This window comes from Bradysia coprophila, unplaced genomic scaffold (genome assembly GCF_014529535.1).
Source record: "Bradysia coprophila strain Holo2 unplaced genomic scaffold, BU_Bcop_v1 contig_88, whole genome shotgun sequence".
NCBI classification, from domain to species: Eukaryota; Metazoa; Arthropoda; class Insecta; order Diptera; family Sciaridae; genus Bradysia; species Bradysia coprophila.
In genome coordinates, this window is record NW_023504015.1 from 34,358 (window position 1) to 178,536 (window position 144,179).

General features: G+C 38.8%; 6 protein-coding genes, 2 long non-coding RNA genes and 1 pseudogene across 8 annotated transcripts; 5 read left to right on the forward strand and 4 right to left on the reverse strand.

The window, feature by feature from the left end:
• Positions 1-2,645: 2,645 nt before the first annotated feature.
• On the forward strand, positions 2,646-14,773 carry LOC119084718. Its single transcript, XR_005089122.1, has 3 exons — positions 2,646-2,962; positions 5,967-5,972; positions 14,763-14,773. It is a non-coding gene; the product is annotated as an uncharacterized LOC119084718 (long non-coding RNA).
• A 29,616-nt stretch (positions 14,774-44,389) lies between these two features.
• Positions 44,390-71,503, reverse strand: LOC119084707 (apolipoprotein D-like). Its single transcript, XM_037194789.1, has 8 exons — positions 71,492-71,503; positions 67,746-67,751; positions 52,856-52,876; positions 45,187-45,310; positions 44,979-45,109; positions 44,830-44,918; positions 44,674-44,769; positions 44,390-44,613 (listed from the first exon to the last, which is right to left on the reverse strand). Exons 3-8 carry the CDS (start codon positions 52,870-52,872, stop codon positions 44,471-44,473), a joined length of 600 nt encoding a protein of 199 aa, XP_037050684.1. The 5' UTR covers positions 52,873-52,876; positions 67,746-67,751; positions 71,492-71,503; the 3' UTR covers positions 44,390-44,470.
• Positions 62,436-71,584, reverse strand: LOC119084706 (peroxidase-like). The gene is made up of 11 exons (XM_037194788.1): positions 71,452-71,584; positions 71,276-71,390; positions 71,029-71,216; positions 70,511-70,611; positions 70,162-70,455; positions 64,674-64,879; positions 64,440-64,602; positions 64,171-64,368; positions 63,798-64,099; positions 62,773-63,142; positions 62,436-62,717 (listed from the first exon to the last, which is right to left on the reverse strand). Exons 1-11 carry the CDS (start codon positions 71,517-71,519, stop codon positions 62,551-62,553), a joined length of 2,172 nt encoding a protein of 723 aa, XP_037050683.1. The 5' UTR covers positions 71,520-71,584; the 3' UTR covers positions 62,436-62,550.
• A 3,651-nt stretch (positions 71,585-75,235) lies between these two features.
• On the forward strand, positions 75,236-77,381 carry LOC119084709 (annotated as a pseudogene).
• Positions 77,382-89,565: 12,184 nt separating this feature from the next.
• Positions 89,566-107,832, reverse strand: LOC119084711 (vegetative cell wall protein gp1-like). Its single transcript, XM_037194791.1, has 4 exons — positions 107,512-107,832; positions 100,430-100,562; positions 97,344-97,595; positions 89,566-89,703 (listed from the first exon to the last, which is right to left on the reverse strand). Exons 1-4 carry the CDS (start codon positions 107,512-107,514, stop codon positions 89,642-89,644), a joined length of 450 nt encoding a protein of 149 aa, XP_037050686.1. The 5' UTR covers positions 107,515-107,832; the 3' UTR covers positions 89,566-89,641.
• LOC119084713 lies at positions 96,147-100,091 on the forward strand. Its single transcript, XR_005089120.1, has 3 exons — positions 96,147-96,386; positions 98,737-98,742; positions 100,081-100,091. It is a non-coding gene; the product is annotated as an uncharacterized LOC119084713 (long non-coding RNA).
• Positions 107,833-131,878: 24,046 nt separating the features above from the next.
• Positions 131,879-132,265, forward strand: LOC119084715 (ATP-dependent DNA helicase PIF6-like). The gene has a single exon (XM_037194792.1). The coding sequence runs from the start codon at positions 131,879-131,881 to the stop codon at positions 132,263-132,265; it is 387 nt and encodes a 128-aa protein (XP_037050687.1).
• Positions 132,266-135,759: 3,494 nt separating this feature from the next.
• Positions 135,760-140,391, reverse strand: LOC119084716. The gene is made up of 3 exons (XM_037194793.1): positions 138,213-140,391; positions 137,544-138,139; positions 135,760-135,786 (listed from the first exon to the last, which is right to left on the reverse strand). Exons 1-3 carry the CDS (start codon positions 138,631-138,633, stop codon positions 135,760-135,762), a joined length of 1,044 nt encoding a protein of 347 aa, XP_037050688.1. The 5' UTR covers positions 138,634-140,391.
• Positions 140,391-142,749, forward strand: LOC119084710. Its single transcript, XM_037194790.1, has 4 exons — positions 140,391-140,512; positions 140,575-140,676; positions 142,125-142,302; positions 142,382-142,749. The coding sequence occupies exons 1-4, from the start codon at positions 140,401-140,403 to the stop codon at positions 142,383-142,385; spliced, it is 396 nt and encodes a 131-aa protein (XP_037050685.1). The 5' UTR covers positions 140,391-140,400; the 3' UTR covers positions 142,386-142,749.
• The last annotated feature ends 1,430 nt before the right edge of the window (positions 142,750-144,179 follow it).

The following is a 144,179-nucleotide window of genomic DNA, read 5'->3' on the forward strand; positions in this document are numbered from 1 at the left end:
GATCAGCTGACACTATGTAAATCTATAGCGAAGTGCTACCTGTTCGACGATCATAATCGAAAGTTTACTAAATTGGACTTTGCAAGAATAACAGAAGTAATTGTTCAACGTTTTCCAAGTGAAAGTGCAGAAACCTACTACGTACAGGCGAAAAAAAACGAGCACGTGGAAAGTTATTTGATCAATTCAATCATCTAAGAGATGAACTTGTCTCTGTTGGTTTGGCAAGAAAACGAAGAAAATTACGCGTCGTAGAAGAAGAAGTTGATGAGGATGATGATCAAATCATGGAACAGGATGTTGAAGATGAAAGTGAAGAAATATCGACAACGAAAAATTTCATTGCTTATTTGGAAGCTCATTCAGGCCCATGGGACGAAATTCGCGTTGCATGGACTCAAACGAGCCGTGAACGAAACGAAATGTTCATTTCGTCTTCAACAGTCGATTATTTCAGCAAATTTCCGGCGTTAGCTACAAATCAAGGACTTGAACTGGTAATTCATTGGTTGAATCAATTTTAGAGACCGATGAACGGCTACTTAAAGTCGGATTTTTTTCAGTTCGTAATTGACGATTATCGTTACTATTTTTCAGCTGGCCATAGATTTCGATTTCTTTTATCCTTCCACATCCAACTTGTCTGACGCCTTGCAGCTGTACGGTACATCGTCTATACATATAAATCTGAACATCGGCGCACCACGACGCCCCTCGGCGCACCTCGGAGCACCACGAAGCACCTTGGAGCACCAAAGGGTCTTCTAGGAGTCAGCCGGTCAGCCCTTCGAGGCCATTTTTAGAAATCGGCCTCCGACGGATCATCCGGTCAGTCCTCCGAAGCAGATTTTCAAACTTGACCTCCAACGAATCAGCCAGTCAGTCCTCCGAGGCCATTTTTTAAAATCGGCCTCTGAGAAGTCAGCGGGTTAGCTTTCTGAGGCCGTTTTTCAACATCGACCTCTGACAGATCAGCCAGTCAGCCCAGCGAGGCCCTTTTGGAAATTGGCCTCCGAGAATTCAGTGGGTCAGCTCTCCGATGTCGTTTTTTGAATCGACGGATCAGCCGGTCAGTCCCCAGATGCCGTTGTTCAAAATCGGCTTCCGATGTAACGGTATGTTAGGCAGTACAAGGCGATTTTGAAAAACGTCAACTAACGCCATTTTTCGACAACTACATTTGAATCTCATTTAGTTTTTCAAAATCCGTCTCAGATGAATCAGCTAGCAGAACCTAAGAGTGTGTTTTTCAAAATGTTTTCGCGACAAAATTTACAAAATCTTTTTTGGGATTTAATTTAAATCCCCGAGCGAAAGAATATTGGGAAATAAGACACGAACAAAGTGATAATAATAACGTTGAAATGAATGTATATATTAGGGTAACACTAAATACCCTTAAAAGTGATGACAATATTACCCACAAATTGTGGGCGTGTTCGCTGAACATTTAAATTCTCAGTAACTGATCTAAAATTCTTATAAACAAATTCTCTGTACATCTTTTATAATAAAGGCAAGAGACAAATGTATTCGATGGCCTCACATTTTTGGCAGTCCGGTGTTCAGGAACAAGTTAATATTCGAAGCGATTAACACCGCAAGGAATTTAAAACTGAATTAAAACCCAGTTGGTGTTGTATCGCTGTTCGCAAATACAGAATTGATCGCTAAAAAGTATAAAAATTGATCACTGTGACAGTTTTCGATCACTTATTCTATTTTATATCGATCAATTCTTTAATTTTTGCGATCCATTTTTATGTTCTTGCGGTCATTTCTTATTTTTCACCATCGAATCCAAGCTTGAGTATTTGTTGTTTCAATTATCATTTTTCATTGTCAATTTCACTTGACACTTAGTGTTACTTGACTTTTCACAGCTTAATTGCTAATATAACCTACAACATTACCCGTCCCAGCTAATGTAGATTACCTACGACAGATAATGTAAATTACCTGCGACAGCTAACATTTGACGGATACATTATCTGTCACAGGTAATGCTTCACAGATAGCCTACTTACAGGAAGCTTTGGGGCACGTTACCAGTCACAGATAATTTAATTCTATAACATTACCTGTGTCAGCTAACTTTTCGTAACATTACCATCTGCAGGTAATCTTTTTGAAAAGATTATCTGTCACAGGTATTGTGAAAAAATATTTTTTGTCAGTGCACCAAAATCCAATGCATAATTCATGTTAAAAGAGACCATCCGAATATATATTATGCGAATGAGGAAGTATTTTCACAATTCTCACAATGTGACGACCAAATTGATAAAGATAAGGACTCGATTGATAGTAACGCTACAACTGACTTAGACACTATTCTAAAACTAATTGCAGAAGGAGAAAAGAAAGAAAATTCGGTGAATGAAAGTGCAATTCCAAAAGAACGGGAGGATGCGTCGAATTCTCACATTTTGAAGGCGATGGTGTTGTGGATAATGTTTCAACTGAATCTATTAAAAATAGAATAGGTCATTTGAACAAGTATGTTAAAGTAACCAAGCGAATACCGAAAGGAGCAAGATTTGTAGATGCTCAATCCTCAATCCATAAACTCCAGTAATGGCACCATCAAGCAAAAGAATCTTCCATTACATAAAAGAGTGGAAGCTAAAACATTTGATGGTGACATTCGTGGTGCGACGAAGCTTCTCATGTCGTCAGATACATCGGCTGATCAAGATGAAGTTACCTGTAACTTACTCAAAGAAAAACACCCAGGCCCATCAATAGATTTAGATCTACCTGAACCACCCGACGCTACATTCATTCCATTAATAACAACGGAAGAAGATGTTCGAAAATCAATTAATAGTTTCTATAACGGTTCGTCAGCAGGTTGCGATTTGATTTCTCCTCAGCATTTGAAAGATTTGATTGCCATTTCAAATGGAGATTCTGGCACCAGACTTCTTAAGTCAATAACGTCATTATCAAATTTCAATCTGTGAAATCATGTCCGGAGCGTTAGCGGAGGACTTGACGCAGTCTAACTTCCAAAAAAAGAACGAAGAAATTTTTTTGAGACGCGGCAACTATATATAGGCGACAATTTAAGTTTCTTTCCTTTGTCCTGTATCACCACAAATCCTATTCTATCTTATTCGCGCTTCAAATACGAGCAAAACGAGCTATCACTCGACTATGTAACTTTAAAATTGCCGGAGATACATCGTTTTGAAGTTGGTCATTTTGATAGAAAATGCACCAAATTAACGTTTTCCAAACAATCAAAATCTTTCAACTTACTCTGTATGTTTCTATCTGTCTATCTGTCTATCTGTCTATCTGTCTATCTGTCTATCTGTCTATCTGTCTATCTGTCTATCTATCGACGGTCGATCTCGGAAACTAGTCAGCCAATCTCCATGAAATTTTGCAGGAACCTCGGGGTGGGCATAAAAATGAAAATGTGATACGCCACTACTCCAGGAAAAACCAGAATTTTGTTTTATTGGCCTCGAAGTGGTTTCTGAGTGTGGTTTTCGAGGGTCGGGAACGCGTTTTCAGCTGTAGCCCAGCTGTATTGAAACCTGCAGGGGCGTGTGACCCATCAAATGAAAGGTATTCGCCACACGAATCGAACAAAAAAATAATTAGAAAAATTGGTGCAGATTTGGTTGAGCTAGAGTGGTCAGAGTGACCAAATTTTGAGCTACTCGAGCGTAGGATGAAAGGACTAATATTTTTTCGCTTATGAGAGATAGAGATTTACTTTCTTCGGCAAAGTCTCAGAGTTTTACGAGTAGAACACATTGGCATATGTGAAAAATGTCGAAAGTTGGAAATGGGTGGGTCAATTATGCTTTTAGAGGTATTTCTTGAATGGTGGCAGATAGAGAGTTACTTTCTTCGGCAAAGTCTCAGAGTTTTACGAGTAGAAAAGAAGGGCATTTGCGAAAAATGTCGAAAGTTGGAAATGGGTGGGTCAATTGGGGTTTTGGAGATATTTCTTGAATGCTGGCAGATAGAAAATTACTTTCTTCGTCAAATTTTCGAATTTCGTCAAATTTTCGATTTTCGTTAAATTTCGTCAAATTTTCGAATTTCGTCAAATTTTTTAATTTTCGTCGAATTTTCGAATTTCGTCAAATTTTCGAATTTCGTCAAATTTTTTAATTTTCGTCGAATTTTCGAATTTCGTCAAATTTCGTCAAATTTTCGAATTTCGTCAAATTTTCGAATTTCGTCAAATTTCGTCAAATTTTCGAATTTCGTCAAATTTCGTCAAATTTTCGAATTTCGTCAAATTTCGTCAAATTTCGTCAAATTTTCGAATTTCGTCAAATTTTCGAATTTCGTCAAATTTCGTCAATTTTTCGAATTTCGTCAAATTTCGTCAAATTTTCGAATTTCGTCAAATTTTCGAATTTTGTCAAATTTCGTCAAATTTTCTAATTTCGTCAAATTTTCGATTTTCGTAAAATTCTTGAATTAAAACTGTAAACTGTTATAAAAAGCAGTGTTGATTACACTTCTAAAACGACTGATATCCCAACAAAAATCTCTTCGAGAAAAGTATGATGCAGTCTTTGAAATACAATTTCTAAAATGAATGATATCGCTAGAGTTGACGCTTTCAGCTTCGTTACGCAAAAATTAAATTTTACACGCAATTAGTTCAAACAAGCTGGCTTAGTTTTTCTCATCATCTGCCAAATAATTTTTACCAAAAAAAATTTGACTAGAAACAACCAAAATTTTACCAAAAAAATCTGCGTCGCATGCGGCAGATAAATTTTTTTGCTGGTCTGTTCCTGAACATTTGCCACTTTGCGACGCAGATTTTTTTGGTAAAATGTAACCTTAAACAAACAAACACAAAATGTTACAACACAACAACCCAAATACCATCGAAGCTTACAATGAAGGTCCATTATGATGCACTAAAAAGTTGGCAAAAATAGCAGATGTTTGGTTAGTCCACAATGGCCAAAAGCTACACAAATATCAGAATCAAAATATTGATCGCGCCAGAATAATTGTGACAAATCGAACGGTATATCAACAAAATTTGACAGTTCACAAATCACAGCTGTTCCGAATACTCAGTGCTTCCGAATGAACCATTCGCCAATTATTTTTTTTCAGAAAAAATTTTAACCAACAGAATTTTGACTGAAAAATTTTCAACAAAAAATTCTGCGTCGCAAAGTGGCAGATGCTCACGGACAAACCTACGAGAACATTTAATCTGCCACATGCGACGCAGAATTTTTTGTTGAAAATTTTTCAGTCAAAATTCTGTTGGTTAAAATTTTTTCTGAAAAAAAATAATTGGCGAATGGTTTGGAAAACTAGATCAGCTAATTTCAATTAATTGGCTGTGAAATTCAATTTTGCGTAACGACGCTGACAGCGTCACCTCTAGCGATATCACTTGTTTTAGAAGTTATCACACATATAGACTGTAGACTGCGTCCAACTTTGCTCTGAAAGAGTTTTTGCCGGGATCGTATTTGGGGCAAGATTGCCTGCTCTTCAAAAGAAGGAAGGTGGAATACGCCCTATTGCTATCGGTTCGGTTTTTAGAAGAATTACAGCGAAAATTGCATGCGGTAGTGTTCGTGAAGAAATTGGATCATATTGACGTCCCAAACAAGTAGGTTGCAATACAAGGAGTGGTTGTGAAGCTGCTGTCCATGCCTGTCGATCTTATGTGCATCGAAATCGAAAATCAAGGAAAGTTATTTTGAAAATCGACTTCAGGAATGCATTCAATTGTGTAGAACGCGATACCTCGGTGAGAACGATTAGAGAAAAGACTCTATCAATTTTCGTTTTTATGTGGCAATGTTATTCTACAACGTCATGTTTGTTTTTCGGTTATGACCAAATATCTTCTCAGTTTGAAGCCCTACAAGACGATCCATGTGGACCGATGGCATTTTCTTTGAGTATTCACCCAATTATCGAAATGCTGACTTCAGAACTAAATGTATGGTACTTAGACGACGGTACTTTGGGTGGTGATACAGAAACAGTCCTCCATGATTTCGAAATTTTGATTGAAGAATGTAGAAAAATTGGTCTAGAAATAAATCCAACCAAATGTGAAATTTTCTACTGTGGAATGAAGGACAAAGACATAACGAAGAAATTCGATAATCTTTCACCAGGTATTAAAGTAGTATCAGACGGTCTTCAACTAGTAGGTGCATCAATTACGGAAGAAGCTGAGGAGAGAGTCTTCAACGAGATGCACGACAAAATAAAAGTTTTGTTCGTAGGGATGGGAGACGTTCAAAATTACCGATAATATCAATCGAAAGAAATTATCGATAATCGATTAATCATATCGTTATCGATAATTTAATAATTATCGATAATTATCAAAATATCGAAATTCGATAATTGTCAAAATATCGATATTTTGATATTTATCTAAAAATTCATGATTGTCGATTATCGATATTTTTTTGATAATTTTCGATGAAAAAAGTCGATAATCATTATCATTATCGAATTGTGCTGGAGTACCTTGAGTCTACTCTACATCATGTCCGGAGCGTTAGCGGAGGACTTGACGCAGTCTAACTTCCAAAAAAAGAACGAAGAAATTTTTTTGAGACGCGGCAACTATATATAGCCGAACATTTCAGTTTCTTTCCTTTGGCCTGTCTCGCCACAAATCCTATTCTATCTTATTCGCGCTTCAAATACGAGCAAAACGAGCTATCACTCGACTATGTAACTTTAAAATTGCCGGAGATACATCGTTTTGAAGTTGGTCATTTTGATAGAAAATGCACCAAATTAACGTTTTCCAAACAATCAAAATCTTTCAACTTACTCTGTATGTTTCTATCTGTCTATCTGTCTATCTATCGACGGACGATCTCGGAAACTAGTCAGCCAATCTCCATGAAATTTTGCAGGAACCTCAGGGTGGACATAAAAATGAAATTGTGATACGCCATTACCCCAGGAAAAACCAGAATTTTGTTTTATTGGCCTCGAAGTGGTTTCTGAGTGTGGTTTTCGAGGGTCGGGAACGCGTTTTCGGCTGTAGCCTAGCTGTATTGAAACCTACAGAGGCGTGCGACCCATCAAATGAAAGGTATTCGTAACGCGATTCGAACAAAAAATTAATAATTAAAAACATCGGGTCAGATTCGTTTGAGCTAGAGTAATTAGAGTGACCAAATTTTGAGCTACTCGAGCGTAGGATGAAAGGACTAATATTTTTGCGATTATGAGAGATAGAGAGTTACTTTCTTCGGCAAAGTCTCAGAGTTTTTCGAGTAGAACAGAGGGACATATGTGAAAAATGTCGAAAGTTGGAAATGGGTGGGTCAATTAGGGTTTTAGAGATATTTCTTGAATGGTGTCAGATAGAGAATTACTTTCGTCAAATTTTCGATTTTCGTCAAATTTTCAAATTTCGTCAAATTTCGTCAAATTTTCGAAATTCATCAAATTTTCAAATTTCGTCAAATTTTCGAATTTCGTCAAATTTTCAATTTTCGCCAAATTTTCGAATTTTGTCAAATTTTCAAATTTCGCCAAATTTCCGAATTTCTGTTATAAACTGTTATAAAAAGCAGTGTTCTAAAACTTCTAAAACGACTGATATCCCAACAAAAATCTCTTCGAGAAAAGTGTGACGCAGTCTTTTCTAAAATGAATGATATCGCTGGAGTTGACGCTTTCAGCTTCGTTACGCAAAAATTAAATTTTACACCCAATTTTAGTTCAAACAAGCTGGCTTAGTTTTTCTCATCATCTGCCAAATAATTTTTACCAAAAAAAATTTGACTGTAAACAACCAAAATTTTACCAAAAAAATCTGCGTCGCAAAGTGGCAAATGTTCAGGAACAGACCAGCAAGAAAATTTATCTGCCACATGCGACGCAGATTTTTTTGGTAAAATTTTGGTTGTTTCCAGTCTAAATTTTTTTGGTAAAAATTATTTGGCAGATGATGAGAAAAACTAAGCCAGCTTGTTTGAACTAATTGGGTGTAAAATTTAATTTTTGCGTAACGAAGCTGAAAGCGTCAACTCTAGCGATATCATTCATTTTAGAAAAGACTGCGTCACACTTTTTTCGAAGAGATTCGTCTAATGCGTCCAATATCGACCATGTTTCCACTGAATCGAAAGCTTTTTCGAAGTCTATGAATAGCAAGGCTATGTCGATGTTGTATTCACGACACTTCTCAATAAGCGTTCTCATCACCTGCAAATGGTCGTTTGTGCTGAAACCAGATCTGAAAGCATACATATATGTGTACAGGTGCCTGCTGTACTGTTTAGCAGTTCAGCCCCTTGCATTTCTTCGTCTAATCTAAAATCTATGGTAGCGAGGACACGTTCACGAAAGAATTTTTGTTTAATTGCTTACTGTTTATTATTAATACGAATGATCTCACCCTTTCAGCGTTACCCATATGTTATACTTTGATGGGGTGGCCCGGGCAACTCAGTTTTTATCTGTTAAGTACTCATGTGCGCTGCTACTAAAAAATTTGTGAGATTTGCATCAAGTGGTTGCCATATTTTAGACCACAAATTATATAATTACGAACGATCATTTCAGACTTGTGTGGCCTTTATATAATCGTTTAAATTCATCCCTTTCAGATTATGTACCAGATTCAACCGATGCGCCCCTACTGACAAAAAATATTACCTGTGTCCTTTCGTAATGGTCCTTTCGTAACAAGACAGTACCATTTTTATATACCGCTATAGGACAGGTGACCGAACACCTTAGTAGTGAATGTAACAGGTTTTGCAACACACGGAAAAATTCTATCGTTTGTGATTCTGAAATGTTTGTTCAAGTGATGAAAATGAAAAATAATATTTTGCAAAGCTTAAAATGGATCGAAAGATATTGGAATTCGGAGTGGTAATTTGTTGCAGTATAATGATCTGATGCATGCATGCAAATAACTACTATTCATGTGGTATACCGTTCTGTGATTGGCTGAATAAAATTCCAATTTAATGAATTCGTGCCGTGAGTAATGATTGGTTATGAGAACAGTGTGTGTGTGTGCGTTATGCAATTAAGTCGATTAATACGAGAGTGTTACGGAATTATTGGCGCGAATAACGCGTCATGCATCAGGTACATCAGGTAAAAAAAATCGTAAAATGTCTCCGCCTATTGTATGTACCTGTGAGACCCGTCGTGTGTGTTCCACTTATTTCACTGTGCGTTGTGGCATCACAATCAATGTGTAAACAAAATTACGAAACTGTTGGTAAAAAGGAACATATTACATTTGATGTATAAAGTCGTTGTATATGTGTTGCGCAATGTTCGTGTTATTCGGAGTTGTTGTGATGAACGCGCAAAATATCAGAAAAATCCGTGGCATTTCAACGCAACAATTTTTGGTTGGTTTCAACGGTGGAGTTAAAAGATGGAAAATTTACGCATCAGAAATTTTTCCTTCGCAATTGGTTGCTAACCAATGGTTAGGTGAGCCGCGCAATTCACTTACAAAGCGGTCACTTTTAGACAAAAGCTGCTAAGACAAAATCACCGCAGGAAGTCACCACATTACAGCTCATCTGCGAGAAAGAATTGCTTTTGATGAAACTGCTCATCACCATGATGTAAGTTCAACATAAAAACACAGAGGACTAGTATAGAATCTAACGGGGAAAACACATCAGCAATTTTTGAGTTGCTGAGAGCGACAATGATTCTGCGTTTTCCAATGTTTAACGCATGCTACAAATGGGATTACAATGGAAAACGCAGTATGAATAGTCCAAGTTCTTATGTCGAAAGAAATGTCTTCAAAGAAATATCTTTGACTACCAAACTTCTTTATTCTACATAGGAAAAAATCCCCCTACCTCTCCTCCCACTCACTTGGCAGCACCTACTTTATTTACTCGTATAGGGTGCGCAACAAAACCTACGAAAACGAGCTCACATTAATTAAATCAAATTAAATCAGGTGCACAGCTGCAGAAGCAGTCACTCATTTACATCACATTCGATCACAGATCGATGTCCAAGTCTCTTATATATATTCACACGCGTCGTCATTGATGTTTAAAAAATCCATGAACTCACCTCCGTACTTTCGTTCAGGGCAGTTTTTCACTATGTGATGGATTGTCTGAGCCTCACATCCACAGTCGCAGTTGGCACCTACATCTCGACCTATCCGTGCTCTTTCAATATCAGCCTATTTCCTGTCATCCACAAACATTGATCAACCTGGTACTAGACCTCGACCCACTCTTCGAAACGGTGTGGAATGTATGGCATGGCGCGAAGTGGCGTGGTTGTATTTCTTATCAGTCAAAAAACTCTTAAAGGGTAAAGTGACGCATGTCCTTTATCTTACTTAAAAAATAACTGATATCGCTGAGGGTGACGCATTGTGCGCCGTACGTAAAATTCTTATCCACAAAATATTGACCCAAAAATTTTTGAAAGAAAGTTTTACAAAAAGAAATTTGCGTAACAAGTGGCAGACGATTCGGCTTTCTTCCGTGTAAATTCTCTCGTAAATTCTTTCAGAACATTTTTTGTCAATATTTTGTGGATAAGAATTTTACGTACGGCGCACAATGCGTCACCCTCAGCGATATCAGTTATTTGTAAGTAAGATAAAGGACTTGCGTCACATTTACCCTTTAAGGGTTTTTTGACTGATATCTGTACTTTTGTAAGTTTTAAGGTTAAGGTTAAGGCCAGTTATAACATATCAAAAGTTTTTTTTTAGAGACGAAGAAAGCAATTTTATATGTCCCGTGCCGTGACATTAAAGATAATACCAAAACCACATTTGAAACCGGAAAATCCAACTACCCGACAATTTTCATATTTGCCACTGTTTTCTGCCTCTAAAACACTGAGACTTTGTCGAAGACACCAACCTTTAAATTGAAACACTCTTCCAGTTTTGGACATTTCGTCCGTATTCTACTCCCAAAACTCTGAAGACTTTGCCGAAGACACCAATTCTCCATCTGCCGCGCCAACAGAGATAGCTCTAAAAACCTAATTAAAACAGAAAATTCCAACTTCGCGACATTTTTCTCCAATACCGTCTAATTCTACTCACAAAACTCTGAGACTTTGCCGTAGAAGCCAACCCTCCATCTGTCACAGTTCCCGAAATAAGTCTAAAAACTGATAGTGACCAAATTTTTCCGCTTTTTGTACATACTGCCCTATTCTACTCCCAAAACTCTAAGAATTTGCCGAAAAAACCAACCTTCCATCTGCCACAGTTCTCCAGATAAGTCTAAAAACTGATAGTGACCAAATTTTTCCAGTTTTTGAACATACTGCCCTATTCTACTCCCAAAACTCTGAGACTTTGCCGAAGAAACCAATCTTGCATCTGCCACAGTTCTCCAGATAACTCTAAAAACTGATAGTGACCAAATTTTTCCAGTTTTAGTACATACTGCCCTATTCTACTCCCAAAACTCTGAGACTTTGCCGAAAAAACCAACCTTCCATCTGCCACAGTTCCGGAGACAAATCTAAAAACTGAAATTGACTAAATTTTTCCAGCTGCCCAACCATACCACACAATTTCCAACAAGAAACACATCCCAAAACAACACACATGACCAGACCATTCATTTCATGCATCAAAATATACAACACACCACACACACACAAATTGGCATATCCCAAGATATGTGTTTTTTCCAACTTTTGAAAATTCCGTTCTTATTTTTGGGCCATTATTAGCCTATAACCAAAAATTCAGGAAAATCTATAGAAACGTTTAGGAGTTGCTGGATTCATTTTTCCAGAGGAATTAACTAACTAACTAACGTAGGCGATTGGCGACTAACTCGTATTGATGCCTATATTCTAAATATCTAAGTTTGGGGGTCGTTGGAGTTAAGGAGGAGAATTCAAAAAGTTGCTGTAAATATGATCCGCCGTCCTCAAAAAAAATTTGTTAAAACATTTTTGGTAGTGGACTTGCGTCACGCCCGCTTACTAACGTGCGGGCATGATTTAGGCTAGGATTCTATGGAAGAAAAATCTGAAATCGATATAAATGTTGAAATTACTTACTCGAATTGTGGTAGACCTCACGAACAATTTTGAGTTCGGGCTTCTATGTCAATCTGCACGCTGGGAAATTTATCGAAAATTTGACAATGGGATAGAGGGGTCAAAGTTGTGGAATTATTTTTTTTTAGTGTCGTCAACCGGTAATACCAGTAAAATAACCGGTTTAGTGTAAAACTTTTTCTTATACCATGACTATCAGAATTCCATACCCTATCGATTGCAACCCAATCAGTTCTATATCACCCACAGAGCACTCTAGGGAACCTTGGTCCGGGTGCTCAGGACTGCACGGTTGAAAATCAAAAATTTTTGTGGAATGTGGTTCAGGGTCGCAAGCAGACTAAGTAAGAATATCCAAAAATATCAAATTTGCGACGTTATGTTTAATTAAAATCCATTCAACCACACAGATCTGTGGGGCTGGGTCTCGATATCCGGCTTTTCAGTAAAAAAAATTCCAGGTATCCTAGAAAGTAAGGTGCTTGGCTAAAGTTCTCAATGTCTGGGCTGCTGAAAAACAGATGAATGGAATAAGAAACTCGCACACGTTTGGCTAGTTGTTGTCTCTCACAGACACAGAGAGACAGTTATAAATATTGTCATCAACAGCAATAGATAAGAAATTAACATAGAAGTTAAGATTGTACTATAGCATAAAGGTTTAATGCTTCCATGTTTACAAAAATCCAAGGATATACACTTTTGAGTTTTCGGCCTAACGACGCTGAATACACCTGAGGCTTGATTTCCACTTACCAAAAAAGTACTCCATGTGAGAGATAAAATTGATTTTTTTTTCAATTTTTGCTTTGTTTACTTGAGAGCTTGCTCTCTCACGGCTCTCTACATATTTAAAAAAATATTCTATTGTTTCAGCTGAAAGTAAATCATTCGTCATTTATGGAAACAAGACGTTATCGACCACATCCTAGCGACTGAAGACAACATCATTGGAATGTATACGTTTGCCATTCGAAGGAGGACGCTAAAAGGTTAATTCTAATTTTAAGTTCATTGAACGATTGATGCGTTACGCGAGTGTTTCGTTTTATGTGATAAGAGAGCAGGGGCTGCGGAAAAATTTTGTGATCATTTTATAACACACTATCTATAAGAGTAAATTACTTTGTACATTGCAATGATCAACCAGTGCATCACAGTTTCAATTTATGTAAAAGTGAATGTTAGTTTGGGTAGGTAGAATGAGTGGAAATAAAAATTTTTGGCCGGTCTGGCAAGTTTTCCATACAATCGACACAAAATTTTGGTAATTCCCTCGCTTCGATCAACTTTATTATCGAAACATTTTCAATGAGGCGATACAGTCCCTAAGCCTGTGAGGGATTCGTTTGAAAAACAGCCTACTGAAATCGGACGCATTTTCCAGTGGACTTTTTTATATGTGCCTAGAAAGGTATTCGACCCTAGAAGCCAAAATCACTTTCAAAAAAATTCTTCGAAGTTTGTGTGGCTGGTGAAAGGTGATCAAAAACCGAAAACTTGCACTTTTCTTACCAAAATTTCTCTAGTTACACGAGCCGTACATGGTGGCGTGGGGTGTCATTAGAAAGGTAATCACACGTACTATTGAGCCGAATAGGGACTTATTGGGTTTAAAATTCATCGACACTGAAATATGTGCTGGGAGAGAAAACGTACTAAAACGATAAAAGCTGTCAAAAGATGTGACAGAAGAATAAGCTAAATATACTCAAATCAAACATTTCTACAAGCATTTCTACAGGTTTAGGGACTGTACATAAGAAAAACGTAGGCTAAAAGAACCTGTGTTTCTAACACTGATTTTGAGCTAATGGCATGGAACTAGCTCAAAATCCTGTGTTTGGCGCGTTCCACGATATAGCCCGAACGCCGAGCGGAGAATTCTTATGGGCAAATGGAAAAACGGTTTTCACACGAAATGACAATTTATTTAACACAAAAAGTTCGAACTAACACACTGATATTTGTCGACAATTATTCACAATTGTATAGAAATACATCATGCCCGCACGACGCAAATTTATTTTTGTAAAATTTTCTTTCACTTTGGGTTAATTTTTTGTTGTTAAAACTGTACGGCGCACAATGCGTCACCCTCAGCAATATCAGTTATTTTGTAAGTAAGATAAAGGACTTGCGTCACATTTACCCTTTAAGGGTTTTTTGACTGATCACAATTACACTGAGGGATTCTTTTGAAAAACATCCTACCGAAATCAGACGCATTTTCCAATGGACTTTTTTATATGTGCCTAGAAAAGATTTCGGCCCTAGGAGCCAAAACCACTTTCAAAAAAATTCTTCGAAGCTTGTGTGACTGGTGAAAGGTCGTGTGGGGTGTCATTAGAAAGGTAATCACATGTACTATTGAGCCGAATAGAGACTCATTGGTTTTAAAATTAATCCGCACTGAAATATGTGCAGTTGAAGTTTTCAACCGAAAATTTGCACTTTTCTTACCAATATTTCTCCAGTTACACGAGCCGTACATGGTGGCGTGGGGTATCATTTGAAAGGTAATTTTATGTGCTTTTGGGCCAAATAGGGTCTTATGGGGGTTTGAAAGCATCTACGATGAAATATGAGAAGTTGAAATGTTTAAGTTCCCATATTTCATCGCATATACATCCAAACCCCATAAGACCATATTTGGCCCAAAAGCACATAAAATTACCTTTCAAATGATACCCCACACCACCATGTACGGCTAGAGAAATATTGGTAAGAAAAGTGCAAGTTTTCTGTTGAAAACTTCAACTGCACAAATTTTAGTGTGGATTAATGAGTCTATTCGGCTCAATAGTACATGTGATTACCTTTCTAATGACACCCCACACGACCCTGTACGGATCGTGTACCCGGAGAAATTTTGGTAAGAAAAGTGCAAGTTTTCGGTTTTTGATCACCTTTCACCAGTCACAAAAGCTTCGAAGAATTTTTTTGAAAGTGATTTTGGGTTCTAGGGTCGAAGTTCTTTCTAGGTACCTAGAAAACACGCCCGATTTCGGTAGGCTGTTTTTCAAGAGAATCCCTCACTTGAATTGTCAAAACGATCTTCAGAAATTGCACAGAAACAATTGACGTCTATTTTCATTTCCTCTTTCATTGGTTTTGGGAAAGGGGGAATCGGAGCGGTGACAATTTTGATAATTATCGCGTCTCCATTGAGATTGGTTGTTTAGGAATCGAAAATAGTCCGATCGTGGTCGGTATTGTGAATTTGAAAAACGCCCACGATTGTAGTAACGTTGTTGATCGTTTGGAATCGGATTTTTTTGGTTCGTCGGAGGGTTGGTAGAATCCAGGGACGATTTTAAGACCTCTACGTAGGGTTCTTCTTCGATTGCCTTTCTAACTATGTCATCCAGGGTTTTGGGTTTTCGTGTTCTATTTTAAAACTTTGTATAACGTTTGAATTGTTAAGCAGTTTGAAGTTTTGTCTCATTTGATCTGCGAAATCCTTTGCAGATTGAGATGACTGTTGTTTCAAATGTACTAATTCGTTCTGGAACCTCTTTGGTATTAGATTGTCTTCACCGACGTAACGGCTTAGACTTGTGTTCAGAGGTTTTAGGTTTTGCTGTTTAGGCTGGTTAAGTTTAGAATCGCGTGTGGAAATTCACGCTATCCGCGGTCTCCTGGATACCGGGAAGTTTTCAGAAAAATTCTTTAGATACCGGGAAATCGAAAAAATCAGGAAAAATATGTGGCGAAAAATCACATTTCCGATTTTAGATACCGGGAAATTTGACACGGATACCGGGAAGAAAACAAAATTTCCACACGCGGTTTAGATGTGATTATTTGATGTTACGATACTTCCATTGTTTATTTTCAAAATCAATTCAACAATTTATAATTTATAAATAAAAAATTTCACCAAGATTCTTTGATGGAGGAAGAGTTCCAAGAATCGAGGCAACGTTTCCTCGTTGAATGGCAACAGAAATTCGTTGAATCAAATAACTTGTTGCTCGAAGTTCGTTAGTGACCTGTTTGATTTTGCTTCCGATTTGTTTCAATAATTGAAAACCCACTTTACCAATGACTCCTGATGTTTCTGATGCAATTGGGACGAAAATAAATTGATCCATTAAGTGCCTGTAGTGGTCAAATTTCTTGTCTTCCGCTTGTTTGGCTGCAAAGCCACGATCACGTGACGTTCTATCGACATAGGATTTTGCAAAGGTGTCAGCACAAGTGTAATCCCAAAGTAAGGACTTTCCTTTGGCCCAAGGGACCAATGTAAGACCATCTGGTTTCTTTCCATCAGGTCGTGAACAACCTGGTGGTTCACGAACGCAAGGTACTTCTGCCGATTTCAGCGATCGCTGGATTATGTCATTAACGGATTCATGCTTTGGTCTTGTTCCTGCAGCTTTTGCACATGACAGACCATGTCGACCGAATTTGTCGACTTTTGAGCCGCATACACACCTGTGAGGTTGATTGCTGCACCGAGTCGAAGAGATGTTGCGACACGAAATTCGTCGTTACTCAAGTGGGACCCAAGCTGTGGGGATGGGAGAGCTTGCAGCCAGGCACCGGTTTCAGGACATGAATTGGCCAAGAATCGGGCTTTGTCTTCTTTTGTATGTAACGAATTCTGTATTGTTATGACCTTCTGCTCAATTTCGAAAATCTCCCATGAATGTTGGTAGATTCAAACATTATCCTCAGGTAAGGAACCAAACTTTCGACACCACTGTTCTTCTGCTTCAGCCATAACAAGGTCCATTTGTCGGAAGGGTTCAGGTAACAACTGGTCCAGTAAGGAAGAAACATTATACATTGATGACAAGAAGCATGGTAAAGCGATATCAGAGGCGTGTCGAATTCCAATTCCACCATGTCTAATAGGCAACGAAGACTCTTTCCATGATCTGTCCATTAAATTGATATTGAGGATAGACTCGATCGAACTTTTCAAAACATTGTCATAATGAAGCAAGCCGGTTTTGTTGCGCCACATTGGTGAACCACGAAGAAAGAATATAAGCCTTGGAATCGTAACAGACATTCGTAACAGGAAGTATGCACTGTGCATACTTATGCTTTTCAAATTCTCGCACAAATTTTTCAAATCTTCGGTTTTCTTATTCAGGCATAAAATGGACGCAGCTTCGGTTAAAGGACTTCCAAGAAGAAATTCATTTTCTGCATTCATTATTTGAATACCATCCGAAACTGAATTAAATCTCCGTTGCCATTCGAGCTCCACATCATTCATATCCGTGCCAAGTATGGCCATTTCACATTTATTGAAGTTCACGTCAAGGCCTATCAATTTTGCTTTTTCGATGATCGTTTTGAAAGCTCTCAGAACATCTTCCGAGTTTCCTGCGATGGTACCGTCATCCAGGTACCAAATATTCAAATCCAAATTTTGTAGATTTGAAATAATGTCGTGAATAACGAGGCAAAATAAAGCCGGGCCGAGAGGGTCGCCTTGTTGAACTCCCTTTTGAGACAAAATTACATGTTCTTGGTAGTAAACATTAGACGGGTATCTATAGCATTGTTCGACAAATTTGTAAATTTCGGGAATTTTGTCTTTCACTTTATGTGATTATTTGAGGTATCTTGCGTGATCTAAGGGTTTTGAAATAAATCGATTCGATCTAAACGGATGCGTTCAGTTAAATAATCTTTAAATCGGGACATACGAATAAAGAAGTTTTCAATATGAAGGGGTATGATAATAAGAATTATTTATGGTTACTTCGGATTGCTGAGGAAAGAGAGGAAATAAAAGAATAAAAGGAGAGAAAAAATTAATAGAGATGGTGGTCGATAAGACAGTAATTCACTTGTGTATTCAAGTTGACTCTGTAATGAAAGGGATATTGGAATAGATTTTTCAAATTGAGTTACTATTGGACGTTGGAAAAAAAAATATTCGAATTGGAGTCAAAGTGTAGGTTGGAAATTCCGATTGGAAAGTTTGTTCAATCTGATTATCGAGTATTGAGATGGAGCTTCGGAGATGTGGTTTGTGTACTTGCTAATGCTATGGTTAGCTTTTTATTCTTTATTTATAAATAGACGAAAAAAAAATTGAAATAGACGAAGCGTTCTTTCGTGTATATAATGTGTATAGTGTACATACGCTTGGGCCGTATATATCAGGGATTTTATGAACGAGTGGAATATCAAAGAAAATTCGATGCGTTATGGTGTATGTTATTTCGTATGTGGAAGTAACGGATATCTATTCTGTGTTTAGGAGATGGATTATTTAATTATTCATTCGTCGTTTTGATTACCTAATTTAGTTTGTTCGTTCGTATATCGACGAGAAAATAAAAATTCGATTTCTATACTTGAATCTTTGTCTTGAAATTTTAGATGGATTGGATTGTTCTGTTGTTATTGTATATTGTTTGAGAAAATTTAGAAACAAATTATTGTTATATTAGTCATGGGGGAAATTGTGCACCTGGACATTCAAAACCAACTTGATATATTTCAATTCTAATTGTCCGTCATGTGTAGCGCAAGGTGGCGCTGTTGCAGGGATGGAGGTCTATTGTATAAAGTGTGGGAAAGATTTGTTTGTCACTGTACAGTGACAGTAAAGTTGAAAACAAGCACTATTATATTAGGGCCTTAAGGATCTATTGTACCCTTTTTTGACAGGTCCATTGTATCCTCGTCAGCCTTTTTTTACAGGTCTATTGTACCCTCTTCAACCCTTTTTTCACAGGTCTATTGTACCCTTGTCAAAATTTGACAGGTATTCTTCGTTTTTTTTAGTTTGAAGTGGAACCATGAAAAGCACCTATATATTCTTCTAACAATGTTATTCAGTTGTTCAGTTATTCATTAGTTCGTTTTGAAGAGCTGAGGCGAATTGGCTTACTTTCAAACCTGTAAGCAAGGTCTGATTTCAGCTCACTCATATCCTCATATTTCTTCGTTTCATAGATGATAAAAGCCTTACCCCCGAGTTTAAATATTAGATGTGCAACGAATGTTTTTTTTCGCGTCGGAGAGAGTGTTATGGAAAGTTTCGCATCTGCGAATGAAAATGTTCAACGTTTCTACCTCAACCTTAAATTCGGGTATCATCCGATTGAAATCGGCTATGGCAAAGGCTGACATTTGGGATTCTACTTCTTCAACGATCGGATAAAGAATTGGGAAACGTTTATTCAGACTTTTCCTTATTTCTTCGGAGATAAATCGAGAATTTGAAATCTGTTTGCAATTCGGTGGAATATTTGTTTGAATTATGCTCACATGCGGCGTATTTGTGCTTGATCTTAAAGATCTGCTTCCTGAAGTAGATTGTAATGGGTCTACGCCTCAACTTAGCAATTCTCTCGATTTATTCTTGTTTTTACTGTTTAAAAAATCAGTAAGCTTTGACATAAAGTCATCGAAATAAAACCGTTACAAAAATGTAACGACACGGATTGTGTTATTAGTAAACTACACTTACAATTAAACTTTCCTTATTTTTTGTTTTGCTCGAATAATACAACAGTGTGGAAGCAGTTTGTAAGGTTTGGTTTTGTAACCGCACCGTTCTTATAGTTCGGATTGCACTGACCAAACTGGTTTTATATTTTTGTTTGATTTCTTCTAACATTTTTTTCATTGATTTTGAATCTTCAATCGTTTGCTGGTGATTGTCAATTATAAAATCGTTCGGAATTGGAGTAAAAGTCTTACGGCGAATGTTCACCGATTGAACTTGTTGGATTAATTCCTGAATATTTTCTAAAGAATGAGTTCGTCTTAGGAACTCGCAGTTGTTAGATACTTTCAAATGTATTTTAGCGATGTTGTCGTGATGAGTCATATTTTTGAAGCCTTGTCCGCAACTGAAGCATACGACAAAATCGGATTTTCCCGTGTAAAATAATCCAGTCATGACGAGAGCGGACGGATCTACTGGTAGATTCCTGTGCCAATGTGTGCCGAATGTTGAGTGTCGTGCATTGGTGCGAGCATATCGTGAATATTTATGCGTTGAGTTTGCCATGTTCTAATCTGTCGGAAAAGCGTATATCTCGGTTTTACACGTTGGTTTGAGAGACAGTAATGTAAGTCAAGTCATACTTTAGTTGGTGTTTTGTTTTCGTTGAAAAGTTTCGTTTGTCTTTATTTCCGATTCTAATCTTGATATTGACTTCTGATAGGATTACAAAGACTGCATAGGGCAGGTATTGTGGTCAAGTGGCCAATTGTCCGTCCGTAAGTCCTCTCAATATAGATTTCAGTATGGAATTTTGTCGTTCAATCGAACCATTACATTTTGGGTGATATCCTGAGGTCTTGAAGTGTTTAATTCCTACCAGTAGTTTCATAATCTTAGCGAATAGTTCGCTTGTGTACTCGGGACCCTGGTCGCTTAGCAATGTCTCGGGACATGTTCTACTAGATTTCTAGCCACGGAGTCTGATGTATGGTCTATCATAGGGACCACTCCGAAGAATTTAGTGAGATCATCTTGAAATGTTAGGATATATTTATATCCTTCTGTTGATTCGACCAATGGTCCTGGGACATCAGTTGCCAGTCTGGCGAAAGGTTGGGTATTAGGTACTGAAATTTGCATCTGTTGCTTGTGGAGACCTTTGGGTTTCGTTAACTCACATGACATATCGAACAATTATTGACATAGTTTTGGACGTCCTTGTGGAGGCCAAGTCATTTGTATTGGGAAGAAATTTTGTCTGCCATGCGATTGAACGCCTTGGTGGCCTCCCATTGGACTATCGTGAAAGTCTTTTAAGATCTGACTAATTTCACCTAGATTGGTCAGTTCTATGATTGTGTTATTGAGAAAAAGAAATCGAGTTTGAGTTTTCAAAAAGTTTTCCTTAGAAATAAAATTTTAGTTATTTCAAATTTGTTACACAATGCTCTTAGTGTAGTCAAGCTTGACTCTAAAGAGTTTGTGTCTAGTGAAACATTACCGGTAATGATACAGAATGTATTCGCTTCTTTATTGAAAATGACTTCGTTAAATTTGATGTGGTCTAATTCCAATCTATGTAGAGCTAAGTTTGTCTTATCCAAACTGTTACAAAAAAGAAGCGTGGTAGGAAAAGCCAAAATTAATTTGATGCCATTGGATTCGATGACAACCGGTAGTTTGTCGAAATTCGAATCCAAATTCCTATTCTCAACAATACGTCTACGGTTAAGATCGGGTGTGACGTAATTCGGATCGGTTTTATCTTCGTTTTCCTTAGCTCTCGCTATAGTCAGAATATTGAGCTGTTTTAGTGGTTCTGTATCAACGTATCGAGATAAGCAATCGGCTACAGTATTCTGTGTACCTTTGATGTCCTGTATCTCGTAGTCGTATCCGGTAAGTTTCAACTTCAATTTGAGTAATCTGCTACTGGAGGATTTGATTTGTTGTAGCCACTTTAATGCTTGGCAGTCAGTTTTTACGATAAATCTAGAATATCCGATATATGTTTTGAAGTATCGGATACCGAAAGTGACTGCGGCGATTTCTAATTCGCTAGTATTGTATCTAGTTTCAGCGTCTGTTGAAGTTCTGCTTGCATATGCTATTGGCAAGTCGTTTGGGGGTTGTCCTTGGGACAAAAAACTCGATATCGGAAATTTACTAGCGTCTGAAGTTTGTTCGAAGTCGGGGAATTGTAATATTGGAGCATTGGTTAAACATTGTTTGAAATATTCGAAAGACTTCGAACATTCATTCGACCATACAAATTGAGCATCTTTCTTAAGTAGATTACATAACGGTTTAGCGTGTTCGCTAAATTTGGACACATGCCTACGATAATATCCACACATTCCTAAAACACTTTTAATAGCTCGAGTACCAGTGAAATGATGAATCCCAAAAATTTGAGTTCGCTCATCAGAAGATGGCATTTTTCAGCCGAAAGTTTCAGATTGTGTTTCCTGAGAGTAATAAATAACAATTGAAGTCTGTCTAAATGTTCTGAGGTTGTAGATGAATACACTAAGATATCGTCAAGATAGATTAATAGGATTTTGCCTATGAGGTCTGCCAATGCTATCCTGATTAAACGATTGAACGAATGGCTGCTACTACGGAGTCCAAGTGGCATACGCAAAAATTGAAAATGATGATAGCCACTGGAGAAGGCTGTTTTGTGGCGACATGCCTCGTTCATTCGACATTGTAAGTACCCCTTTTTCATGTCAAGACTGCTGAAATATTTACAGTTTTTCAGTTGGTCTAAAACATCTACAACTTGCTCTCCTGGGTATGTTTCGGGAATAGTATCGAAATTTAATTTAGTAAAGTCCACTACTAATCTTGTTTTAGGGTTACCATCTTTGTCTATTCCCTTTTTGACCAAATGTAATGGGCTGTTATATGGGCTTTTGGACGGTTCGATGATTCCCATTAGAGCTGTGCGGGCAGCCCAAAAAATTGGCCCGCCCGATGCCCGCTCTCGCCCAATAGCACCAGGCACGGGCGGGCCTAAGTTTTTCGGGCGCAACATCAGGCAACTAAATTTCGGGCGGGCATCGGGCAGCCATCGAAAATTGGTCGGTCGTCGGGCTAGAGAAGGCTCAATAAATTTCTCAAAAACAACATCTTTTTTCGATACAGTTCATACAAAGATGGAACAAACAAATTAAATTCGACGAAATACTGCGTAATGATTTGATAAAATTGCATAAACCCCAGTCACAGCTACTGAAAAATTTTGGTACTATTTTGGTCGTCTAAAAAAATTGGGCGGTCATCAGGCGGGCGCCAAAAAATTGTCAGGCGTCGGGCGGGCGGGCATTTATTTCACTGCTTAACATCGGTCACGGGCGGGCGGGCATAAAAATTAGGTACGCCCGCACAGCTCTAATTCCCATGTCTAACAATTTTTGGACCTCCTTTTCCATTTCTTCTTTTTCCCATCTGGAACGTCTTGAGTATGGTTTGATATTCACAATAGGAGAATCAGTGTATAATGGTATTGAATGTTCTAAGATGTCGCAAGAAGTGAATTTGTCACCGTGTATATGAAAAACATCGGTGTTATTGTAGATTAATTGATCTAATTGAGTTGCGGTGATAGAATCTTGAGCTTCGGTGGTAATATCTTTTTTTAACTTTAGGAAACGTTCCTGTTTTACCGCCGATCCGTCCACTGTTGCCAACAAATTTATCTGAAGGATGGACTTAGCAGGTGGAGTATCGAGTCTCTTGTAAAATAAGAGGTATACTACTTGGTGCTAGAGATGTGCGGGCCGCCCGAAAATGTCGGACTGCTCGGGTTTTTAACCGGCCCGACCGGGCTTGGGCCGGGCGGGCTTCAAGTCGGGCCGAGCTTGGACCGGACCTAAAAAATCAAATCGTTTCAAAGTTTCGCGCACTTTTTTATATGAAATTTGCTTTCGGGCCGGGCCGCCCGAAAATGTCGGCCCGTCCGAGTTTTTATCCGGCCCGATCGGGCTTGGGCCGGACGGGCTATAAATACGTCGGGCCAGTTCGGGCCGGGCTTTAAAAAAAAATTTCGGACCGGGCTTCGGGCCGGACGGGCTTCAAAAAAACATCGGCCCGCACACCTCTACTTGGTGCTGCTTGAAATCGGTCCTTTCGGTCCTTTTATATCATCGTCGATTACTTGACAGAATGTGTCACCCATAGGCCGGCATGTATAATAATGGCCTGTGCGACTTAAATTGCTTGTATGACAAATTTTATTTATTTTATTTAACCAATGACTTTTTAGAAAATTTTGGTACAATATTGTTGAGCTTCGATGGTTAAATTGTGTATGTCTTCCAATCTTCCGTTGAACTTGTGAATGGGACAGTTCTGGTGTATGTGTACCATCGTTTGCACCTCTCCACATTCACACATCGCTGAGTTTTTAAATTTTCATTTGTGTAAAAGGTACGCACAACATCCGTGACCCGTTCGAAATCGATTGACTATACGCCATGTTCTAAGATTCTGATTTCTGTTCCGTTCATTTCGATTGTGGGATCAGTGACCATGTGACCAATTGTTTGTTTTGGACTGTTGTGGATTCCCACCATTGCCTCCATCTACTTTTTAGGTCCGAAATGGTGTTGGCATTTCTGTAGAACACCCAGAAAGGTTTCTTCGACTTCAATCGTAGTTCAATTACTGCATCCATAATATCGACAACGATTGGCAGTTCATCGCTGTTCTCGATTTTCCGACATTCTTCCGAGATGGTGTTATGTTGCTTATTACGAACAACCATGGGATCGGAGTTGATTCTACTGATGCACATATAATTCTTAGCGCTACGTTAATCTGTGTGTCGATTATTTTCACGTGCGCACTGTTCATCATGGAAATGGAAAGTTAGACTTCTGTCCAAAACTACGCCAAGGTAGGTCGGAGTTTTTTCGTATTCGATTGGTTTTCCGTTCATCTTCACTCAGTGGGTTGACGAACCGTAGTAAATAAAGAAAACAACAATTTCCGTGTTCGGACTAATTCGTCTATGTAAAAAAATGAAAGAAATTCCAAGTTTACAAAATCTACTTAAATCTATGAGAGCACGTTCTCCGTTTATTATAGACTTTCTTTTTTCAATCTTGTAGAACGTTGGCTTGGCTGTCTGTTTTATCTTGGCCACAAATCTTACAGTCGGCATTCTGTTCAAAGACCAAAGACAACCTGTTCACCTCGCAACGTTGACAAGTAATTACTTTTTCAGAATTTAATAACCGTGTGTTAAGTTCACGAATACGGTCCATGAGAGTGACAAGGGTCTCGTCCTTATGTCTGGCCAATCTATGCCATTCTTCTTTATCTTGGAGATGCTTCTTCTCCATTTTCAAAAAACGGCCTCGATTGGCTTTCAAGCGAAGGTGAACGAAATGGAAGCGACGTGTAAGGAAACCCTTCATTTTCTCGCTAGAGGAATTCACTTTATTGTAATGATAAATCCATATATTTTTATTTAATATAAATGGAAAATCAAAGCACGTTATTTATAAGGATTAATTCAATGACTTAATCCTTCAATCTATTAATTAGAGTTTTCTTTCTTGAAATTAATATTTTTGTTCAAAATAGTTATTTCTAGAACATTCGTTTATCCGAAGTCCCTTTACTTTGGATTATATTTAATTTACAACTTTTACTTCCCGATCTCTCAACTAACAAGTTTCTTCACTCTAAAACTTTCATTATAACTTATTTGGTCAAGGATTATAACTTCACTCTTGACCTACATAAATTTGCTTAGTTGAAACTATGACTTCACTCTTGAATTTCGGAGATCGGACTGTGTCCTGTACTGTCGCGGCTACTGCTTTTATACCGGTTAGGTGGTGAGGCGTGACACAGTGTGTAATCTCATACCAATGAGAGTGGCATACCTTTCTTTCACGTAAGTGGTTTAACGTGAGAAAGTGTCCTTCAACCGTATCGACATTTGTGCGACAAATGTTTGATGGGGGTGAAAAATAGATAAAAAGAGGCGATTTTCTTTAGAAATTCTTTTCTTCGTATGTAAATTAATGAGTTGGTATATATATGAAGGATGAGGTAGAGTTTTCGTTTCATAAATGGTTTTTATATGGTAATTTTTTAGTTAGGTAACTTGTTAAGTGGTTTCTAATTGTTTTTATTTATTTATTTTATTGCTTTTTTTGGCAATAAAGAATTTGATTTAAGTCTTTGAAATTATTTGAAGACTTTTAGTCTTTTTTTATCATTTTTTTGGAATGAGGGAATGAAATTATTGAAAACGTGTGCCATCTGTCGACCTTGTCGGCCGCTGTTTCGTTTATGAAATAATTAGCAAAGAATGCCTGTATTAGTGCATTCAGGGTGAAAGGCAGATGGGATGAAGTTTCATTATTAGTTGCGTTCCGATTGGGTGGTGTAGGTTTGCTATCAATTTCAGACTTGGTATTTTTAGTATAGGGGTCGTGTTTGCCATTGTGAACAGTAACCGTTAATGATGTAGAATTAAGTACTTCAGATTTTTCTGTTTTTGTTGTTGTGTTGAATTCAAACAGCTGTTTATATGTTTCTTATGTGTGGTTGTGGTATCATGCTTAAATTTATTTTCGTTATTGTTAGTATCACAATTTTGACAATTTTGTTCAGAATGTACATTTTTAATTTTGTTAGGGTAATTTTCGATAAAAGTATTAGTTATGCTATTAATTAGGGGCCGTCCATAAAGGACGTCCGCGATTTTTCTGGAATTTTAGACCCCGCCCCCCTCCCCCCTTGTCCGCACTTTTCCACTACACAAATGTATGGCGGTCACACTTTGGCGAACCCCCCCCCTCACCCCTATAGTGCGGACGTCTTTTATGGACGGCCCCTTACATCTATAGATGAGAAAATCTTAATTTGTTTTGTTTTAATGTTTATATCGGCATTGAATTTGTTAAAGAAATCGGCTCCTAGTATGCCATCGTATTTACATGTAAATAATTTTGAATCCACTACCTGAAGTTGGTGGTGTATTATAGTGTTATCTATAAGAATATCAGTTTCGCATAGACCATGCGTTGCGACTGGGAGAAGATTAGTCGTAATTCCTCTAATTTGTATAGCTCGTTGCGGATATATGTTTATTCGTGGTCGTAAAGATTCCTTACAAATTATTGAAATATCTGCTCCCGTATCTATGAGGAATGAAGTGAATTGGTCTATCTTGTCAACTGAGCAATAAACTTTAATGCATAGACGGGTGTCGTTGTCTTGATATATTCAATAAGCCGATTTGTGGTAATGCGTTTAAGACTGGACGGGGTTGCCGAATCCCTCGCCCGTTTGACCGTTTTTTGGATGACCATTGTGATGGTTTGGAACTGGTTGTGGGCCCTTGTATTGGGTTTGAGTTTGTTCGTTGGGATTTCGGACAAAGCAATTACGTTGTAGGTGGCCACGTCGACCACAGCGGTGACAAGTTAATATATTTCCTCTTGTGTTGTTAAGATTGTCGTATTGTGTGTGCTGATTCGTTGTTGGGCGATTATTTTGTCCATTAGCGTATTGTTGGTGGAATTGAGAATTCATAGGTGCTGTGTTTTGATAGTTTCGTTGATAATGTGTGTTGTTGCCATCATTATTGCGATATTGTGACTGATTATTGTGGTGTTGGTATGGAGGTTGGTTCGATGTTTGTGACATTGAATAAATTCGGTTAGGGTTTTGCTTATGGAAATTGTTCTGAGGATTGCGATTGTTGTAGGCTATACCGGTGTTAAAATATGAACGGTCGTTTGGAGTTGATGCTTGTAGCGTGCCTTCTTCCAAGGCAAACTGACGGAGTTTTTCGAAAGTTGTTTCGGTGGAAATTATGAGTCTTTGTCGGAGACGAGGGTGGACACCTTCTTTAAGAGCCCGACAGGCCATTTGGTTATTTTGTTTGCGAAAAGTGTCTTGTACTACTAGTGAATCGGATATTTCTTTAATATCGGAGAATTCTCCGACGTTTTGGTTAGATTTTTGCCTGACGATTAGAAGTTCAGTTTGGAGTGTTGGTAAGGATTTTTGTTCAGCTATTCCCGCAGATAGATCTTTACGGAGGTCTTTCCAGTTGTCGTAACGCTTGGTTTTATAAATTATGTGAGCTGTATCATCTAGTTTGTAGATGATATTGGCCAGAAATTCTTGTTTTCCAAAAAAATTAAATGTTTGGTAATATGTGTCACAGCGGTTGAGGAATACGTTAAGTGTGGAGAGTTTTCCATCGTATGACGGTATTACTTTGTGGAGTGTTGATATAATAAAGTTGGATTTTGGTGTATGTGGGGTGCTGTCTTCGGATGAAGAGGTATGTGAGTTAGGTGATTCTGTGTATCGTCTAGGGGTAATTTTTGTTGGTCATCTTGACTATTGGTATTAGCATGATTTGTCTCTCTTTGGTTGGACCGCATCGTTATGTTATTACAATGTTTTCTGGGGTTTTCGTATTGGTGGGTTGGGGTGTAATGGTACAACTCTGGTAGCACCCACTGCAGAACGGCCGAGCGAAGACGTTGTGATTTTAATCAAATGAATGACACAATTTTTTTAACACGATTTACTTTATTCACCTTTTACTTAGATACACTTCTCTTAATCGATAAACATTTACTCCCTTCTACATCTATTTATACTTATAAAAGTTAATGATAATATTCGAGGGACACATAATTCGGCGATCTGAATAGGGCAACTACCGTAATTGAAGCCCCCTCGAATTCTGACGGAAATCTTATCACTTGAACATGAAACGAAAAGAAAACTTATTTACTCAATAAGCGATGATAAAACCAAAATCGACATTCAGTTTGTTCGAATTTTGATTCCATGCAACGTATGTAAATTACAACACGTAAACGCACTCTCTCATGTCGTAAACGCTTCGTGAATTGTCATATTATATCATGTTATCTGAAATTCAGTGATGCGATCTTATTCATTAGAACGATTATTATTAATTATTATTAATTTTCTATGAAAATAAGTGTTAATAAAAAAAACTTAACTTATGCTTAAAACAAACGGTGGGAAACTAGTAAATAAAAACGACTAATCCAACCTCCCGCACGCCCTAAAGAGACCTAAAGAGTTCGGAGAACCATAACCGCGGTTGGACGTCTTACTTCTTTAAAGAAAAAAGGAAAAAAACTTAATTAAATGAAATGTCTTATATGTAAAATACCTAAGGAGTGCACTGCGGACACTCTACACGAGAATACCAATGGAAGAGTTGCTGGTCGCATTTGTTGCACCAAAAAGAACGAAGTTCCAATATCGAAAGGATGCTAGTGAACGTACAATGTTGTTTGTTCCGCATATGTATGGGGTTTGCAATGGATGACGGGTTGATTGACGCGAAGCAATCGATGCACGTGACTGACGCTGAATTGCTATCCTTAAACTGGAATATTACCCAAGGCATTGTGATCAGGTGATGTGTACATCGGAGGAATTGCAGATTCGAGGAAAGCATCAATATCGAAGTCAAGGAGCGGGAAGTGATCCTCTGTAGGTGTGGTGTCCGTGTCGGTGTCGCTATCTGTGAGTTGTAGTATTCCAGTATCCGTGTGTTGATGGTCGATGTAGAGTTCCAGTATGGATGGAATTGGTTCGTCCGATGTCTCGGGTGGGATCTCTGTGGCGGCATTTTGTCTGTAACCATTATTGACATTAAGTAGTGTTGTGTTAATTGATGTCATGAGTCTGTTGGAGACAAGGCTGATGTCTATATTTGGATCGTCGGAAATAGTTATAAATTCGTTATGGAGGCCTATCCTAAGGCTGCCGAATAACCCTTCGACTTTCAGTGCGTAAACGCGTCAGTGGTCCATCATTGATATCTCCTTAAAAAGGTTTTTCCTATGGGGTGCCGAGTCAGACCATTGGCGTAGTAAGGTATCATTATTGGTATCGTTTGCCGTGGGTTTTGTGGGTAATGCGTTACCATTGCTTGATATGGCGTGCGTGAACCAGTCGAACGGTAACGATTTATTTTCTTGAATGCTTTTAAACGACGTCCAAAGCTGCCCACGTTTCGCCTTGATTTGCCTGTAATCGTGCTGAACCAGTATTAATTCCAGCGAATCTTGAGTTATGCCGCGCAGCGCTTCTGTAATAGCCATTTCCGTTGAAAATTCGTCCCGTGTGGAATGATCAGTGAACTGCCGTAGTCGTATGGCGGTGTCACGACAAACTTCCCGCGATATTTCCTTCAGTGTTCCACACCAGAATGAACGTGGTGAACGAGGTGTGTTCCTATTCGGGAGGTGAACAGCAGAGCAAGCGGGAGCCAACAAATTGTGTTTCAATACCGATTTGTGTATTGACTTTGTATCCGGGATCAGTGTCTGGCAGGTGTCTCTGGCCAGGCCATACCAAGCGCTAGCTACTTCCTCCAATTCGATTGGGTGCTTCTTCTTCATTTCCTTGATTAAATTACGACTCTGTTTGAGCCGCCAACTGACGAAGTGGTCTTTGAAAGGTAGGAATCCTTTCATTCGTTGATTGTTGGTGGGGAAAGTTGGAGTTCGTAGCTGTATTTCATCGTTGGTGAGTGAACGGAACAGGAATTGGCATCCTCGATATAGGGTTGCGTGTAAATCGAGAATGTTATCCCCTTTTTCCAGGTTCCGCAATCCTCCACCGCATTGAAAACAAACCACTAGATCGGAACGTCCGGTGTAGAAGAAGCCGTTTACTACTAACGTTGTAATTTTAACTGGGTGGGTGATTGGCCAGTATGCCACAAATGAGTTTCTTCTAGCCTTGCGAAGTCGGAAGCTTGGATGTTTGGGCCGGAAATGATGGGCCTCCAAGTTCGACGTGAAAATATGCGTTCGAGGTTTTTGTTGAGCTTCCATTGTTGTATTTTAAGTTTGGGTTGATACGTAGTCGAGTTTGGACTTACTGTCGTCGACAGTCTATAATGACATTGGTACTAGTACTACGAAACTGATTTTTTTTCTTTTTTACTTTTTTAAATTAATATGGAGTTCTGTTATTACTTAATTGTTTTCTTTAGTCATTACGTGTATCGTTAAATCTTTTTATGCGGTTTACGTGCACAATTTTTCCTTTTGAATTAATTTTGATTTTTACGTTAACGTCGGATAATAATTCGGTTATTTCGAACGGTCCGACGACAGGGTTGTGAAGCTTAGTTTTACGTTTGTTGTTAATTAACAGAATTTTGTCTCCTACTTCGAATTTGGATTCTTTTGCGTTTTTATCATAATATTTCTTGTTCACAATTTTCGAATTGAGTAAGTGTTCCCTGGCATTATGGTGTGCGGTTTGTAATTTAAACCTTAACTCTGCGCAGTAGTCTTCGTAATTGTATACGGGTTCCGGCTTACGAGTTAAATTAGTAGGTAAAATTAGCTTGTAAGCAAACAATAATTGGTGAGGGCTATATTTGGTGGACGTATTGATTGAAGAGTTTATGACAAATGTAGCATAAGGTAAAAAGTCGGGCCAATTGTGTACTACATTATTGGTGTTAGATCTAATTATAGCTTTGAGAGTTGCGTGACTTCTTTCCAAAAGTCCGTTACTTTCGGGATGATAAGGTGAAGTCTTATGGTGTTTAATACCCAGAATTTTTGTAATTTTAGCGAACAAGGTGTTTAGAAACTCGGAACCGGAATCTGAAAAAACTACCTCGGGCAATCCGAATCTTAATATTACTTGCTCCACCATGGCTTTCGAGACGGAATTAGCGGTGTGGTCTACTAACGGAAATTTTCGTCAAATTTTCGATTTTCATCAAATTTTCGATTTTCATCAAATTTTCGAATTTCGTCGAATTTAGTCAAATTTAGAATTTCGTCAAATTTTCGATTTTCGTGAAATTTTCGAATTTTGTCAAAATTTTGATTTTCGTCAAATTTTCGAATTTCGTCAAATTTTCAAATTTTGCCAAATTTCCGAATTTCTGTTATAAACTGTTATAAAAAGCAGTGTTCTAAAACTTCTAAAACGACTGATATCCCAACAAAAATCTCTTCGAGAAAAGTGTGACGCAGTCCCTGAAGTACAATTTCTAAAATGAATGATATCGCTAGAGTTGACGCTTTCAGCTTCGTTACGCAAAAATTAAATTTTACACCCAATTTTAGTTCAAACAAGCTGGCTTAGTTTTTCTCATCTTCTTCTTCTTCTTCTTCTTTTTCAGCCTGTTTCTATCCACTGGACGTATCACTTAAAACTGTAGCATTTAAATGTCTGGAGATATCATTGAAAAACTCTAATTCGCTTATGGGGCCCCAGCTCGGGAGGGGTCGACCCAAAATCGCCCATCTTCGAACTTAGTCTTTCTTTTGACACTGGAAACGGAAAAAAAAAGAATTATCAAAAAAAGTTGTGATTTACTCCAGCTAGAGGGGTCACAGACGGACGGACGGACGGACTTTAATAGGTTTTGAAGAATTAGAGCTGCATTATAGTGCAGGTTCACCACTGAACGTAGTGGTGGTCCACTACAATATATGAGTCGGTGGTCCATGAGTGTTACGTCTTTACGATCGTGTCCCTAGTCGTTGAATTGTCTTGCCTAGATACCGTTTGTCACAAGTACAGGGTATTTCGTGGACAAGTCTTGCTTGATCCAACATCGGTGTTTTGTCTTTGACTTTGCTGAAGATCGACATTTGTAGATTGTTGTCTGCTTTGGCCACCAGTTTATTTTGGATCATTTATAAAATATATTTCATATTACTTAACACACAAATATTATCAAAAACTGAACTCAACGACTTAACAATTCAGCCTTGTCGACACTACAATACTTCCCACGACACACAAATTTCCCACTGAATCATCGTAAATGTCTAATAAATGAACTGTTACGATTACTGCGTTATTCATTGGAATAGAAATTTGAATTAGTTTGTAAGTCTGAATGTTCACAGTCGTCCGTTTTCCCTCCGTTTACGGGACGTTTTTATTGTTAGATGACTTTTGCATTGTTTTAATTCCATCTGTCAAGTAAGCGATTGGCTAACGGACGACTGTGCGGCCACCTTAACAAAAATGTTGAGATAATTTGTAACAAGTGAGTAGTACATTGTGTCATCAATTTAAGGACTGATCGCTTTTTCGTGTGGCGTCACTCGAGGTTCGGGGACAAATAGCTGTGCTGAAAATCCACAACATAACAGCATTCTGTTCCCTAACCAAAAGTGGAGTCATTTAGTATATTTTTACTAGTGACATGCAGTTAGTAAACCAAAGACTTATGCAGAATCAGCAACAGCTGAACATCTCCAGCTGGCCAACTATGACAATACCTTTCCATCGAAAGGAATTCAAAGGCAAGCTACATACAGTGCATACATACGTTAAGGCCATCTATGTGCGAACGTAACACGAATGACTGCAGTAAACTCGTTGTTTAGAATGTGTTTTGATTGTAAATTATTATTTTTTGATCAGCTGTTGAAGTTCAGCTGTTGCTGATTCTGCATAAGTCTTTGGTTTATAAACTGTAAGTCAGACACGAATCATTATAAACGAAATAATTTTAGATTTTAGTATAAGAAGAATGGACTTTAAGTCTAATTTTAATCGAGACTCACAAAACTTGTACTTGCACTGTGGAGTATTGTATTATTGCCCGATGACTTATGACATTCAAAAATGATTTTTAAGCAAGCAAACGCATTTATTACGATGAGACTAATCACGACTGGTATCACGCATGCATTTAATAGTATATGATGAATACAAATGAAATTGTAAAATTTAATGAAGACATTGTTTGTACTGCTCCTTGAGGGGAACCGTTTAGTTCACGAGGGAACTAAACGCATCGAAGTCATCATCGACAACAATGTTCCACAATCAGTAAATGAATTTCTCGTGTATCATTAGCGACAGCTGGTGTTGAATAAAGTGTCAACAGACAAGAGAGGAATCGTATAACGAAAAGGCTATGGCGGGGGTATTACGTCCGAAGCCCTCGAATACCGTTTTAATGCTTTTTAGGTCTTTTTTCCATAGGAAAAAAAGACCTATTGTGGGCACTTCATCTGTCCGTCCGTCCGTCCGTCCGTCCGTCCGTCCGTCTGTCCATCCGTCCGTCCGTCAGTCCGTCCGTCTGTCCGTCTGTCCGTCTGTCCGTCCGTCCGTCCGTCCGTCCGTCTGTCCGTCTGTCCGTCTGTCCGTCTGTCCGTCCGTCCGTCCGTCCGTCCGTCCGTCTGTGTCACAAATAAAATGTGATTGATAAAAGTTAAAATTGCAATGCTACTATGAACAAACCAACACCAGGCAAATCAATTATTATTTGTTATCTGGTAACCAATCGCTCATAGCAGACATTGCAATTTGGTAGTTGTTGGTAGTTAGACCCCCAAACTATATAGCAGCAAAGATGTTTCTTACTCGAGAGACGCACACCGACTGACGAAATTATTCGGCCTGCTGGTCTATTTATAAATCGAGTATTTGGTAGTTGACTGACTACCAAAGTGGTAGTTGACTGACTACCAAAGTGGTAGTTGACTGACTACCAAAGTGGTAGTTGACTGACTACCAAAGTGGTAGTTGACTGACTACCAAAGTGGTAGTTGACTGACTACCAAAGTGGTAGTTGACTGACTACCAAAGTGGTAGTTGACTGACTACCAAAGTGGTAGTTGACTGACTACCAAAGTGGTAGTTGACTGACTACCAAAGTGGTAGTTGACTGACTACCAAAGTGGTAGTTGACTGACTACCATACCAAAGTGGTAGTTGACTGACTACCAAAGTGGTAGTTGACTGACTACCAAAGTGGTAGTTGACTGACTACCAAAGTGGTAGTTGACTGACTACCAAAGTGGTAGTTGACTGACTACCAAAGTGGTAGTTGACTGACTACCAAAGTGGTAGTTGACTGACTACCAAAGTGGTAGTTGACTGACTACCAAAGTGGTAGTTGACTGACTACCAAAGTGGTAGTTGACTGACTACCAAAGTGGTAGTTGACTGACTACCAAAGTGGTAGTTGACTGACTACCAAAGTGGTAGTTGACTGACTACCAAAGTGGTAGTTGACTGACTACCAAAGTGGTAGTTGACTGAAATACCAAAGTGGTAGTTGACTACCAAAGTGGTAGTTGACTACCAACATGGTAGTTTACTAATACGGATGTTGTAGATATGTTTACTGTTTGAGAGCTGCACACCGACTGATGAAATTAATCGGCTTGCTTGCCTATTAATAATTCCAAAATTTGGTCGTTGAATACCAAAGTGGTACTTGAATGAGTACCAAGCTAGTAGTAAACAGAAATTGAAAAAAAATGAAAAAGACCTCACCAGGCTTCAGCCGGTCTATTCTTGTTGGGTACATGGTCATTTCCGTCACATACAAGACCGATGGAACCTTCACACGGTTAAAGTTTGTAATCGACCAATGGTACAAAACTTTATTTTACCTGGAAGCCGCACTAACTCCAGGGGTGGCGTTATCTGATATGCAGAACAATCACCAAAACAAACAAACAAACAGAGCATAATTACTCTTCCCTTTCCCATGGATCGCGTGAAGCGAAAGTGGAGATAAAATGCTGTTTCGACCTCCGGAACCAGTGGCGGTCAGAGGTTAGCGTGGTCTAACAATCTTCAGTCGTTTCCACTGGTCCGTTACACGAGACAGCAGTACACTTTCAGTTGAACGAGTTTCGAAAGTTTACAAGAGCAAGTTCATCTTCTGATGGAAAATCGGGAAATAAAGTGGAAAACTGCTGTGAAAACACCCAAGCGCAGCAAAAAACAGAAAAAATTCATTCAAACAGAATCAACAAACTCCACTTTCGCTTCACGCGATCCATGGGAAAGGGAAGAGTAATTATGCTCTGTTTGTTTGTTTGTTTTGGTGATTGTTCTGCATATTAGATAACGCCACCCCTGGAGTTAGTCTGGCTTCCAGGTAAAATAAAGTTTTGTACCATTGGTCGATTACAATGCGGGGGTATTACGTCCGAAGCTCTCGAGCGCGAGTCGAAAAAAGGTAAGCCGACTTTAGTCGCCACCGACATTTTTGATTCCGGTTGTGGTAAGGCTCGTAACAGGTCCAAATCAGGGCACAATTGTCTCAAGCACCTCGTAAAAACTTAAGCGAGCCACAGACATCACATTTTTTACTTAGCAGATCTAGATGAATGATCGAAATTTTTCGTAACTAACTCTGAATGCTACTAATATAATTGAATCTACGTAAACATATTCGTTTCCTCGTTGGATAGTACGTCTCACAGTCAGGAGCACGTACAGCATTATCGGGTGAAGTTCAATGTGAAAATGTTGATGTCTCGAAATTCAATGAACTTAACGAAGTATTACTGTTCGCGTCATAGGCAATTGGCATCTTGGTGGTAAGGCGATATTTGTAGGCTGAAGCGAAGCAGGCACTTTATTGATCTTAACGGTCATAGCGGAGTAAAAGGAGAGCATGTAAATCTTACGGTTATATTTTTTGGAATTGGAACTTTAGAACCTCGGCCTGTCTCCGCAATAAAAAAAAATTTCTCCGCCAATAATGGATCCCCGAAAGTCATCTTAAATCTTGAGTTTTCAGTCTCGAAAATTGTATCATAAAAGATTAATTATTGGCAGAATCTGCCCTGTAAGGTAAATTTAGAAAGATCAACATTTCAAAACTTGGTTCACAAGATTGAATGTTTTGGCATACTTCCTGAAAAACGATGTTTTCAGTGGCAATTGCTATGAACAATAGAAAGTCACAAATGTTTGCTGCAATCATACCACATGGTATTTATTGCAGAGCTTTCTACGAAGAGTTTGAGACAGTTTCGCGTGACCTGACTTGAACATGGTCCGAGCCTTATCACAAAATTTTTATTGAGGGTTCTTATTGTGACATTGCTTTAGACCATACGTCGGTATAGAAAGAATTAAAATTTCGGTCAACAACCACGAGTCAAAGAAAAAATAATCATTTAGCTATCCCCATCACTCACATGATAATTGTAAACGCAAACATAATGAACTTCGTAAATAAACCGCGGCAAGATAATGTCTGTCTTTCCATTACTAATAACTCGATATCTCTAGCTGTCAAAGCTAGGAATAGCGCCATGATTCATCTATTAAGCATCTCATTACGCCAAACGACGGACATGTGTCCGATTAAGAATAAGGCAAGTACTTTGAGCGCATATGAAGGTAAGGTAAATCATACATCATCGCAGCTCATCAGCTTCTTGAAAGCGTCTAACAAGACACTTATAATTTACACAGACAGTTCTGGCATTATCTCAAACCATATCGGTACAATATGTCACAACAAAGCAAGAAGGTAGAAATATACCAAATTAATCTACACAAAGCCACAGCTCCCACTGCTGAACTGAACAAGATACTCAACGGTAAGCAATCATTCATTGCTCATGTCCAAGAACCAATGTTTAGATCGGGAAAAATACAAGGTCTTAGCAGAAAGAAAGGGAATATCATTCATGCAGTAGGGAAAGGCACACCTTGTGCCTGTATCTACATTTCTAAGGATTGGATAATCCAACCACTCTACCAACTATGCACAAGGGACCTTAGCGTGGTACGCCTTAAAGCCAAAAAGTGTGGTAAGGATATAGAAATTATAGTAAGTTCCGCATATTTTCCGTTTGATTCTGTAGACGATCCACCAACGGAAGAATTTATCAACTTAGTTACTTATTGCAAGTCTACCAACGTTCCTCACCTGAGCAGCATCGATGCAAATGCACATCACTATGCATGGGGAAGTACGAATATTAATAACAGGTAAAAACCTCTTGGAATTCATTATAGCAACAGACTTGATGATTAACAACATAGGATGTAGGCCAACATTTGTAGTAAAGAATAGATCAGAAGTTTTAGATATAACGCTGTCATCGTCGGATCTCTTCTCATTCATTTACGAATGGAAAGTCACAGATCTGATACTTACATCGGATCATAAGTGTATTCGGTTTGATCTGGATCTAGACTCACCACCTCCTAAGCTATTTAGAAATCCAGCTGCTACAAACTGGGATCTCTTCCACCAGTTTTTGAAATCCAAAATGCCTCACGAAAATGAGGAGTACATTCTTTCTGACACTGAAAAATTAGATCAAGAAGTTGACAGAATTCATGTCGCTATCATGGAATCTTATGAGAAAGCTTGCCCTCTACACAAGCACAAATCGGGACAGTCTGTCCCCTACTATACGTCAGAAGACAAAAAATTAAGAACAGATCTCCGAAGAGCCCTCAACAGAGCTAAATCACCAAGAAGTACTGGTACATGGGACCAATTTTTCAGTCTCCAAAGGGAGTACAAAAAGGTGTTAAAAAAGAAGGAAAGAGTAAGCTGGACAGAGCAATGCACAGCTATAGATAAATTAAGAGACTCTGCTAAAATGTTCAAAATTCTGTCGAAGGATCCGATTCAGTTAGGCTCTCTACAGCTAGCATCGGGCAGTTATACTAATAATTTAGATGAAACGTACAAGCATCTTGTAGCTACGCATTTTCCTGGTAGTAAAGTGCACTCTTCTGATGAACCCACACCAGATATTCCCACCGGAACAGCTGGAATAAACAGTGAATTAATCGACAAGATAACTACCAACCAAAGAATAAGATGGGCAGCTAAGTCATTCGCTCGGTACAAGTCACCAGGTGAAGACGGAATATTTCCTGCTCTTATTCAAAAATCGCTTGACCTGATTACTGATAGAATTCGTCATATCTTCAGGGCGTCATTAACTCTCAAATACGTACCCAAAAGATGGAGAGGAACCAGAGTAGCCTTCACTCTTAAGCCAGGTAATAATGATTACTCAAAAGCTAACAACTTCAGGCCTATTAGTCTTACCTCTTTTTTTCTGAAAACCCTCGAAAAACTCGTTGACCGCTACTTAAGGGATGAGCCACTCCGCTCAAAAAACTTGCATGAGAAACAGCACGCCTATCAAGTAGGGAAGTCATGTGAGAACGCCTTACACAATGTCCTTACATGTATTGAATCAGCGCTCCTCTCGGATGAATATGCTCTTGGCTGTTTCATCGACATCGCTGGCGCTTTTAACTTAGCGAAAATGTTTGCACTGCTAAAAATTGAATTTTTGACCATAAATGTTGTGTTTGGTGTCGTTTTAAAGGTTTTTCAGATAGCTTACGAGGAAAAAAAAATTAGACAAATTTTCTCGATTTTCCGATTTTTAGTGTCCTAGTAGTGGTACTTGGCAACGTCGGGAAGCTTTCACGATTTTTTTCCAGCAAATTTTTCATCGTACCAGTCTTGTATCGTCTTTTATCGTAAAGCCATGGCCTTCCCCTTCAAAATGACACCAAACACGCCTAAAATGAAAGCAAAATAAAATGATCGATTCTGGTTTTTGACAATTGAAATTCAACTGTCAAAAACCAGACTCGATCATTTTATTTTGCTTTCATTTTATTTTGGATAAAAATTGAATTTTTCACACAGCAGAGACTGAGCTAAAGGCTTGCTACTCGGCCGTACGATGCATGCGAAAATGTTTGCACTGCTAAAAATTGAATTTTTGACCCTAAATGTTGTGTTTGGTGTCGTTTTAAAGGTTTTTCGGTAAGCTTGCGATAGAAAATAACTTCTGACTCAATTTCCAAATTTAACGAAGGAAGCTTAACATGAAATGAAAAATGTAATCCGTGTAAGCTTTACAATATAGAAACATCAGAAACTTTTCAGTCGAATAGACGTTCGGTCGTTCAGTTTTCTTCAACTTATTTTTTACCTATTTTGAATTTTAAATGGAGTCTTGTACTGATCACAATTCAATTTCCATCGATCGTGCTTCGGAAAATCTCGATCACCGCACAAATATTGGGTATCAGTGCCAAAGTCACATGATAGGAGCTGCTGTGGTATCGTACGTAGATCGTTCAGACTTCTATACGAACCTAACAGTCGTTCTGGAGAAACACCGGATAAGTAAACGATCTGGATTGCATTTGGCCTTTATCATATTAAATCACTTAGGCGTCGTCGATCCAAAAAAAAATGTTTAATGAGACTTACCACCAATTTAAAGCGCCGAAGTACCGTTAGACGTTAAACAACTGATTTATGGAAAGTAGCACGGTGAATTTTATTTTGAGCACAACAATAAATTTTGAATGTTCTAAGCCAAATGGTTTTGTTTTTCATTTTTGTACCAAATCTTTAATGTGCCACGAGGGATACTTTTTTCTGAAAAATTCCACAACTTGCAGGATGAATTGCATTTCTTCTTCGTTTTTCACAAGGATCTGATTAAAGGTTGACATCAGCTGATTGCCTCTTTCGGCGGTATCGTTTACCACTTTCATTTTGGAGACCAGTTCAAGAGCGTCTTGATACGGTTTGTTTGACGACCACAAGGACGGATCAATTTCTTCTAAGTAATCAATTTGAATGTTGAACCTTTGAAAGAATTGCACGGTTTTGCTAGTGACGAAATCAATGACATTTTTGCTGTGGTAGTTCTTTAACATGTCGTCGACGCTAACTGCAAGTTTATGAGGACATTCCTCCAACTCTTCTCCTTCGCAACTGCTCACGTGGCTCTCATCAGTATCCTCATCAGTGTCAATGGAATCGTGAGTGTCTTCCTCAAACTCAAACACAGATCCTTCTTCGTCACTCTTCGCTTCGGATGATGCATCGCCTTCGTCGTCCTCGCTACCGTCGGAACCAGAGGATTTGGATGATGATACATTTTGGATTGTCTCACCTAACCGCAGGTTTTTCACCATCTTCCTTTTGAGAGGAAGCGAAATTTTTTCATCAAAAAACGACATGCCGACAGCTTCCTCTGACAAATACCACAGATGCTTAGACATTTTTTTAAGGATGAGACGCGCTAAAACGGGTTCCACTTTGGAGTATCGAATAACATCTTGAATAAATTGCAAGTCGTTCCTTGCCGCACTTTCTGGTTTCGGGCATTGAAACCAGACCTTTAGGTAAATTCGAATGAGAAAGATGTTGACAACGCGAAGGCCTTTAAGCTGTTTCGGTGATAGCTTGAACTGTTTGCGAAACATAAAAATTTTAAGCGAATACAAAGCTTTTGCCATCCATCGCGCGTGATGTTTGGCACCAGGTGGATGAAAGACCACTTGATTCGGTTTTTTTGGAAGTGTACCGCCAAGGAACAATAGAGCGAGTTCCAGAAACTCGTAATAATCCGATCTAAAGTTTTTCTTTTCCGTTTCCTTTGTCATTTGTTCGTTGATGAATAGAATTGTAACTTTTATGGAATTTTGTAGGTGACCGTTGACTTCGGTGTCCTTTATGCCGGGTTCGTAATTCGATTTGTCCATTGTATCTTATAAGAAAAGGTTTTCTCTAGTGAGTACTGAGTATGACGTAAAAATGGGCTCTAATGTTTACCCCCTTCATTTTGGAACCTTTCGAACAGTTTAGCCCTCGGTCCAGACGATAAAGAAACGTTTGTCTCAAAGACCAGACCCAAAACTAACTCGAATATGTGGTGCCGACATGGCAGGTATAGAAGGCTTCGACCCAAAAAATGTTCTAAAAATACAGCAGCGCCTAAAAATACTTTAGGTTTTAGGTTATGGTACAATTCAGTTGAGAATTTGAAACGAACCATTGTTTAACCCTGTGTTGGAACTGGTTGTGTCGAAACAAGCACCATCAATCGAATCCAAAAGCTTCCAATCGGCCAAACATTGATGTACTGCTGCTGCCATCTCAAGACCTGTTCCTTTCGTTATTGGAACTCCTGGTGAAAGTTTTAGACATTATATGAATAAAGAGACCAAATTTTGATTATTACGGCCAACTCACCTATTAACTGGTCAATGTCTTTGTATGTCACCTTCACAGCTAAACGATGAACTTTCAATTCGCCAGTGATAGCGCTCATTAGCTTTCCATCGAAATGGATAAGTGCTCCTCGTGGAATGTCGGCGGCGTCTTTGATGTTCTCGAACATGGCTTCCCTCATGGCTGTTCTTCGCTTCCCGATGGTGGTTACACTAACAGCATAATCTTTCGGATCAAGGCCCAACTCCAGTAGTAAGGCGACGGTGACATGAATCGCACATCTGCCACTTATGCGGCACCTATCCAACACCCCGACGACTCTTTCCGACATTATTTCCTGCTTCTTCATTTTCGGTAGCTTTACTTCCAAAGTAAAATCTGGGTCGTTTCGGGTGTCGTCCGCCACAGAAATAGAGCTAAATGATTCGGTGATGCTAGGAATGTTGCTGGCTGTGTCCGAAATACGTCTCGATGCGGAACTTTCAATGGAGGAGCTTTCAGCACTGGATTCTGGATCTGGTGGTGGAGTTGATCCTCTTTGAGCCACAATTGCTTCCATCGACCCTGGTCGACCTTTTTGCCGTTGCGACTTGAGGAATTCTATTACTTCCGCCTTCTTAATGATAGGGAATTGGTGTCTGCGACATCAAACAAATCAGCCGAATTCTCAATAAATTTCGTCTCTCTTTTTATTTGAGCATCGCTTCTTGCATGTCGACCATTTTTTAAAACTCTATACGTCTCGTATAGTTTCAACATTTTGTCCACCGCATGAGGCTCAAACCTCGTTGGTATTACAGCCTTTTGTTAATAATTGAAGATTGAAACAACCATAAAATCACTTACAACTTATTCATCACTTTGGTATAGAATTCGAAAATCTTCTCCACCGTTATCCTGGCAATTTCCCTCAATGTCCTAGTGTACTTCATTCTATGCTGGAACATAAAATATCCCAGAGCTTCGCCTATGGATGGCAGTATGAATCCCTTGATGTCCTCGATCTCTTCTATTGAGTAAACCGGAGGTTTGCTTGACGAAGACGAAGCAGAAGCCATTGTAAACGTTTAAAAATAAACAAAAAGCCAGACGAGAACTTGCAAAAAAATATTGATGAAAACTGAACGACCGAACGTCTATTCGACTGAAATGTTTTTGATTTTTCTATATTGTAAAGCTCACTCGGATTACTTTTTTCATTTCATATTAAGCTTCCTTCGTTAAATTTCGAAATTGGGTCAGTGAGTAATTTCACCAGAATTTATTTTTCCTCGTAAGCTTACCGAAAAACCTTTAAAACGACACCAAACACAACATTTATGGTCAAAAATTCAATTTTTAGCAGTGCAAACATTTTCGCATGCATCGTACGGCCGAGTAGCAAGCCTTTAGCTCAGTCTCTGCTGTGTGAAAAATTCAATTTTTATCCAAAATAGGCGTGTTTGGTGTCATTTTGAAGGGGAAGGTCATGGCTTTACGATAAAAATAAATACAAGACTGGTACGATGAAAAATTTGCTGGAAAAAAATCGTGAAAGCTTCCCGACGTTGCCAAGTACGTAGGCCTCTCCAACTTCTTTCCATTTCGTACGATCCATTGCCATTTGCTGCCAGTTTGTACCCGCAATATTCTTAATTCCGTTTGTCCATCTCTCTGGTGGTCTACCTATAGCTCGTCTTTTATACGGTCGCCAGTTCATGATCTTTTTGGTCCAACGTTCGTCTGTCCTTCTTGCAATATGTCCCGCCCAGCTCCATTTCAGAGATGCTATTCTTTCCATGACATCAACAATCCTGGTTTGTTGTCGAATCCATTGATTCGTCATTCTGTCTCTGAGTGTTATTCCAAGCATACTCCGTTCCATGGCTCTTTGTGTCACTCTCAATTTTTCTTCGGATGCTTTCGTTAAAGTTAGCGTTTCCGCTCCATAAGTGAGCACTGGAAGGACACAAGTGTCGAAAACTTTGCGTTTCATTTTGCTTTTGAAAATTAGTCTGAGTTTTCCGAACGCTGCCCATGCAAGACCAATCCTACGTCTTATTTCTGCAGTTTGGTTGTCCAGACCTAACTTCAGTTTATGTCCTAGAGATACGTAGCTGTCGACTCGTTCAATGACTGTGCCACCAATTATGATCTCTCTATCGTCCCCGATGTTGGTCATGACTTTTGTTTTCGATAAGTTCATCTTGAGGCCAACTTTGCTTGCCTCTTCACTTAACTGTTGTAGCATAAGCTGAACCTGACCTAGATTCGCTGCTATCGGTACAATGTCATCAGCGACGCGGAGATTGCTCAGGTACTCTCCATTTATCTTTATTCCCATTTTACTCCAGTTTAACTTCTTGAAAACACTCTGCAGAATCGCCGTGAACAATTTCGGTGAAATAGTGTCACCCTGCCTTACTCCTCGGCCGATTCTGAATTTCTCCGTGCTCTTATGAAGTTTTATACATGAAGTAGCATTTTTGTACACATATCGAATGGTGTTGGAGTACCTTGAGTCTACTCTGCATTCGTCTAATGCGTCCAATATCGACCATGTTTCCACTGAATCGAAAGCTTTTTCGAAGTTGTATTCACGACACTTCTCAATAAGCGTTCTCATCACCTGTAAATGGTCGTTGTGCTGAAACCAGATCTGAGAGCAGCTTGTTCAACAGGTTGGTAGAAGTCGAACTTGTTAGTGTTCCTCTTCGTAATGATTTTCATAAACAACTTGTAGAGTGTTGACAATAGGCTTATGGGTCGGTAATTTTCCAGCTTTGTTATGTCTCCTTTTTTATGCAGCAATGTAATTACCGCATTTTCCCAGGCTTCTGGCCTGGTGATTGCCTTTAATAAGGAGTCTCCACCTAGTTTAATGGCTTCCACTGGAACACCATCTTCTCCGGGAGACTTTTTGTTTTTCATCTCGGCTACTGCGGCCTTGACTTTATCAACAGTTATGTCATAGTACATACACATAGTTGAATGTTGGAAAACAATGAACTTTCCAAACTCAGCTCTTGGAATTCTTCGTCATTGACAACAACTTCCGTTTGATGAATCTGAAAGACTTGTTCCGAATCAAAGGTGCACATGGAAAAACTCCATGATTCGCAGGAAAAGGCCTAATATTGAAATTCTCAATTTTATTGTGATACATAAAAACATTGAACTGTATTTCTCTTCAATTTTTTCACAAATTTAATTTAGGCGCCAGCCATGGCTCATTCGTCATCACGATCACAGTTAAGCTGATCTGTTCGAAGTAAAAACGACAGAGAAATATTGTTTCTGTCGAAAACATCATAGGCAGTTCGTAGAAGTGTTTGGGGTGGATTACGTGCTCGTGTTAGGACCCAAGCATTTGCTGAAATACAAAAGCATTGATAATTTCGTGTTAGGGAATATTCCTATATATGTGACTCACTTGTGTAAATAAAGCCGGGAACAATTTGAACACACGAAAATACCACTGCGTACGAATCGTAGTCCGTATCCAATATCCAATAATTGGACGGTTGACCTTTAAATGATGTTAAAAAACTTAAAACTTTATCTTTTTGCATGGAAAAGGAACCCCTACCTGGAATTGGAACTGGTGCAAAGTTAACAATTAATTTTCCTGGAGATTCAAGTATGGCAGTTCCGTTGGCGATATTTTCCGTTTCGTCACTGTCATCAAAAAAAAAGGTTTTCAACTTTCGTCATTGCCGACCATAAAACCTAACTTACAATCGGTCGATTTGTCGATTCACTACAGAAACAATTCCATCATCCCTCAGTGCATAAATAGCAGTAGCACATTTCCCTCCGAATTGAATGATGAACGGATATTTATCCTGTTCGTACCATCGTCCCATATACTTTTTTCATGCAAAATTGTGAATTGATTGACTAAACTGACTGAAATAGAAGCAGATAACTGAGGCGCAACACTTACCCGAACAACATCAAAATCATCTGCAACAGCTACTGTAACTCTGGGACAAATACCAAATGACGGTACTTGAGCTAATACACTTGACTCCAGGACAAGCAGTGCAATTGCAGAGCAAACAATGAACCTGAAACAAATATGCTGGTGCAGTTAGACAAGACTCAACGATCTTAATTATTAGTATGAAAACGAGTGAAGATCGTAGCAGACGCTGCGACTTTAGCCCCGCACGAACTATATTGCGACCGTAATCCTAATGCCTGTTTTGCGGAACTTACGAAAACTCGTGCGAAGTAACTTCGAAATAATATTCAAAACACTCACGGCTCTAGTGTAGCAGCCTAAATGTTAAAATTTAAAATCTCTTTAAAAACATCGTATTTGGTAATCATCTACCTCTCCAATAAAACAAAAAATGGCAAAATCGGTCGAAATTTAGCCGATTTATGTACAAAATTCCAGGAGATCCGGTAGCGTCCTCAGTCCAAGGGCCTTTACTCACGATCCACTCCCCAGATTTTAATAGATTGGTATCGGCAATGTCTTGGTATCGCCTGCCGTTTCATTTACATTTTCAACGTTTACTTCGCCGTATTGTCCGGGTTCTTATGTAATTCCGCGCGCTCGAGATTCTAACGAAATTTTGACCACGGGATATTGTAGAGGAGGTCCAAGTTACTTAACAAAATTTTTTTTGAGGTTCCCGAACCGGTCGAATCGGTAAAAAACCGGTTTTAGTGTAAAACTAAAAACATCAATATCTCCGTTTAAAATCAATATTTTTTTATGCGGTCAATTTTATTTGACAAGCCGATCCATTGCCGACATTTCGTGGAATAACTTTTTTTTGGGATCTCAAAGCTGCCCGAGTTATCTGGGATGTCCTAAAATGTGACACTAAAAAACCGCTAACTTTGACAATCACTGCGGCCTGTAAATCCTAACTGATTTTAATGATCAGAGGTGTTTTGAAAGCTGGAGACTAACTCTTTCAGATCTAGCTGGCCGATATACACGTACCATAGGAAGTGTGGATATGGGCCTGGGAACAGGGCTTTTTTTCGTACCAATATTATTGATTTTATGAAGTGCCGTGGCTTAGTTTTCGCTATTTTATACTCAAAACGACTAACAAGTTATTCTTAGAGATTTCCTACATAGTGGCTTGAGTTTACTGTAATCTTGACAGATCCATAACGCTCCCAACACTAGAAATTGATGATTTTAAGGACTTTCCTCCATTTTTCTTAATTTTCAACTGGATTTATAGCTTCTTTGAGTTGAGAATAGGTCAGTTCCTAACGTTAAACTACTTTTCAGTGTCAATCCTCCTTCCACATCCTAGAATTCATGCACCCACATCACTTCCGTCTATTTTTCTTCATTCCCAACTGGATTTGTAGATTCTTTGAGGTGAGAACAGGTTAGTTCCTAACGTTGCACTACTTTTCAGTGCTCATCCTCCCCCCACAGTAGTGCAACGTTAGGAACTGACCTGTTCTCACCTCAAAGAATCTACAAATCCAGTTGAAAATGAAGAAAACTGGACGGAAGTGATCTGGGTGCATGAATTCTAGGATATGGGGGTAGGATGTGCACTGAAAGTAGTGCAACGTTAGTAACTGACCTGTTCTCACCTCAAAGAAGCTATAAATACAGTTGAAAATGAAGAAAAATAGACGGAAGTGATGTGGGCACATGAAATCTAGGATGTGGGGGTAGGATAAGCACTGAAAAGTAGTGCAACGTTAGGAACTGACCTGCTCTCAACTCAAAGAATCTACAAATCCATTTGGGAATGAAGAAAAATAGAAGGAAGTGATCTGGGTGCATGAATTCTAGGATGTGGAGGGAGGATGAGTACTGAAAAGTAGTGCAGCGTTGGGAACTGACCTGTTCTCTCCTCAAAGAAGCTATAAATCCAGTTGGAAATGAAGAAAAATGGAGGAAAGTCCTTAAAATCATCAATTTCTAGTGTTGGGAGCGTTATGGATCTCTCAAGATTACAATAAGCTCAAGCCACTATGTAGGAAATCTCTAAGAATAACTTGTTAGTCGTTTTGAGTATAAAATAGCGAAAACTAAGCCACGGCACTTCATAAAATCAATAATATTGGTACGAAAAAAAGCCCTGTTCCCAGGCCCATATCTACACATCCTATGGTACGTGTATGCTCGGCCAGCTAGATCTGAAAGAGTTAGTCTCCAGCTTTCAAAACACCTCTGATCATTAAAATCAGTTAGGATTTACAGGCCGCAGTGATTGTCAAAGTTAGCGGTTTTTTAGTGTCACATTTTAGGACATCCCAGATAGCTCGGGCACAGGGCCTTTTATAACATACAAGCTCGGAGGAAAAATCCACCCCAGTCCCACATCGTTCCACCCCACTTTTTATAAATCCACCCCAGTGCACCCCACTTTTTACAAATCCTCCACACAAAAATTGTAATGATAGCATATATCATAAAATTTGCTCAAGGACCATATTTTGTGAAAAAAAAGTCTCGCTGCGCGGCATAAATTCTAGAATTTTATTTCAGTATTAGGTACTTCTGTGCTTTTGAGAGCTGTTATGATGTGTTCATCGATAGATAATCTGATTCTGAACCGGAAAATAATCGCAATTAACTTAGTAAGTTTTTAACATCTATTTTTTATTAATGCAGAACAGTTTTCTGATAAAGAATTATACTACGGCGTGCCTCAAAAATATTTTTCAAATAATAATGAAATGAAATCAACGATAGTTATTTACGTATCTGTTGTGGACGGTTTATATTAGGCAATTTCGCGAGTGAAAGTGCCTAAGATAAACCGTCCACAACAAATGCGTACACAACTTTTCATGCTGAGGGCCTAAATTACGAGAAAAATTCCGTAATTTATTGCCAAGGTATGAAAGGGTGTTGACCTTGTCGTGTATTAGCCGAATTATTACAGAAAATGTTGTTTCTGATTCATAGTTCCCGAATACAGATCTGTGTGTTTGGAAAAATATGGTCTAAGATCTTCACTAATCTCCACAGAAATTTTTTTTTGTTGAAAAAACACGATTTTACATACATTTTTCATAGTTGGGAACGGTTGTGACCTCTTGGGAAGTACAAAGTACATCTTGAGTAAATCATTTATTGACTGCAAATGAATGGCGAATGGTTCTGTTCATTTTATAAAGTCAATTTAATGAGGTTTTCCACCTTCTACGAAGTAGGACGAAAGCTACATTTTCAAGGCCAATGATGGGACCGTTTTGGGCTAACATGTAATTTTGACCTTACATTTTCATCGCTTTACTCCTGTTTCACGACCAAAAATAAGTTGAAAGCTCTGAAAAATATGGGTCTACTGGTCAGAAATTTTACTTCGACTACATTTTTGACTTGCACCACAATTTATTTGGGGTGTATAATACATGGAACGAAAGAGGCTAAGTCGAGCTACGCTTCCATGGATAAGCGCTGTTATAAGCCAGCAGGAATGTACAAACGTTTACCATATTTTGAGTCATAAGTCTAGAACGGGCTTCGGCGCTTACCGATGATTATACTTTTAATGAAGGTTTACTAGAGGCCTATGTTCCTACAACATTTCAACTTTTAGAAACATTTCTATCTCGAGCTATCACAAAGAAACTGTTTTCGCGACCCTTTGACATGTTACTAATTTTCACGTGTTCACTCTGAAAATGGGAAACTAACACAGAAAGTAAAAAATACCTATTTCTTAGAATTGAAAGACGATTCAAACGAGCCCGGATCGCCGAACCACCGATTTTCACCGAAATTGGTTGAAGTTTTGGCGATAGGCTTTTTCCAAGGTGAAATGAAATGTCAAACCGTCATCCATAGAGCCATAACCTCAACACTATTAACAATGTAATTGTCAAAATAACAAAGAAACATAAGTTGTGGTTATGGTTCTATGGGTGACATCGGTTCGTGTTCTGTTCATTTTGTTCGGCTTAACCGTTGCTTGGAAGAAACCTATATCATTCTTAATAGTAGATTATTCACCTTTGTCCTCATATTTGTTTAGACACTTGAGGAGTTATTGCATGAGCCGAAGGCGAATGTTATAACCCCAAGTGTCTAAACAAACATGTGGACAGAGGTGAATACGCTATTTTATCTACCGACGGCGAAATAATAGCACTTTTTCACAATGAAAGTAGATAAGTAGGTATGGCCAGTCCATACAAGTCGAACCACATACGGATTTGCATGGCGCCACCCCAAACAAACTCATTTCTAGTGGAAATTTGCACTAGAAATGAATTCGTTTGAGGTGGCGCCATGCAAATCCGTATGTGCTCCAGCTAGAACAAATTTGAACGTTTGGCCATACCTATCTATATATTTTCATTGCTTTTTCACTGCTATTATTTCACCTAGGTAGATAAATGTCAAATTTTTATATCAATTTAGTATGACCACGCATATGACGGAAAAATTTCGCCTTCGGCGCTTAAAAGCACAATTTTCATGTTTTTCAAAATCTAAATATTTCACTTTGCTAAAAAAAATAGGGCCCCTAAAATAATTTCCACCCCAGTCAAAAATGCTTATAAAAGGCTCTGCTCGGGCAGCTTTGAGATCCCAAAAAAAAGTTATTCCACGAAATGTCGGCAATGGATCGGCTTTTCCAATAAAATTGACCGCATAAAAAGATATTGATTTTTAACGGAGATATTGATGTTTTTAGTTTTACACTAAAACCGGTTTTTTACCGATTCGACCGGTTCGGGAACCTGTTAAGTAACTTGGACCTCCTCTACAATATCCCGTGGTCGAAATTCTACCAAACTCTCTAGCGCGCTAGACGTTTTTTTTTCGACATAAGAACCTGGACTAGTACTTTAAAAAAGTTCTAGCTCAGAATGGACTGCCCCAATACGCCCATCTTCGAACTTGAGCCCACAATTTTGATAACCTTTCAGAAGAACACAAAATTCAAAATCGGTTGAGATAGAGATATACTCTTCACGGACAGACGGACTTTTTTTTCGGACAATATGCAGATCCGCAGATGCTTTGCTTGGAATTACACGTGTTACAAACGTCATAACAGTCTTAATAACGTCCAGTGTCCAGAACCTCTTCGTACGGGGCTAAAAATTGAAAATTTTAATCGCAGCCTGCGATTCGCAGAGGTGTTTAGCTTCTTTATTAATGATTTCCCTTGAAGTAAGCTTATCTGCAGCGTCGCGTGTCTTGCGGAAGTACAACGAAACACTAACCAAATGAAACAACAGAACATGATATACAGAAGATTAGCGGTACTTGAAAACTCGTGAATGCTTTCGATGATTCATTTAACTCTAAATGGATTTGTCCACTTGAGTTTGTAACCTTGCCGTATCTAATCTAAGTAACGTTTGAGTTCGAGTTATATATTTATTATTAAACACGAGCCATCGGAATAGTCGGGGCGTTTGCTGCCTACCTAGAGAGGAAATTTCGAACAAAATTCCGTACAATATGTTGTCCCAACATGAAATACGAAATGTTTATTGGTATGTGTGTTTGCCCTCTTAACTAAGAGGCCAAATTGAACTATCAAAAACGAAATAGCGTCAACGCATACATGGATTGGTGTAAAATTATACGAAATGTGTATCTTATACAAACTGACGTTGGGACCACATTTAGTCGTACAAATATCCTCTATCGGTATAATTTCTCTAAGGTACGAACCCGTAAATCTATTGCATATGTGACTCTAGTGCGTCTGTCACCTTTCAGGGAATTTTCTTTTTTGAAATCGGATTTGATTTTCTTCAAATATTGACATGACAGACAGACAGATAGACAAAATTTTTATTGCGGATTTGATAGGCAAACACTTTGCCCTAACTGTCTGCTACGAATTACATCAAACGGCATCCTTCGTAAGGGGCTAAAAAGAAGTGTGATCTCAGGCCTCGGCAAAACAATTACATTCTCTCTCAATTCTTCTCGCATAATTCATCCCTACCTCACTGCCTACTATGATATTTTCGTTTCGTGAAGAAAAACGGCTAATCACGCCATGAACCCATGAAATAGTTATTTACGTATCTGTTGAGGACTACGTTACTAGAAAAATTCACCTCTGGGAGAAATAAGAAATTCCAACTCGAGCGAAATAGAGACTTCGCTTCGCTCTTACCGCATACATCGCTTTTGTTGTAATTTCATATTGTTTCCACTTAGTAAATAAATAACAATTTCAATCAGACTGATGTGCGATAAGACCGAAAATTAATTTTTTTCCTTGATTACGTCATGATTTCAAAGTCTTATCTCACAGCAGATATAAGTCTGATTGAAAAACCAATTACTTTACCGGAGTCCTGAGATCATGCGGTGGCATTATGTTTAGTCAAAATTCAATCATTTTTTAGATGACAGCTCATTCATACATTTGTCGAAATAGTTATTTTCGTCATAAGAAAAGAAACCACGAAATTACAGTATGTGTGTGAATCCGTACGCCGAGAGAATTATTTTGCATAAGTATGTATATTTATATCGAGACGCAACATACATACGTATGCAAAAATAATTCTCGTGGCATACGAATTCACACACATACTGTGATTGAGTGTTTTCTCTCCATATGATGAACACAATTTTACACGCTTTTTGAAACGAAAAACAGAAAACACAAAAAGAGTAAAAGATAGTGAGAGAGTTAGCTCCGCCTTCGTATACATCAATTCAAAACAGGTCGCATGCGAGTAAAACATCATCTATATCCCTAGACCTGTTTACAAGGTCTGCTCAGAGAGAACTAAAAAACTATGGTTTCCGATAACTTTCGGCGCGTGATTTCGTCTGTTTTCGTATCATGAAGCGTGTAAAATCCATTAATTACCAACGAGACAAATGATCGAAATGGTACCACTGCTTGTGTAAAGTTTACTAATTCAAGGCGAATACGAGGTCGGTTGACGGTAAACACAAGTGATTATTCACATCATTGGTCCCATTGCCAGGTAAGGTATTTTACAAATTTTGGGAAAATAGGACATTACAATCTTGCTGGGACATTTTTTGTTGATGGTGTGTGAAGGTTGTATTTCGAACCGAAGGTGATGAATGCATCCCACACGCCTCACCATACCTTGTTGTGTTGTGACCAGAAAACGGTTTTGAGCAAGACGGTAATGACGCATTTTCTGGCCGCAAGGCTAGAATAGTATATTTTGTTACCAGTGATGAAAAGTTGAATTATTTGGTAAGCTTCTCCTACCGAGACGCAGCCGAGGAGGACAAGCTTACGTTGTGTACCGAAAAAAATCAGTTTTCATCACGAGTCACAAGCGACGTTTTTTCCTCTTGAAAACTGAAATGAGACGAAACCACAACAATATTAACAAAGAAATCCCTCTACAGCCATTTCAATAGGCGGAGAGCGGCCGAGAAAATACTTTCTTGGTCGCAAATACCTCTCTCTGAGAAGTACAGAAAGATTGAACTTTTCGATCATTGTTTGCGTGTCGAAATCCGTCGAATTTAATTCTTCAAACGCAAAAAATATTTTTCACAACGCAAGCGAAGAAATAGTCAGTTTCCCCTCCGCTGAAACTTCAGAGAGCGTAGCGGGCGCTCTGAATCATTCTCGAAATGCATTTTCCTCCGTTGAACAAATAACCGTCCATTCTATTAATTTAAATTAGCCATTTCTTACCTGACTAACGACTTCATTTTAATTCATGCAAGCGAATAAACGTTAAAAATAAAACACAAATTAACTGAACGATGTGTATTCGACGAAATGAAACTCTCATTTGATCGATTTAATTTGCTTATATAGGGCAAATGAATCTCGCCCAGACTTGCATGATTGATTGATTATCAAAGTAATCTTTAACAATAAACGTACGATTTATTATCAAATTCATTTATCTAATACATCATGTGAATACTCTTATTAAACGACTACTGAATGGTATTAATTGCTTGTAAACAAGTAATTGATGCATCGGATTCGGATTTCATTTTGAAGTGGTTTTGGTTTCTAGGGTCGAATACCGTTATAAGCACATATAAAAGAGTCCAATGGTCAATTGTTATAATTGAGAACGGTGGCTTTTCCATACTTTATAGACGTTAATGGTGCTACGCCCCTTAGACCCCGCATAGGGGCCACCCCTAGACCCTGCTTTTTTACATTTTATTCAGGGCCTGCGGCGCTAACTTCCTTAAAAATAATAATAGTATTTAAATTTGAGATGTTGAACTAGATTCGACTACACTCAAATATAGTTCTATTTACTCGAATTCTGACGTTGAACTCTAATATTGTCAATATCTTCGAATATAGTTGATATCTCCGAATATAGTCGATTTTCTCGAATACTGTCGATATCCCCGAATATCATACCCGCACGTTAGTAAGCGGGCGTGACGCAAGTCCACTACCAAAAATATTTTAACAAAAATTTTTTGAGGACGGCGGAGCATATTTACAGCAACATTTTGAGTTCTCCCCCTTAACTCCAACGACCCCCAAACTTAGATATTCTATAGATTTTCCTGAAATTTTGGTTATAGGCTAATAATGACCCAAAAATAAGAATGGAATTTTCAAAAGAAAAAAAAACATATCTTGGGAGCTGGAGCTCCCCAAAGTCTCCATACAAATGCCATATACAAGCCAATTTGTATGTGTGTGTGTGTATTGTATATTTTGGTGCATGAAATGGATGGTCATGTGTGTTGTTTTGGAATGTGTTTCTTGTTGGAAATTGTGTGGTATGGTTGGGCAGCTGGAAAAATTTAGTCACTTTCTGTGTATGTTGGGCAGCGGGAAATATTTGGTCACTATCAGTTTTTAGACTTATCTCTGGAACTGTGGTAGATGGAAGGTTGGTTTCTTCGGCAAAGTCTCAGAGTTTTGAGAGTAAAATTGGCCGGTATTGGAGAAAAATGTCGCAAAGTTGGAATTTTCTGTTTTAATTAGGTTTTTAGAGCTATCTCTGTTGGCGCGGCAGATGGAGAATTGGTGTCTTCGGCAAAGTCTCAGAGTTTTGGGAGTATTCTACGTATTCTACGGGCGAAATGACCAAAACTGGAAAAGTGTTTCAATTTTAAGGTTGGTGTCTTCGACCAAATGTGGTTTTAGTATTACCTTTTGTGTTACGGAACATAAAAAATTGCTTTCTTCGTCTCTAAAAAAAACTTTTGATATGTTATAGGCGCTCTAACCTTAAAACTTACAAAAGTCCTGATATCAGTCAAAAAACCCTTAAAGGGTAAATGTGACGCAAGTCCTTTATCTTACTTACAAATTAACTGATATCGCTGAGGCTGCAGGTCTTATCCACAAAAAATTGACCCAAAAAAATTTGAAAGAAAGTCACTGTCACAATTGTCAGATGCTGAGGAAACTATTGTTAGAAAAATGGTTAAACAATGTACTGAAAGAATATACACGGAAGAAAGCCGAATCATCTACCAATTGTGACGCAATTTTTTTTGTAAAACTTCCTTTAAAAATTTTTTTGCGTCAATTTTTTGTGGATAAGACTTGCACAATGCGTCACCCTCAGCGATATCAGTTATTTTGTAAGTAAGATAAAGGACTTGCGTCACATTTACAATTTAAGGGTTTTTTGACTGTTAGTCGATATACTCGAATTCTGTCGATATACTCGAAATCTGTCGATATACTCGACATTCTATTCAAATGTAGTTAATCAGTCATCTTGTCATTTTTTCAAATAATTTTTTCGACATTAGTTGTTACTGCAATTCGTTATTTGGTGGGGTCATTTTGAACGAATACCCGAACGACCAGCTTTTTAGCATTAGACATATTTTGGAAAAGTGCAAGCAGTTGAACATTGAGCTTCACCAATTGTTTGTTTGGCAGCAAACGAAAGTGTTATCAGGAAGGAGTTATGGAGAGTCATATAGGAATAAGGTAATCCAAAATGGCCTTTTATATCAATTTTTTAGTATAAATCTGTTAATAGTGGAAAATTAAGATACCTGTGTCTCATCGTTTCTCGAAATAAATCTTTATTGGAAAGATATTGTGTTTTATCGTTCCGGAGTGAGTATGTCATACATTAAACGGTTCTGTATATAAGCTTTATATGATACATTAATCAATCTATCATCGACCGCGACCCGTCCCTAGGGATTTTTGTTTTACTCTGCATTTTAATGAAAGAAACTCGGAAAAAAATCCTGACCCCAACGAGAACCGAACTCGGAAACTTTGCTTGAAAGCAAGCAGTGCTAACCATTCGCCCAGTGAGTCTTCGAAATTGTACGAATTGCTAAATTGCTTGTTGGATTCTTTCGGCTGATGTGATTCAATTCGAAAAGTACATAACGTGTACGACTCATGGCGTAGTGTGTGTGTGTGTAGTTATAATGTAAACCCTTTCTCTTGTATTTTGTTTACGATGAAAATAATTAAATTTCGACTAAACGGATTTCAATCAAACAAAATGCCAGTGTATAGCGCGTGATCTCAGGCCTCCTGTAACGTAATTAGTTTTTCAATCGGATTAATATCTGCCGAGATGCAAACCTTTGAAAACTCGATGTGATCAACATGTACAACGTAAGAACACGTTTTGTTGAGTCATACATCGAAACAGGTATCGTTTCGATTGAAAATGAAGTTAGTTTGAAGGGATTCTGCAAGTCTACGTGAATATTTGATTTTAAAAAAATAATTAAAAAAACAAAAATTTGACGAGGAGCGAACTTAAGACCATCGTATAGAAGTGACGCGCTCTAACCGATTCGGCTACTGAGACTTCGAATGAAGTGGATTTGTTTACACGTTTTGTTTTGCACAATGTGTGTGTGCATGTGTGTATCAATATATTTTCCAGTTTTCGTTTATGTATGACATACTCACTCCGAAACGATAAAATTATATATGCTTGTGGACATATAACTCAAACGTTACTATCTTGTACATAATGCACACACACTCGCTCACTGCGTTCGCTCGTTGATGCATTATGTACACGATAGTAACGTTTGAGTTATATGTCCACAAGCATAATAATTATTATAAATTCCTGAAATATGTGGTTTGCGCCACTTTCCACATGAATCCCGCAATTCATTTAAACAAAATATTACCACACAACATTCTATGAAGCTCAAACGATTTGTTACAGCTCCAGTAAATGTAGACATAGGATATGAAAAGGCAAATAGCAGCAATGTGCCGGTGATTCAAATGCTAGCCGTTTAACAGAACGACAATGTATGTAAACAATGAATCCAGCGGAGTTAAAGCGAGTCTGTCCATGGGAAGCAAGTACGGCGATGAAGCTATAAGAAGAGTTCAGGTGAAGCACATTAAGACATCTTGTAATGTGATTGCATCTGTGACTCCAGAACACAAAATTAAAGATCAACCGTACAATGTCGTTGTGAATATTGACGTAAAAATTCAAAAAGTGAGAAGTGCTGAATCTAATGGATGTAAGGGATCGAAATTGCGACGTGCAGTTAGCAGTGTAACTGTAAAATTTTCCTTTCATGCGAACCCTTTGATGAACCTGGCTTACAACAGTACATCGATTCATCAAAATATGGAGCAGAGACTGGATGCCAGTGGATGGTCTTCTCCATTCGTCATTTTCCCGGACCAGTTTTGGACAACAGGCAGTAGAGATCCGTGGTTTCCGTTTTTTCAATAGCTTGCCATCGGCTTTGCTCGAATTGAATGGTGTAAAGGCGTTCAAACGCAATCTGAGAAGTCATTTGTTCGGTATCATCTCTTGACTATGTTTTCAACTGGTAAAAGTACGACTGCGGTTTTTCTTGTGCTTAGGCAGTGGTCTGATTTAATCAATTTTTTTTTATTTAAACGAATTTCTAACTTTACTTTTGACTAATTTATTTGTGTTTTTTTCCTCTTTTGTTTAACTAATTTCTTAGTTTTTGATTTATTGATTTAATTGTTTTTAGACCCGTACGAAGTACTGGGGTCTTATAGGTTTACGCATACGTTTGTAACACGTCGAATTGGACTCCCTGAGTAAGGGGAAACCAATTGTGGTTGTCTAGAGATGCCAAATCCGGGAAAAAAAAAATGTCCGTCTGTCTGTCCGTCTGTCCGTCTGTCTGTCTGCACGATAACTTGAGTAAAACGCATCCGATTTTGAAAATTCTTTTTTTTCCCGTTCGGTAATGTCAAAAGACAGGCTAAGTTCGAAGATGAGTGATTTTGGATCGACCCCTCCCGAGCTGTAGCCCAATAAGTGCTTTACGGTTTTTCGAAGATATCTCCGGACATTTAAACGTTAAACTTGTAAGTGACACGTCAAATGAAAGATATTTACAATACCGATCGACAAAAAAAAAGTTTATGGAAATCGGATGACCGACTCGTGAGTTAGACCCCTTGGTGTAGAACAGGCACAGGGCGGCAAGCAGTTTTTGCTTGTAGGTCGGCCACATTTGAACATATTTCGTTCGTTTAAGCTTTATTAGATAGGTATTGACCGTACCAATCAGGGAAGAAAAAGTTTATGAAATTATGTTCTCCGGAGCGTGAGCTAGGTCTCTTGGAGTGAGATCTTATCTGGCTACTCGGCCGTACAGTGAACGTGGAGTATTTTGTCAATATCTCGAGTAAATTTTAACCGAATTTCATGATTTTTTTTTGCTTGAAAGGTATTAACGAATGTAAAGCGTCGGTACCATTTTCGGTTACCTAACAAAATGGCTTATGGGTCGGTAATTTTCCAGCTTTGTTATGTCTCCTTTTTTATGCAGCAATGTAATTACCGCATTTTCCCAGGCTTCTGGTACTTCTTCCCATTGGAGACATTGATTAAACAAAGCCGTGATTGCCTTTAATAAGGAGTCTCCACCTAGTTTAATGGCTTCCACTGGAACACCATCTTCTCCGGGAGACTTTTTGTTTTTCATCTCGGCTACTGCAGCTTTGACTTCATCAACCGTTATGTCGGGCATATCCTCCGATCCCACGTTTCTTATTATCGGTCTTTCTTCGGTTTCTTCCGTTGGACTCTGTCTTGCTGAAGAAAACAAATTCTCATAAAATTCTGTTGCAATATTTAATATCGCATTTCGATCCGTTTGGATCGTTCCTGTTTTGTCTCGTAATTTGAAGATTTCTTTTTTGGCGTTTGTCATTTTTCTCCGTAGGACTTTCATATTGCAGTTAGCTTCAATTATGTTTTGAGCCAATTGGACATTATATTTTCTTTCATCTGATCTCCTCGCTTTGTTGATACTTTTAGACAGGTTCCGGTATTCCACCGAGTCTCGTCCTCCGTTTTTTACCAACTCTGCTCTGCTTGCGATCAGGTCTAATGTTTCCCTGCTGAGTTTTGATTCTTTCCCTTGGACGGATTTGCATTTGGATTTCATGAAACCCATTATTGAATCGACGATTTTGGTATTCAATTCGTCCAATGTTTCACATTGATTGTTGACGTTATCTAATTCGGCAGTCATTTTCGTAGCAAATTCTTCATTTTGTGTGTAAAGCCGTTGTACGTCGATCCTTTCACTTTTTTGAACTAATTGTGATCTTTGAAATCTGGTATTTAACGTGACTCTTGCACGAACCATTCGGTGATCACTACCTGTTGAAAAATTGTTTAGGACCGTAACGTTTTTAACGGTTGACTTACAGCCAGTTATGATGTAATCGATCTCATTTTTCGTTACACCATCTGCACTAGCCCAAGTCCATTTCCGTTGAGGCTTTCCTGCAAAAAATGAATTCATTGCGTACAAATTGTGTTGCTGTAAGAAGTTGAGTAAAGTATTTCCACGCTCATTTCTTTGGTCGTTGCTAAAACTACCAACAGAAACTTCGGAGTCTTCTTCTCGTTTTCCCAGCTTCGCATTGAAATCACCGATTAGATATTGGTAATGTGATGGGTTTTCGTCCAGAGCTTTCTCGACATCTTCATAGAATCTTTCTACTTCTTCGTCGTCATGGGTGGACGTGGGTGCGTAAACCTGAATTAATTTGACACTGTATCTGTTATTTATCTTCAGGCTTACGTATATCACTCGATCGGATATGCTTTTCGTGTGAATTATGCGATCCGACCACCGCTTGTTTATGAACAATCCGACACCGTGCATCAGCATCTGACTGTCACTTCCTCGGTAGAAGAATGTATGCCCTGATTGTAATTTCAGGCATTCCTCTCCAGGTTTTCTCACTTCGCTCACTCCCACAACATCCCATTTTATCTTTTCTAGCTCTTCTTCCATTTCTTGCATTTTTTGTCTTGACGACAATGTTCTGGCATTATATGTGGCAATGTATAATTCGTTATGGCTTCGTTTGAAGGTTTTTAGCATTAAAACACCACGCTTGCTACTGCGGGTTGGTGAGTATGAAAGCTTTACTTTGCTCGCCCCCGGTAATCCTCGAGCTCTGACCCGCACATTTCTGCACGTTCCGGGACCACCGTGCCTATCAAAGTGCACAGTGCCCGACGGGGTAGTGTTACTCTTTTTGAACATTCTTTTCCATAAAGCTTTGCCCATTCTTTTGAACCTATCTGAGCAAAAGGTTATTCGTCCTTTAAAAGCTTAACCTAGTAGCTAATAAGAATTCTGGGATCGTTCTATCCTTTGGCTTCCTGATCGTGTTGTTTCACCTCAACGTTGGTCCCTTAACCCCAATTCTTTCGGCTTCCAGCTCACGATTCATTCAACCTTAAGATTGATCTATTTAATCCTATCTTATCTACTGCCACGTCCTCGTTAAACTTCATTCCCTCCACTCTTTTTCAAACTGGCTTGGGACAGTCTTTGGCGGTGTCTATTGTCAACACTCTACAAGTTGTTTATGAAAATCATTACGAAGAGGAACACTAACAAGTTCGACTTCTACCAACCTGTTGAACAAGCTGCTTTCAGATCTGGTTTCAGCACAAACGACCATTTGCAGGTGATGAGAACGCTTATTGAGAAGTGTCGTGAATACAACATCGACATAGTCTTGCTATTCATAGACTTCGAAAAAGCTTTCGATTCAGTGGAAACATGGTCGATATTGGACGCATTAGACGAATGTAGAGTAGACTCAAGGTACTCCAACACAATTCGATATGTGTACAAAAATGCTACTTCATGTATAAAACTTCATAAGAGCACGGAGAAATTCAAAATTGGCCGAGGTGTAAGGCAGGGTGACACCATTTCACCGAAATTATTCACGGCGATTCTGCAGAGTATTTTTAAGAAGTTAAACTGGAGTAAAATGGGAATAAAGATAAATGGAGAGTACCTGAGCAATCTCCGCTTCGCTGATGACATTGTACCGATAGCAGCGAATCTAGGTCAGGCTCAGCTTATGCTACAACAGTTAAGTGAAGAGGCAAGCAAAGTTGGCCTCAAGATGAACTTATCAAAAACAAAAGTCATGACCAACATCGGGGACGATAGAGAAATCAAAATTGGTGACACTGTCATTGAACGAGTCGACAGCTATGTATATCTAGGACATAAACTGAAGTTAGGTCTGGACAACCAAACTGCAGAAATAAGACGTAGGATTGGTCTTGCATGGGCAGCGTTCGGAAAACTCAGACTAATTTTCAAAAGCAAAATGAATAATAGTCTGAAACGCAAAGTTTTCGACACTTGTGTCCTTCCAGTGCTCACTTATGGAGCGGAAACGTTAACTTTAACGAAAGCATCCGAAGATAAATTGAGAGTGACACAAAGAGCCATGGAACGGAGTATGCTTGGAATAACACTCAGAGACAGAATGACGAATCAATGGATTCGACAACAAACCAGGGTCGTTGATGTCATGGAAAGAATAGCATCTCTGAAATGGAGCTGGGCGGGACATATTGCAAGAAGGACAGACGAACGTTGGACCAAAAAGATCATGAACTGGCGACCATATAAAAGACGAGCTATAGGTAGACCACCAGAGAGATGGACAAACGGAATTAAGAATATTGCAGGTACAAACTGGCAGCAAATGGCAATGGATCGTACGAAATGGAAAGAAGTTGGAGAGGCCTACATCCAGCAGTGGATAGAAACAGGCTGAAAAAGAAGAAGAAGAAGAAGAACAAAATGGCTGCCGGCGGCCATATTGGATTTTATTAAAAGTGATATAAAGTGGGAAAAATGATGCTTAGAGAGTTTCTGTTAACATGGAAATAATGTGTTAAGTGTGAGGGGTTTCAGGGATTCCATATATGGACATCTATATACCTATATACAGCTATATTGAGCTATATACAGGCATATAGAGCTATATAATAGCATATTCCTCTGTGAAATGTTTATTTACAGTGAAATATAGGTAAATATAGCGGTATATAGCTGTCTACGGGGCTGTCTATATTGCCTCCGGCAATTTAGTTGTATATGATAACAAGGCAAAGAGTGGATAATGTAAGTGATTTTAAAGGGAGAATAGTTTTTCAGCAGAGAAGAAAATGAAGTAAGAGAAATGAAGAGTTTCACATTAAAGGCTTTTGATACGAATAGGTGTTTCGTACGGGTCGGCGTTAGCTATGTTTTTTTTCTCGTTTTAAGTTTTATGAAATTAAATGATTTATGAGTTGATTTATGCTGGGTTAAATGTTTAGTAGATTGAGGACAATATTTAATAATAAAATTGTTGTATTGCTTGGTCAGTAATTCAACATTGACAAAATGTTGTATTGCTTTGACTTGACCAAAATTGTTGAAAAAATGTCTTTTATTCAACGAAGAGCGAACGAAACGTGTTACCGTTTACGATTCGTGACGAAACGTTTTACCGTTTACAATCATAGTGCGGACGAACAACAGGACAAAACAATGCTGATTTCGGCGTATCACGCCATCATCAGTGCACCTATGTCTTGCGATGACTATGTGCATATCAGCATGACACAAACTGAAGTGAGCAATCGCTTCAATTGTACGAGCATTATATACACTTTTTCGTCATTTGTTAAAACTCTTTGTTTTGTTTTTTGTGCTATATCTCTCACATACAGCTTTATGTGGATCTCACTTCAGTTTGTGTCGTGCTTACGTCTGCGTACGAAGGGTCAGGCGTTTAGAAAAGTAAAGTCATAGCTGAAATATATCCCACTGTAAGTAACAGCAGACAATTTCAATAGATAAATGGAATTTTCTTGAGCTGACCCATCAAAAAGATTTCCCTGTTTCCCTGTATGATTTCCTTTCCTACTGAAATTTACCAAGTTCAATAACTTTTCGAAAAAAGAGGTTCAGGAAATTGCAACCAAGAAGTAAGACAATGGATTAACAAACAGTCAAGTGATAAACAGTAAATATTTTTCATTTATTTATAATAACGCTCGATTTAGCTGCTGAGACGTTGTATCACAACAATGGTCTTTTCCGAAACCAACCAAAAACAAAACAAAAATCCTATTTTCCTGACCACAGCGTAAAATCGAAATCTCGATAGTTGCTACACAAAATGTTCGGATTATGTTCACTTTCCACAAGGAAGGCATGCTGGGGAACACTCTCCAAATCGGTCACCTGACACAGTAATTTTGCTATTGACATTTTTTCAATTTCATTGATTTGCTCTAGAAAAAAAAATTATTGGAACGCCTCGTCAATGGAATCCATAATGTCACTCACCGGTCGTAAACTTTGTTGGACAGTCAGAAAATGAATAAAAGTACCGGTCTGCATATTTCAGATGACGAAATTGCTCAGCCGCCATGCATCGCGCTACAACACCCACTAAACTGTAGTCTCGTCTTTCCATCAATACTCCTGCCAACGCATCCATATCGAAAACGCTTTCATAAATTTTGACCATTAATGCTAAGTTTTGCCGATCGAAATGGCCCCGTAAATCATCCCAACGATGAACCTTAATTCCCGTGCACTTGGTGTACAGTACGTGATACGGTGGCAAGCCATTGTCTCTTGCACGATTTAAATCGACGGAAAACAAATCGAAACCGGGACCGTTTGCATTTAGTTTGAACATTCGATTTCGTATCTGAAATTTGTTGCAAGAAATGTAAAATATTAGTTGAAGTTAGGATGAACATTTAAGCAAGTCACAAGCAAGACCAGAGGGGGAAACTAATTGAGGAAATCTTGTCCCATCTACTTCCATTGGTGGCTATTGTTGACTATTAGTATTGCTGACATCTATGTGTGTCTATTGGTGGCTATTGGCTTGGCGTCTATTGGTGGCTGTTGGTGTTATTGGTGGCTGTTGGCGTTTATTGGTGGCTGTTGGCGTTTATTGGTGGCTGTTGGTTTGTTGATGTCTATTGTCGTCTATTGGTAGCTGTTGGCGTTATTGGTGTCTATTGGCGGCTATTGGTGGCTATTGGCGTCTATTGGTGGCTATTGGCGCTTATTGGTGGCTCTTGGCGTTATTGGTGTCTATTAGCGTCTATTGGTAACTACCGGCGTCTAGTTGAATCAATAGCAAATACCACCTCTCCCAGTATTTTCCTCTGAACATCAAGACAATAGACACCAATAGCTGTCAATAGACACCAACAGCTGCCAATAGCCGCCAATAGACCAATTGATGGCGTCTATTGGTATCAATAGCAAATACCATCTGTCCCAGTATTTGCGGCGTAGTTTCCCCCTCTGCCAGACCTGAATAATTTGCTCATGGCATAACATTGACATACTTCATTGCTGTAACTGATATTGGTGCAATGAATAGGTTGGCACATTGCACCTCGTAATATGTTATTGAACCGATGGTCTAACACATTCGTAACACCGAGCGTGTCCGAGAAGGCAATTTTCGCTTCAATTTTTCGGTCTTCGGATCGCAAATACACAAAGTCCGGTGTACATGCATGAAGACCACGACCAGCAGCTTGCGTAAACTCAATTATTATGCTGGAATCAATATCGCTTCTATATTTGTCGCAATCGGATGACTTCGTTCGGTCACAACGTATACCCGCCTTCCAGCTATAATCTTCTAATGAGCCGAAACGAAACAACAGAGATAATTCAGTTCATAATTTTCGCAAAAGACCGTAAATCGCCTACTCAAGAAAAGGGGAAGATATTCGTTGAACAAAATGTGTTGATAGATGCCAATATTCAATCGTCGACATTCGTTGAACAATCGTTCATCGCTCCATGTGGGATTCTGAGCCTTCATTGATTTACAGAGGAAATTATGGTTGCGATAAAGTAATGAGTGCCATTGGGCAAGAACTGGGGATTGATTAAGCCTGAAGTCACCTGTTATAGAAACGTAACTTTTGAACTCGTCTTCGATCTTAAATTTTTGATTCTGCTTCTATTCTTCTCACCCGCTCTGTAACACGCTGGTATTGTACAGTTTGGCTCTTCAGGTAAAACATTGTACTTATTCGTTATTAGTCGTCCACCTTGTCGTTCCCGCAGTGAATCTAATGTACTTTGATCTACACCATAAATACCAGATAAATCAGCGTACGCTGTCGGTGCATTTCCCTTGATAGTTTCATGAATACGATTTGAGTAAGATTTTTTGTGTGTTTTGAAGAAAACAAATTGCTTCTTACATATTCCGCCGTTTTCATCCGACAATCGGATGGAATCAATGTAGCGCCTCGCACAAAATTGCCGCACGTTACGTTGTATCGACTGTAAAATGGATCATTCACGGGATAAACAAGTGGTAGACAAGCTGGATTGGAAATTTCTCTCGACATTCCGATATTGCCAGCGTTTGGATTTCGACAACATTGAATTCCAGGAGCAGTTCGATCTTTAAATAAAAACCAATTTTAAGCTGACAATGTTTCACTGAAAATGAACATGAAGTAACACATAGAGGGATTCTTTAGAAAAACAGCCTACCGAAATCGGGCGTGTTTTCTAGGGGACCTTTTATTAGGTACCTAGAAGGGACTTCGACCCTAGAAGCCAAAACCACTCTCAAAAAAATTCTTCGAAGCTTTTATGGCTGGTGAAAGGTGATCGAAAGCCGAAAATTTTCACTTTTCTTACCAACATTTCTCCAGGTACACGAGCCGTACAGGTTGAAATCGGTTGAGTGGACCGTGAGTTAGGGCCTTAGAAGTGAAATGCTACTAGGGCCCTATGTGTATTTTACATAGAACTCTAGTAAATTTCATTGGTTTTTCGTAATTTTTGTTTCATTTGGAAGGTAATCGAAGGCCGAATAGAATGTTGTTGAAAAAAAAATCAAATTTGGGTCCTTGGACTAAGGCCGCTACTAGGGCCCTATGTGTATCTTACATATAACTCGAGCAAATTTCATCCGTTTTTCGTATTTTTTGTTTCATTTGGAAGGTAATCGAAGGCCGAATAGAATGTAGTTGAAAAAAAAATTAATTTGGGTCCTCGGACTAAGGCCGGTACTAGGGCCCTATGTGTATTTATACTCAATAAATTAAAATTTAAGGTCAACTTGAAATTTGTGTTACATTTGAAAGGAACGTCGTACGGGGCTTCGTAATTGCGCTATGCGCAATTTCTCAGATGTACACATTTCATAATAATTTTACTTTAACTACATTAACCGGCGCAATAGGCTTACGGTCAAAGTAGGGTGACAGACGCACTAGGGTCACGTACGGGTTTGTACGGGGCTCAGTCGCAGCAAACGCTCCGACTGTTCTGATGGCTCGTTTGAAAGTGGTTTTGGGTTCTAGGGTCGAATTCCTTTCTAGGCACATAGAAAAAAAACCACTGGAAAATGCGTCCGATTTCGGTAGGCTGTTTTTCAAAATAGAGCTGTGCGGGCGTACCTAATTTTTATGCCCGCCCGCCCGTGACCGATGTTAAGCATTGAAATAAATGCCCGCCCGCCCGACGCCTGACAATTTTTTGACACCTGCCTGATGCCCGCCCATTTTCTTTTCAAGTTTTTGGCGCCCGCCTGATGACCGCCCAATAATAGTAATACAAGCAAAATAGTACCAAAATTGTTCAGTAGCTGTGACTGGGGGCCTTGTTTATGCAATTTTATCAAATCATTACGCAGTATTTCGTCGAATTTAATTTGTTTGTTCCTTCTTTGTATGAACTGTATCCAAAAAAGATGTTGTTTTTGAGAAATTTATTGAGCCCTCTCTAGCCCGACGACCGACCAATTTTCGATGCCTGCCCGATGCCCGCCCGAAATTTAGTTGCCTGATGTCGCGCCCGAAAAACTTAGGCCCGCCCGTGCCTGGTGCTATTGGGCGAGAGCGGGCATCGGGCGGGCCAATTGTTTGGGCTGCCCCCGCACAGCTCTATTTCAAAAGAATCCCTCATAAATGAACGATCTTTTTCTGTTAGAGGGTCACAATACGATAGCGGCTGTTCGGAATAGCCAACAATAACGGAAGATTTTTGAATTTGATATTTTCGTCAACTGCAGATGACAATGTCACCACTTGTGCTCAGCTATTAGTCAATGAAGATTTTCCTCACAACAATTCTGGAAAGTATGGCTCATTACCGACATTTCATGGAAGAACTTTTTTGGTGGAGTCGCCGTGAGGTTTCCCCAATATTGTCGCGTAAAATTTATCAACTTTGAAGCCATTTTCCCCGGATATCTCTCATCCGTTTTGCATAAATCATTAGAAAGCTACACTCAAGTACGTCTGCTCACGAAGTAACTGATCAAAAATAATTTCTAATCCTGACGCTCCTACTACTTCTTTGTTCTAGACACAAGACATTTCTTATGTTTTTCTCCATTTTTTCGGGTAATGTTTAAATTTTTATCAAGTTTGAAGTTACCAGGGGTCAGTTCCTCGAAATAAGTGACGTTGTCATGGTCCACTGACTTCCTAACCCTAGAGCTATAAAACTGAAGGGAATTCAGACAATTTTTCTGTTTCCCTTCTGGTGTTTTCTTAAGAACTGGCCTGCTGTTACCTTAACCATCGACAGAATTCAAAAAGGAACCAACAAAATTGTCTGATTTCCCTGCAGTTCTATAGATCTAGGACATGGACTTCGCCCGTAAGCCCACTGCACCCGTTAATGTACTTAAAGTTAAATTATTATGAAATATGTACACTTACTGTGGATTTACATAGCAACGTAAAAGTGACAGATGCAAAAATTTTCTCATACGGCAACTCGAAATTTCATTCATAATTTTAATTTTATGAATGAAATTTCGGGTTGCAGTATTTAAAAAACATTGCATCTGTCACTTTTACGTTGCTATGTAAATCCACGGTTAGAAATTGCGCATAGCTCAATTACGAAGCCCCGAATGACGTTCCTTTCAAATGTAACAAAAATTTAAAATTGCCCCGCCCCAAAATTTTAATTTATTGAGTATAAATACACATGGGGCGCTAGCAGCAGCCTCAGCCCAAGAACCCAAATTTAAAATTTTTGTCAAAAACATTCTATTCAGTGCTCGATTACCTTAATGAAACAAAAATTTGTAAAATCCGATGAAATTTACAAAATTTGCAAAATAGACTAAGGGCCGAGTACAAAGACCCAAATTTAAACTTTTTTTCAACAACATTCTATTCGGTGTTCGACTACCTTTTAAATGAAACAAAACTTAGGAAAAACGGATAAAATTTACTCGAGCTATATGCAAAACACACTTAGGACCAAGGAGCGGCCTTAGTCCTAGGACCCAAATTTCAAACGTTTTTCTCACCCCGTACTATTCGGTATTCAATTACCTTCCATATAAGACAAAGACTAGCAAAATTGGACGAGATTTACCCGATTTATATGCAAAATACACTTAGGGCCGAGGAGCGACCTCAGCCCAGGGACTCAAATTTGAAACGTTTTTCGCCACATTCTATTCGGGCTTCGATTCCCTTCCAAATGAAACGAGCCGTCAGAACAGTCGGATCGTTTGCTGCGACTGAGCCCCGTACATCCATTGCGCACGTGACCCTAGTTCGTCCGTCGCCCTACTCTTACCGTAAGCCTACTGCGGCCGTAAACGTCGGTTAAGTAAAATTCTTATGAAATGTGTACGTCTTAAAAATTGTGCATAGCGCAATTACGAAGCCCCGTACGACGTTCCTTTCAAATGTAGCACAAACTACACTTCACACTGATCAGTGACTTTGTAAGTATCATTTTCATCGATTTATATTGTTTTTACAAAATTCCAAAATGGCGGCCGACGGCCATTTTGTTAGGAGGTGGAAAGTAGTACGGCTGCTTTACATTCGTTAGTACCTTTCAAACAAAAAAAAAATTCATGAAATTCGGTCAAATTCTACTCGAGATATTAACAAAAAACACCACCTTCACTGTACGGCCGAGTAGCCACATATAAGCTCACTCCAAGAGACCTAGCTCACGCTCCGGTAAACCGGATTTCATAAACTTTTTTTCCCGGATTGGTACGGTCTATACCTAATAAAGCAAAATATATCTAAATCCGTTCAAATTTGGCCAGCCTACAAGCAAAACGGCTTGCCGCCCTGTACCTAGTTCACACCAAGGGGTCTAACTAACTCACGAGTCGGTCATCCAATTTCCATAAACTTTTTTTTTTGTCGATAGGTATTCTAAATACCTTTCATTTAACGTGTCACTTACAAGTGTGACGTTTAAATGTCCGGAGATATCTTCGAAAAACGTTAAATCACTTATGGGGCCCCAGCTCGGGAGGGGTCGACCCAAAATAGCCCATCTTCGAAGTTAGCCTCACTATTTTGACTATCTTTCAGGGAAAAAAAAATTGAAATCGGATTTGATTTACTCAAGATATCGACGTGACAGACGGACGGACAGACGGACAAAATTTTTGTTGCGGATTCGTCATCTATGAACATAGGCAAACACTTTGCCCTTACCGTCTGCTTCGAATTCCATCAATTACACACGGCATCGTAATCCTATAAGCCCCTTCGTACTTCGTTCGGGGCTACCAAAAATTAGGAAAAATGGATGAAATTTACTAGAGTTATATGCAAAATTAGAGATGTGCGGGCCGCCCGAAAATGTCGGGCCGCCCGGGTTTTTATCCGGCCCGAGCTGGCCTGGGCCGGGCGGGCTTCAAATCTGTCGGGCCGAGCTTGGACCGGACCTAAAAAATCAAATTTTTGGCCCGATTTTCAAAGTTTCGCGCACTTTTTTATATGAAATTTGCTTTCGGGCCGCCCGAAAATGTCGGCCCGTCCGAGTTTTTATCCGGCCCGATCGGGCTTGGGCCGGGCGGGCTATAAATACGTCGGGCCAGTTCGGGCCGGGCTTTAAAAATGAATTTCGGACCGGGCTTCGGGCCGGACGGGCTTCAAAAAAACATCGGCCCGCACACCTCTATGCAAAATACACTTAGGACCAAGTAGCCTTTCACTTATAGGGCCATAACTCACGGTCCACTCACCCGACTTCTTTTTCCTAGATCGGTAGCGACAATATCTATCTGTTTCCGTTTCATCTACATTTCCATCGTTTATTTTGCCGTAAATATCCCCAAAAGACCTTAAAACACTTAGGCGGCCCTCACTCACGAAGGGCCGACCCGAATATCCCCATCTTCGAACTTCACCTCACTATTTCGACTATCTTTCAGGGAAATTTTTTTTTTTGAAATCGGATTTGATTTACTCAAGATATCGACGTGACGGACAGACACAATTTTTATTGCGGATTCGTCATCTATGAACATAGGAAAACTGCTTCAAATTCCATCAATTACACACGGCACCGTAATCCTATAAGCCTAAAAAGATGTCATTAACATCGAACTATTGCGCTAAGCCGCGCGTCTGAATGACATTACCTCCGCCCTTGGGTAATACCTCGGTGAATAAATAAGTTCAAAAGATGGTCGGGCAGCTATGTGCTGCGAGAAGCGAAAGTGGGACCACTTAATAGACAGGAAAGCTGGCATCATGAAGTGATTTCCCGTGCATGTTTACAGAAATACTCGATGTACAATGCATATCAGATTCTGACAGCCACTAATTTCTGGTGGTGATTTTTGACACCTATTCCCCAACCTACTACATTCTCCGCTTTCGTTAACCCACAGAAAAATGACACACACTCTTCCTTACCATAATTGGGCACAACCCCCGGATCAAAACTTACCTGGACCTTTCGTTATAATTCGATTGGCTGTATCGACAGCAACGAGTTGTCCGAACATATAACCGAGAAAACTAAATGTATATTCACGAGGCTGATGCTTCCACGGTAAATCGATTGGCTGTGCATAGTTAGGTTTTCCATTGCAAATATTGTTTTCTTGGTCTAATTGCATCAAGTGCAACGATGGATTTCTGGCTGCTCTTCGTTCTTGTTCGGCGTATATTTCATTGCTAATGTGTCGCGGGGATGGTAGTTCATTATTTGAATATTTACTCCGCCGAACGGTGTCAATTCCTACAAGAAGTTAAGAGAATTATTTGTAGTTTTGATTGGGTTTCACTTTGTTCACCATCAGCGAAATAAGAGTTAAACATTCGTAAGTAAGGAGTGAACGATGCTCCCATAGTCCGATGATGTGGATTGTTGCAAGTTCCATCTAGCGAACGTTCTCTAAAAAGTTATGAAGATCAAGATCATTTCGGTTCTTTATACCAACACCGAGGAGGAAACTACACGACCAAACACTGGGACAGGTGGTATTTGCTATCGGTATCAAAAGATGACAATAGATGCGTCTATGGACGACGATTGGCGGCTTTTGGTGACTTATACCGTCTATTGGTGACTATGGCGTCAATTGGTGACTCTTCTGAGGATACGCTGAAAATACTGAGACACCAATAGACACCAAATGACGTCAATAGACACCAATAGTTACCAATAAACGCAAGTAGCTACAAATAGACTCGAATGGCTATCAATAGACGACAATAGCCAAGCCACCAATAGATGCCAATAGCCACCAGAGGAAGTGGGTGGGACAAGATTTGATAGCGTAGTTTCCATCTCGACCACCACATAGACAACCTTTTGCAAGTATATTGTGGACGTTTCGGGCAGCGATCATTTTCGCTTAAGCACGAGTAAAGTTTTTGCCACGAATCTGGATACTTTTCCTGCAACATTCGAAGGAAATTCAATAAATCTTGCGAACGAAGCATTTGCTCGACAAAAACGGTATCGACTGGATATTCTCCGAAAGTGATAAAAGTCGGCTGGAAAAATGAATAATTTAACTAATGTTTGAAAAGCAATTGGATCGTCTTCAACCAACATCAACAGTTAATGTTGACACCATTCCATTTTGGAACATAATTTGATCGATTTCCCGTTGGAGTGCACTCAGTTTTTCAGCATCCTCAAAAAGACGCTGAACTGATGAACAATTCCTGTAAATTGTATGATTTATTCGAGCATATCGTTAAAAATGATATTTTTTATCGTTCTTACTGTCCTGTGCATTTTACAGTAGAAAAGTGTTGAACGAAACACAAAAGCAAATATTTTAAGATTTTCATTTTTAAAACTTTCCCTCGAAATTCTTTCACCTTTGAAACAATGTTAATCGCAACTCTTGCATCGTCAGTATGAATTTCAACAACTCTTGCTAAAGAGTTATCGATGCAAATAATAATTCAATAGCAACAGATTCGAGGGGCGAATTACTCCGGAAAATCTAGTCACAAGAAGAATTTTGCCGGGTCCTCGTTTTTCGAAAGCCTGACGAATATTAAAAACACAACCTCAGACCCAGACTACACATAACGAGCATAGGCGAGGCCCAGATCCAGTATAGACCCGTTTTTAAGAAGCTAGCGCTATAACTATTGAGCTTCGAGGTTCCACTAGCTTGTGTAGCGATCATAGCTGTCTTGTCTATGAAAGATTGGCATTGGTCTCTTCCACCGAAACAGCCCTGGCGGCCACTCGAGATCTATTGGTATAGTTTGTCCAACATGGTCGGTCAATACATTCAGTCAGTCAACGTATTTAATTAGCGTTCTTCATCCGACTTAGCACACTAATATACTCTATCAACATAGTCAGTCAACATAGTCAATCGTCAATACACCTCATTCAGTTGGCATATTTAGCACAGAATCGCCGATCAATATGTTAAGTTAACTTAGTCAGTCAACCTAGCTGGTTAGCATCGTCAGTCAAACTTAGTCCACTAACACATTCTATCGACATTGTAGGTTAACACAGCCAATCGTTGGGACGTGTTACTCCACTCCACACAGCTTCAATCTTCACATTTCAAATTTCAAGTTTCAATTACCTTCATTCTCGTCCTACCTTTATCCGGCTCAGCACCAGTTTCGCATGTTGCACTATCAGTAGCGTTGTCATCGGGTTACACCTGTCATTTTTGCCTTTTTCACTTTTCCTTTCTTCACACTTTCCTGGGGTGTAACGGAGAGCGCGTCCGTATATTTGATACACGTGCACCCTGGGTAACGCCAAATGATCTCCAACCGCAAAATGGGAACTACTGGTGTCAGTATTACTGACGTAAAAGTCGATTCTAAACCGAGCAGTTCCGGCCCATTCCACGATGTTCCCTTGGGGCGTTGCAACCCTGCGGAATTTGATGCAGGTCGATCGGAGCTGGAAGTTCATGATTCCATCCGAAGTGGTCATACCAACCACGTACCCTATCCGATTTGTATCGGTACCACGGGAGCTGGAAGCCCCCCGACAACCCGAGATTCTCTCGGTATCGGGCCCAGCGACGGTTGGAAACGTGGTGGTTGTGGTTCAATTGCGCTTTATGCGCTGAGGTCCTCCTCCCGGGGGTAGTGCAGTAAGGGTTGTGATAGACTCTGGCCTCACCTTTGGTAATGTTGGTGCATGAACACCGGCATTGAAAGGTAGTTGTACGCACTGATTGAGCGGTAATCTCGATCAAATCCTTTTTGGAAAGGAAGATCTGTTAAGCCTTTTGGCAGGTAAGCTCTCTAATCTAAAGATATGTTATTCTTCACACTTTCCTCTCCGCTGCCTCCCGGTTCCTTCAGCAAATTTTCCGGGTTTTAGCCATACTTTTCCACCGTTTTTACTTCTTTCTCGAATTTTTTCGGAGCAGAAATTCGCGGCCGACCCATTTCATCGCCACCTTCGATTTTTCATTGAGAATATTAAAAACTCAACCCGACCCAAACATGGCATCCCGATACCGACCCAATCCGTATAGGTCCGTTATTCCATTCAGTACGTCGTCCCAATAATTACTCAGATTCTTCAAACTTTCTCACTTCCCCTCAGAGAAGCAATCCAGTCTTGTTTTTCACTTCTAAGCCAGTTCCAATATGCGCAGTCAATACCAAGAGATGATCTGTACAGCTTTGCTTCCTGCAACGCATAAAAACCTTAGCGATGTTTTTGCGCAAAAGAATTCCTTTGTTTAAAAACATCGCTAAGGTTTTTATGCGTTGTAGGGCAGCATTGCCCTTGCAGATTTGCCTTGATTAAACGTGAACAGTGAACTCCATCGATGGAAGTGGAAATCGTTCTTCTTGTGTGCTCACATTGGTAAGTAATGTACCACGATTATTTGAAGAGGTAGGGTCAAAGCTCCGCTAGGAATAGGCTGTAGGACTTTTTCTAAAATCTTGCCTGTTGCGCTAAGTTTAAGCAAATTAAACGGTTAAACGGGGGAAAATGGTCCAGTTTAACGGTTTTTCAGTTCAATTTGCGATCCCCAATTGCAAGCAGGAAAATTTCAAATGAGTTGCAGATCCCCCTGCTGCGTGTTTGTCTGGTCGGTGAACCTTGATATATTAGCTTAACGTACGAAATGATCCAAAACGATAAATCGAATATGTATTCAGGTGTTTGAAATCAATAAAATAAACATACGACTCACGTTCTCAAAATTAAAACGTCACACAAAATGCAATATATGGTATTTCTAGTCTGGGCTGCTATGTCAGAAAAAGTCGTCTCCCTCGCTAAGGAGTTTTAATGTATTTTGACGAATGAGGTGTCAAAGTTTCCGAACTGAATTTTTTTTTTTGGGTCTCATGAATCGGTAAAAGACGATTTTTCTCTAAAACTTAACAATTAGATATCTCCGTTAAATCTGGATATTTTTTTTGATGATCAACGGATTCTGAAATGTTGGAGAGAGTTACAAAAAATAATAAAAATGCCTGTCATCCCAAAGTTCTAGAACTAGAAAAATGATAGACCTTCTGGAGTGATGGAATTCAGGGAACAGGCCTTTAGACACAATAATCTTTCCTAAAGTCCAGAAGAAAGTTCAAAAAAATGATGAAAATGCTTACAGTCGTTGAGTTCTTGAGCTGGAATGAAGGTGGACCTTCTGGAATGATGGAATTCTAGGAACTGACCTCTAGACACCCCAATATTTCACCAAATCCAGAGGAAACTGCAGAAAAACAGATGGAAAAGCTTGTTATCATTGAGTTCTAGCTTAGGGATGCATGTGTGGAACAGTGAGCAGCTGCAGATCTTTCAAAAACATCATCGTCTTGTGATTTTTAGAACAAAACAAGTTTATTTTTCTGAAGAAAAAATATTTGAGGAAAGTACGGATGCTAAGCTGGAGCTAAGGTTGATATTGACATCAACTTTCCAAAACGCCTTCAGATCTCAAAATTAATTAAGAAATGGCCAGGGAAATCAGTGTCAAAGTTAGCAGTTTTTTCTGATCCAGATCCTTGATAAAAAAAGTTTTTTCTGCGAGTTTTGGTTATTGAACCAACCTTTCAGAATTCGTTGAGATCATCAAAAAATATTCAGATTAGCCGGAGTCTCCGGTCCGGAAGAGTTAGAGAAAGTCCGGTTTTTACCGGTTCATGAGACCTACAAAAATAATTAGTTCGTTCATTAAAACTCCTTAGCGAGTGAGACGACTTTTTCTGACATAGCGGCCCAGACTACTCATTCTTATTATCGTGCCTGCAAAATTGTTTCCAATATTTTCAATTCAATGACTTCAACAAAACAAAATATTTTTTGCAAATAAAATGTTTGTCGCTCTTGCGCTCCAAAATGTGTACAGCTTTTAGCGTTGTTCTATGACGGCATCTCACCTCATAGAATCACTCACTGCCTAATCATGCAGTTATGATTGTAATCAGAGACTTCTTTAGTTCTTCCCCAACGGAATTACTTCGTCTTAACTAACATGCTTGACTCAATGGCCGGTGATTCACTCGAAATTTTCTTATCTTCTTATCATTCAAGATTCAATGTGAGTCGCGACTTTTCTTTGCTAGTTAAAATTTCGATGTTCTGGTATATATGTTCGGTTTACAAACATTTTAAATGTCATTCACTTCTAACCGTATTGAACGAACAGCGGGTGTGTGAGAATGGATTTGAAGTGCATATCGTTGTTTGCTATTGCAATATTATCGGTAGTTGAATTGACACTTTGTGCTATCGTAATCACACCTGATGGACCAATCGATGGCACTACGATGGAATCACGACGTAACCTGACCTTTCACGCATTTCTTAAAATTCCCTTCGCAAAACCACCAGTCGGAGAGCTCAGATTTAAGGCTCCGCTACCTGTTGAACCATGGTCAGACATTCTACATGGCACCAGATTCGGACCAGCGTGAGCACAGCCCGAAGGACTGATACCAGCAACGAACATAGCCGAAGATTGCCTGCATTTGAATGTGTTCACCGCCAACTTACCGACGAACGAAAGTAATCTCAAACCGGTAATTGTGTACATCCACGGCGGAGGTTTTTATATGGGAAGTGCGATTATATCAAGTCCGAGAGTGATGATGGATCGTGACATTGTTTTCGTCACAATCAATTATGGACAGGGAGCTTTTGGATTTCTTGCGACTGGTACAATAGAAGCAACAGGAAACGCTGGCATGAAAGATCAAGTACGCGCCTTGGAATGGATCAAACGGAATATTGGTGCGTTCGGCGGCGATACTGACAACATCACGATTTGGGGAATGAGCGGAGGAGCATTTTCGGTAACCGCACTGATGGCTTCACCGCGTGCACGTGGTCTATTTCATCGATCTATTGCGATGAGTGGTGCAATTTCATCGCACAAAAATCTAACGCACGACATCATGGACACAGTAAACATATTCGCTGAACGCTTACACTGCGAAAATGCGGATCCGGATGTTATAATACAGTGTTTGAGAAACAAAACTCAAGATGAAATTTTATCCATTCAAATGAGTTTACCGGTTGGTACATGTCCATCACTACCATGGTGGCCAGTTGTAGAAAACGACTTCGGACAGGAGAGATTTCTCGAAGACCAGCCAACACACCTCTTCGAGATAGGAAATTTCACAAAAGTTCCAACTCTAATTGGTATCATTAGCGATGAATTTCCTCAAGAAGTTCCAGGTGCGCGTTCACTTTTTCTAATTCATTACGGAATCCGAAATTTAATACCAAAAATTCTAGGTATTTTGAGCAACGAGTCGTTTGTGAGAGAACTGAATGATAGATTTTCGGATGTGGCTCCTGGATGTTTCATTTATGAAAATGGAACGAACAGATCGAAGGCATTGAGCGACAGTTTTAGAGAAAATTATTTCCCATACGAAGTCATCGATGTTCGTTCATTTGAGGATTTGGGTCATCTGGTGTCCGACAGCATTATTGGCTATCCTGTCCACCTGTTCGTCAATTTAGCGTCGAAATTCATCGACGTTTATTACTACTCATTCTCGTTTGTGGGAAGTTTCAGTCTGTTCAATTATCCAAGAGATGTACCGTACTCGGTTGCTCATGGTGATGACATTCATTACTTGATTCCATGGCCAATGTTCCCGGTTATAGACATTGATAGTCCTGATAATTTTGTGGTGGAACGACTTTTGAGCATTTACGAGAATTTTGCTAAAAATGGGTGAGTTGTATTGTGTTGAGGGTCGTTCGTACAGTACGCTTAGAGGATTCCTAAAGTATGTGACGCTCCGAGCTGGTTCTGGCCTAGCGTGACAGTCCACGCAGTTTTTTTTTAGTTTTCATACATTTTTGTGTCTGTAAAACGTCGATTTTAGCCTGGCATACTTAACGAACGATCCATTGGTGGTTTTCAAGACTTTGGAGAGTCTCCAAATTGGAGACGAGTAATGTTGAATCCTTTTGTTCCTTTCTAGTGATCCGAACAATATAACCGATGTACACCTAACGACAATGCGTTGGCCAGCGTTTGATGAAACAGAGGCATTTTATTTGGATATCGGAAGGCATTTGGTTGAAAAGCATGGACTATATTTGAATCGTTATGCCCGTTGGAATGTCACTTGGCCGTAGAAGTTCAAAAACAAAATATGTCAAGCTCGAGGTCAAGCTATGGAACGACCTAGTAAACAGTTTAGATCGACCAATAAAATTATTAAGTTTTAGAAAAGCATAGCCTCATAGTTTCGCATTAGAATTCAAAATTTTATTTTCATTATTTGGTTTACGAGATTTGAGAACACAGCCAGATCTCCATTTTTCCTCATTTGGCCAACAATGAGCCATCATGGCTTCATGGTATTACTTTTAGAGATTTGGCCAAGCAAGTTTTTGGTGAAGAATCATGGCCCTACGTTAGTGAACGTTGTGACGCAAGTCCGTTCACACTGAAAAATTTGACAAATTTTTAGCCCCGTACGAAGTACAAAGGGGCTTATAGGATTACGATGCCGTGTGTAATTGATGGAATTCGAAGCAGACGGTAAGGGCAAAGTGTTTGCCTATGTTCATAGATGACGAATCCGCAATAAAAATTTTGTCTGTCCGTCTGTCCGTCACGTCGATATCTTGAGTAAATCAAATCCAATTTCAAAAAAAAAAAATCCCTGAAAGATAGTCGAAATAATGAGGCTAAGTTCGAAGATGGGCATATTCGGGTCGGCCCTTCATGAGTTAGGGCCACCTAAGTGATTTAAGGTCTTTTGGTGATATTTATGGCAAAATTAACGATGGAAATGTAAATGACACGGTAAATGATAGGTATTGTCAATACCAATCCAGGAAAAAAACGAGCCATCAGAACAGTCGGAGCGTTTGCTGCGACTGAGCCCCGTACAAACCCGTATATCTATTGCGTGCGTGACCCTAGTGCGTTTGTCACCCTACTTTGACCGTAAGCCTATTGCGCCGGTTAATGTAGTTAAAGTAAAATTATTATGAAATGTGTACATCTTACAAATTGCGCATAGCGCAATTACGAAGCCCCGTACGACGTTCTTTTCAAATGAAACAAAAATTTCAAATCGCCCTAAAATTTTATTTTTTTGAAGGGCCTAGTATCGGCCTCAGCCCGAGGACCCAAATTTAAATTTTTTTTTCAACAACATTCTATTCGGCCTAGAGATTTTTGGCCAGATTTTCAAACTTTCGCGCACTTTTTTATATGAAATTTGCTTTCGGGCCGCCCGAAAATGTCGGCCCGTCCGAGTTTTTATCCGGCCCGATCGGGCTTGGGCCGGACGGGCTATAAATACGTCGGGCCAGTTCGGGCCGGGCTTTAAAAATGAATTTCGGACCGGGCTTCGGGCCGGACGGGCTTCAAAAAAACATCGGCCCGCACACCTCTAATTCGGCCTTTGATTACCTTCCAAATCAAACAAAAATTACGAAAAACGGATGAAATTTACTCGAGTTCTATGTAAAATACACACAGGGCCCTAGTAGCATTTCACTTCTAAGGCCCTAACTCACGGTCCACTCACCCGATTTTAAAAAACTTTTTTTTCCTGGATTGGTTTTGACAATACCTATCATTTGCCTATCATTTACATTTCCATCGTTTATTTTGCCACGAAGGGCCGACCCGAATATGCCCATCTTCGAACTTAGCCTCACTATTTCGACTATCTTTCAGGGATTTTTTTTTTTGAAATCGGATTTGATTTACTCAAGATATCGACGTGACAGACGGACAGACAAAATTTTTATTGCAGATTCGTCATCTATGAACATAGGCAAACACTTTGCCCTTACCGTCTGCTTCGAATTCCACCAATAGACCGTGTGCGATTTTGAGAAAAGAGTTTCATATTTCAATAAAAAGAAGATTTACCATGAAAACCATTGAAAAAAAATATTTAATTTTTTTATAGAAATTATTGAAAAATATTGTTGCCATCCCGATGCCATCCCACTTATTAGAATCTTAGTGAGAATCCAATTAGAATGAATTAGAATGGTTCGGATATCCTTTTAGTCTCATTCAAATTACAGCTTTTAAAGTGAGATCTAAAATCAAGCAGACATTTTTCAGATATTCTGTTTACACTTTTGTTCTACAGAATAATAATCTACATCAATTAAAAATAAATTGTTTGTACTGCACACGGCATCGTAATCCTATAAGCCCCTTTGTACTTCGTACGGGGCTAAAAATCGGGTGAGTGGACCGTGAGTTAGGGCCTTAGAAGTGAAATGCTACTAGGGCCCTATGTGTATTTTACATAGAACTCAAGTAAATTTCATTCGTTTTTCGTAATTTTTGTTTGAGTTGGAAGGTAATCAAAGGCCGAATAGAATGTTGTTGAAAAAAAAATTAAATTTGCGTCCTTGGCCTAAGGCCGCTACTAGGCCCTATGAGTATTTATACTCAAAAAATTAAAATTTTAGGGCGATTTGAAATTTTTGTTTCATTTGAAAGGAACGTCGTACGGGGCTTCGTAATTGCGCTATGCGCAATTTCTAAGGTGTACACATTCCATAATAATTTTACTTTAACTACATTTACCGGCGCAATAGGCTTACGGTCAAAGTAGGGTGACAGACGCACTAGGGTCACGTACGCAATAGATATACGGGTTTGTACGGGGCTCAGTCGCAGCAAACGCTCCGACTGTTCTGATGGCTCGTTTTTCCGTAGTACTGAGCATATATCTGGGTATGCGAGTTCAACGAGCTATCACACGCCACATAAGGTTAAAATTTGGCCGAGATATTCGATTTCAAAACTTGGTAATTTGTAGAAATTTGTACGAAGAAATGGATTTCCATACATTGTTGGCGCCACAACTCTCGTCAATTGTAGAGAATCAAACGTTAATTCAACCGGTATTTCGATCGGGCCAATCGGCTCGAGCAACTGAAGTGACAGGTCAGCGGAAGGAGACATTTTTTATCAAATAAGAATCGAAAACGACGAACATCTCGTCAATTCGAATAAGTTCATTTAAAGAAGTTTCATATTGTAATTCACAGTAAAATCGTTAAGCGATTTAGTTATAAGTGTTGAGCATACGTGAATGTTGAAGGCAAGGGAATCATTTGTTGTGGTAAAAATTTGCACATTTTCGCATTTTTGCAACTTCCAAAACAACTGAAATCTCACAAAAGCCTCTAAAGAGGAATAAATGACGCAGTTCCGATAATAATAAGTTTGCCATATTCATTACCGATGAAATACATCACTACATTATTGACACTATGAAACTACAAAGATTGAAATGAAAAGTGTGCATAGTTGCTCAGTCGGTTATAGCATCGCCCCGGAAAGGTGAAGATCGTGGGTTCGGTTCCCACCTGTGCAACAATTTTTCATTTCAAATTACTTGCCCACAAGTACACCACAATCATTTACACATACTCATTTGGTACTCTGATGGTCTGTTGGAAGAACCGCAACGTTAAAAATATAACGTACAGCCAGGTGCTATATGAGCGAACACTGGAAGCCAAGCAATCGGGGTGGACTTTGTTGTACCAGTTATGATGCGAAGACTTTCGTTTAATTGTGTGTCGATCATATGTGTGTGGGCGCTGTTGGTCCATATCGGTGAACAGAATTCAGCGACGGAGAAGACTAGTGCCAGAGTTGATGTTTTTAAAGTGTCCGCATTCGCTTCCCACGATGTACAACATAGTTGTGCAGTATGTTGTTTCTGGTTCTTAGTTTTGCGGCTGAGCTCTAAAGTTGTTTTCGGCAGGTCAGAGAGCGGTCGATGTACTTTGGATCTTTGTTATGGCCCATCCGTTTTCCACGGAACTGCAACTGAAGAACATACTTTACTTGATGGTTCATGAGATGGAAACTCAATGATTCAGTTTTGGTTCAGAAATTGATAAAAAAATCCAACTTTCGAAAAACAATTTTATTTCTTATTCGCTTCCAAGAATTACATATTTGCTGTGGATTTACATATCTATTGAAGGTCATATTGATGCGTAAAATTCATCCATTCGTTCGATACCAAGAACATTTTAGCACCAGGTGTCTATTGTAACGTAAATCAAGCATAACATATTGGTGGTCAATTTCATTCAGAGAGTGCCAAATGGAATAAAACGTTTGCGTTTTCCCTTGCAAGAAGGTTTTTGGGGCTCAACTGTTTCTGGAGCTGGCGATAATTTGAAAATTTGTAAAAATGAGCTCAGATGCGCTTGTAGTATACAGAATAAGGTATTACCTCGGGTACAGTCGTCGTATGACACACAAGCCCCATTGATGTTCCTGACAAATCCGGAATTACAATAACATCCAGCAAATTCTGGATTGCATACACCTGCGCATGCGCCTGCAGTGGCATAATTTTCGCAAGTATATTCACAGCCGTCATAGCATGTTTGATATGTTTCGTTCTGTGAGCACACAGGATTGAAAATTGAAGTTCCTATTGCTGGAGATGTTGCAGAGACATTGTAAATGTATTAACAGAGACAAATTTTCTTATTACATTGCACAAAGTCATAATAATGGTCGTGTTGTCGTACCTGCAGCCACGAAAACGTTGATAATTAAATAGATGCCAATAAATTTCATTTTAATGAGGTCGACTGTATCGATGGAGACACGATTCACTAATGGAAAATGACTTTAATTTACGTTCATCTGTATTCGATGTGGCAAAAATGTTTATACAATTGTCTGTTGTTTGCGTAAAAACTAGAAATATATCAATGTCGTGTTACTTTCAACAGCGTTCGCTTCGATCACACACTTTTATTTTGCAGTAGTTTTCAAATTCTACTTATTACTGAAATCTTTAAAATAATTCTACCTAATAGAGGTGTGCGCCGGCGTCAGCCGATCGAGCCGCCGGCCGTCGAAAAATGCGTCGGAATCGGAAATAGACGCTATGAGTCCGTAAAAGTGAGATACGAGTTGTGGAAACAGGGTGCGTGTTCGTAGAGGTGAGGTACGAGTTATGGAAACAGGGAATGAGTGTGGTGCGAGTTGTAGAAAGAGGGTGCGAGTCTGCGAAAAGTAGGGGTGAGTTGTGTCTTAAAGGGTTGCTTTAGTTCATGGTTCATCGTCTTAAAGAGATGTACACTTGTCTTAATCAATTGTGCATCGTAACGTGAAGCAATTGTACAGTGTTTCCACAACTCGTAACCCAATTATAGAGACTCGTACGCTATTCAGGTAAGTCGCACTACCATTTCAGATAATCACACTGTGTGCCCACAATCCGCACCTTGTTTCCACAACTCGTACAATGTTCCCGCAACTCACATTTTCTATTAGAAACTCTGAACATGTTTTCACAACTCGCATCGTTGTGCGAATAGCCAAAATATTATAAAGCGCGAATAGTCTCTTCTTGGCTATTCGCTCATCCTATTATAAGTTACTCCCAGAGAGTCGATTTTAAGCATCATTGTGAAAACACCACAATAATTACACATCTAGAGCCTAATAAAGTACTTTGCATCGAGTAGCATACAACGTTTTATGCCACAGAGGCATCTAAAGTTTGCAAATTTTGCATATTTTGCTCATTGTGCGAATAGTAACTTTACTAGATCCCGGCCTTTGGCGGGTAGGTCCCTTGACTGTTATTAGATAATTTGGGTTTCCACGATAGATTTATAAGTAATATATGTATTATATGACATTATATGACATTATGTTTCAACTAGAGACGTTTGTACCATGGGCGTCATGGGCTTCAAAATTCGCGGGCGGTAGGCAGGGCATGGGCACTTTCATAAAACGTGGGCGCCCACCAAACTACGACTTTTCATCGTACTTCATTCAATTCAAAATTGTCAACAAAATCATAAATAAAATTGATGAATTTTCAACGAATATCAATGACCTTGCATGTGAACTTCATTAAATGATTCCATAATCGTCTTATAAGACATAATTTGTAACTTTATTTCGTTTAAAATTGGAAATAAAAAACTGCCTCAAAAATCTTTGGAGTAGGTCGACTTACCCACATATTTAGCGAGTAGGGCAAGTTTGATATTTTTGGACAGGTGTGGTCTCAGGCTTTGAGATATAGTAGCAACTGAAGCTAGACCCATCAGTGGATGAGCTAGACATGACCAGAAAGCTTCCCGATGGTGAAAACATCAGTGAAAGTTGTCCATTCATAAAGTAAAAATGTTAAATTTCTTGTTAGTGCATATAATTGCTCGGTAGACCAGAGTCAACCAGTACATAGCACCTACTTTCATTTTAGTCGAACGAACGAACTTTATTATTCAAAAAATACAAATTACGAATATAATAATAATATTTCACTTGCAGTAAGTGTTTAGCCTAAGGACGGCTTTTCAACTTAATTTAGCGTTAATGTGTTAGTTATTTATATAAATGGCGACTGACGAGCGAGAGGCGAAAGGAAAACTAGACAAAAACCTTTTCTAATACTTTTTTAGTCGAACTTTCCGTCCACAACCATTAAAAAATCTCAGAAAGTTTTTTTTTTTTTTTTTTTTAAGATTTTTTGAAAAAATTGAAAAACCCCATCCCAGTTTTTTCATATGTTAAATAGGATGTGCTACCCTTCATTTTAAGGCAATAAAATGAAAAATCGGTCGGGGTGCTCATTGACAAAACATTAAATTTGGACTTTGATGCCTCACCCTGACTCTACAACCTTTCGACTCGACGACTTTTATTAGAAACGTCCGTCAATTCTCTACAAACTACCATTAGATCAAAATCGACCGGGTCGGTTAATTACGGGGTAAAATTTTCTGAAAAGGTCATGATTCAGAAATTTTCAAATTTTCTTAAAGACGCCCCGAGCCGGAGAGGTCGTTTAATAAAAAAACTTCTTCTACGAAATGGTCACCTTTAAATTCCCTATAGATAGCACCATAAACGTACGGAAACAAAAATGGTGTGTCCGATTAAAAAAAAACTTCACCAAGATTTACTCAACTTTGACTGGAGTCAAGAATGTCGTTACGTACTTCAAACAATCCTTCTAAAGCAGTAATGAGTATTATTGCGAGAACATAACTATTTGGCGATTCCGGCGGCAGAAACAACTGATGAACGAAACTTTGCAGACGCTGGAATCATTCTAAGTCCAAAAAGGACACAGTTGACAGGACTATCTTTAGCAGACCTTCTCTACTTACATACAAGTGTAGACTTACCTTTGTAATGAATTTTTACGGTGAAAACAATTAAAGTAAACGTGCAAAACTTTACAATTCGGCGATTTCTGTAAACATAGTTTGTGGGCTGGGCCAGAGCCGATGGGTATTGTGGGCACGTGGGCACAAAAATTTGCTGTGCCCTCTCATCTCTAGTTTCAACTACATAGCTTCATTAAATTTTTATTTGCATTAACAAGCGTTAGAAAGCTCATCACATACAGAATTACAATTGTTTAAGATACAAACATAGTAAACATATTCTTAGCTTCTTTCAGTTTCGCAGGGTGCGGCAAGTAAAAACTACTTGCTGGTGTAAAACTGTCATACGTCAGTTGATGTTAATCACTCACACGATGCTATGAATTGTTTTAATAAATCATAGATCATCTTCAAGGCCGCTCCACGATAAAATGACACCCACGTTAAAAAAATCTCATAGAAATGAATGAATGAACGAAACTTAAGTAAGGTTACGTGTAAAAGTACCATATCTTGAAGATGATCTATAGCATCGTGTCAGTTATCAACATCAACTATTACTTTTTATAGATTTTATTTTGCCATCTTCGATTTGAAATTATATTTCTGTTGAGATTGGAAATATTAAAAAAAAAAACATTTACAAAATTTACAAATTCAACGATTTTTTACATTTTGCTACGTCGAATCTGAAACTTAAAAAGCACCACTGTGCCACTTCGATTCTCTCTGCGGGAAAGTCTCAGCCTGGCGTTGGAGAGGTACCCGGTTCAAATCCAGTGAACGCTTTTTTATTTTTGCTTGTGAGCCTTTTTTAAAACTAAAAAACAGATGATATGATTGTAACATTACGAATCATTAATTAACTTCGACCTAATCTCAAATTGACAATTAAACGTCATAGCCTGTATGACACTTACTGTACGTTTTAAATGTACATAGTGTACGGATAAGTATATTGGTCTTATCTCGTTTCTGGGCGATTTAAACGTAGAACTTTTTTTGGTGTACATTTATTCTAATTTGCCAACATACGTTTGATTATGCAAGCATTATTAAAAGCAAAAGTTGGAAAAAAAGTTCGCTCCCTACTAAAGTATTATTTCAAATTCTAGAAATCTAGATTGTTTACAAGCATTCAGCGACCTGCCCTCAAACTCAGACATGTCATCCTACCAAACCGCATCTACTCGGCCAAATGAGCTCAAGAAAATCGGACTAAATTTACGAGATCTAGAGTGTCTACAAGCATTTAGCATTCAAAAAAAAATGGTAACGGACACTCATTTCCAACTTTTTCCAAAAAAAAAGTTTTTTTTTAACGGACACTCATTTCCAACTTAAAACAAGCAAAAAAAAGTGTAAATCAAACAGCAAATGATAGGTATTGTCAATACCGATCTAGAAAAAAAAAGTTTGTTTAAATCGGGTGAGTGGACCGTGAGGTAGGGCCCTAGAAGTGAAAGGCTACTCGGCCCTAAGTGCATATAACTCGAGTAAATTTCATCCGTTTTTATTAATTTTTGTTTCATTTGGAAGGTAATCGAACAACGAATTAGGCATGGGCGATAATGATAATGATTATCGATAATTATCAATTATCGATAATTATCGACTTTTTTTATCGAAAATTATCAAAAAAATATCGATAATCGATAATTATTGATATTTTGATAATTATCAAGATATCGATAATTCGATATATCGATATTTCGGTCCGAAAATCCGATATTTATCGATATATTCCGATATATCGGTATATTATCATGAATTTTCAGATAAATATCAAAATATCGATATTTTGATAATTATCGAATTTCGATATTTTGATAATTATCGATAATTATTAAATTATCGATAACGATATGATTAATCGATTATCGATAATTTCTTTCGATTGATATTATCGATAATTTTGAACGCCTCCCATCCCTACAACGAATAGAATGTTGTTGACAAAAAATTAAATTTGAGTCCTTGGACTAAGAGATCTATGTGTATTTTTACTCAATAAATTACAATTCTAGGTCCATTTGTAATTTATGTTTCATGGGAAAGGAACGTCGTACGGGGCTTCATATTTGCGCTATATGTGAAATTTCTAAGATGTACCCAACCCATTTCATAATAATTTTAGTTTAATACGTACGCAATGATATACGGGTTCATACGAGGCTCAGTCGCAGCAAGAGCTCCGACTGTTATGATGGCTCGTTTTTATTGGAAGACTTATAATTACCCCTTTTTTTTGCTTCTTCGATTAACTAGGTCCCACCGGTATGGGTTAGACCCGGGCGCCGGCGCCAGCCGCGCCGATAGCCGCCGAAAAAAGAGCTGAAAACGATGTCGCCGCCGCCGAATAGTATAAATCGGCTAGCCGATCAGCGCCGCCGCCGATAACATTCCAAACACTACGCCGCCGCCGGTTGTTTTGTTTATTACTTTTCGGCGCAATTTGCCAATGTTTCTATTTCATTTTCTAATCAAAACTATTTGTGAAATATTTCTCTAAAAAATATTTTTTTAAATGCTTTTGAAAGTTTTCAACGACTTTTTTGAGTTTTTGTACGTTTTTCAATTGTAAAACTTTTATTAAATATTGGAAAAATTATCAAAAATAGTTGTCAAATATAAGGTCCGTCAAATGAATGTTAGGAGCTTCTTTCATTCATATACCCCCCACTTGTATTCTTAAAACTCCATTTCGATGTATTTCTGTATCCCATGTGTCAAATGAGAGTTAATACTTGGAAATTTTATATGCTATCCCTGCTACAGTGAACGACATCTCAAATGTCTCACTGTAAAATTTTTCAGAGAATTTTATTGTGTCATTGCAAATTCACAATGACATTCTCTGAAAAAAATGACAGTGAGACATTTGAGATGTCGTTCACTGTAAAGGTTTTTAATTTCGCTTGCAAATTACTCGTAGCATATCCCTCTATCATTTTCAATAAAAATATCCCATGTTCACGATTTTATTTATAGATTGTGGAAATTGTTTTCGTCACTACCGCAAAAATCAGCGATGGCACTGCTTTCGAGTCTGTCTTTTGAGATACGAAATTTAAAAATCAAAATCATTTGTTAGGAAATTAAATTTTCGATCACTTGTCCATGAAAATATTGTTCGGTGAAGTGACAGAAGTGACCGACCTGCCGACAGCGTCAATCATTGACAGTCCTGTGAAATAGTGCTCAAATCCATAATCTTTTTGCCAATTTATCTTTAATTTGAGGATGACTTATTCGGTAGCACTATTTTAATTTTGTGTAAAAGCAAAATAAAATGATCGAGTCTGGTTTTTGACAATTGAATTTTAATTAAAAAATGATAAACGCATGCGATTTTTAATTTGTACACCTTCCATAGTCCACAATGTTATTTAAGTTGTGGATCGTGGAATGTGTACAAATGTAGCGCAGCACTTTAGCAAAAGTTGTCAATCAAACCAAATATAAACTGTTGTATGCGAATAGATGAAGATTGATTCATGTTGTTTGTGTAATAATATACAGATGGAAGCACTGCTTAGGGGGTAAAAAATTTCAGTTTTAGTATGTTGGTCAGTCTGCATTGCTTGATGTTTTGTGCAAGGCAGAGAAATGATAAGTTAGTACGCCTGGGGCGAGATAGAAGGAACATTGGAATGACAGTTGGCTTCTACGGAAGAGAATGTGAGAGAGTTCCATACAAATTCTCTCACATTCTCTCCCATAGAAGCCAACTGTCATTCCAATGTTCCTTCTATCTCGCCACAGGCGTACCAACTTATCATTTCTTTGATGCAAGGTAGATTATATCAGTAGGGCTCAAAAATCGATTTGCCATTTTCTGCTAAAACAATCAGCGTAACCCTTGTATTGTCAAAATATGTAAAAAGCAAAAAGCAAAACCACCTGAGCGGTGGCCATCCGTGGACAATGCGAAAACAAATTCCTTAATCTATCTACAATTCCTGCATTAGGATTATCTAGAAACATTAACACCAACCAAAATGTAGTTCTCTCTTCTCTTGTAAAGAAAACATTTTTAACTTAAATTTTAAGATTTTCCTTAGACATCATTTTTTGTTGAGCGCCGGTTCTCAGCCGATAGCGCCGCCGCCGCCGATAGATAATTTGACTTACGCCGCCGCCGAATTTTGAAGAATCGGCTCAGCCGATTTCAGCCGCCGCCGATATTCTAGAAAAAAATTACAGCCGCCGCCGAAAAATATAGACCGGCGCCCGGGTCTAGTATGGGTGGGTCAGATCCCTTGACTGTTGTGTACATATTTGAAAATTTAAATGAAACAATTAAAGGCGTTCCTAATCGAGTTAGTTTTGATCAATAATCAGCAATGGATTTACAGACGTAATTTACTGACTTCAATTCCACATTTCAAACAGAACACTACCACTGTTGAACTACTCGACAGATTATCCTCGTTTTCAAACTCGACCTATAAAATCGAAATGCGCTTCTATTGAAACCAAATTAGTTAGGTTCGAAATTACACACTCTATCGTGTTCAAAAACATTTACTGACGTTATGCTTTGTCCACAGTCCACTTAGAGCTTATAGTTAAGGGCTCGTTTATGGATGACGAATGACTGGACTCGAGATTAGGGCTGCCCAAATAAGTGAACCCTAAATGTTTGAAACATGTCGTTTTATCATTTTAGTGTATTTAAATTTATTATAAATTTGACTTTACAGTTGATGTGTAATTTGAGGCTCATTTAGTGCTGACAATAAGAACCTGTCGCGAGTTTAGGGTGTTCTCCCGATTCGATTTAAAGCTGGTGAATTTCGCGACAAAGTTGATGTCGACGCGGGATTTGTCATCATCGGTGTTCAGTTGACGATCAATCTTGCCGAGCTACGAAAATGAAAAAAGACAGGTTTGCTGTACCTTACGTAGAATAATGCAAAGTGTCACTAAATTCGAGGACACTCAACAGGATAACAACGAAATAGAATCACTATGTTGTGATTTGCATTCCAAATTTACATCTTAGCACTCAGAATTTCGCACATTTGAAGACTTTCCTCACGTATACTGCAATAGTCCGTTGATAAAGCGCAACGATTAAATTCCGAAAATTCTAATTTTCTGAAAAACGGTTCAGCACCTGGACGAGACTTGATAGGCTGTCAAGCATACCATACACAATTTTTAACCTCAGATTCCTTCTATCTCGCCACAAGAAACTTATCATTTCTCTGCCAGCAATAGAAGAAAAAAAACGACAGATTTTTAAATGCGTAAAAATGGAGATTTTTATTTTCTAATCAGAAATTTGTATTCTTTTTTCCAACGACTGAAGATTTGATACTTTGACGCCTCAACCAACACAGGAAACTAGACACTTTAGATCAATATCGACTTCTTCATGTGGACGAGCAGCTGTTAAACAATCAGAAAATTAATCATTTGAAAACTACATCTCTAATGAAAATTAGCAACTAAATTATTCTTGTTTTAAGATGCAACGATTGTTCCCATTGATAATAAAGAGTTCTACTCGAGCGGTATTACACCATGTCCAGAGCGTTAGCAGAGGACTTGACGCAGTCTAACTTCCAAAAAAAGAACGAAGAAAATTTTTTGAGACGCGGCAACTATATATAGGCGAGAATTTAAGTTTCTTTCCTTTGGCCTGTATCACCACAAATCCTATTCTATCTTATTCGCGCTTCAAATACGAGCAAAACGAGCTATCACTCGACTATGTAGCTTTAAAATTTCCGGAGACACATCGTTTTGAAATTGTACACTTTTCATACAAAATACACGAAATTGACTTTTCCCAAACAATCAAAATCTTTCAACTTACTCTGTATGTTTCTATCCCAACAAAAATCTCTTCGAGAAAAGTGTGACGCAGTCTTTGAAATACAATTTCTAAAATGAATGATATCGCTAGAGTTGACGCTTTCAGCTTCGTTACGCAAAAATTAAATTTTACACCCAATTAGTTCAAACAAGCTGGCTTAGGTTTTCTCATCACCTGCCAAATAATTTTTACAAAAAAAAATTTTGACTGGAAACAACCAAAATTTTACCAAAAAAATCTGTGTCGCATGTGGCAGATAAATTTTCTTGCTGGTCTGTTCCTGAACATCTGCAACTTTGCGACGCAGATTTTTCTATCTATCGACGGTCGATCTCGGAAACTAGTCAGCCAATCTCCATGAAATTTTGCAGGAACCTCAGGGTGGGCATAAAAATGAAATTGTGATACGCCATCATCCCAGGAAAAACCAGAATTTTGTTTTATTGGCCTCGAAGTGGTTTCTGAGTGTGGTTTTCGAGGGTCGGGAACGCGTTTTCGGCTGTAGCTCAGCTGTAGTGATACCTACAGAGACGTGTGACCCATCAAATGAAAGGTATTCGCAACACGATTCGAACAAAAAAATAATTTAAAAAATCGGGGCAGATTCGTTTGAGCTAGAGTGATTAGAGTGACCAAATTTTGAGCTACTCGAGCGTAGGATGAAAGGAATAATATTTTTTTGGGTTATGAGAGATAGAGAATTACTTTCTTCGGCAAAGTCTCAGAGTTTCACGAGTAGAACAGAGGGGCATATGTGAAAAAAGTCGAAAGTTGGAAATGGGTGAGTTAATTATGCTTTTAGAGGTATTTCTTGAATGGTGACAGATAGAGAATTACACTGAGGAAAAAGATTTCAAAACTACAGCTGCATAGATCAGCTATAATTGGAAATGTTTGGAAAAATTACCCACAGAAAGTAACGTATTGCCTGTGGTCAGTAATTTTGGAAAAAGTTACTCAATGACGGTAATTTTTTAAGAAATTACCTATAGCAGACGCTCTCATTAATTACCTGCTACGGCTAATGTTGGGTTTTTCGAGCAGTTCTGAATATTCAGGAAACGTTTTCAAAATAAAAAACGAAATCTTTCGAGAAAATTGGACAACAATTACGATAGAACTTTAACACGACTTACTTATTGTCCGCTTCTCGAAATTTTTAATAAAAAAAAACGAAATTGGCGGGAACTAGTTATTGTAATAGACTACACGCTGCAAAAATATGGAAGTCATTCGATCTGCTTTTTCAGTTCAATTTTATTTCGAGGGTTCTTTTGAATTTCGACAGACCGAAATCGGTGCTATTTTTTTTCGGGACTTTTTATATTTTTATATTTTTATATTTTTTCGGCCGTTTATCATCGAAGGTAATATTTTCTTCGAGGTACTCGACCTCAGATTTCCTACGAGCCCATACACGTCCGTGTCCTCACCACCTTACGGAAATGAAATCCGGCTGATCAAATAGCGCCGATTTCGGTCAGTCGAAATTTCTTTAAAAAAAAAACTTTGTCTTCCAATCTAAGAAAAACCGGCGACTCGGTTGGGTCAAAAAGTGTCGGCGGGTCTCTAGCCTGTGCTCGTCGAACCATTTTTCTAGACTTTCTTAATATTTTTGAATGCTCCCCAATACGGCACGATTTTCATTTTTACGCAATTATTGTCGCAATAATATCTTTCAATTATTAATGACACATTACGTGTTGTATACACAGTTTTCATATGTGCAAATATCTCAATGATGTAATGTTACACCCACAATACAGCTACTACAGGGATGTATATTACCTATCAACGGGAATATGCGTTGTGTAGCTTACATTAACATAAGGCATTTGTAGCATACATGTTCCATAGCTCAGGTGGATTATTCTGGACTGGTGATCGAGAGGTCACTGGTTCGCGCCCCAACAACGCAAGTTTTTATTTCAAATAACTAATTATTAATAAAAAATCAGTTTCGTTTCATTTAAGCTAAAATTCAGTTTAAAATTAACTCGTCGAATATCAAAATACTCTCCAGTACTGTGAAATATAACTCCGAAAGGCATGAAATATTTTCTTTTTAAATTATTGAGTTAATTTTGAACTGACTTTTATCAGAAATGAAACCAAAATTATTTTTATTAATATTATTAAAAACGAGCCGTCAGAACAGTCGGAGCGTTTGCTGCGACTGAGCCCCGTACGAACCCTTACATCTATTGCGCACGTGACCCTAGTTCGTCCGTAGCCCTACTCTTCCCGTAAACGTCGGTAAAGTAAAATTCTAATGAAATTTGTACGTCTTTAAAATTGCGCATAGCGCAATTACGAAGCCCCGTACGATGTTCCTTTCAAACGTAACCAAATTGACCTACAATTTCCTCAGTCCTATATTAACCTATATTTACCTATAAATAAACAATTTACTGATAAATATGCTAGTATATAGCTCAAAATAACTATCTATACCGTTATATAGCTCAATATAGCTGTATATATTTATAAATAGATATCCATATTTGGGATGCTTGAAACACCTCACACACATAACCAATCACTTCCCACTGATCAATAACTTTGTAAGTATCATTTTCACCGATTTATATTGTTTTTACAAAAATCCAAAATGGCGGCCGACGGCCATTTTGTTAGGAGGTGGAAAGTAGTACGGCTGCTTTACATTCGTTAGTACCTTTCAAACAAAAAAAATCATGAAATTCGGTCAAATTTTACTCGAGATATTAACAAAAAACACCACCTTCACTCTACGGCCGAGTAGCCTCATATAAGCTCACTCCAAGAGACCTAGCTCACGCTCCGGTGAACCGAATTTCATGAACTTTTTTTTTCCTGATTGGTACGGTCAATACCTATCTAATAAAGCAAAATCTATCTAAATCCGTTCAAATTTGGCCAACGTTCAAGCAAAAACGGGTTGCCGCCCTGTACCTAGTTCACACCAAGGGGTCTAACTCACGAGTCGGTCATCCAATTTCCATAAACTTTTTTTTTCGTCGATCGGTATTGTAAATACCTTTTATTTGACGTATCACTTACAAGTCTAGCCTTTAAATGGCCAGAGATATCTTCGGAAAACAGTTAGGCACTTATTGGGCCCCAGCTCCGGAAGGGTCGACCCAAAATCGCCCATCTTCGAACTTAGCCTAACTATTTTGACTATCTTTCAGGGAAAAAAAAATTTTGAAATCGGATTTGATTTACTCAAGATATCGACGTGACAGACGGACGGACAGACGGACGGACGGACGGACAAAATTTTTATTGCGGATTCGTTATCTATGAACATAGGCAAACACTTTGCCCTTACCGTCTGCTTCGAATTCCATCAATTACACACGGCATAGTAATCCTATAAGCCCCTTCGTACTTCGTACGGGGCTAAAAGTCTGCGTCGCATGTGGCAGATAAATTTTCTTGCTGGTCTGTTCCGTAACATCTGTTACTTTACGACGCGTCAACTCTAACTATATCTAGATCATTCATTTTAGAAATTGAACTTCAGAGACTTCACACTTTTCTCGAAGAGATTTTTGTTGGGATATCAGTCGTTGTAGAAGTGTAGTCAACACTGCTGACGAAATTCGAAAATTTTGAAGAAATTCGAAAATTTGACAAAATTCGAAAATTTGACGAAATTCAAAAATTTAGCGAATTTCGAAACTTTGACGAAATTTGAAAATTTGCTTTATTAGATAGGTATTGACCGTACCAATCAGGGAAAAAAAAGTTTATGAAATTCGATTCACCGGAGCGTGAGCTAGGTCTCTTGGAGTGAGCTTATATGTGGCTACTCGGCCGTACAGTGAAGGTGGTGTTTTTTGTTAATATCTCGAGTAAACTTTGACCGAATTTCAATTTTTTTTTATTGAAAGGTACTAACGAATGTAAAGCAGCCGTACTACTTTCCACCTCCTAACAAAATGGCCGCCATTTTGGATTTTTGTAAAATCAATATAAATCGGTGAAAATGATAATTACAAAGTCACTGATCAGTGAGAAGTGTAGTTTGTGTTACATTTGAAAGGAATGTCGTACGGGGCTTCGTAATTGCGCTTTGCGCAATTTTTAAGACGTACACATTTCATAAGAATTTGACTTTACCGACGTTAACGGGCGCAGTAGGCTTACGGTAAGAGTAGGGCGACGGACGCACTAGGGTCACGTACGCAATAGATATACGGGTTTGGACGGGGCTCAGTCGCAGCAAACGCTCCGACTGTTCTGACGGCTCGTTTTGGTAAAATTTTGGTTGTTTCCAGTCAAATTTTTTTTTTGGTAAAAATTATTTCGTGTTCTTTTTTGAGTGATGAGTTTCGATTTAAAAACGAGCCATCAGAACAGTCGGAGCGTTTGCTGCGACTGAGCCCCGTACAAACCCGTATATCTATTGCGTACGTGACCCTAGTGCGTCTGTCACCCTACTTTGACCGTAAGCCTATGCGCCGGTTAAAGTAGTTAAAGTAAAATTATTATGTAATGTGTACATCTTAGAAATTGCGCATAGCGCAATTACGAAGCCCCGTACGACGTTCCTTTCAAATAAAACAAAAAATTCAAATAGCCCTAAAATTTTAATTTATTGAGTATAAATACACATAGGGCCTAGTATCGGCCTCAGTCCGAGGATCCAATTTTATTTTTTTTTTTCAACTACATTCTATTCGGCCTTTGATTACCTTCCAAATGAAACAAAAAATACGGAAAACGGATGAAATTTGCTCGAGTTATATGTAAAATACACATAGGGCCCTAGTAGCGGCCTTAGTCCGAGGACCCAAATTTAATTTTTTTTCAACAACATTTTATTCGGCCTTTGATTACCTTCCAAATGACACAAAAATTACGAAAAACGAATGAAATTTACTCGAGTTCAATGTAAAATACACATAGGGCCCTATAGTAGTGGCCTTAGTCCAAGGACCCAAATTTAATTTTTTTCAACAACATTCTATTCGGCCTTTGATTACCTTCCAAATGAAACAAAAATTACGAAAAACGGATGAAATTTGCTCGAGTTATATGTAAAATACACACAGGGCCCTAGTAGCGGCCTTAGTCCAAGGACCCAAATTTAATTTTTTTTTCAACAACATTCTATTCGGTGTTCGATTATCTTTCAAATGAAACAAAAATTACGAAAAACGGATGAAATTTGCTCGAGTTATATGTAAAATACACATATGGCCCTAGTAGCGGCCTTAGTCCGAGGACCCAAATTTAATTTTTTTTTCAACAACATTCTATTCGGCTTTTGATTACCTTCCAAATGACACAAAAATTACGAAAAACGAATGAAATTTACTTGAGTTCTATGTAAAATACACTAGGGCCCTATCTAGTAGCTTTTCACTTCTAAGGCCCAAACGAACGGTCCACTCACCCGATTTTAAAAAACTTTTTTTTCCTGGATTGGTATTGACAATACCTATCATTTGCCGTGTCATTTACATTTCCATCGTTTATTTTGCCATAAATATCACCAAAAGACCTTAAATCACTTAGGTGGCCCTAACTCACGAAGGGCCGACCCGAATATGCCCATCTTCGAACTTAGCCTCACTATTTTGACTATCTTTCAGGGAAAAAAAATATTTTGAAATCGGATTTGATTTACTCAAGATATCGACGTGACGGACAGACGGACAGACGGCCCAAATTTTTATTGCGGATTCGTCATCTATGAACATAGGCAAACACTTTGCCCTTACCGTCTGCTTCGAATTCCATCAATTACACACGGCATCGTAATCCTATAAGCCCCTTCGTACTTCGTACGGGGCTAAAAATATATTTGGCAGATTATGAGAAAAACTAAGCCAGCTTGTTTGAACTAATTGGGTGTAAAATTTAATTTTTGCGTAACGAAGCTAAAAGCGTCAACTCTAACGATATCATTCATTTTAGAAATTGTACTTCAAAGACTGCGTCACACTTTTTTCGAAGAGATTTTTGTTGGGTTGTGTCTAACATAATCAAAGTGTTCAGTGTTTTCGAATCTAATTGAAAAATACGCAACTTAAAGTGTTTGCCATATTGGTTCATTACAAACATTGAAATTATTTCTAGAACAAAACTGGACGACACTTTCAGTTTTGTAATTTCATTTTGTTGAAATAACTTAAATGATTTTGCTACATTGAACTCACGCCACTGCAAAATTTAGGTCCAAAAACACAAAACATCCTTAACTATTTTCGTTTTTATATTGAAAGACATAAAATATTTCAGATGATGCATTCTTCTTCATGTGGCTGCACCCCCCGAAAATTCGTTTTCCGTGAATGACTGAAAGTCCTACAAGTCCTACTTGTTTCATGCACATTATCTTCAATCTTTTTCGATTGAGGCTATAATCAACAGTGTAAAATCCCGTTTTTCTCAGGTAGTTTCCAGATCCTTAGTCCTACATAGCCCATCTTCGAACTTAGCCTCGGGATTTTAATTCCACACAATTGAAAAAGGATTCATCCAAATTGGTTGAGAATTACTCAAGTTATCGTGCCTTCAAGACAATTCTTCACCAATATTTAACGTTTTTCATACCATTTCATACATTTCCAATCACAGTGAACTTTTTTGTTACCCACGTATTTCGGTATTTTCTGGAGGAGTAGGCTGTGAGTGTGGATGGTCGTGAAAATTTTTGCTCCTTGAAACTAAATTTAAAATCAAAATAAAATCGTCTAATTATCACTAAATATTAATTAAACCGTCTCGAAAGTATCTTGGACGGATGCGCCTTGCTTAACAGTGAAATTTGCACGAAGTGGCTCTTTGTTTTTAAACTTTCGCAGTAGACTAATTTTCTGTCTGGCTTCATAAAAGACTTGAAGATCGCGATACCGTAGTTGAGGATTACTTAAGTCAAAAATTGTGATGCATTGTCGCACGGGAAGATATGTTTGAAGATTGCGATAGATGGTTGCCCCGTCTTGGCTTTACTTCGTATCCCACTCAAAAATGCATAGGCGAAATTTCAAGCACTACCAGTTATTTTGAGCTCGAGCAGTTGGTTCATCTCCCCACTGCCACTTACGATGGGGATCCATTGTGTGGATCCTCGATTGGACTAGAATGATCTTTGGACTGTTGGAAGCTTTTTTTGGCTTGATTGTGTCAGGTCAGGTCAGGTCAGGTCCCACGTATTTCGGTATTTTCTGGTATAAGAACCTGACTTTCAGTCAAGGAAATAAAAGAAACTTACTTGTGGGTGGTAAATATTCATTATCTGGTCGTGGTCGTGGTGGTGGTCGTGGTGGTGATGGTGATGGTGGTAGTGGTGGTGGTGTTGGTGGTGTTGGTGGTGGTGGTGGTGGTGTTGGTGGTGGTGGTGGTGGTGGTGTTGGTGGTGGTGGTGGTGGTGGTTGTGATGTTGGTGATGGTTTTGGTGATGTTGATGGTGGTAAATATTCATCATCTAATTTTGATGGTCGTGCTGTTGTTGTTGGAGATCTCGCTTTTTGACAAAATAAAATTGTTTCTTAATTGATGAAGTCTGCAGTTTTTCTCTTCAATAATAGTACATTATAACACGATGTGATAAGGAGAGTCATTTTTGAGTATGTTATTAGAGGTGTGCGCCAGTCAAAAATTCTCGGCGGCGGCTAGCCGAGTGTAGATGTGCCGGCGGCGGCGCGCCGAAAACGATATTTCTCGGCGGCTCGGTTCAGCCGCGGCGCGCCGATATATTATGAATAATTTAAAAAAAAATCTAAAAATTCATAGAAAAGTTAATGTTTTTACAGATAGTTAGTCATAAGAATACCTACTTCATTTCTAATACAAAAATTATGAGTTCCTGTGAACTCTGATGTAAAGTCAACAAAGTTTAATTTTTATTTAGTGAAACATACTAGACATCAAAATCTGAAGTGAAAGCATTTTCGCTCATAATGTCCACAGCTGGGCTTGAACTAGCAACCTCTGGTTCATAAATCCAGCGCCTATCCAACTCGACCAACTTCATTTCTTTCAAATGAATCTTTGGAAATTTAATTCGAAGATACCAATAAACTGGTTTTGCTAATAGTCGAAAGAACAATGAAACTTCTAAAGTTCGTTGTTAAAAACTAATTACTTTAGTGGCACGACTCGAGTTTATTTTTCATAAAATGCAGAGGGATGGCCCATAAAGTACGTAACTCGAAAGAGTCACAGGTAGGTCTGGACATATTGTTACAGATAGCGCAAAATATTCATAACTATATGGAAACGTAATTACGAGATATAATGATAAGTCTGGAAAATGCAGATTCTGTGGATCGCAAGAGCTTTAAAAAGTTTAGTTTAGTTTAATTTACAATCCAATCGACGTTATTCATTCCACATACGATTTACACGTTATAATAAATACTGTATGTTCTACAGCCACTGAAGATGCCATCCAATGTGATGCGCGAAATATTTGGCAGAAAATAAAGACAGACAAAATACTGAGCTACATCGTCTTTTCTTCAAGGAGTGGAATTTTTATCACTCAAAAAAGAACATGTATAATAAATACGTAAATGTCGTAAAGTTGGTAAAGTCGGTCCTAGGACTAGTCAGTAGTGACTCACTAGAGAGTAAAAAAAACTCTTCTTGAAATGCAAGGTGAGGTAAGAGTCGACTAAAATTTCTTTTAAAAAAATACAAATTCAACACAAGATATTTGTAATATGACATTAAGGCATATTGCGATTTTAATTTAGTTTTAAGTTGACGTAAAACGAGGAAATTATAAGGAATTTTTCCATACAAATTGTATTGTCAATCGACTTATAAATCGAATGTTTTACGGCAAATTATAATAATAAGTAAAAATCGCAATTTTCTTATCATTCCACGCGCTTTCTCAGAAGGAAGTTTACGTTAAACATACATGATGTTTAACAGCACTGATCGAACCGTTTTATATCGATGGAATATTCCATAATATGGAATCCATATACCTAAACAATAATAGAAATTATGCTTTTAAAAGACATAACGCGTTAAGAACGAAGATTTGCGATTGCAAGAAACGCTAAGCTCCATCGGAGAAATTTAAAATCGTGATATTTAGTTGAATGATGTCCTAAACTTATTTTGTTGTCCAGCTGATGAAAACAGTCGGCGGCTGGCGGCGGCTGGCGGCGGCTGATGTCATATTTTTGTATCGGCGGCGGCGCTCGGCTGAGTACCTCCTGCTGAACTCGGCGGCGCACACCTCTATATGTTATACATGTGGGAACGAGTTACCGTATAATCGGTAGGGCGAGTATTATATGTCAATTAGATGTCGAACGATGATGCTCATCGTTCTCTCAAACAACGAGGTTAAATGTCGTAGGCGAAACGTAGAAAGGACAACACTTGTATTTCACATCACTGTGAATCAAATAAATAATTGTTCATTTTATGGAATCGGTTGGCGTTTTTATTCAATGAGAACTTCATCGTTTTCTATATACATATACCAAGACGAACACAAACAAACAATATTTACAACGAGTGAGGCGGCTCACTTGTTGTAAATATTGTTTGTTTGTATTCTTCTCGGTATATGTATAACATACTCAAAAATGACTCTCCTTATCACATCGTGTTTTAATATACTATTATCCGCCTAGAACGATAATCTCGATGTTGTCTCTGTAGGGTAAATTTGTTTATCTTGATATATCTGTTTTCGGCAGATAAAATGGCGTACAGTGGTCAACATCTCGTTTGTCTCGTTTAATAGGAATTCCACGTTTTCAATGAATTCCACACAGCTCACACTCTGTTTGAGTGAGATGCGCTGTGGTTGCCAAGGGTGACAATTTGGATCATCAATCTTCCAAATCGTCAAAATAAACATTTTAGACAGAGGTTAAGCAAATAATTTTTTAATATGCAGTCCATCATTCTTCGAATTTGTTTAATACTTAATTTATGGTTTAATTAAATATTTGTTTAATTACTTGTTTGATATTTAAGAGCAGTGAACCCTTTGCAAATTTGTAGCCTTCATTTGGGCGGAGAAATATTCGTTTTTTTTAATGATTTCTCTGAACCAAACTCTTTTTTAAACCATTAAAAAATGTTACTTTTAAAGGAAAATTTGGTCTGTGTGTGATAACTTATACCACTTGAAGAAACCTGAGCAGATTACATAAATTTATTCAATCTGTATCCAAGTGTGTTAAGTTATGACTCACAATGAGTAATGGGTTTTCAAGAAAAAAGATTTTAGTTCAAACAAATCATCAAAAAAATGAATTTTTTGCGCCTAAATATAGGCTTAAAATTATTGTTGTAGGCATAAAAAATAAATTTTGAATAACTTACGTGGCGTTTGTGATGGCGAAATAGGATCTGTGATTTCTGAGGGAGAGTCAGAAAATGGTATGTCCGGTTTTGGATAGTTGTAATTAGGGCTAGGAGAAGCCGTAGCAAAGGCACACAGCAGCAAAACTATTAACTATAAAAAAACAGTTAAGCTAATCTTACCTTTGTTTAAGTGGATTGACCATATTTTCGAGAATGGTGGAAAGTAGAAAATTCCAACAGAGAGTAAAGTTTGCAAGAATTGGACTTGTTTTATATTCTACAGTCGAAAGGTAAATGAAGGAGAGTTGACCTAGTGGAAAAGTGATCTTAAGTTGTCCGTGTGGGATATATTTTTTTGTCCCTCTAATTTATTCTTTTAAAAAAGCAAAATTATTTTTTTCATCAGCAAATTTATTCTTTTTTTTCTTCAATTTTATTACAGTGAACGACATCTCAAATGTCTCACTGACAAATTTTTCTGAGAATTTTATTGTGTCATTGCAAATTCACAATAACATTCTCTGAAAAAAATGACAGTGAGACATTTGAGATGTCGTTCACTGTAGTTTTACTTGCAATTTTATTCTTTTGGCAGCAAATTTATTTTTTCACATCTGCAATTTTTTTTTTTTTTTGTAAAGCAATTTTATTTTTTTGCATTCAGCAAAATTTTTTTTTTGGAGCAATTTTTAACAGCAAAATTATTGTTTATTGTTAGGCAAAATTATTCTTCAGCGATAAGCAAAATTATAGTTTTGGAATCTGCAAAATTATTGGTTAGTGAGAGGGAAAATTATTCTTTAGCAATAAGCAAAATCATTGTTTCGAAATCAGAAAAATTATTAATTTTTTGGGACAATTTTCAGCTGCAAAATTCAGCTTCGATAGGCAAAACATAGCTAACGCCGACCCGTACGAAACACCTATTCGTATCAAAAGCCTTTACTGTGAAACTCTTCATTTCTTTTACTTCATTCTCTGCTGAAAAGCTATTCGCCCTTTAAAATCACTTACATTATCATTCTTTGCCTTGTTCATAAATTCCTATTTAAACAGCTAAAAAAACGGGTATAAAAATGAGAAAATAGTTCCATTCATGTGGAAGAACTCAATATTTTCTTCAGTTTCTCAAGATTTTCCGCCGTAAAGGCGTTTTGTTGGTTCCTAGGGAATTCATCCTTTTACGAAATGTAACGGAAAAGAATTTAGTTCGTCCCTACAGAATCCTTTTTTTTTACGAAATGAATACCAATTTTCATTGCGCATAAAAAGCGTTTTAACACGCCGAGCGATCCGGCCCATCGCCCCGGAGCGAAGCGGAGGGCCGCAACGCGAGCCGGGCGCCGGAACGGTGTTGGTAACTTAGGAGTAAATTTTTTTTCTCTCCCATCGTCTAATAATTAGTCTGTGTCATTCATTGTACCGAAAATTTAAGCTTCTTCTTCTACATAAAACTTGAAAGTCAACAATATTGCTCCTGAAGAAAAAATTTTGCAGATTTATTTCAATAATGTGCTCCTCAGGAAACAATAAATTTGCAGACAAAAGAATAAAAATGCTCCCAAAAATTTGCTAGAAATTTTGCAGATTTTTTGACATAATTCCCTTGACTGAAAGTCATGGGTCTTACGGATGATGAACACTCTAAAATGTCTGTCACACAATGTTCACTACTATGCTATGATTGAAAATACATGAATGTATGACCAAAAACCTTAAATACAGAAAATGTTTGTCACACTTTGTTCATTGTTCATTGTTGATAACACGATAACTATGAAGATAAATATAATATGATAAATATGAAGATCAAGCAAATGAGCATCATATCAACAAGTTTTTCGTGAACATCACAGACGATCACACAACGTAACCTCCAACGCATGCACAAAACGTAAACAAATTGGACTGTGGAAGTCTAAGAACGAACAAAATAGCCGATGATTTTGGGAAACTTCATCGCTCACGCATCAATGTTTTCTTGGATTTCGTGTTTGGATGTTGATAGCCGCAATTATTTTTAATAATCAGGCCCGAACTGATCAAGTTTAACTAAACGGTTCGCCGGAGTAATTAAACCGACAAAATATCAACACAAAGGAGCCGCACCTGTTACACATTGTAACCTCACGGCACTATTACAACCTTCCACATCAACTCTACAAATTAACAAGAAGAAAATACAGCCATTATGGATCATATCAACGTTGGATGCAGTCTGAATATTTACCAGATCAACATTGAGGGAGCATCTTCGTCGAAGTCAGAATACCTTAGCCGAAAGGCTGTCGATCATAAAGCTGATGTAATTGCAGTTCAGGAGACACACATAAACAGAGGAGAAGAATATCACACAAGAGGATTTGTGAACGGATACAAAGTCGTCGCATATTTGCTGAGTCCAGTGTATGGATCTGCTACGTACGTTAGAAACGATATAGCGGATGTGAAAGTGTTGGAATCGAGCAGCGAAAATGATATCTTTAGGATTGTGATCGAAGTAGCTGGTCACATCATAACCAATGTTTATAAGCCACCAAATCCACTTTGGACGACTGTGCCTGTACCGAACAACTTTTTGCGCCATCCATCCATCTCCTTGGGAGATTTTAACAGCCACCATTTAAGTTGGGGATATAACTCAAATGACGCAAATGGAGATGCATTGAAAGAATGGAGTGATTCACAGAACCTATTCTTGGTTTTCGACGCAAAAGACAGATCAACATTTTTCTCAGCTAGGTGGAGACAAGGATATAATCCCGACCTTTGTTTTGTCTCAAGAGACCGCTTTGACCGACCGCTGCCAGTGTCAAGAAAAGTGTTGGAAGATTTTCCCCGAAGTCAACATCGGCCGATCTTACTGCAAGTAGGCAAGAAAATCTTTTTCGCAAAGACCAAGCAAAAGCCAAGGTGGAATTTTACAAAAGCCGATTGGAGTAACTTCGCCAAACGAGTTGACGCTGCTATACGTTTTATTCCTTGCGAATTAAATAACTCCGTCCGATTCCTCGGTATTATCAAGGCTGCTGCAAAACAGTGCATACTCAGGGGGTTTCGGAAAAATTACATTCCCGGATGGACGCAGGAAATGGACGAAATGCTGAGAAATTTTGAACAAAGCGGCGATCCAGAAATAGGAGATGAGCTCCTCGATTTACTGACAGCAGCAAGGAGAGCGAAGTGGGAAAAATCGACGAGCGAAATGAATTTCCAACATTCGAGCAGGAAGAGCTGGAAACTGTTAAGGAAGCTTGGAGAAGCAGCCAATCCGGTGCGTATCGAAAGTAACGTCGACCCAGAAAAAATTTCGTCCAAAATAAAACAAAATTCTACTAAATGCAAGGGAAACAAAATAACTAAACGAAAAATGAAATCCGAGCTGCGTAGAATTAAAGCTGCTCTTCAAGAAAACCCTGATTTGGAACATCCTTTCACCTCTGATGGCTTCATTTAATTCCTCTATATTAAATGAAGCCATCAGATCAACGAAAGGTGGAAAAGCTGCAGGAATCGACGGAATGTACCCCGAACACCTGGGGAATCGAGCGAGAATCTGGCTGCTGAAATTTTGTAACAAGATTTTCAAAACAGCGACTCTTCCGCCGTTAGTTATGAAGGCAAATGTCATCGCGATACTCAAACACGGAAAAGATCCTGAGCTGCCTGATTCATACCGGCCGATTGCACTACTTAGCGTTGTGTACAAGTTGATGGAAAAACTGATCATAGGTCGTACAAAATGTCTCATCGACGATACACTACCACCAGAGTTTGCTGGCTTTCAGCAAAATCGTAGCTGTACAGAACAAGTCCTCGCTCTAACATCGTTTATTGAGGCTGGTTTTGAAATGCAACTGAAGACGTCAGTGGTGCTGGTGGATCTATCGACGGCCTACGATACTGTGTGGAGACTGGGCTTCATGGTCAAATTTCTCAAGGCCGTCCCGAGCAAGAAAATTGGCAATCTAGTGAACAGCATGCTCAGCAATCGCTACTACAGAGTTTTCGTCGGTGAGTCCAGTAGTCGATGGAAGAAACTCAGCAACGGCTTTGCGCAAGGTGGGGCGGCTAATCCTGCATATTTCAACCTATATATCAATGACATGCCGGAAACGATGTCAAGGAAATTTCCTTTTGCCGATGATCTGGCATTGGCAATGCAAACTGTCGATCTTGCTGACGCGGAAACGATCTTAACTGACGATTTGGAAACAATGGACAAATTCTATACGGATTGGCATCTGTGCTTGAATGCAGAAAAAACGGAAAGTTGTGCGTTCCATCTCAACAACCAAATGGCCGACGCCGAACTGAACATTCGTGCCAGAAACGAGACGATTAAACACAACAAAAACCCGAAATACTTGGGAGTCCACCTAGATCGACCATTGTCTTATCGGTTTCATTCTGAAAAGCTGAATCAAAAACTAAAGTCACGAAATAATCTACTGAGGAAAGTGGCTGGCACAGATTGGGGAGCGAATGCGCACACGCTACGAACTACGGCACTGGCACTCGTTTACTCGACGGCTGAATATGCGGCGCCTGTTTGGTACAAATGCGCACACGTAGATAAAATTGACACGCAATTAAACGAAACCATGAGAATTATCACGGGGTCAGTGCAATCAACGCCACGTCCTTGGCTACCGGTGCTGTCAAACATTGCTCCTCCTGAACTGAGGAGAGAAAAGGCCGCTCAGAGAATCTGGTTTCAGTGTATGAACGACCAACACGCCGACAGATTGCCGATCGTAAATGACTTGACGAACCCACCACCGCATCGACTCAGTTCCAGACGCCCAATTTGGAAGGATCATATTGTCACTGACGAACACTATTCCATTGAGGAGCGGTGGCGACAAAAATGGATGGAATGCCCGGATTTTGAAAACAAATTTCTCATCGACGACCCAACCAAAGCTGTTCCTGGCTTGTGTATGCCCCGTAAGCTTTGGAAAACAATAAATCGACTGCGCACCGGACATGGGTGCTGTGCAGAGAAAATGTTTCAATGGAGTTATGTGGACTCTCCATTGTGCGATTGCGACCGTTCATCGATACAATCAATGAGTCACATCATAAATGACTGTCCTGCTAGACGATTCTCAGGTGGCATATCTGAGATACATTCAATGACTACGGAATCAATTTTGTGGTTTGAAAACCTGGATTTGAATTTATGAAGTGAGTGACTTAATTTATCTGTGATATTTTCGTTTGAGCTTAATTTGGTCTTTTTTGTTGTCTTTTTTTTGTTATCTTTTTGATAGTTTTTGGTGTAAGAAGTTTTTGTAATTTGGAACCATACGCATAAATAAAAACACGATAACTCGATTAATTCTCAATGGATTTCCAAAAACTTTTTTTTATTCGACGGGGAATTTAATTCCTGAGATTAAGTTCGAAGATGGGCTATAACGTGCGGGAGATCTCTAAGGAATTCTTAAAACAATTTTTGTCTTGTCGCTTGATAACACGATAACTTGAGCAATCCTCAACGGATTTCCAAGAACTTTTTTTATTCGACGGGGAATTAAATTCCTGAAGTTAAGTTCGAAGATGGGCTATAACGCACGGGTGATCTCTGAGGAATTCCCAAAAGAATTGTTGTCTTGTCGCTTGATAACACGACAACTTGAGTAATTCTTAACGGATTACAAAAAACTTTTATTCGACGGGGAATTAAGTTCGATGGTGGGCTGCAACGAACGAGTGATCTTACAGATATTCCCAAAACGTTTTCCTCTCGTCGCTTGATAACACAATAACTTAAGTAATCCGCAACGGATTTCAAAAATAACTAGATTATCTGTCTATATAATATAATAGTCATAGAGGTAGACTACCTAGAGGAATTATGCCCCGAAATTCATTGAAAAATTATATCACGAAAACGTCAACTTTGCTTTATTTTGACATTATGGGTCTCTTTACTTTTGACATTAAGAGTCCCATAATAGTCTCCTTATCATACGAAGTATTTTAGAAAATTTCAACGAGTGTGAGCTTTACAAACAGAGCGAAGCAAGGATTTCCATAGAAAAATGTTAATCGACGAGGACTAAAATTCCTGAGGCTTAGGATCGTTGATGGAAAGTATTTGAGCACTAAACTAGACGTTATTTCGAAAAGATTTTTTTTGAGTAATTTTAAGACAAGAGTGTGTGCTTTGCACACGAGTTTCATTTTTGTTCAAGCAAGAAAATATTTTCACCACCGTTTATAGCAGACAATATCACTTAAGGCCAGTTCATACTCGCATACATTTTTGCGATATATGCGACCATGAACTGGCCTTAAGATCGTTTGAAAATGTAAGGCATAGCTCGCCTTGTTTTTTAAAACTTTGTTTTGAATAAAATAAAAGGAATGCGCAATTTATAAGAAAATAAGTAGTGCGCCGATTGCCGTGAATTTAAGAATTCTTAACGCGTAAAGGTGACAACTGGAATTCTTAAATTCACGAGAATCGACGCTCAGGTGCAGATTTTCGTATTTTCGCAACTGCCAAGTTACGAATATTTAGGGTTACGATCGCATGAGAATCGATGTCGCAAAAATTGATTGAGAAAATCACACAGTCAAGGGACCTGACCCACCCATAAGGTGGGGCCTAGTATTTCTGCTGAGAGAACAATAAATCTGCTGCTTAGGCACTAATAAATTTGCAGATGAAAAAAATAAATTTGCTGCTGCAAAAAAAATACATGCCAATATTTTAGGGTACGGTGACTGTATCGATACAGTCACCGTACCATAAAATATATCACTGTATCACTGTATGCAGCAAACATAAGTGTAACCATTACTTACTGTCGCGAAAGTATTAGTTTCTACATGAAACGTAAATAGTCGACACAATATGCTAAATGCTAACAAAAGTTCACTGCGGAACTGCCATTCGTTTTAGCAATCAACTTAATATTTTCAAGGTCACATTATGAATATATTTGTTAGCTAGGCTGAGTAATAATCGTAAAAATTCAGATCACCCAAATCACTTATTTGGTTGGAAATTCACTCAGTTTCTCGTAAATGTTTTCAATCATAAAATGCTACATTTTCCTTTGTTTAATCGTTCATTGTTTGCTTACCATATTGCCTCAATATCCACAAATTTGAATAATTTAATTTCAACAAATGATTGTCAGAACTAATGAAGATCACAAGTGGTTGTCGAATGATTTCGCACCGTATTTATAAGAATCCTATGTGTAAGTCAACAACATTAACAACAATTTAGAGGTGGCACCGATGAGGTTAGCTAATTTTTAGGTCTTTTTTCTTAAAAAAAGAACCTATTGTAGACACTTCATCTGTACGTCCGTCCGTCTGTCCGTCCGTCCATGTGTCTGTGTCACAAATTATAATTATGGCGATTACACAGCCAAATACGTGACACTTTGCTACTATGAGCAAATCAACACCAGGCAAATCATTATTATTTGTTATCTGGTAACCGATACCTCAGAGTTGACACTGCAATTCTAAATTTTTTTTATTGGTGACGACCAATATTATAATTTACTACCAAACGTAATTTTCGGCAGAGATGTGTACTATTGGAGAGCTGCACACCAACTAACGAAATTATTCTTCCTGCTAGCCTATTTAAAGCTTGAATTTTTGGTAGTTAACTACCAAACTGGTAGTTGACTATCTTGCTGATAGATAGATGGTAGAGATGTTAACTGTTTAAGAGCTGCACACCGACTGATGAAATTATTTGGGCTGCTTGCCTATTTATAACTCACGTATTTGGTAGTTGGTATCTCGAGAAGTGAGAAAATTGAGATAAAGAAAAAAGACCTCACTAGGCTTATAGCCGGTCTATTCTTGTTTCTATTTTTTTCACTTGGGGGCCGTCCATAAAATCCGTCAGCGTTTTCTACTGGATCTTCGACACCCCATCCCCCTTACCACACTATGTCCGTTTTTGAGTACCCCCCTTCACCGAAGGACGTCCACTTTAAGTTAAAAACGAACGGAGTAAACAACCCCCCTAAGCGCGGACGTCCTTTATGGACGACCCCTTACTTAGCACTAGCATCATTCACATCAACCATTGTTTCATCACTACCATATAAATGCAAAATAACACTCAAATTTTGAATAAAATCATGTGGTTTTAGCGACAAGAAGCAAGAAGCAGCACGGTGACCTTCAAAAAAATTTATTCGACCTTTCGTGGACAAGACATGTTTTTAGTGGTTTTAAATTACTGGGGAAATAAATAAAACTCCTTTAGGGATCGTCCATAAAGGACGTCCGCAAAACCTTACAAAGTTAATTTCGCAATACTCATATATCCTGACACTTTTTAACCATTTTTATGTGGCCTACCCCCCAAAATACCCCACTAAATGGGGGGATAGGTCACATCAATAAGTGTATAAAAAAATGTTTTTATGACAGTTTTCGACGATTTTACTTTATTCACTTTGTAAGGTTTTGCGGACGTCCTTTATGGATGATCCCTTATTGATTCCACGGGTGAACTTTTAATTTATTAATAAAATTAAATTTTTTTTAAGTCGAATGCATTTCGAAAGATCTATTTTTCATCATCAGCGACACACAACTAAATCAAAACCCAATTATCAAAGTTCAAGTTCAAGTTCAAATTATACATACATATCCTATCATTACCTTATACAATTGAATAGATACGACGATACATTGCCATTATCAGTGTTCATCAGATCAACATTCGGTTTGATCTTTACATGTCTATGAATGTAGTAACTTTCGTATGCATCTAAACGCATAGGGTTCATTATCACCTTTAGCAATTTTAATTCTTCTTTTTCAAACGCTTCATCAACTTTTTTGAAATTCAAATGTAAATTCGTTAATGCGTGTTCGGTCACTGATGATTTCTCTGGTTTGCTATTTTTGATGCTCGAAAGATGTTCTCTGTACCGTATTTGCAATTGTCTTCTTGTTTGGCCGTAGTAAATCGATTGACAACAACTACAGGTGATTTGGTAAATGCCAGATTTTTCCAATTTTTTCGGTTTGTCTTTAGTACTTCCGAGAAAATTGGAAAGTTTACTTTGGGTCCGGTAAACAATTTGTAACTTCTGTTTCCGAAATATCGATTTAAGTTTGTTTGTTATTCTGGGAGCGTAAGTCAAACAAACCCTGTACGGCAATTCTTCTTTCTGTTGTGAATTGGAACCAACACTACAAATGTTGAATTCACAATTTCCATCAATCAACTTTACTGTCGTACCAGAGGAGAATGGCCAGCTTGCATTTTTGGATTTGTTATTGATACGGAAGAAAAACAGAGTTGAATTGGCAGTTTATCATAAACCAACGAGTACGCAACGTTTTATACCATCGACGTCACATTGTCCCATTCAACAAAAAATGGCTGCTTTCCATTCAATGGCTCATCGACTGTGTAAATTGCCTCTCTCAATCGTCACACTCGTAAAATTTTTACAATATTCTCTTTGAGTCATTTAATTCCATGTATTTGAAAAAAATCTTCAAAAATTAGTTGAGATAATTCATCTTATATTGCCTGCAAAAATTTAACTTTTTTATTAAAATTTCTTACACTTTTTAATCAAAGTGTGCTAATGTGATAACAGGCATTTTGCTGGCGTAAGATGTAGTTGTAAAGGGAGTAAAAAACTACCTACTTGATAAATGACAAACAACTTGATAGTCAACTATCAAATTTGATAGTCAACTATCAAGTTGTTAGTCTGCTATCAAATTTGTTAGTCAACTATCAAATTTGTTAGTCAACTATCAAGTTGTTAGTCTGCTATCAACTATCGATAGTCAACTATCAAGTTGTTAGCCCAAATAGCAATATAGGTCTGAGGTTGTAGGTTGCAGTAAATCTTGCAGCAAGAGTTGTGTACAAGTTGAATTACATCCTTACAACGTTGCGGAACAGTTGCACCAAACTGTTGTAAACCGGGGTTGAAATTTTGTTCTTATAACTTGGTGCAACAGTAGATTAATCGTGGATTCCACTGTTGCGACCGAGTTGAAACAACAAATATAAGTTTGTTGTATAACATGTGTATCAACAGTTTACAAAATTGTCTTATAGCCTTTGAAACAACAGTTGTACAAGCGTCTTGTAATATGAGGAATAACAGTTTACAGAAGTCTCTTGCACTGTGTGAAATAACAGTTACATTTCAGTCGTATCAGCGCTGTGCAACATTGGAAACAACAGTTTATATTTGAGTATTGCGTATGAAATAACAGTTGTGTTACTATCATATAAGCGTCGGGCAACATGGGAAACAACAGTTGCATATTAGGGTTGCCAGCGTTGTGCAATACGTCAAACAAAAGTTGCATTTGAGGGTTGTGCAATATGGGAAACAACAGATGCATTACAGTTGTTAATCAGTTTATTTTTATATAGTTAGTTAGTTAGTTAGAGTGGGTGAAGCGAAACTTCAGCACCTAAGCCTCTAATGGGCCTGTTGTGCATACCCACAGGGTTACCTAAATCCTAGCTGTGCGATTTAGATAATCCAAAATATTGCTGCGCGGAGGGCTCCAGATTATGTTGTATGGGAGAATGTAGGCTCCAAAGCTTTCAGCTCTAGCTGAGATGTAAGCGGGGCACTTACATAAAAAGTGTTCGGCTGATTCTATGTCTCCGCAGTTGTTGCACAAGCTACTTGGGGATAGGCCCATAGTGTGCAAGTGCTTATTTAGGAAGCAGTGGCCAGTGAGAATGGATGTTAATCTCCTTATGTTTTTTCTGCTAAGTGAGAGAAGATATTTAGCATTCTTGGCGTTGATCTTAATGCAGTTTTTTGATTGTCTGGCGTGGTTCGTTGAGTCCCAGTGTTGTTTGAACTGTTTGCTTTTCCATTTAGAGATTAGATTTGTATAGAATGACGGTGGTCCTTTTAGGAATGGTTCTGGTCCGCATATTAGTTTTGATGCACCCGCTTTCGCTAGAGTGTCGGCGATTTCGTTGCCTTGAATATTACTGTGGCCTGGGACCCAAACCGAATTGTGTTCGGCGAGTTCCTGAAGCTTGTCCCTACACTTAAGGACGGTAGACGAGCAAATCTTGTATGCGCTTATAGCCTTCAATGCGCTTTGGCTGTCAGAACAGATCATTACCGACTTTCCTCTGATGTTTTCGGTTATCATTTCCTGGCTGCATTGTGAGATGCCATATGTTTCCGCTTGATAGACTGTGGCGTAGAAGCCTAGCGAGTAGGATTTTTCAAATTGGGTTTGATGACAGAATGTTCCCGCACCTGCACGGTTGTTGAACTTAGAGCCGTCAGAGAACCACGTTACAATGTTTTCATTTGTAAATGATTCGTAGTTTAGCCAATCGTCGCGAGATGGGACTTCTATACTAAATTTATTATCAAATCGAAAAGTAGGAACGATTTTGTCATGAGGCAGGGTGAAGCTAGGCGTTTCATTTAGCATTGTTTTCCACAAGCTAGCGTGACCCATATTACTTTTTGTTAGTAGTGAGGATTGGTTAAGTCTAATACACGTATTTCTGGCTATTGCTTCTACGTGAATGTGCAAAGGCGCGATATTAAGTAAGGCTTCAAGAGCGATTGTGGGAGTTGACTTCATTGCCCCTGTGATGCTTAGCAGTGCAAGTCTTTGAATCTTTGCAAGCTGGTTCTGAACGATAGCTATGTGACATCTAGGCCACCAAATAAATGCTGCGTAAGTGATCATGGGTCTTACTATAGCAATATAGATCCATAGCATAGATTTCGGGCCCCAATTTTTGCCAATCGCACTTCGGCATCTCCATAAGGTTGCTAATGCTTTGTGCAAGCGGTATTTAAGGTGAGGAATCCAGTTTAGTTTGGGATCAAGTATGACGCCCAGAATTTTAACCATATGGGAGAGCGTAATCGCTTTGCCGAAGATAATTGGAGCTTTAAAACCTTCAATTTTTCTTTTCTTAGTAAATAGTATGAGCTGGGTTTTCTCAGCATTCACCTCCTGGCCCTGTTGATTACACCAACTTTCAATTAATCTGAAGGCCGACTGCATTAGGTCACATAAGGTGCTTACGAATAAACCAACTAGCAGAATAGATAGATCATCGGCAAAACTTTGAGAGAAGTAACCTGAATCGTTCAGTAGTTTAAGTAAGCTATCTTTTACTAAAATGTAGAGAAGTGGTGGCAGCACCCCTCCTTGTGGACAGCCTTTGTAGGCAACGATACTCATGGTGACTGGGCCTAGACGCGCTGATACAACTCTACTGCTTAACATGGCATAAATCCAGCTAGTTGTGGTTCTATCTGCGCCGTGCTCGTAACATGAGTTGATAATGGATAAGTATGTCATATTACTGAAAGCGTTTGATAGATCAATGAGTCCTCCTAGAGCGAATTGGTTGTGGTTGATTGCATTTTCAGCTCTGCTAACGAACTGATGTAGTGCACTTTCTGCTGATTTTAGAGGTTGGTATGCGTGTTGATTCGGGTGGATTGTGAATCGTTGCAAGGCTCCATCTCTAAGGTATCTATCTATAAGTTTTTCTAGAGTTTTAAGCATGAATGAAGTAAGACTAATTGGTCGGAACGATTTAGCTAGAGTGTAGACTAGCTGGCCAAGTTTAGGAATGAAAACTACTCTTGTTCCCCTCCAGATTTGAGGAATGTAAATGAGGCTGATACTAGCTATAAACAGTTCGTATATAACGTCTAGTGTCAGGTGCAAGCTTTTCTGTAACATTAGTGGTATAATTTCATCTTCACCTGCCGTTTTGAGAGGGATGAATGACTCAATTGCCCACTTAATTCTATCTTTGGTAACGATTTCCTTAGCGATCTCTCTGTCACCGACTGAAAGGATATTATGGGGTATGGGAAGAGATACTGCCGGGTGGTTCGTGGACGACGAATCTGGGAAATGCACCTATGGCAGATGTTTGAGGGTAGAAGCCTCATCGTCGGTATACTCCCCAGATGGTAGTTTCAGGGTGCCAATTGCGCAGTGGGGATCTTTGGCCAGAGATTTGACTAAGAGAGTAGCTGCTGAGGATGTGTTTATAGACGAATATGCCTGCTTGAGTACAGATCTTTGATTTTGCCTAATTGCCCTATTGTAAACTCTTTGTGCTGTACGCTTCAGCTCTTTAGCTTCATTGTTACGCTTGGCTTTGTTGAAAGCTTTCCTGAGCTCTTTCCTGAGTTTTTTAAACTCAGTTGTAAAGAAGTTGGCTGATCTGCCTGCCTTGATAACTTTTTCAGGACAAGAGGCTTTAAAGCTATTTATAATAGCTTTGCTAAGAGTGGTGGCAGCATTGTCCAGTTCCGATTTAGAATTAATATTTTAAATAATGGGTACGGAGTTCGACAGATGTTCACTGAATTTATTCCAATCCGTACTGTAAGGGTTCCGAAATTTAGCTAGCTCTATGTGGTCTGTTTTGATATGGAAAGTGATGCATCTATGGTCAGATGTGAGCACCTTGTCAGCACCCTGAGCACCCTGAGATTTTGTTGCGACGGATTGTTGCCCCGTGTGGGGGTTGATTCCCGCGAGCTGGTTACACTGGATAGTTCGACGGGCGAATTAGTCGGATTTATTGTCACCGACAAGTTATATAGTTCGTTGGAGATGTTGTAAATAGATTGGTCCAGTACCGGCGTGGGATAATCCGTTAGGTTTTCGTATCCTTCGTTCAACAGGTGATCTTCTAGTTCCTCGGGTGATAGGTTGTCTTCTAAATTGTATTCCAGTTCTACGGGTGGCGAAGCGTTAGAGGACTCCGATGACATGCTCAGGTGACAGCGAAGTGATCGCAGTGATCTGTAGAAGAGTTTATACGTAGATGTTAGTAGCCACGTTGTAATATTGAGGTTAGGTGCGTTATTCGCCTTGCCGATGATGGATAACTGGCACATTTTTCGCTTGTACTTACCGCAAAATGTGATGAGCTGTTTGATGAACAGGAAGCGAGCCTCGTAACTGCTTATCGTGCCGATTGTAAAATAAGATTCCGTGCGGTTGAAGGCGGGTGATGCGCACCGAGCAACTACAAGATTCGAAATGAACGGGAGCGATAAGTTTACTGTCCTGAGACTTAAAAGAGAGCACGTTTCGCTAGTGAAACGGAAAAAAGAGAGCGAATTTGTGGCAAATTCGAAAGAGCAGCCGAATGGCGGTTTAACGATAATTATTGTTATGGTACATATGTGAAACTTACCATTGCTTCTGTAACGATGACATCGATTGTCCGTTTGTGAGAGCTTAGAACGAGAGCGTAACCTTTGAGCATTGCAGAACGGCAATGTATGAGTAGGCGAGTCCGTCTCATTTATGTGATAGTGGGGTGTGACGTCATGGCCGACCGAAACATCTATACATATAAATCTGAACATCGGCGCACCACGACGCCCCTCGGAGCACCTCGGAGCACCACGGAGCACCTCGGAGCACCACGGAGCACCACGGAGCACCACGGAGCACCAAAGGGCCTCCTAGGGGTCAGCCGGTCAGCCCTTCGAGGCCATTTTTAGAAATCGGCCTCCGACGAATCATCCGGTCAGTCCTCCGAGGCAGATTTTCAAACTTGGCCTCGAACAGATCAGCCAGTCAGTCCTCCGAGGCCATTTTTTGAAATCGGCCTCCGAGAAGTCAGCGGGTTGGCTTTCTGAGGCCGTTTTTCAACATCGACCTCTGACAGATCAGCCAGTCAGCCCAGCGAGGCCCTTTTGAAAATTGGCCTCCGAGAATTCAGTGGGTCAGCTCGCCGATGCCGTTTTTTGAATCGACAGATCAGCCGGTCAGTCCCCAGATGCCGTTGTTCAAAATCGGCTTCCGATGGAACGGCATGTTAGGCAGTACAAGGCGATTTTGAAAAACGTCAACTAACGCCATTTTTCGAAAACTACATTTGAATCTCATTTAGTTTTTCAAAATCCGTCTCAGATGAATCAGCTAGCAGAACCTAAGAGTGTGTTTTTCAAAACGTTTTCGCGACAAAATTTACAAAATCTTTTTTAGGATTTAATTTAAATCCCCGAGCGAAAGAATATTGGGAAATAAGACACGAACAAAGGGATAATAATAACGTTAAAATGAATGTAATAATTAGGGTTACACTAAATACCCTTAAAAGTGAGGACAATATTTCCCACAAATTGTGGGCGTGTTCGCTGAACATTTAAATTCTCAGCAACTGATCTAAAATTCTTATAAACAAATTCTCTGTACATCTTCTATACATATAAATCTGAACATCGGCGCACCACGACGCCCCTCGGAGCACCTCGGAGCACCACGGAGCACCTCGGAGCACCACGGAGCACCACGGAGCACCACGGAGCACCAAAGGGCCTCCTAGGGGTCAGCCGGTCAGCCCTTCGAGGCCATTTTTAGAAATCGGCCTCCGACGAATCATCCGGTCAGTCCTCCGAGGCAGATTTTCAAACTTGGCCTCGAACAGATCAGCCAGTCAGTCCTCCGAGGCCATTTTTTGAAATCGGCCTCCGAGAAGTCAGCGGGTTGGCTTTCTGAGGCCGTTTTTCAACATCGACCTCTGACAGATCAGCCAGTCAGCCCAGCGAGGCCCTTTTGAAAATTGGCCTCCGAGAATTCAGTGGGTCAGCTCGCCGATGCCGTTTTTTGAATCGACAGATCAGCCGGTCAGTCCCCAGATGCCGTTGTTCAAAATCGGCTTCCGATGGAACGGCATGTTAGGCAGTACAAGGCGATTTTGAAAAACGTCAACTAACGCCATTTTTCGAAAACTACATTTGAATCTCATTTAGTTTTTCAAAATCCGTCTCAGATGAATCAGCTAGCAGAACCTAAGAGTGTGTTTTTCAAAACGTTTTCGCGACAAAATTTACAAAATCTTTTTTAGGATTTAATTTAAATCCCCGAGCGAAAGAATATTGGGAAATAAGACACGAACAAAGGGATAATAATAACGTTAAAATGAATGTAATAATTAGGGTTACACTAAATACCCTTAAAAGTGAGGACAATATTTCCCACAAATTGTGGGCGTGTTCGCTGAACATTTAAATTCTCAGCAACTGATCTAAAATTCTTATAAACAAATTCTCTGTACATCTTTTATAATAAAGGCAAGAGACAAATGTATTCGATGGCCTTACATTTTTGGCAGTCCGGTGTTCGGGAACGAGTTAATATTCGAAGCGATTAACACCGCAAGGAATTGAAAACTGAATTAAAACCCAGTTGGTGTTGTATCGCTGGTCGCAAATACAGAATTGATCGCTAAAAAGTATAAAAATTGATCACTGTGACAGTTTTCGATCACTTATTCTATTTTATATCGATCAATTCTTTAATTTTTGCGATCCATTTTTATGTTCTTGCGGTCATTTCTTATTTTTCACCATCGAATCCAAGCTTGAGTATTTGTTGTTTCAATTATCATTTTTCATTGTCAATTTCAATGAAACTATAGCCTAGATTTGGACGTTTTGTACTTTCAATGATTTTTATATTTTTATAATCCTTTTTCTAAAATGCAGAACAATTATTTCTACAGCATATGTGTCAAGGGATTCTTTTGATAACGGCCTTGCCGAAGTCAGACGCATTTTACAGTGGACCTATTTTTATGCGCCACGTTAGGTGTTAAGCACTAGAAGCCGAATGAATTTTTTCATTATTTCTTTATCAAAAACAAAGAAAACCAAGATGGGCGAACTTTGACACTATGTCACACTATGTGACACTCTGATTCCTAAAAAGTAAGTACAACACGTATTTTGGCCAAATCTTTCCTGTGCACGAAATTGTTTGAGTGGAGGAAGCAAGTCTCAAATTTTCACTCCAAAGGTCCATTAAATGTGTGTCACTACCCATGTATGGTTGGTGGTGCTGGAATCCTGATATCAGTAATTATCATAAGAAAGGATGTTGTCGTTGTATTTTGCATGAAGAGGAATCATTAAGAGTTCACCGAAATTGAAAAATGTTTACCCATTTTCCAACTGCTCATATCTCAGTTTAAATGAACTTTCACCCCACAAGACCCTTGATGCCCCAAAACTACTTACATGTAATTATATTTCCACGACCTTGCAGGCTTTATGTATTTCGGAAGTTTTCCGCAAGTAAAGTGCATCTTTTCGGCTTTGTATCGGTTTTCTCGTTAGATAAAAATAGAATAGTTTATCTCAGATCTCAGATATTTTTGTAAAAGAAAATAATACAATTCAACTTGTAATTTTCCTTTCTAATATTAGAGATATTGATCAGATGCATGTGATACGACACTTTGGGTTGATAGTTTCACAAGTAACGAAACTTTATTTTGAGTAATACTCCTGGAATCAGCACGACCCGGCCGAAGGCCGGGAAACAGTGCTAGTTATTGTATATGTGCAAAATGTCGGACTGAGAAAATTTCACTAACTTATTAAAGAATTTAGCTATGAAGAGCCGGACGACCGAAAGTCAAACTTTAAAATACGATCGGCGGGCACTTCAACCGTCTTCTTTGCCAAATCAGTGGCGCAATTCCAACTTAAAACACTCTAATTCACTACAAAACACGGAGCCGATTCAAAACGCGTCTGCTTCACTCTGCTTGTATTCTTGGATTATTTTTGAAATATTGAAATATTTTTATATAGTCAACGAAAATACGAATTGTAAACGCAGTATGACTTCAAAATATTAGTGAAACTGCGGTCATATTACTTCATAATATTCCAAGATCAGGTAATATAATGCGCCATGCATTGGCTGGTATATTAGAGATGAGTGGGCCGCCCGCTGGCTTTGCTGGCTCGTTTACGTAACGGACGTGTCAATGTGATGGTCCATGTTTACGGCCGCCAGATTTGCAACAAAAGCATCCACGGGAAATTTACTGCGAAGCTATTGCAGCCCGAGCAGCGAGACCGTGCTAATGCTGATAGTACACAATCACTCATGGCGATGGTAGAGATTCTTAAAAAAGAACATCAAGGAATATTCGCAGCCAATGTTTCTGTTTGGCAGATGTGGGCTAATGCAATTCAGTCGGCCCCACCGCATGTGCAAGATGAAATCGTACACAACGCACCCCCACCACATTTAATACACATGTTCGTGAGAGCATCGACTAGTGAGTCTGAGATTCGCGAAACTGTCCAACGAGGTCTGCAGGTTGCCGATAACCTGAATGACACCTATGCTGGACATTTATCCCAAGAACGCGATGATTTTGACAAATTCAGGCGTGAAGTGGCCCGTGGATTCGATTTTATTGACTCGAGATTAAAGGCATTTGAGGATGTTGTCAACTCGAATACACGTCTCGTTGGTGCAATGAGCTCAGCTGTTACACCGCAACCGAATGCGGTCAGTATGGAAGAAGAGCGTCAAGTTACCGACTTAGAAGACATAGATCATAACTGACCGGTTGCGTGATTGATAAAACGTTATCAGTTGTCATCGTGTAATGTCAATCGATCAACTACTTCTCATTTTATAGTACTGGTTTCCTATAAGAGTTAGACTCAGTCAATCATTAAGTTATTTTCAATTTTGATTTTGCCGAATTATTTTACTTGGAGGATTTGTAAAATTGTTTCACAAACAATGAAATGAAGCCATTTTTTTCAAAATTATTTTTCTTGGAGGATTTGTAACATTGTTTTACGAAGTCATTAATTGAAGTCATTTTTTTTTTACAAAATTATTTTTATTGGAGGATGTGTAAAATTGTTTCACAAACACCTTTACTGCAGTTGATTTTTGTTAACAAAATTTTTTTCGTTGGAGGATGTGTTTTACAATATGAACATCTCGTGCCTATCGCGAATAAATTTAATCAAAATCAAATAAACGGAGGTCTTGTTTGTAAGCGATGGAAGAATCAAATTTACCACTGACCAAGTATCCACAATGTTTGAAAATTTTTGTGCAGTCGAAATTTCTCATTCTGGTAAGTTCCTCATTTACTTTGAGCTCCATATCCTTAGAACTTGCCCCGAATCGTCTCTTCAAGTGATTTTTAATGACACCGAAAACCACCTCTATCGGGTTGAAAAATGGTGAGTATGCAGGTAGAAATATTGGAAGAATACCGAGCGATCGTAAGTATCGAATAATGCTGGGGTGACAGTGTATCTTTGCACCGTCTAAGATCCACACGCTGCATTTTCCTGGGTATGTCTGACAGCTGCCACCCAAAGCAAACTCCTTGCAGCACTCAAAAAACTTCAACCTTGTGAATGTTCCGTCCGTTTTGTATGCATCACACAGGCCATTTTGACCCAAAAAACATAAAAATGACAGTGGTGGTCGTCGGATATATTCCCCTCGAAAAAAAAGTTTTTTTCCAATGATGCCATATCCTTTTCGGCGCAACAGCCCTCTATTATCCATCGAAACCTCGTCGAGAAAAACGAGATTGCTGTAGCACCAATCGATGGACTCCAATTCATAGAAAAATCTCTCAATTTCGCTGTCCTTTATTTGGATTGCACGTATCTCCAATGTTTTCCAGGCCATTTTGTTGTCGTGCAAAATTTTCCAGATTTATGATGCCGAAATGGACACCCCAAACTTTTGTTGGAATTTCTCTTTTGCCTTGCCAATTATTTAATTGGATTTTCGTTGTATATTCCCAACAGCCATTGCACTTTTTCCTGGTCAAATTTGGATGGTAGTCTCTTAGTTAACTTCCTGTTAACATTTCCTTCGGCTTCATAGCGACGAGTCCAGTTCGTAATGGTGGTGACGTCTTTTTTGTAAATTTTTCCCAGTTGGGTTTTCGTCAATCCCAAATGATAGTAGCCGTAAAGAGCGTGATATTTTACTGCAGGGGATGCGTGTTTATTCACGTACTCGAAAATCATTTTTTTTCACAATAAAAATCTATTCGACTGACGAACAAAATAGTTTGACAGTTGAGAGAAATGTAAACAAGAGAGACAAGAGAAAGCAATCGCTGTTTTTCGCAATCTCAAAACTCGCATATTATAGCGTTGTCGCTCGAATTTTTCATTGATATCACAATACCACGACATACATGTATTTTCACAAGCATCAGTGCATAGACAATATTAGAACAGCGAATTGTTAATCCAATTCAATGCCGTCAGGAGCGGCTTTAAGTCCAGAACGTTTTTCTGGCTGCAGAGCCATTGCAATGGCCATCACCGCCACCACGAAGTCTTGATTCTGTTTTTCATATCCAGAAGTAACTGTACTCTGGCTTAGCTGTTGATTTATTGGATTGTTTGTTGGTGCTGAAATAAACGTAACAAAAGTTAGGTTAGGTTACATCTCACAATTCAACACTCGCTTTGCGTCACCTTTAACCTTTCGACGGTTTCGTTTGTTCTTCTGTTCAACATTCTTTGGAGCAGTCACACGACTTTGCGTCACATGCAACGATTTGCGTTTCGACAACACCGGAGATTTGTCATGGATTGAGTGTTGAAGAGACAAAAACTACTTAAAAAGGTTGAACACCTCAACAAGAAACGTTGTGGCGTTGTTGAGATCGGTTCATTTTCTCCACTTTCCAATGAAGAACCACGAACTGAAAAAACACTTAAGCGAAAGTCAGTTGAAGAGATAGCTTCGTCAGCCGATGAAGTATTCTTTGGTTTCAGTCCGGTACATCCAATATATGGAAAATTTAAGGAAACCGCAGTATGTTCTGCTACAGAAGAAGTTGTTACGGATTCGACTGTACTGGATATGGAATTGGCAGCTATTTCAGAAAATGAACCATTCTTCGGGCTTAGCCCTGTTTGTTCCAACGTATATGAACAAACGACAGTCGAAAAAGTAACTACTGCTGCTGTAGCAGAAGTTGTTTCAGATTCAATATCAATCGATGCGCATTCGGTTGGGATAAATGAAACTGAGAGTCAAATTATTTGTTCAGAAACGATTGATTCAACTGATGCATCCATTGCATCGATTTCTTTGTATGAGCGCTCGGTTGAAGAACACGTCAACAATCAGAGTCATTCTTCAATAAATATTATGGGGCCCACTATTGAACGACAAGCTTTCTTTCAAATCGTTTTAGCTGATTTCTGTCAGTTTTCTTCCATTTTCCCACAACCGCATCATCAATGCACTGCAATGGCAGCTGTAGCGTTGACATATAATTCATTGAAAGATATTGTTGATTGGGATGCAAACGACTTGAATCAAATTATGCATTTCGGCCAATTATACTACGAAGAATGTATTACTCATAAACGTTTGACTGATCCGCGCGATACGCATACATTCTTAGAAGCAATTAACTTGAATGAAAACTTGACGATAGAGTCACACAACTTTGAGATTTTTGCTAATTTAGAGGAATGTCTTGGTGGACGATATGAAAACAGAGAGGTTTTATCTGAAGCGTTCCGGCAATTCGAGCTGAATTGCTTCGCCTATGGTATAATAACCTACAATTCGTATTCCTACGCCATTTCACGTCATCGAAACACATGCAGCAATACGTACTATTACGTGTTTTTCGATTCGCATGGCAGAAATGACGACGGTGTAAAGATTATTCCACAACCAAGACGTGTTGGGAGGACTGCTATTTTGTTTTTCGAAAATTATGATAAGTTTATCGACTTCTTTTCGAAAGAATGGAAATTTCCTGTAAAAGGCTCACAATCTTCCACTTTCCTTTTAGTTCCGTTCCATGTTGTGAGAGTAGAAAGAGATGAAAGAGAACCGAATAGAATGTCAGACAGAGTTCAAACAGGTTCTGTAGAATCTAATAATGACATTTCATTTAACATAGTTTGTGGTGACCTCTGCGAATATGACTTGAAACCAGCACCACATTCCCAACACCAATGTTCGGGGATTGTGGTCTTTTCATTTGTCTATTCGACATTGCACGATATGATGATGTGGAATGCAGATAGTATAAAAGATATTCTTTTGTTTGGAAATATGTTTTACCAAAAACGTTATGAACAACAGGTCGGACGACATCGTGAATTTAAACAAGTTTTGAGTCTGCATCCAAAACAACTTGCTGGACATGTTTCATATTCAAACTTTTTGTTTACCATAGATGTAGTAGACTTGGATTTTCAAGGCAGAATAAACAAAAAAGATATTCTTGAAAGTTTCTGTCGTTTAGAGACGATGGACATTACATTTAGTATTTTCATTGTCAATGACTTATCGTACGGAATTACAGTATTGCAACTGGACGATGATATTTCATACGTTTTTTTCGACTCCAATGGCACAGGTGAGCCTAATGGTTCGTATGCAACGGTGTTTTACTTTGACAGTCTCGATACGCTGAGTACTTTCATGATAAGACAGCTTGGTTATGGAACTACGTTTAACATATTTCCAGTGGAGCTTACCAGTGAAGTCTTACCGACATCTACAGTTAAAACATCTTTTTCTAAGATCATTACTGCCGATTTTAAAGAAATCGAAGAGAGCGGCTTCATGCATAAAGATTGTGTAGCTTCCTCTATTTTTGCCATCTTCTATGCACATCAAAATGGTGTAGATTATTGGGTTGATAGCGACTTAGAGGAATGTTTATCCTGTGTATATTCAAGACATTTATATGGACGGTGATCAATACAATATTTCGCTAAATATTTGTAGTCAAGGTAACCTTTTACAGCTTAAAGAAGCATTACGAATGTTCTACTCATCTGCTGATAATAATTATGCACTTTTAACTATATGTGGTAACAGTTATGCAATATGCAAATGTTCCAATTCACGATCAGTTGTTCTATTTGACGTTCATGGTCGAAATAACGACGGTACGAAGGGAGGTAATTTTTCAGCTGTAATATACTTTGAATATATTACGAGACAAAACAGGAACGATCCAAACGGATCGAAATGCGATATTAAACATTGCAACAGAATTTTATGAGAATTTGTTTTCTTCAGCAAGACAGAGCCCAACGGAAGAAACCGAAGATAGACCAATAATAAGAAACGTGGGATCGGAGGATATGCCCGACATAACTGTTGATGAAGTCAAAGCTGCAGTAGCCGAGATGAAAAACAAAAAGTCTCCCGGAGAAGATGGTGTTCCAGTGGAAGCCATTAAACTAGGTGGAGACTCATTATTAAAGGCAATCACGGCTTTGTTTAATCAATGTCTCCAATGGGAAGAAGTACCAGAAGCCTGGGAAAATGCGGTAATTACATTGCTGCATAAAAAAGGAGACATAACAAAGCTGGAAAATTACCGACCCATAAGCCTATTGTCAACACTCTACAAGTTGTTTATGAAAATCATTACGAAGAGGAACACTAACAAGTTCGACTTCTACCAACCTGTTGAACAAGCTGCTTTCAGATCTGGTTTCAGCACAAACGACCATTTGCAGGTGATGAGAACGCTTATTGAGAAGTGTCGTGAATACAACATCGACATAGTCTTGCTATTCATAGACTTCGAAAAAGCTTTCGATTCAGTGGAAACATGGTCGATATTGGACGCATTAGACGAATGTAGAGTAGACTCAAGGTACTCCAACACAATTCGATATGTGTACAAAAATGCTACTTCATGTATAAAACTTCATAAGAGCACGGAGAAATTCAGAATTGGCCGAGGTGTAAGGCAGGGTGACACTATTTCACCGAAATTATTCACGGCGATTCTGCAGAGTATTTTTAGGAAGTTAAACTGGAGTAAAAGGGGAATAAAGATAAATGGAGAGTACCTGAGCAATCTCCGCTTCGCTGATGACATTGTACCGATAGCAGCGAATCTAGGTCAGGCTCAGCTTATGCTACAACAGTTAAGTGAAGAGGCGAGCAAAGTTGGCCTCAAGATGAACTTATCGAAAACAAAAGTCATGACCAACATCGGGGACGATAGAGAAATCAAAATTGGTGGCACAGTCATTGAACGAGTCGACAGCTACGTATCTCTAGGACATAAACTGAAGTTAGGTCTGGACAACCAAACTGCAGAAATAAGACGTAGGATTGGTCTTGCATGGGCAGCGTTCGGAAAACTCAGACTAATTTTCAAAAGCAAAATGAATAATAGTCTGAAACGCAAAGTTTTCGACACTTGTGTCCTTCCAGTGCTCACTTATGGAGCGGAAACGTTAACTTTAACAAAAGCATCCGAAGATAAATTGAGAGTGACACAAAGAGCCATGGAACGGAGTATGCTTGGAATAACACTCAGAGACAGAATGACGAATCAATGGATTCGACAACAAACCAGGGTCGTTGATGTCATGGAAAGAATAGCATCTCTGAAATGGAGCTGGGCGGGACATATTGCAAGAAGGACAGACGAACGTTGGACCAAAAAGATCATGAACTGGCGACCATGTAAAAGACGAGCTATAGGTAGACCACCAGAGAGATGGACAAACGGAATTAAGAATATTGCAGGTACAAACTGGCAGCAAATGGCAATGGATCGTACGAAATGGAAAGAAGTTGGAGAGGCCTACATCCAGCAGTGGATAGAAACAGGCTGAAAAAGAAGAAGAAGAAGAAGATACTTTGAAAATATGAATAAATTTCATGATTTCATTTTGCTCGAAAATAAAGATGAGTATCCATTTTTATTGCAATTTGTTTCTTTTACATTGATTGCTGACATTTCCCGAGTTATTTGTGGAACATTTGCTCAGAGCGACTCACGTTTTGACATCAATTCTAGAAACGTTCAGTGCACAGCCAATTCTGTAGTTTTTTTGGCTTTCACTTCTGGCGTTAAAGATCAGTGGAAAGATTGTGATATTGATGCAATACTACAGCTTGGTGATTATATCTACACAGTGTCTTATCGAGAAGCTATGGAATTGTAAACGTTAAATGCAAACCATTAACAGAAGTAGAGTATTCAGGAAATTATGAAAAATTCGCAAAAACATATATCACGCGCTTCTTTGCTGAGTACACTGACGGCATTTTTGTTTGTTGCAAATTGTCAATTGCGCTGCATAAAGCAAACAATATGTATATTATTTTCGACCCACACGCACGCACGACAGATGGTGTAATGCACTTCAATGGCACTGCAAACATTTTTATTTTTCACAACATTGATTCCCTTTACGATCGCTTATGTTCTTTCGGATACAACAGTATAAGTGAATTCATTTTGTTGCCATTTGAAATTACTCATGTTGGAAATGCTACTAATCGAACACGAGGATATGGCACATTACACCAAAACGCAGTTCGATTGAACGAAATAAGTCAAGTCAGAATGGATGATATTCCCTTAGCGGAATCACCAAACTGGCTACCCAGTGATAATATTCCATTAAATGAAATTATGGATGAGTGGAGCCCAAGCGATGACGTACCACTTATTAACTTCGTACAATCGAAAAGAGATGAGTTTGGTCAAATTTCGGACGTATCTTCGATGAAATCAATGCCTATTCTTGCAAAAAAATCTAATCATGCGACGAAGCGAGACAAACGTCGTCGTCGTCGAACACAATATGAGATACAACAGTGTCGAATTGCGCTTAGTTCACAAAAAAAAGTTAAACGTACGCACACTGTCAATCGGTTTGCAGACTTTAAGAGTTATAAAGAGTATTTTGACTCCTTGAGAGTAGACGATAGCTCTGATGACGAACTGATTCGAGCCGCAGATGGCGCCCTCGAGCAGTACTTAGAGTCAGAACAGTTGTACCAATTGCGTATGCAAAATAATGCACTAATTCCTACGCATTTCAATGCATTCGGCAATCATGAAGATATCATAGAGACCGATGAAATATATACACTATATATGCACTACAAATTGTCTCCGTTTGATCAGACATGTCCTCATTGTGGTGCCCTGTATTTTAAAGAGGAATGTAATTCCAAAAATGTTTTCTGTACATGTTGTAACTTTGGTGAAGTACATAGTATTTTACCAGAGCAACAAGCCAACACATATCCACAGTTTCTACGTGACCTTTTAACGGGTCAGTCCCCATTGTCGAGGCATTTTATGGAAAACATTATACAATATAACAATGTTTTGAGTTTCGCTTCACTGGGAACTACCAACGTTCACCACTTAACAGCTACTGACAGTATCGGTCCTGTTATTGCAATGGAAGGTATGATTTATCACATTGCTGAACACTTCCGAACAAACAACACTGGAGCAGATATGCCAGTAGCTCAGCTCTATTATATTGATAGTAATGCGGCAGTTTCAGAGCGACTGTCTCGCGTTGGTACAACATTGAATAGAAGTTTCCTGATACAACTAGAAAACTATATGCGGGCAAATAACCCATTGGCAAATGCATACCGGATGTTGAAAGACGTTTTAGACGAGATAAGTCGTCGACCAAATGCAGCCAACACAAATGTACATTTAGAAATTGTGAGAAATAGAGATCAAATAAAAATTCGTCAAAATCATGGCGGAGACTTTGGTGTACCATCGTCTAATGAAGTTGCGGCTATCTATACGCACTTGCTTTCATCTAACACTAAAAACATTGTAGTTTTTCCAGTCGACCATTCACCAGAGGACGGCTTTGCGATTGCATCTCATGATCCGAATCGTGACGCAATGATGTACCCTCTTCTTTTTCCTTATAGTGAACAAACGTGGTCTTACAGTTTGATGCGTCGTAAGCGTACACTGCAAAATATTGAAATAAATAATTTCTATGAAGACGACGTTGTTCCCATTGAAGAAATTGGTGACGCCAGCGAGAACGAACAAAATGACCAAGAAGAAACTCAAGAACATGTCAGACAAGCGAAACCAAGAAAGCGAATCACAGTTCGCGAATTTTTTTGCTACATTCTAATGCTTCGGTCGGTCTTTAGCCCATTGCTTAATGCGGGAAAATTGTCACAACAATTTATCATTGACGCATATGCAAGGGCTCAGGATAACACATTTGAATACTTGCAGTCGGATCAAGGTCAAGCTCAGATTCGAGCAGAAACTTATGGTGCGTTAAGGGATTACGTTGAGAGAAAAAAAACTTTTTCAACCTGACATTCCATGTAAACTGATAGTTATGCCAAACGACATTATTGGTTCTCGCCAGTATATGAAAAACCGTTATCAAGACGCTCTGGCTCTTGTGACAAGATACGGAAAACCGACCTTTTTCGTCACACTGACCTGCAATCCAATGTGGGACGAAATTCAACAAAAAATTCCGAGAGGTTCGAACGCAATTGATCATCCAGATATTGTCGCGCGTATATTTAGAGCAAAGGTCAAAGAGCTGATAAAGGATATTTCGAAGAAGCATGTCTTGGGAAAATGTGTGGCCTATGTCGCAGTGATTGAATGGCTAAAGAGAAGTTTACCTCATTGTCATTCAGTCACATTCAATTCTCCTGAAGATCGACCAGGTAATCACATCGACATTGACAACTTTGTGTCGGCTGAAATTCCTAATCCAGTTAAACAACCCAGATTATATAAGGGTGTGACTACATTCATGTATCACCATCGATGTGATGATACAACAAGAAAAGAATCGTGCCAAGTTCCTAGAACTGGACAATTTCATTGTCCGCGGCACTCGCCATTGGGTGGGGCGGGAGACAGCACAGATCAGTGCAGTTGCTACAAATGCTCCAAAAATTTTCCGCGCAAGTTTGCAGACAAAAGTGAATTAATTGAGAACAGCTATCCCATTTATAGACGACGATGTCATGTAAACAGATTTTTTTTTAAGATGAAATAAATGAAATGAAATGATGTAACGGTCGCACATTTATTTCTAGTAGAGCTGTGCGGGCGTACCTAATTTTTATGCCCGCCCGCCCGTGACCGATGTTAAGCAGTGAAATAAATGCCCGCCCGCCCGACGCCTGACAATTTTTTGACGCCCGCCTGATGCCCGCCCATTTTCTTTTCAAGTTTTTGGCGCCCGCCTGATGACCGCCCAATAATACTAATACAAGCAAAATAGTACCAAATTGTTCAGTAGCTGTGACTGGGGGCCTTGTTTATGCAATGTAATCAAATCATTACGCAGTATTTCGTCGAATTTAATTTGTTTGTTCCTACTTTGTATGAACTGTATCCGAAAAAGATGTTGTTTTTGAGAAATTTATTGAGCCCTCTCTAGCCCGACGACCGACCAATTTTCGATGCCTGCCCGATGCCCGCCCGAAATTTAGTTGCCTGATGTCGCGCCCGAAAAACTTAGGCCCGCCCGTGCCTGGTGCTATTGGGCGAGAGCGGGCATCGGGCGGGCCAATTTTTTGGGCTGCCCGCACAGCTCTAATTTCTACGAAAAACCAGGAGATAGATAATCGTTGGATAGTACCCTACAATCCTCAACTGTTGCTCAAATACAATTGTCACATTAATGTCGAAATAACTACGAGTTTGAAAAGCATCAAATATTTGTTCAAATATTTGCATAAAGGTGTCGATATGGCGCGCTTGAACATCAAAGTAATTGACAATGTCCAAGTTTACAATGAGTTCGAACACTTTTTGGATTGCAGATACTTAAGTGCTGGTGAAGCGATTTGGAAGTTGTACGACTTTCCAATGTTTTACCAATCACATACCATTTACTCTCTACAAGTACACCTTGAGAATTATCAGAACGTGATCTTTGATCCGAACTGCCCTGAACGTGCTCTGATGCGGGCAGCATGTTAACTGCGTACTTCGAATTGAATCGAACTGACGTAAATGCCAGAAATTACCTTTATACAGACATTCCTTTACAATATGTCTATGACAAAAAAAAAGCGTGGCACAGACGTCAAACACTCGGCCGTATGTATACGGTGAATTATAACAATGTCGAACTATATTCGCTACGATTGTTATTGCTCACGGTAAAAGGCGGACAGTCTTTTGAAGATTTACGAACTGTGAATGGTATTCCATATGACAGTTTCCGTGATGCTGCTGTTGCATGGGGGCTATTACAAGATGACAGTCTGCATATAAAAACATTTGAGGAAATTATTCATGCAGAAATGCCTTACCGCATTCGAAGTTTATTTGTTAATATGCACCTTTTTAACACCCCGACTGATCCGGCTAATTTGTGGCTTATGTACAAAAAACATATGTACGAAGACTACGTTCGCAGAGGATGTTCCGAAACCGTCGCATTGAACTTTGCTCTTAGACACATCTCACGATTACTAAAAGCAGCAGGCAAAAGTAACACGGAATATTCCTTGCCTGAACCTGCAGATGAGTCTCTTGGTGAAGAGGAAGACATGTTTGACAGACGCAACATCAATCAGAGTGACGCTATGATTGAGGGTGAACGGTTGGTACAAATGCTTAACAGTGAACAACGTTCCATTTTTGAAGAAATTTGTGACAGCGCAAGACATCCTGGCGACCCAAGTAAAAACAGGCTCTTTTTTGTAGACGGGCCAGGCGGTACAGGAAAGACGTTTCTATTTTCCGCACTCATTACTGCGTTAATTGGTTATGGCTTAGATGTAAGGGGCCATTCACAAATTACTCACTCACCTAAGGGGGGAGGGGGGGGTCAGAAATTAGACCTTTTTATATGAAAAACGCGTGCGAAACAGGGGGGGAGGGGGTCAAAAATTAACCGTCCACCGCGTGTGTAATTTATGGATGGCTCCTAACTACAAAAGCGTGGGTGGCTGACAACACTGCAAACGTCAACAAGTGTTTTGTTTCTGTGTCTGAATTTAATTATACTTTTTGTAGTCAGAACTGACCAGAAAAACATTTCTGTTGACTAAATCTCAGTTATGAAGTGCCACGGTCGCCGGTAAAGTTGGAGTTCTCGTATAATCATCCAATAAACCAGCGTTTTCGTGCGGCTAATGATACGGTGCTCGTCATAACCTCACACTGTGTACGTGTATAAGCATACCATTGAAAGACAGTGACAGCTGGATCCACCAGAAATTCACGACGAATATTTTGAGAACGTGTTTCAGTGAATTTTTGGACGCTGTAAGCGGAATTTCTTTGCGGAGAGACATTAGGAAGGCTTGTCGAGATTGGCACTCTTCTTAGTGGTGTGTCACTACCAGGACTCTTAGTTGCTTTGCCTCACTCGCCAGCTTTGTCCTTCGGCTGGTTTATGGTCTAAAAGTTTACTCAATGATGTGGCTAGGTCCTATTTTGCTTCTATATGAGTAAAATGATCCGGACTATTCATAGAGCTTAGGCTTTCGGGCTATAGAGTGGACAAGGTCGACGGATGGATTGGTGGTGTTATGCTACTGAGAGATGCTAGTTTTTACCGGCTTTTATTTTGATTCCTCGCAGAGACAGCATACACTCAATCAGTGTACAGCTCTCTGAATTTATATCCGGGGAATGTACTCGATGTTGTGCAAAACTCTTTGCAAAGGGACGATATGGTCGCCGTGTCGGGTCGTTGTGCTATTCAGTAGTGTGTCATAATCTGGACAAGCTGTCACCTTGCCTTTTGCACCGAAGGCCCTCTTCTCAAAGGTGGCTGGTTCGTCAGTCTAATTTGGAAGTAAGGGCTTTTGGGCTAAATAATGGTAAAGTTTGGCGGTTGGCCATTTGGTGGCACACTGTTGAGTGACGCTTCTGCCTGGCTCGGCTTTTATATTGGCTCACTGCAGAGAAAGCTTACGTTCGAACGGGCTAGTCTGATGAAATATGAGACTGGACCAGGTTAATATCGAGCGGAATGTAAATCACAGGCTTTGTCAATCTCAATGACAAGGACTGTGATTCGGGCGACAATGTTGCCTTACTTGCTTTCATTAGTGTAAGGCCTAAGGGGTGAAACGCAGCCGTCCTCCCAGTGGCTTTCTGACAATCACAATCTAATGAAGCGAGGTTGACGCCAGTCACTCTTTGCTTTCTGCCCTAGAGATTAGCTGATCATTTTGGTACCTAATCATAGGGATCAGTTTGCTCGCCTGGAGTGGCTCGTGTAGAGCGTAAGGTAATAGGTTGAGAAGGAGTTGAGGTCCTGAAAAGGGCTTCAAGATTTTAATGATGACAGGGTAGTACAAAGGATCCCATGATCTGTGTGCATTGATCAGAAATGATCACCCTAACTGATGAAATCTAGAAAAAAACTACAAAAGCGTCAGTTACGCACAAATGTTCGACTGTATAAAGCAGATGACGTAGACTTTGCTGCATGGTTACTAGATATCGTACAAGATAAGGTACATGACTTTCCCGGAAACCAATACTATAAAAGCTATGTTAAGTTACCGAAAGAATGCATTGAAGATCATTCGTTAATTGATCGAATTTACGGGGAAACTTTTTCATTAGCTGATTCTGATCATTATTGTAAATATGCAATACTCAGTACCGTTAACGAGGACGTAGATATACTAAACGCTGCAATTTATAGTCGATTTACTGAAGAAGTTTCAACTGAAAAAACATACTTGAGTACTGACAGTGTCCTCAACTCACATCCGAATGATGACAATGCATTCGATATAGCCACGCTAAATATGTTGACTCCACCCAACTTAGCGCCACATACATTACAATTAAAAGTCGGGTGCATAGTGATGCTGTTGTGTAACCTAAATCCTGAAGAAGGATTGTGTAACGGCACGAGAATGATTATCGCTAAGTTGTATGACACATGCATTCGCGCGAAAATTTTAAGTGGAGATCACAAAGACAAAGAAGTTTTGATATCACGTTGCCGCATGAGTACTGACTCGAGCGATCTTAGTGGTAAACTGGAAAGAATTCAGATTCCAGTCAAATTAGCGTTTGCGATGACCATAAATAAATCTCAAGGTCAAACGTTCGACTACGTAGGTGTGTATTTGAGGAAGGCTCCATTCGCACATGGTCAACTGTACGTAGCTTTGTCGCGTGTCCGGTCAAAGGAAAGGATGTTAATTCAAGTTATATCGGATGCACTGATGGGGAAATTAATACCTGGATGTGACGATGTTTTCGTTCCCAATGTAGTACATAAAGACATTTTTCAATAGTTTTTAGCGCATCTAAAAAACAAAACCAGAAACATTTGTGAAGGTTACCACCAGAGATGCTGTTGAGGGTGATTTTTTTTGCAGTAGTTAAAACAAACTGAGCAAAAATTTAACGAAAATAAATTAATGAAGTAGTTATACTTTGAAAGACAGAAGTCACCCGGTGGTAAAACAGCCACATAATACCGTCTATATTATGTGATCGTCCAAAGCCGGTGTAAATCGTTGATGGCCACTTCAACGCTAAAAACTTAGATTGCACAAATTTCCTTTTTTTGTTTTTCAAAACACGTAATTCCTAAGTCATTTCATTCAACTAATTAAAATTTACTGTCATTAGCAACATTTGAAAGGTCATAATCGGAGAAAAACTAGGAGTATTGTTTAAGCAGCTTCAGCTGCTTCAGTTTGATACCAATTATTTTAACGTTTAATGCTTAATGCTTGAAGGAGGCGTTAAATATATAAAAGAGACTAGTCAACCCCTCTTATGCAAAATTATGAGTCATGGTAGCTATCACGGATGCCCAATTAGCCAAATTCTGCCTATTTCCAATTCGGAATTTTCTAATTAGTGTCTGTAGAATCAGTAAAAATGTTATCCGAACGGAAAAGCGAACGAATCTCATTACGACTTCCGCAATTTTCAATTTGATTATCGGATTTATTTATTTTTCGAAAGGAAGGCAATCGGACTTCGTTGAGTAATGCCGTTTTTCGAAAATGAGTTCCTATAAAGATGTCAACGCTGATCATCTGTCAAATGAATGTCGTTTATTAATTTGTTTTATTCGCTGAGTGTGGGTGATTGTTTCCAAGATTGTTTCTATTAAATTGTATAATTTGTCACAATTTGATTTTTAAAAATGAAGCGAGCTCACGAAAACAGTGAAAGATATGCGGTAATTGAAACTAGTGACGAAGAAGGTACTTATGTCGAATTCGTACCGCAATTGTGGCTGGAATTGGCTAGAAAAGCAGCGGGACCTTGTGCAGTTTTATTTTCCACGCCGTACAAAACAGCAAAGCAGGGACAATTTTTTGCGGTTCCTAAAACAAGCGAAATTTATGTGTACGAAACCACTAGATGATGGAAAATGGGAGCTGAAAAATGGAAGAATTTTGAAGCTAAACTTAGGTTTGATTATTAATTTCACTGACATTTAAGGTTCCGTTTTAAACAAATGTAATTATTATGGATGCAGGGTCTCTTGAAGAAGCCCTCAGCGCTGAAAAGTACTACAGTGACTATTTTAGTACAACAGAAGCTGAAAAAAATTATGAAAAGGCGGCCGCATCATCTACGAAAAAGGTCATGCGCAAAAAGGAAGAAGGCATTCCTGAACAAAGCCGGTGATTCTTCGGACAGCGACGATAATGAAGATGGTGGTACGGATTTCAGCTTTTCGTTCTGTGTGACATTTGCTTTCCGTAGCGTTTTGTCAACGTATTGTTTATCATCACTTCAGGAGTCAATGCAATCTCAAATTACAACATTCGATTCGCCACCGACGCTCAGGATCTTTTCACATTGGATCAGTCGAACAACATACTGAGCATTGACATGGATCAGTTGGCTGAAGAAAGTCTGTTCGGTTCAGGAAATCAAACCTCACATTCAGTTCAGCAACCAACGTCGTATTCGCAAACGATTCAACCGACATTCAGTTCACCTCCAAATCGACAAACGTTTGCTTCGCTAGGCAATTTTTCTGATCCATTAAACGAAACTTTCATGGCGATCAATGAAGTGCTAAACGAAGAAGACATGAATGAAGAACGAATTTCCGAAATGGATGGTCAGGTCTCATCAACTGAAACTGACCTTCAGAACTGTGCTCCGAACACCGATTGCTGCAAAGGGCATCAGAAAATCCTGAATAAAATCGACTATGTCCAGAAAAAGCTTTCCAAAGAGTTGGGTCAACTTCGACAGGAAACGAACGGTAATCGTAAATTGTTGCTCCAGCTTTTGAAACGTAACGAGGACGATGGTAACGGTCAACCTGAAGATGTCCAAGATGAACCGGTTCACTTGGATATGGCAGAAATTGATGAATTCAATGAAAAATTCAAGTCCAAGGACTCGGAATACTTAATTCATTTCAACAAATCGTTGAAAATGGACCAGAAATTTGCCGACAATTTGTTGCAGAAGCTCGAACAAATGAAAGGCGACGATGAAACTAAGACCGCACGAAAAATCTTGAAGGCACTTTGTCATTTTGAATGTTTGAAGGATTTCACTTGGTTGGGTACAAGAAAAATGAAATCTTTCCAAGACTTGCACTTGATTGTGGAAATGATGACAAAATTAATCGAAGGCAAATATCCACAATGTGATGCGATGAGCATTCTAACAAAGGTTGTCCAGCAACGAACAAAAAGTGCGAAAGAAGCCTGGTCAAAACAGAACGAATCATTATCGGTGTCGCAAGTTGTTGATTCCGGAGCTGACACTGTCAACAAAAATGATAAGCCGACGAATGAAATGCCGACTATTGATAACGAAACGGTGGTTATCGTAGTGCCGTCCAGTGTCGAAACCGATGATAATATGACTTCCGGGTAAGTCGAATATTTACGCGTAATTTACGTTCCCATTCTATCCAATTAAAATCGAGATCGTTCCTAAACTAATAAAATTATTGAAATTAACAAAATGCCGGTGAATAAAATTGAAACAATTTTATTGAGAAGATGAATTGATAAATGACAGTCTGGACTAAAACTAACTGTTAAAAACAACGAAATTATATAAATTTAACTGAATGAAATGATGTGATATAATTACAAGTGCAATGAATAATACATCAGTCATCGCAGACTGACCAAAACAAGATTAGCAATAGTGTTAGTTTTCGACTGATAATAATTACAACGAAATGTGATGAAGTGTGATAAAATTAACCAAATTACAAGAGTGGAATGAATACAAACGAGTCTACATCTTTAATCATAAATAATTTTGATTCAACATGATCCACATCAATATTCAAATAATTTGATAAATCGCGTTCAAAACATTGACAAATATGTAAAAATGTTGATTTTAATGGATTCTCAAAATAATCAAATTTTTGTTTAAAAACTCGACAACTTATTTTAATTTTTTTATCGACCAAGATTGCTTTGTGAAACAGTCCCACACAACCCGATTTCGTTAAAAACCACCGATTACCCTCTGACACATCCAGCATAAATTTTTCATACTCATCACGAGAAAAAAAAGTTTTAGTCACATTACCATCGTCATCATAGTCCTCGTCCACTTTGAATTTTAGCATGGGAAATTTAGTCACTTCAGCGCTAGAGACAAAACGACAGTGATATTTTTCCATTGTTCGATTATATGCTTGCTCTAAATACGCTCCTTGTCGCTTAGTGAACTCTTTCAAGCCCGAATTAGCAGTTTCGAACTCCCACATAGCAAAGGCATCCAACGGCTCGTTCTGAGCTAGACATCCAACGGCTCGTTCTGAGCTAGGCACTCATCAGCTAAGTGAATTAAGTTGTGAATGCTGTAAATCAGACGAAATTGTCCAAAGTTTTTACCAAGAGTTTTCACATACTCATGCAGCATTCCCTTCGCAATAGAATTTTTAGCCCCGTACGAAGTACTGGGGGCTTATAAGATTAATATGCCGTTTGTAACACGTCGAATTGGAAGCAGACAGTAAGGGCAAAGCATTTGGTTATGTTCATAGATGACGAATCCGCAATAAAAAAAATGTCCGTCCGTCCGTCCGTCCGTCCGTCCGTCCGTCCGTCCGTCCGTCCGTCCGTGACCCCTCTAGCTAGAGTAAATCGCAACCTTTTTTCAAAATTCTTTTTTTCCCCGATTGGTATCGACAAAAGTAATGTAGGGCATGGTAGGGTCGGCCCTTCCAGAGCTAGGGCCCTATAGGTGTTTTTCAGTCTTTCGACGATATCTACCGAAATATGCACTCAATAGCTGCTTGTGATATATCAAATGAAAGGTATTGACGAGTAGAACAAAGTTGCTGAACATTGTTTTTGGGTAAGATGCAACGTGGGCTTGTTGGGAGGACTCAAAGGTCGTTACTCGGCCCTAAGTGTTTTTTGCACATAAATCGAGTAAATCTCATCCGATTTTGCTAGTTTTAGTTTTTTATGGAAGGTAATTGAATACCGAAAAGAACGTGACGAAAAAAGTTTCAAATTAGGGCCCTTGGACTAAGGCCGCTACTCGGCCCTAAGTGTTTTTTGCACATAAATCGAGTAAATCTCATCCGATTTTGCTAGATTTAGTTTTTTATGGAGTCTAATTGAATACCGAATAGAATGATGGCGAAAAAAGTTTCAAATTTGGGCCCTTGGACTAAGGCCGCTACTCGGCCCTAAGTGTTTTTTGCACATAAATCGAGTAAATCTCATCCGATTTTGCTAGTTTTTGTTTCATTTGAGAGATAATTGAATGACGAATAGAATGATGGCAAAAAAAGTTTCAAATTTGGGCCCTTGGACTAAGGCCGCTACTCGGCCCTAAGTGTTTTTTGCACATAAATCGAGTAAATCTCATCCGATTTTGCTAGATTTAGTTTTCTATGGAATCTAATTGAATACCGAAAAGAACGTGGCGAAAAAAGTTTCAAATTTGGGCTCTTGGACTAAGGCCGCTACTCGGCCCTAAGTGTTTTTTGCACATAAATCGAGTAAATCTCATCCGATTTTGCTAGATTTAGTTTTTTATGGAGTCTAATTGAATACCGAAAAGAACGTGGCGAAAAAAGTTTCAAATTTGGGCCCTTGGACTAAGGCCGCTACTCGGCCCTAAGTGTTTTTTGCACATAAATCGAGTAAATCTCATCCGATTTTGCTAGTTTTTGTTTCATTTGAGAGATAATTGAATGACGAATAGAATGATGGCAAAAAAAAGTTTCAAATTTGGGCCCTTGCACTAAGGCCGCTACTCGGCCCTAAGTGCTTCTTGCACATAAATCGAGTAAATCTCAACCGATTTTGCTTGTTTTTGTTTCATTTGAGAGGTAATTGAATACCCAATGGAAAGTTGGCAAAAAATTGTGGGTTTCTAAAATAATGTCGTAAATTGTTGGTTTTATTTGAAAGGTACTTCGTACGGGCTTTCGTAATTGCGCTATGCGCAATTTTAAAAATGAACAGTTTCAGTAAATTTGACAATGCGCAACTTGACTTGCATTTTGGTAACATACGCATTAGAGGGTTGTGGACGTATTAGGGTTCCGAGCTTATTAGGGCTACGGACGTATAATGGTTGCAGACAAAATTGGATTACGGGTTGTACGGGGCTAAGTGGCAGCAAACGCTCCGACTGTTCTGATGCCTTGTTTTCTTTGAAATGTCTTTCGTGGCTCAAAATTCGGGTTCCAATTACAAATAGCAACAAATGCTCGTACTGAAATTTTGGTAAGACTTTTTTCATCGCAACGATACAAAGATACAAGAGGAACTGTCTCAATTGAGTACATTTAAATCTTTTGTACTTTCGGATATCTTTGACTGGTCGAGCGAATTCAGTTGGTTTTGTTAAGACAGCAATGTTTAATACGTTATTCACTTCATCAATTTGAGCAGAGGACAACCGAAGTTTATAATTAGCAGTATCAACATTATACCAAAAGAGTAGTCGTCTTACCGCACAACCGTACACTAAATGCATTGCATCGAGAGGTGATTGAGTTATACAACGTAACCCTAAGTGTTCCTCGACCAGCGACTGAAAATGGTGGTGCTCTGGTTGTATTCTGTCCTCAAAATTTTCATCCGTTCTCAGTGGAGCATCCAAGTCAGTGAAGCAGACCCGATTATTTTTGTGAACGCCGGTTACAGTGCATCGTCCACATCCGTAGTAGCCAGTTGGATATTTTATGCCTGATGAGAAACCACTTTTCTGTTTAATAAATTATTCGGTAAGCCGGAACATAATTTCGATGAAAACACAGACCTAGCATGTCGCATCGACCTGGAGCATCACCGAGAAATCTTCCCGGGCGAATTGCAACGACGTGGTTGTAGCCAATTTTTAAGCCTTGCTCTTTTAGCGTTTTCAGCTCAGAAACAAAATCACTCGTGAAACAGTTGAAATCTTTCGGTTGACCAGTAGAACTGTAGTAAATCCCGACAAGAAACGGTCTTCCGATGCAAGGAGTTCTAATTTTACACCAAATAGGCCAAAACACATTATCAGTGCTGTCTGTCATTTCGACGCCATCCGTATCGTAATCAATCACGATGATTTCTAATTCACTTGCGTCTAGAAGGTTTTGTTTCAATGTAAATTCAACACCTTCTGCAATTCCGATGTGAATGTAATGCCCTGGATCCACTTTTCGAATTAATTTAGCCGTATCGCGTGGAGTGTGCATCAGCGAGCGGGAGTCTGACTCTAAGTCTGGGAAGTCATACGGACGTAGTATTTTCAGGAGTGCCGTGAGCCCATCTGCTTTGATTTTAAAATTGTTGGCCCATGACGCAATCTCGCTTGATAGCTTCCAATTAGACTTCTTAGGAATTCCATTCCTGTGGGAATAAAATACCTTTCGTTGTCAGTTTCATCAATTTTACGTTTTCTTGAATTATTGTTGTTCATTTCTAGCGAGAGCTCTTACTCAACTGAACACAAAAAGTAAACTCTATTCTCAAAATGACGGCATATATCAAAAATCGTAAATAGGTGGAAAGTCCTATTGACATCCTTTTGCTTTTCCTTTTAGGAACCGACTTATTACTTTTTGCAATTCCGATAAGTAAAGCAAATCCGATTTTGAAGGTGCCGATTTTTTTGTCCTAAGGAATTCCGGTGGAAGAATTTGGCTAATTGGGATGCCCTTTTTGTAAATTTACCGAGAAGATCGGCGGACAAAAAAATGTGCAAAGTGAACCTGAGGATCAGTGGAAAGGAAAAGTTGTCTATTCGAACCATATCGGTTTCAGCCAACGAACCGATGAAACCTTTAGAGACAGATTACACCCCGAGCATCATAAACCAGAATTTGGATCGAAACGTTCGGTTCTGGAAAATCTGGGATTCAGGATGATATCCCAATTTCCACTGGATCCAATGCATATTATTGATTTGGGCGCAGTTTTAAAAGGATTGGAATTTTTGGTTAAGGCGCAGAACATTCCAAGCCTCGTGATAGATATTGACAAATTGTCCGAGCGCATTCTTGCTTTTGGCCGTTTTCGACCGTCTGACTTTGCACGAGACATCCGATCGCTCAAAGACTTGCAACATTTCAAAGCAACAGAGCTTAGACAATTTTTGATGTACGGTGGTATAGTGTTTTTAAAGGGTGTATTGCTGATCATATACATGATCATTGGCTGCTTTTGCATGTTGCGGTACGACTGCTTGCTACCGAAAGTTTGACCAAACACAACATTGACACTGCCGAACAACTTCTTCACAAATATGTTGAGCAGTACCCATCAATCTACGGTGAAGATTCCATTACCTACGTAATACACGTCTTGCTGCATATTACGTACTATTCCAGACGTTACGGTCCGTTGGATTCCTTTTCTTGCTATAAGTTTGAAAATTTTATTCAAAAGCTCAAAGGATATTTGGGAAATGCGATTAATCCGCTACAGCAAATGCGTAATAGAATCGAGGAGGAGGAAATGTATAATCCCGAATCGTTTACCGTTTCCAATTTCAACAAGATGGAAATAAAATGCGACGAGAAGGACTCCTTCGTTGCATTGAAGAAAGAAGGACAGACCCGGCCATTCAAAGTGATCTCAATTTACGAACGAGATTCGGAAAAGTTCTTGGCGGTTCGACGTTGTTTGAATATACACAATTTGTACACCACTCCTATCGCATCAAGCACAATTGGCGAGATAACATATGACGGTCTAGATTCCACAATAGAACACTTCAAATCATCGGAAGTTGTCTATACATACTGTAGAGTACCGCACAACAACATTTTTGTCCTGATACCAATTTTACATATACAGCATTCCGTTCATTCAATAAGTAGCAGCTAATTTATTTCACAACGATACAACGATACAGTGTAAATAATTTGCAAAAACTCGTCTGAATCTACTCAAAACTGTCTTTACTTGATCCGTTTTAATTATTTTGTTTCTTTGCAGTGTTTACACAACAACACAACACAATGCAAAAAGACTCATTCAATTCAACCACCACAACATTGCCAAGTAATAGCCTGCCAAACAAAAAACCAATATTTGTGACGATACAAAAATCTGGAAACAATATTATTTTAGGTACGTATTGAATTGTAGATGAACAGTTTGTTGTGTTCTAAATATTTAATTTTTGTGTTAAGCGAAGCCAAAACTTATAACAGCACCTCCTTCTCAAATACCGAAACTTTATGTTTCCTCATCACATATAAAACTTGGAAAATCAAATGGTTCTCACCTTAAAGGTAAACAATTTATATACAATTTTGTGATGTTTTAGTATGTCAATGCATAGATTTTCGATTACGCTTCGATAAATGTCGATCTTCGTGTTCATTAAAAATTGTCGAATCAGGTCCATAGTAACTGAACTCTATTTCAAAAAGTAAGAAATGAGAAATGATCAAAACCTATTTTAGCTTCAATATTTTCACATTTACTGCACGAAATATGTATTCGATTTCCGTATAAAAAGATATGTTGCGGCTAGTTCGATCTAAAACTTACACCAAAGCACTGTGTTTTTGGCCTTCTATTGAGTGATTTCAAAGTCAGCATCGGTGCTTGACAGTGCTTTGCTTACACTGAAGTAAAAATAAGTAGAAACGTTTTCGTTTTGTAGGTTTATGTGAATTATTTTTCTGTTTCTACTTACTCATTTTGAGACGAGTTTTCTCTTCTATTATGTCATTATGTCAACCAAAAAACAAAATAAATTCTCACCGAATCTCAAGAAATAGCTTCGAAAAGATAATTACGTTTACATGCTACATGCGTCGAAAACCGTACTTTTCATGTTTCTACATGTGCACTACTCTCGACGCCCTCAGCATATAAAATCCATTACATAACTCGGGATGAAAATGAAAAGTCTCGTTTTCGTGTATTTATCGACCTCGACTACGTCTCGGATCAACAAAATTCACACGAAAACTCTACTTTTCATCTTTTTATCCCTAGTAATGTAAAATACTATTTTGTAACTTTGGGTAGTAGTCATTCAACGTAAAGAAAATAATTTGATTGAATCCTTTCGTAAGCTTAAATAATGACGAAAAAAAGGGAGACCATACAAACCCAATTCAATCCAATCAAATTAACTTCTATGGTGCTCGACAGTCTACGGTTGAATCTTTTCCGAATCAGTGTAAGTAACTCAACCGAACGTCGTTTAAAATTCATTTATCTCCTGTAATGTCATAATATTCACAATTTGAGTGTCACTTTTAGAATCAAAATGGGCTATATTTAAACACGTCATTCACAGAACGTACGTTTATTAACTGAAAATTTCGATACATGGTCATTTGCGCACGGCTAACTTCGATAATTTCACTTTTATTCACGGAAAACTTCGATAATTTCTCATTTATTCACTGAAAATTGACAAGTTCTTGACAGTGTACTAGATGTGTGTTTTATTTGTGGGGATTATGAATGAGTGACGGTGTCATGGCGTGTTTATGTTTCAGTTTGATTTTTGAAATTTGTTTTTTATGGTGATTATGACATTACGGGAGATAAAACCTTGTTCCTAACACGGTAGTAAATGGGATTGTTTTGCGCACACGATGTGTTGCCGAACTCGCTTCGCTCGTATCGGCAATCTCACATCTAGTGCGCAAAACAATCCCATTTACTACCTTATTATGAAAATACATATTCTACATTCTTTGAATTTAACGTCACTTAGTACTATTACAACAATTACAACATGGCCCAAACAAAACGTATCCTCCAGTAAATATAAATTTCATTCACAACCGAAAGAAGTCGATTAAACATTCGATCGAAGCCAGTAATGTAAATTGCTCGTTGAAGATGCAGGGAATTGCACCAAATTTTAAAACAAAACCCGTCGAAAAGAAATTGTAAGTACTGAATACAGACTTTGTAAATATGTTAATGACTTGAATGTGGTCTCAATTGAATCTTTTTACATGTTTAAAGCTAAAAAAACAAATCCGAACGATGCATCTGGAATACCGAAGTACAAATTCCCTCTTCCTCCTCCGAAAATGAATTTCACGGTTCAAACTAATACGGTCTTTAACACGGCAATCGATGAAAACACGCAGGACACACAAATTATTCCACCACCAGATACTTCAATGTCATCGATTTGCAATGAAACCTCTGACGACGGTAGGAATTGTTTCAGTTTTTCGTTGGCCTTAAGTAGCACGTCAATAATACTAAATTGCTAAGTGATAACTCGATATAAAAGAGGTTAAAAAAGGTTAACTTAGAATAACTAAAATTTGTTGGTTTTCATCAATTCAGATCAATTCAATGGCGTTCCAAGTAACTGTGCTTCATTCAAAACAAGGCATCAGAACAGTCGGAGCGTTTGCTGCGACTTAGCCCCGTACGACCCGTAATCCTATTTCGTCCGTAACCATAATACGTCCGTAGCCGTAATACGCCCGGAACGGTCCAATTTACTGAAAGTGTTCATTTTTAAAATTGCGCATAGCGCAATTACGAAAGCCCGTACGAAGTACCTCTCAAATGAAACCAACAATTTACGACATTATTTTAGAAACCCAAAATTTTTTGCCAACTTTCTATTGGGTATTCAATTATCTCTCAAATGAAACAAAAACTAGCAAAATCGGATGAGATTTACTCGATTTATGTGCAAAAAACACACTTAGGGCCGAGTAGCGGCCTTAATCCAAGGGCCCAAATTTGAAACTTTTTTCCCATCATTCTATTCGACATTCAATTATCTCTCAAATGAAACAAAAACTAGCAAAATCGGATGAGATTTACTCGATTTATGTGCAAAAAACACTTAGGGCCGAGTAGCGGCCTTAATCCAAGGGCCCAAATTTGAAACTTTTTTCCCATCATTCTATTCGACATTCAATTATCTCTCAAATGAAACAAAAACTAGCAAAATCGGATGAGATTTACTCGATTTATGTGCAAAAAACACACTTAGGGCCGAGTAGCGGCCTTAATCCAAGGGCCCAAATTTGAAACTTTTTTCCCATCATTCTATTCGACATTCAATTATCTCTCAAATGAAACAAAAACTAGCAAAATCGGATGAGATTTACTCGATTTATGTGCAAAAAACACTTAGGGCCGAGTAGCGGCCTTAATCCAAGGGCCCAAATTTGAAACTTTTTTCCCATCATTCTATTCGACATTCAATTATCTCTCAAATGAAACAAAAACTAGCAAAATCGGATGAGATTTGCTCGATTTATGTGCAAAAAACACTTAGGACCGAGTAGCGGCCTTAGTCCAAGGGCCCAAATTTGAAACTTTTTTTGCCATCATTCTATTCGACATTCAATTATCTCTCAAATGAAACAAAAACTAGCAAAATCGGATGAGATTTACTCGATTTATGTGCAAAAAACACACTTAGGGCCGAGTAGCGGCCTTAGTCCAAGGGCCCAAATTTGAAACTTTTTTCCCATCATTCTATTCGACATTCAATTATCTCTCAAATGAAACAAAAACTAGCAAAATCGGATGAGATTTACTCGATTTATGTGCAAAAAACACACTTAGGGCCGAGTAGCGGCCTTAATCCAAGGGCCCAAATTTGAAACTTTTTTCCCATCATTCTATTCGACATTCAATTATCTCTCAAATGAAACAAAAACTAGCAAAATCGGATGAGATTTACTCGATTTATGTGCAAAAAACACTTAGGGCCGAGTAGCGGCCTTAATCCAAGGGCCCAAATTTGAAACTTTTTTCCCATCATTCTATTCGACATTCAATTATC

Excerpts from the sequence above, each read along its gene's own strand:
- LOC119084716 (XM_037194793.1), bottom strand. The coding sequence starts at position 138,633 with ATGCACACTCCACGCGATACGGCTAAATTAATTCGAAAAGTGGATCCA. Across the intron at positions 138,140-138,212 it reads AGGTCGATGCGACATGCTAG|GCATAAAATATCCAACTGGC; the intron begins GTCTGTGTTTTC and ends GTTTCTCATCAG. Across the intron at positions 135,787-137,543 it reads CACTTAGCCCCGTACAACCC|CATTCACAACTTAATTCACT; the intron begins GTAATCCAATTT and ends TCTGATTTACAG.
- LOC119084711 (XM_037194791.1), bottom strand. Across the intron at positions 97,596-100,429 it reads TTCGCCATCACAAACGCCAC|CGAGATCTCCAACAACAACA; the intron begins GTAAGTTATTCA and ends TTTGTCAAAAAG. Across the intron at positions 89,704-97,343 it reads TGAATATTTACCACCCACAA|CTGCTCGTCCACATGAAGAA; the intron begins GTAAGTTTCTTT and ends ATTGTTTAACAG.
- LOC119084706 (XM_037194788.1), bottom strand. The coding sequence starts at position 71,519 with ATGAAAATCTTAAAATATTTGCTTTTGTGTTTCGTTCAACACTTTTCT. Across the intron at positions 70,612-71,028 it reads CCACAATATACTTGCAAAAG|AGAACGTTCGCTAGATGGAA; the intron begins GTTGTCTATGTG and ends ATAACTTTTTAG. Across the intron at positions 64,603-64,673 it reads GGATGAAAACGGCGGAATAT|GGAAATGCACCGACAGCGTA; the intron begins GTAAGAAGCAAT and ends GAAACTATCAAG.
- LOC119084707 (XM_037194789.1), bottom strand. Across the intron at positions 45,110-45,186 it reads ATGATTTTGATGTTGTTCGG|TATATGGGACGATGGTACGA; the intron begins GTAAGTGTTGCG and ends GCATGAAAAAAG. Across the intron at positions 44,614-44,673 it reads TCCCGGCTTTATTTACACAA|CAAATGCTTGGGTCCTAACA; the intron begins GTGAGTCACATA and ends TTTGTATTTCAG.
- LOC119084715 (XM_037194792.1), top strand. The coding sequence starts at position 131,879 with ATGATTATCGCTAAGTTGTATGACACATGCATTCGCGCGAAAATTTTA.
- LOC119084710 (XM_037194790.1), top strand. The coding sequence starts at position 140,401 with ATGCAAAAAGACTCATTCAATTCAACCACCACAACATTGCCAAGTAAT. Across the intron at positions 140,513-140,574 it reads TGGAAACAATATTATTTTAG|CGAAGCCAAAACTTATAACA; the intron begins GTACGTATTGAA and ends TTTTGTGTTAAG. Across the intron at positions 140,677-142,124 it reads AAATGGTTCTCACCTTAAAG|TACTATTACAACAATTACAA; the intron begins GTAAACAATTTA and ends AACGTCACTTAG.